Genomic DNA, 144179 nt, shown 5'->3' on the forward strand with positions numbered 1-144179 from the left:
ATTTGAACTTAGATTTAAAAAATATCATGACTTCTTAGCTTTGTCACCTTATATCATGTATTAAATATTATACACATGATCCTCAATTTGCATGGGTATTACATATGGATGTTCCCATTGTAATATGTAAGCACAATAGATAATATTGCATTAATTATATTTAACCTATGAAACACTCTAGCTTATCAACCCACTGCACTGTAAAAAATCTTGTTTTCACTCTCAACACTAGTTTTCTGGGAATTATGACTATTGCTACTTCCCAATATCACAAAAGAAAATCATAAAATATCTTGCTTTTCCAGGTAAATATCAAGATCCCAACTATGAAGCAGTTTCTGCTGAACGTGTTTCATTCATGTACCATTATATAGTCAAAAGGCAATGTCAAGTCATCTTAAGGCAGAAACAGCCTGTATCTTATCATGATTTATTTGAAAAAAAAGTGAATATTATATAAAGTTAAAATGATTAACATTTTATCACGGTTATTATCTAGAGCATGTAAAAACATATTTAAATGTTCTGATTTAGTGTATCTGGATTTTGTGAGATCCAATTTATGTATCATAGTGCATGTCATTGAATATATTCTCTAGACTATGTATTCAATATGTGTTATGTAATATGACAGACAGTACACATTCAATAAATATTTCAGTTGTTATATTAGTGAGTGTATGCAATTGTGTTATTCACACATAATGATCTTTATCACAGACTCACTGGGAATGTACATAAGAACAAGTAAAATCCATTTTTATTCAGTTATATGACTGTGAAACGTTGCTTTCATTTTAATTTTGCTTAAACCTTTTCTTCTTTATTTTGTCATCAAGATAAATATTGTATATGTTCATAAAATTAAAAATCTAACACTGAAAATCACAGGGTAAATTTAGTAACATTTAGGCCCTAGGTACATTAAGATCAGACCCATGCAATGTGACTTAAGTGGTTGATTCTCACTGTATTTAAGGCCAGCAAACTTTTATGAGCTATGGTATTCAGCATATCTAATCAAACTTGTAGTGAACCACATCCTTAAACAGTATAGGTAAATTACTTAGCCTTTTGAGAAAAAATCTTTTACTATAAAAGAAGAATACTAATTATGAGCATGCACTATTTGAAGAAGAATTAGTATTATTTGTCAGTCTTGCTAGTGCATCTAACATAGAAAAGTCACTTGATACATGTTGTTCACTATTAAGTTACCTCAAAAATTTATTGGAAAATAGAACTCACATGTGTTTATTTCAGTGCATTTTCTGTGAATTATATTCATACATTTTACATAATGCTGTTTCTCATAAATGCAAAGATGCATTTGCATCAAAACAAACTTTTAATTCTATTTTCCATGAACTATTAAAATTTTACCCTTTCACTCTCATGTATAACCTTAAGGTAAAGAATTAAATTTTTTGCGTCCTTAAGTATATACTATTTTTAAATATATGCTGGTTGGGCCCGGCGCGATAGTGTAGTGGTTAAAGTCCTCACCTTGCACGTGCTGGGATCCCATATGGGCGCCGGTTCTAGTCCCGGCTGCCCTGTTTTCCATGAAGCTCCCTGCTTGTGGCCTGGGAAAGCAGTCGAGGACGGCCCAAAGCCTTGGGAACCTGCACCCGCGTGGGAGACTCAGAAGAGCTCCTGGCTCCTGGCTCCAGATCAGCAAGTACCGGCCGTTGCAGTCACTTGGGGAGTGAATCATCGGACAGAAGATTTTTCGCTGTCTCTCCTCCTCTCTGTATATCTGACTTTCCAATAAAAATAAATCTTCAATACACACATACATACATACATACATTCATACATACATACATACCTGGTGGTAGTCAGGATTTAACAAAAGCACCAGACTGAGAAAATTACATTGTTGAAACTATATGAAGAAATGATGATATTTGTAGTCATTCATGGCTGCTTTTAAAATGTATACTACAAGTTGAAAACCAAAACTGAACATTTTCTTTTTGCAACATTGCACATGAGAATCAATGTCTCTGCTTCATAACTCAAGAGTCAAGTGGCTAAATATGCTCACTTGAATGCTTAGTACATTTATCTGTGTTACGATTTAATTATACTCATACAGGACATGGCTTATTTCACAAGCACTTGTTTAATTGAGCCTGATGGTTAACATTCCTATGTATGTAATACGTTGGCTTGGGCTATGTGATTAATAAAATGTACCTAGTGCTAACTTTATTTCCTATTCTTGCTTTTCAAGGCAGAAAAGGAAATTAAATACCTCAAAACTTGTATGCCTTTGTGATTTTGTAACCTATATTTTGGAAGAAGGTAATTTCTTTTTTTTTTTTTTTTGGTTTGAAATTTAACCTTAATTACTGAAATATTCCTGTCTATTGCAGCTCATATATCTATTGAAGAATGGAATTATGTGCTATAGACTAAACAAATACATTTGGAATTTACCTATTCTAGCAGGTATAAGTAACAAGTTTCAGTACTGTGACTTTTTTTTAAAAGATTTATTTATTTTTATTGCGAAGTCAGATATACAGAGAGGAGGAGAGACAGAGGGGAAGATCTTCCATCCGATGATTCACTCCCCAAGTGAGCGCAACGGCCGATGCTATGCCGATTCAAAGCTGGGAGCCAAGGACTTCTTCCAGGTCTCCCACGCGGGTGCAGAGTCCCAAGGCTTTGGGCTGTCCTCGACTGCTTTCCCAGGCCACAAGCAGGGAGCTGGATGGGAAGTGGAGCTGCCAGGACTAGAACCGGCACCCATATGAGATCCCAGCGCGTTCAAGGAGAGGACTGTAGCCGCTAGGCCACGCTGCCGGGCCCAGTACTCTGACTTTGAACTTCCAAGATTTCAGGAACAATTGAATCCTAGTTATAGAATTTAGACCATCAGGATAAATGAGAGATAATTATACCATAAAAGGAGACCTTTCTGGGAAGACTACCACAGTATTTTGAATATACAAAATGCATGTCATCTAGATCTATGTTTTTAAATTTTTGAATATTTAAATTAATGGAATACTAAACTTGTTACCTTCACACAGGTTGGTGTGTGTTTTTGCGAGTGTGTGTGTGTGTATAGAGAAAAAGAGTAAATCCGTGTAGGGAATAAATCAGTGGCTGAAGGATTATTCTCTCTGAGTTCCTCCCTAACTCTGTCTTTCAAATACAGCATCACGGTTTGTGCTTTTTTTTTTTTCATTCAGCAGATTGGTCTTAACTGCCAGTGTGCCAGGATCCAGGAATTTCTTACTGGTCTCCCACGTTGGTTTCAGGGATCTAAATACTTGGGCCATCAACTGCTCCATTTCCAATCCAGTCCAATAATAGGGAGCTGGATTGGAAATGGAACAGCTGTTGCTCAAACCAAGGTTCATGGAGTTCCAATCTTGCAAGCAATGGCTTAACTCACTGAAACAAGATGATAACCTATCAATTAAACTAACATTTGATGGATGATTTCTGGAACTTTAAATATAATTTATTTCATATGTGATGACTATGACACATCTGCATTCTGAAGTGGATATCAATAAATATGTTTTTCAATTAAAAAAGTGGTGTTTGCAGGACTTGATGTGATTTTGCTGCGTAATTATTGATAAATGTCATATGTAGTATTTGTGTGGTTCCCTGAGAAAGGACTCAACATATTTTTGTTGCTTTCCTTTTAACAATATATGACATAAGTCTAATAATGAGAAAATGTTTGATATTCTCAAATTGAACAACTTTCTAGGAAAAAAGTACTCTTTGACTATGAAAATCATAAAAGACAAAACTAAAAATTAGCAGAAAAATGAGCAACCTATCCAAATTAAAAAAATCATGACAACTAAACATATTGAATGCCTATGAGTATAAGATTTTAATGACTATAATATGATTTTCCAAGGATATATAATTGTATTTATAAACACACGTTGATGTGTTAACAGTAAAAGGTAATGATGTATGCAGCTTGCTCTAAAAATTCTGGAAAATAATGTTTCTGGACAGGGTGGAGAGAATAACTGAGAGAAAAGAAAGAGTACTAATTTCAAAGAATGTTACATTGTGAACTTTAGAAATCCAAAATAGACTAAATATTAAAAAGTAAATAGGTGTCGGGCCCGGCGGCGTGGTCTAGCGGCTAAAGTCCTCGCCTTGAAAGCCCCGGGATCCCATATGGGCGCCGGTTCTAATCCCGGCAGCTCCACTTCCCATCCAGCTCCCTGCTTGTGGCCTGGGAAAGCAGTCCAGGACGGCCCAATGCATTGGGACACTGCACCCACGTGGGAGACCCGGAAGAGGTTCCAGGTTCCCGGCATTGGATTGGCGCGCATCGGCCCGTTGAGGCTCACTTGGGGAGTGAATCATCGGATGGAAGATCTTCCTCTCTGTCTCTCCTCCTCTATGTATATCTGGCTGTAATAAAATGAATAAATCTTTAAAAAAAAAAGTAAATAGGTGTTAATAAAGGAAAGTTAAACTCCATGTTTCTCTTTCATTGCTATGTGCAGTAGGGTTTGCTTGTTTCTTTGTATAATCTTTTAACATAAAAGTCAGAGAGAGAGGCAAAAAAAAAAAAATAGTACGGCAGTTCTATTCCTCCAGGTCTGTGTCAGGAATCTAATACTTCCTTCACTCATAAAATCACAGCAAGGTGGGTTGGAAATCGAGTTACCAGCCCTTGAACAAAGTACTTGAACATGAGATGTGGACATGTCTAACAGTAACTTAACTAGTGTTCCAAATGCTTTCCCAATAAATTATTTTCTTAAGCCATCTTAATTACTTTGAAATCCAAGCCTCAGCTATAACTGCTCAATTCCACATTGGAAGAGAAAACACTGATATGGTTATATTTTGTCATTTACCATGGGCTTAGTTTTACATACGGAGCACATTCATTCTTCCATTCGGTCAGAGATAATCATTTGGTGTGTGTAGTTGTGCTTTTACTACCTCAAGTTGCTCAGTGGTAATTTTACAAAGCATGGCATTTATGGCTTAGAAATTCTTTTGAAACGGAACTCAGGTATCTTTCATATGCCTATACATTTATTTGCTAACGATTTAAATTCATAGGGCTCTGGAGTGGTAGTCAAGCGGCTAAAATCCTTGCATTACATGTACCATTGGGATCCCATATGGGCACCAGTTCATATCCCGGCTGCTCCACTTCCATCCCAGCTCTCTACTTGCAGCCTGGGAAAACAGTAGAGGACGGCCCAAAGGCTTGGGACCCAGCTCTCAGTGTGAGACCCAGGAGCTCATGGCTCCTGGTTTCAGATCAACTTCAGCACTGGCCCTTGTGGTTATTTGGAGAGTGAGCCAGCAGATGAAAGATCTTTCTCTGTTTCCTTCTCTCAGTAAGTCTGACTTTACAATAGAAAATAAATAAATCTTTAAAAAAATCAAATGGTAAATAAATGGCATCTACATTCTGTTCTTCATGCTAAGTACTTGGAAAGCTGATTAAAAACAAACAAACAAAAACCCTAGATTACTTTGTTTTACCCATCTAAGATTCCTTGTGGACTTATAAATTGCTGAAGCAAACACAACCAAAGGACAATATATGATTTATAATGCAAGAAGAAGGATTACACTTTTGACAGGGGGTCAGTATTCAGCTTTGTGGTTAAGACTGCAATTCAGATGCCCATGTCCCAGTTCAGTCCTCAGCCCTGACTCCAGTTTCCTGCTAACACAGGTCCTGGTAGACAGTAATGGTGGTTCGTGTAATGGATTCCTGTTAGCCACATGGAAAACCTGGATTGTGTTTGTATCTCCTGGTTTTGACCTGTCTGAGTTCTGGCTGCTGTAGGTATTTGGGATGTAAAGTAATGCATTGAAACATACTCTCTCTTTCCCTCTTCCCATCCATCTCTCTCTTTCGCTTTCAAATGAATGTATAAAGCATTTTTACAAATGCAAACAACACATTGTCACCTTTAACTTTAAATGTAGCTCATTAAATGCCCAACATATATTTGAAGATTGAAATAACAGAGGCAGACTGAAATCTAGTACCAGAAATTGATAAAATCTAACAGCATTTCAGAAATTTTGCATTAAATAATAAAAACAAAAGTTATCTGCATACATAATTTTGCTATTGTATATTTTGCCTAAATTCAGGCTTTTGTTGGTGTGGTTCAGTAAGCATAGATAAATATTGAATGACAGTAAAATAAAGTTTGGGAGTTAATAGTTATTTACAACATAGTATTAGTTTTTGTAACTCCTAAAATACATCTAAAAACTACATTTTTTAAAAGATTTATTTATTTACTTGAAAGGTGGAGTAAAACTGAGAGAAAAACAGAGATTTTCCATTCATTTAGTTCATTCCCCCAAAAGGTCATAACAGTGAGATCTTGGCCAAGCACAAGAAAGGAACCAAGAGCTTCATCTGGGTCTCCCAGATGGGCGGATGGGGCCCAAATATTTGGCCCATCTTCCACTGTCCTACCAGGCACAAAAGCGAGGAGCAGGATAAGAAGTAGAGTGTCCGGAGTGGAACAAGCACCGCTGTGGTAAACCAGTTTCATAAACTGTGGCTTAACCTGTTGCACCACAACATCATTCCAGAAACCCTCTTTAATCAAGTTCCATCAGGTCTTTGCAAAATATTTGCTTTTTATGGATTCTTGTGATTGGTTTTTGAAATCTGTCATGTTGAATAGTTTTTTATTATGAAAATCTTGTAAAAATTGTGTTTCATTTGTTACCATGGTTAAGGATAAATATATTTTGAAATTGTGGTCGATATTTTGAAGATATTTATTCCTTTCAGAGGCAAAGTGAGAGAGGGGAAGCGGGGGAGAGACAGAGGTTCACTGAGTGCTGGTTCACGCTCCAAATGCCTACAACAATCAGCGAGGGAGCCAAGAGCCAGAAACTCTGGACAGGTATCCTACATAAATTGCAGGAATTACAGTATTTGGGCCATCAGTCTTCTTCATTGCAGGTGCATTCGCAGAAAGCAGAGTTGGAAGTGCAAATGGTCAGTACTTGAGCCTATCACGCTGATATGGGATATGAGTATCTCAAGATGCAATTTACCGTGCGCATCACAACAGCACCCTTGCAGTGCACATTTTTACTTGCATGTTGTTTAGCTTTTACTTTAACTAAAGGGCCCAAAAGGAACGACTTAGACGAAGCTCAATTTCAGCTTATAGTTTACAGGCTCATGATCCAAGAGCAGCAGCACCCCATCCCCACTCCACTCCCATGCTGCCCTGTTGCTGGGATTTGGGTGCAGACGAGGTGGTGCATTTTTATAGTCACAACCTCACAGTGACTTGAGAAGCAGAAAGACACAGGGAGTGTGTACTATTTATGTAACAAATCTTTCCATCAATAACCTAAAGCCTTGAAAAATATCACCTATGTGTATTGAAAGAAGTTCAAGTTGTAAACTGAATTTAACATGGTTGTCATGGATGATCTTGAGAATCACTGTCATAGATAAGAGAGGTGTTGAATGAGAAAGTGAACATGGAGACAGAGGTTTCATAGAAAGAATGATTAATATATGGATATGTGTGCATACACACACATATATAGTTACCTCATTTGTCTATGAATGGAGACAAATGTTTTGGGTAAATAAACCAATAAGTGTGTGTGTGTGTGTGTGTGTGTGTGTGTGTATACATACTGTGTGGGTACTAAATACCCAAATTAACCATGTAGGAATACTAAATAAACGAGCAGGTCATAAAGTTTTACATTCAGAGATATAGCAACCTTAAAGGAAAAAGTAAAGTGGCACCTGCAATCCCAAAAGCATCATGAATAATGAGACCAAGCATATCTGCAGTGGCACAAACATATTAATAATTTTCATGAATAATCGAATATTTGTTTTCTGACAGCCATGAACCAGAAAATAGGGGAGAGTTGTTAGATTATGTGTTGTAAAGCAAGAAGACTTTTGAGTACATGAGAAGTGATGAGTTTCAGTGTGCATAGACTGGAACATATATAAAACATTCAGAATACTTGAAGACACTTTAAAAAACTTGTGAAAAGACAAATTCAACGTTGCTTATTTGGATACAAGAAGAGTACAATTGCTTTCAATGAGATGTGTTTTCTGTGAAAATTTTAAAGACTCATATGCATGGACTTCATTTGTTTTTGAGAAATATCCCGAGTAATTTTCCATGTGGTTACACTAATTTACATTTCCAGCAACCACTTATAAATAGTTCCCCTGTTTTCACATACTAACTAGAATTTATTAAAGTTTGTCTCCTTGATAACAGCCATGCTGAGTGAAATGTCTCATGGTGGTTTTATTTTACCATTTACATTCCTGTGTTCACTGCAAATTTGCTTGTAATTACCAAGGTGTGGATTCAGTCTAGGTATCCTGCATTGAAGCTAAAATGTTAGTATCAGGGCAGGTATTTAGCTTGGCTCTAACATTGTCACTCAAACTACTGACATTCCATGTTGGAATGTCGTAAGTGTGATTCTTGACAGTGGTTCCTCAATACAGTTTCCTGATGATGATGATCCTTGGAGGCAAAGGAGATGGCTCAAATAATTAAGTTCCTGTCACAGACATAGGAGACCAGAACAGCGTTCCAAGCTTCAGGATTCATTCAGCCCAGGCCTAATGCAAACCGTTGCAGACATCTGCAAAAATGAGCCAACAGAAATAAACACTGTTCATCATCCTTCTCCCTTCCCTGTCTCTCTTCTCCCAAATAAACAAAAGCAAAAATAAACTTTAAAGTAAATACTTTAAAAAATGGATTTATAGAAATAGAGTGCTGTTATTAGAGGTTGAGATGTATAGAAAGGATATTCATTAAATACTTGTTAAAGATGTTATAAAGGATATTGGGGGGAGCAGATAGGGCAGCTCTTTACAGAGAGCAAAACTGCCCTTCAAGGTTAGGATTAAGCTCTGGTGCTCTGCATAACGCAATGGGGTGAATGCAGTTAGCAGCATTTCACTGTGCATTTCAAAAGAAACTAGAAGAGACCATTTGAAAAGTCATCACAGCAAAGCAACGGAAAATATCTGAGGTAACGGGTATGTACATTCACCTGCTAGAAACATAATATTGTATACATGAATAAAAATATGTATCCAGTAATATGTACAATGATGCCAGATGAAAATATGAGTAAATAAATAATATGAGACACAAGTAAAAACTTAAAAATAAAGAGGACTTACTGGGTAATACTGTAACTGTACTTAAAGATAAAGATATACATTTGAGTTAGACCAATCAATACACTTTTGAATTTCTCTAGCAGTGTGTAGCTGCAAAGATGCAGATACACAATGAAAGGTGATATTTAACTGCTTTTTTCCTTAAAATTATCTTTCTGCTTATGAGTTTAAAAATTGAAGAAGATCTCAGCCCAAATTATTCTCAATGATTATACTATTATTATATAATGTGCCATACATACATGAACATGTAAGTCTACATATATGGAATGGCATTTTAATCACTATATCCAATTTTAAGACTGTATTTTTCTTCGAAGCTTATCATATAGAACAATAAAAATGTTGCAAGATATCATATTTGTCTTTATTCTTAATATTTTCAACTTTAAAAGATATATAGATTTTAGACTACTCACATTCACCGAAAAATAAATCAATTCATTTGCCTTCAATGAAACTACAGATGTTCTGAGAAATTATTCAAAATTTAATTCAAATTTACTCATGAACTTCAATTAATATTTTTAAAATGTTATTTCTTATTGGTAGAGAGAAATGGAAAAAGAAGCTGACAAAAATCTCCCATTGGCTATACTCTAAGCTGTGGCTATTTGACCAGATAGCCCTGGGAGATATCAGTGTTTGATGTTAGTGAATATCTATCAATTGCTATCATTAATGGACTCACTGTATTGACTTGCGACAGTATTTTTTGCTCACCTCTCAATTTCTTTCCTGACGATAAATGATTTTCAATAAAAATGGGTAAAATAGAAAACTAAGCCATAATCTGGAACATTTTGATCAAAAAAGTCTCCATTCCCCAAAATACTGTAGGCACTAGAAGCCAATCATGTCATATTTTCTTTTAATGTAGAAAGAGATTTCTTTTATTTACATTATAAAATGATGGTCTGACATTCTTAATTTACGTATTTGATTACTAACTCATTTCTGCTTTCTTTTCACTTGAGTTTTAGCTAACATATGCTGCTATTAATTTGTCTTTTCCCTGGTAGATCAACCATGCCAGCTTTTGTTGTAATCAGGTCTACTCTGCTTAATTATCACCACAATTTCTTCCTCACTATTATAATAATTTGTGCTTTCATTTTGCAACAGAATTGAAACTTCAACTTTTTCACTAAACACACTATTCATACTTTATTCATGAATTAAGTGGATTTTGTGGATGCTAAATACATACACGTTTATTGATAACATTTTCAGCATAATCTTTTCTAGCATTTTATTCTTATTTTAATAAAAGTTAAGAGTGTAAGGAAAGCTGTACTTCCGTCGATACATATCACAGGGTGAATCTTTGTAAAGTTTTCTCATGTGAGGAAAATATTAATGAGGCCTTCATATTATCTTTCTAAGTAATGATAATTTAGACCACATAAACCTTATGATAATGTGACAGACCTAGTTTTTCCCCTGATGATTCAGTCAACCACTTGAACCACCTTGTGCTGCAGTATTTCAAAGCTATATTCAACTCAGAAGCATGTGTTGGCTTTCAGTATTTTTCATTCTTCTTCCTCAAAAGTTTTGTGATTTTAAAGACTCACTGGTTTTAGGATCAATGGTTCATATAATTGGTAAAGCAGGTATTTTTCTTGCGGTTGGTATTTTTCATATTTAGCAGTGTCTTTTCATCTTCCCTTTTTTAGATAGCAAAAAGCCAGAATGCTTCATAAAGTTTAATGGAGTGACAAAATTTAAAATGAAATTCCTTATGAAAATTCAAATTCTATGCTCTGTAGTTAAAATAATTACATTTCACATGGCAATTATACTACATTATTCCTAATTATTGGAATACCAATCAAAACAAATTCACAAAATATGTAATAATATTACTCATAATAATTTACAATCATATAAGTTACTTAATTACTTGCTAATTTCTAATGTCAGGTGTTATATTTATAGTGTGATGTTGAAAATATATTTTACATATGCCAACATCATGTAAAAATACACATTTGTAATAAATGACATATTTCATATATCTTATTAAAAAGAGGGAAAACTGGTCAGGGCTGTGGCCTAGAATCTTAGCCTGTGTTTGCAGCATCCAATAACCCAGTGAGCGTGGACTCTAGTCTTTACTGCTTCACTTCAGATTCAGCTCCCTGCTTGTGTTCAAGAAAGCATCAGAAGCTGAATCTGCTCCACTGGCCACTGAAACCACAAAGGAGACCCAGAAGAAGCTCTAGGTTCCTGGCTTCAGATCGGCTCAGGTGCAGGCACTGTAGTCATTTGGGGAGTGAACCAGCATATGGAAGATTTCTCTCTCTGCCTCTCCTTCTCTGTGTGTCTGTCTTTCAAATAAATAAAAATGACTCTTTTTATAGAGAAGCAAGGACTACAATATGTTATTAAAAATAAAGGCAAGACATTAAAACTGACATAGTTCTTTCAAATTATTGCTCTTATTAATTATATATCTTCAAATAAATACAAAGATTTGTTATAAAACGATATAGCCTTTTAAACATTAAATAAAAGGAGAGTAAACTAGCATAGAAAACCCCAGATATGTCGTCCTCCAACAGAAATACAAATCCAACATCTGAGGAAACTCTTTTGTTTGAAGGACAATCTGATCAGTTAGCAGGCTTTTGATTTCCAGGCAATTCTAAAACCAGCTGTTTCAAAGATAGCAAAAGTGTGATATTCTCTGCCATAGTTCCTCCAACTAGAAGTGTGGCCTTAGCAGGAAGAATCTCTGAGCACCTAGCTTTTCCCTGGGGAGGAATCAGAAAGCTGAATCACATATCCAACAATCTAACTTCTGAGAGATCGGGGCCCTTTTCAGAGGAACTGATTTCTGTCCTGCTTAACAACACACAGATAGCACATGCTGTGAGTCTGAGACCTGCTCAGAGTAGAAGAACTAGGAAACATGTTCGAGGTCCAGAGGACATGATATAGCAGGCAGAGGCAAGTGTGGAGCATTGATCAAACATTTTGGATTTTCATAGATTATCAGTTTGTCTTACCCATTTCAGAATATCGATCCCTGTGTACTCCAGATGCCTGGAAATTATTGGATGAAAAAAAAGACGTTGCCAGAGTGCTGTAATTCCAAAGGAACCATGGCAAAGCATTCTAGCATCATAAAGAACAAGAAAGTATCAACCCACTGATAAAATAAAAGTGATAGCATCTACACACATAACAACAGATGAGAAACATTGATAGAATACCTTTGTAATACTCCCAAGATCACTAGGTCAGTAGATTGATGAAATGTGAACTCAATTTATAAAAAAAAGGTGAAAAGTAGATTTTTTTCAGATCTGTGAAGACCATCAAACCATCGCGAATTTTCCTGATTAGAGTAACAAAATAATCATCTCAAATGAACAGAAGATGTGTATTATCCAACAAATAATTCAAAATAAGAAACTACATGTTTAATAAACTGAGGTAAATAATGAATGAACAAGACAAGAATTTCAACCAATAAATGGAGAATATTTAAATAAGAGTCAAACACATAAGTATTTTTGGAAAATTCCATACTTATTAATGGAAGAAAATTTTATCTTGACCAGACAGAATCAGTGAATGCAAAAATAGGATATTTGAAATTATTCAGTAAGCAGAGTGCAGAGGTAAAAGAGTCAAAGAAACTTAAGTTACATGTGGGGTCGATGGCACCACTGTGTGTAAAATACATTAGGTATCTTGGCCAAGAAGGAGAGGGAGGAAGGGAGAAAAACAGCGAGGAAGGGAGAGAAGGGGAAAAGAAGGAAGGAACGAAGGAAAGAAGGAGTAAAATTAAACATAAAACTAGTGGCCTAAACTCTAATAACTGAGGAAAAAAAAACATTTAGAATCAGGAAATCCAGTTGATTTGAAAAGGATGAATTCTAAATTTTGATACTTTCTAGTAAAAATAACGAAGGGAAACAAAAAAAATTCGAAAGCGCAAAGAGAAATGCAACTTGTCATGCAAAGGAACCAACATACTGTTGCAGTGGTTTTCAGCAGAAACAAAGGAGTGACCTGGTTTTGGTGGGTTATGCTTCTATGCATCCTATTTAACCCAATTAACATGTGAAAATTGCTTTCCCAGTGAGCTGACTAGATGAGCAGGGATATCTGCCTTCTCAGTGTCCATGCTTCTCCTGTTTGGAAATTATATCTTTGGTCACCCACCTCCTTCTTTAACAAAAAGGAAAGCAGAGGCCCTGGGCCGCTTATCAACCCCTGTGAAGAATGGAATAGTGAATCTATGGCTTTCATAATCACATTGTCATTCCTATTACGCTATTTTTGACATTTAGCTAATAATTGAACTAATTTTGTGTTCTGTTATCTAAGCAGAGATCATTATGAAAATGATTTTGGAGCTGTGACATATTCTTTTGGATGAAATCACTTTCAGGACATATTGCAGCTTCACCTAGTGTTTTATATAACCACCTTTTGCATGGAGCTACAACTTAAACTCCAAGAATCTGCAACAGAAGCAGATTTTGCTGCCAGTATGTGTTCATTTACATGTATATGCACATCGTATGTGTGTATGAGAGACAAAAAACAAGCACTTATATACTGATAAACCATAACATTATGCTGCCAAATTCCTAAATGTCCATGTCTTATTTTGTGTTTATACTAGTCTTCTAAGAACTATTGATATTGATCAATATTAAAATGTTTATCATTTAGTTTATATAGTAAAGGTCTAAGTATAGCAAAGAATTGAAATTTTTGGCACAAACATATTGAATGATGCTTTTACCAAAAGTAGCATATGCTTGCCATATTAAGGCTGGCTAACTACCAGAACATTCCTTGTGTTACATCAATGGAGGTACAAATAAAATACAAGTACTATTATTTTCAGTTTCCTGAAAATATAAAACTACAGAAATTGGTGTTATATTTTTCATGGGGGTTATGGTACAGAGGGTTCAGCTGCTCTTAAAGACAGTCACAAATCATATAAGAATGCCTGATTTGAGTCTCACTTTAGCATTCCTTCCAGTTTCATTCTGCTGCATGGGAGAAGATAGAAAATGGCCCATGCGTCTGGATTCTTGCTACTTGCATGAAACATTCTAATGCAACAGCCTGGCTCTTGCATCTGTTTAACCAGACTCTTGTCATTGCAGGCACTTGAGGAGTGAAACAGACTTGGAAGATCTCTGTCCCTTTCTCTGTGTCACTTTGGCTTTCAAATAAATAATATAATATAATTGTTAAAAATGTGCAAGTAATTCAGAATAACTGTGACTGCCTCATTAAATAAGTCATGTCTAATGTGCTACAAAACCGGGCTAGGAAAAGGTCTTTTGACAATAGTGGCAAGGAAACGAGACTTTTCCATTTTTTCCTAATTTGATAACAATAGGGTGCCAAAGAAAACCAGAAAGGGATTTTGGTTTGCCTGAAAGACTGGTTAATAGGAAAGTACATCATAAAAGCAGTCACTTTCAATAAACCAAAATGGTACAGGAAAAAAAAAAACACTTCATTGAAACAAATAGAAAAGAAGATAGCTTGTTGAGTCTGATTTTAAATACAGTTTAACTGAAAAGAGGGTGGATACAAATATGAGTCAATTTCTTGGTTAAGTTGAGTCAGTACAGGAATCCTGTATTGGTCGTGTGCACTTAAAACTGAACATTTTGGAAGGCAGCAATGCTCACCGCTATACCACCAACATCCACAACACTGAACATTTTGAACCTTCATAGTTTGAGTCTTGAAAAAGCCTTGAGTATTTCAATAAAATAAATACCAGTTTAGACATAAACTCTACACTGATACCTAAGGTATTTCAAAAAAGAATTATTGTTAAAGATTAACTTTGGATTTTTAAAAAATGCCTTCTATCTGAAAAAATAACTTCACATTTGTCAATTGCCACCAATCAGCATCATATGTAAAGTGATTAGTTGCTAATAAATTATTGTGGCACACATACACTTTTTGCATTAGATTATATAACGTTCATTAACTACAAAACTTCACTTTCTACTGGTAAATCACACTATGAATAAATGTGGTAAGAACAAATACAAAATAATTGACAATCAATAACCTCTAAATATAAAGCTACCCAATCACTGCATTTGCATGGTGCAATATTTTCCATTTATATTTCTTCTACATATACGCTATTCTGGCCTCATTTTTGTCTCTCTCTTCTCTCCTAGTCATGAAACACATTGTATTCGCATACTACTTAAAATAATTTCCTTATTAACACACCCTAGTTACATTCTCTGTGCACCATATGCCAATAGGCTGCTCTTATTGTTTTCTACCATCTGGGCTGTTCCCCTCTCTCCACTCCTTTTAAGTAATTATGAACTGTCTTTTAAAAGCAATGAACTTAGAATATCACTGGATATGCTACCAGATGCTTATTTTTCCACTGGGGGATTTTTCCTAACTTGAAGCTTATACATTTTTAAAGCATGGTTTATGGCTAACACATATTAAACATGTTCCTCACGAACTGGGAATTTGGAATTTTTAAAGCATTATCAAAGATCAAAATAAAATAAAAATGGTTACATGATCCCTATACTTTGAGACAAAAATCTCAATAATTATACCAAAATCAATTATCAAATCTAGAGTATTTCCTCTTTAAGATGTTTTGTTTGAGTATGTCCAGCAAATGCTTGCTGGGATCCTGAGACAGACTCAAAAACATTCCCTAGAATGAAGCTGAAATGAACCACCCAGTGTTCCAGTCAAGATCTACATTTTATAATACAGTATCTATAGGTTGTATAGATTCCATGAGAATTTATGGTCACTATAATGTAAGAAATAAATGAATAGATAATAAATACAAATAAATGGGACAATACATAAAATCTGTGTATTTTTATGAATTCCTGCTAACCAATCTAAGACATTCCATGTGGACTGGGCCAACTGGTATTAAAAAGGAGCATCCATCCATTGCTCACAGTAGGCAATGGTCCAAGCAATTGTGGTTTAGGAAGACCATCCAACAGTCTCACCTCCCTTACGCCCTTGAAAACATATAGAGGACAACTATATCTGCACCACTCATTTTAAATCACACAAAGTGGTTTTTAAACTTTCATGTTTTTAAGCATTGTTCCTCTAATCCTACACTCTTCTTAAATCCCAAAGTAGAGTATGTCTTATTTCTATACCTCCGCATACTTAACTGATACTGTATATCTTTGTTTTGAAACTATGGCTTCCATTAAATTTAATTACTTACCCCTGTGGCTTTAAATTGAGGGTGGCTATAAAACAAAGACGGCTTCTATTAAATTTAATTACTTTCCCCTGCGGCTTGCATGGGACGGGTGGCTTCTATTAACAACAGCATGGTATAGGTGTGGCTACTAATCAAGGATGCTTCTCAATGAAGATATACAGTCCATGAGAATAATTAATCAGAAGAGAGTTGTTAGGTATAGAAGTAGGATTGCATGATAATGTCAACTCTGAAATTTATTAAAGTAATCATAGTTCTGAAAGAATTTTCATATTTTATGTTCCATTTTTCTAAATAAAAATTATAGCTTACATCTGCATGCGCTACATAGGAGATATTACTGTTCTGTTGTAAATATTTTAAAACATTGAAACCTATCGGATAAAGAATAAGCGTCTGTGATTCTTTCAACTTATTTTACCCCTTTTGATAGTAGCTGAATAAAGAAAATGGCTTACAGATTTGGCTATGTACATAGTTTGAAGGTAACAACTGAAAAATGATGTTCATAATCTGAATTGCAATGAAACCAATTATCTGTACTGTGGTTATTCACATGGGAATTTTCCTAAAGGTTTAGTATTTCTTAAAAGAAATTAAAAACAGCTGTAAAAATACCATAAAACAAAAATAGCAGCTGCAAAAGAGATTAACATTCCTAAATTTCATTTGAACCTGATATGTTATTTTTCCAACAGCAACATATATTCTGATTTTTAAATCTATCTTTATGAAATTTTGCCTTAAGAAAAGAGGACTACTGAATGTGTTCTTGGTGATGTTGTCCTTAATATTAACATGAATTTTACAAGATTTACTCCTTAGGATGTTTCGTTATCATTCATTTTTGATACTCTTCAAATTAATTTAGTATTGTAAATAATCTACAGTTATTTAAGATTAACTTAATAGTATTATTAAGCATATAGTATATTAGCACTTTATAGTAAAGTTTCTCTCTACCTCTCGCTCTCTTTCATACCCTTGATTATTTAAAAGTGTCAGCTCTTTTTCACACAAACCATGAAGACCAAAGACCTTTGACCATTTTTGCAGTGTCGGTTTTTCAATTAAGCAAAGAGCAATAGATGAAATGTACCTGACGTTATACATAAATGAATATATACTGAAACAAAACACAATTTATAAAACAGATCAAGAGGCGGTGACGGGATAAAACAGTTAGTTTTGCTGTGCTGTTTAAACATATGGCAGCAACTTTTTTAGACTTGCACCAGATGGAGGCTTTTAATCGATCCGAGCTGTTGTACCGTATGTTATTTCTCCATTAAAAAAGCAGCCGTCCGTCCCAATTTATAAACTAAATAAATTGCCATATTTATAAGTACACGTAGAAATATTTTGTCAACAAAGAAATAATACATTGAGAATTTTTATTTTTTAAAAACACAAGAAGTTACTAAAAAAAACTAAAATGATCTGAAACCTGTATTTATATTCGTGTACCAAAACTCTTGTCAGCTGTTAAGTTTACCACATATCCAATGTTTATTTTTCGTATATTTTTAGATTTCTGCTTTATGTTTAAATATTTTCAGATGAAATATTATAACTAAGACACATCTAGAGGAAATATTAGCAATATTCATAAAGACAGTTAAAATATTCAACATGATTAATACTATTACATGTAAACTTTCACCCCCAAAATTCATTAACTTTTATATTAAAATATGCACAAGTATTCTGTAACATTTTAATTTTTTGTTCTGAAATATTTGAGTCTCATCACCCTTTGAAAGCAGAAAGGAAATTTAATCATAATGTAAGTAAAACATAAACGTTATTACTTGAGGCACAATTCTAATAGGTAGTGCTGTCATAGTATGCAAAAACAATCATGCTGTGTTTATCTTAAATACGCCAGCAGAGCTAACTCTCTGAAACACATATGTATAATTTAAAAAATATGTGAGAGCTGAGAAATAAGAATGCAACCTTTTGGAGTCATTTATTTCTATTGTTCTTTTGTTATGAAGCTTGTCTGTGACAAAGGTTCAGGTTTTGAAGTAAACTAAGATATATGCAGAACAGAAATCAAATGAAAGCAACTAGTCTCTGGAGAGATAGACAATCCTTTTGTGGAACCCAGTTTTAATGTAGACCAGTATTTAACATATTCACAGCCTATAATAACGTACGAAATGGTTGAATGTTGAAACAAAGTATCAACTAGATCTATTCTCTATAGCATGTTTATTTATGACTACTTTCTTTGGAAAGAAACCAGGAGTATGATAATGGTCGCACACCGACTAAATAGGCTGTGTTTTCATGAGCGGTTATCTCATACAAATACTGGAGAGAAAAGCCATAGTTTTCCAATATAATACTACAAGTGCAAATGACAGCCTTACCTGATGGCTGATATCTTTTATAGTACAACTGTGACATATTTTATGCATCACAAAGAATGATCAAAGAGGTCTCAGGAGGCTCTCTGTCATGGAATGTGGCCCCGCAACCCCTGCCTGCCTTTAAATCAGGCAATAATGCACTTATAAAATAAGTTTCTACAAGCTTTTCAGAGTGATGATTGCTTTGGATGTATTTGGGCATGATTCTGATTTCTTTCTCAGCTATGTGACTTCTAAAATCATATCATTGTTTCATTTGCTTGAGATAGTATATTTTAAAAGTGTACTTTTAATGTATAATTCTGCCTGATTTTATTGCTTTTGTAAGATTTTGCAGTTAAGCAAGCAAAATGCACCTCAAAAACTAGCAAAATCTTCCCCATTTGTTTTCCATTAAAGCATATTAATAAGGTAACTTCAACATACTTTTTGTCCTTACATAGAAAAAGTTACATTGTAGCTATTCATAATATAAAATTTGAATGATGTTTATATTTTCTAGACAAATTAGAAAGCAATTAGAAATTTGAAATAATCATTCAGTTGATTTTAGACTACAGCTGCCAATCCTATGATGTTTGGATAATTTTTAAAACCACTATTTCATTAAATAGCATGAAAGAGCTCAGTGATAATGGCTACTTAAACTGATCTAGATGACTAATTTTTTTGTCTTTTGAGTTGCTTTGACTTTATTAGGTATTCATAGTGTATGCATGTTCAAAATTTTTTATTTTCAAATAATCATTTAGCCAAAACTTTTATTGTGACAGGGGCACTAATGGCATTAACAAGCCAACTTTGTTGTTCTAGCAAAAGAAATGTATTTGCAAACAAATACCACTGACTACTTACTGTACTTCAACGAGATTTTAGTTAGTCATTTTGGTTACTTTTTTAGAGGTTTTATTCATGGGCAGTCCTGGGATACTGAAGATTCCCAGTAAATTACTCTCTCTGTTTTCAAAAAACATAGGGGCAAGAAAGAAATCATGAACTCTGTTAAGGTCCTTTTGGCAAAACTGCGCAAAGTGTTTGCCATGAAAAGAATGAGTATCAAAAATTCCTTTTACTTCCAAAAATGTTCATGCCACATTCCTAGCAAATTTGCACATTTATATTTAGCTATAACATCACTAATTATATTGTCTTGTTGCCTTCAAGAGTTATTTATAGTTATTTTGAAATCATGATTCTATGCACAGTGATATTAAGTTAAAATTTTAGTTCATATTCAAAAGTTTAAGGACCTACAGATATATTCATATAAAAAGTAAAATTATATTCATTCTTAGTTAAATATATGAATTTATGTTTGAATTTGTTGAGATGATTGTTGGCATATTCATAGTTTTTAAATAAGATTAGTTTCCTTGAAATAATATTAATTAATACTTATTATACTTTGACACATACATAATGTTAAATATTCTCATCTGCAGCTGAAACCAATGTCACAAAGATAATAGCAAAAAATGTATTTTTGCTATAACTATTACTCTTTCATTTTCAATGTCATGAAATGTACAACAAATTAGTTTCACAGTATTATTGGCCTATGCATCTGATCTTTGTGAAAATTAGCTTAAAGTTAATATTTGCAATTTCAATACATTTTTTAAATTTTATTGTTTTTTTGATGCAAGTTTAATTAGCATTGGGGTCTTACTTCCCCCTCCCCCAAATTCTTTCCCGTCTTCTCTGCTCTCCCCTCCAGTCCCACAATGGGTGTCTTTCATGAATTTTCACAAGTCCATCATGCTGCTGCTGGAGTTTCTCCCAACGATGCAGGAGGTTGTCAATCATTCTTGTAGTGCATACATGGGGACTTACTTCTCTCTCCTTCCACCTATGGACATATTAATTTCCATTACTTCACCATGATATATCCCCTTGGGCACAGTAAACCATGGCAGGAAGAAGAATAAGAAAAAGGATATTGAGCCTTCATCTACATGAGGTTAATGAACATACAAGGTGTCAGTATGGTAGTGAAAAAGAGTGTCCAGAATCTTCCTTAGGGATAAATGTCAGCGTGTGTCCCAAGGCCGAAGGTACAATGAGGAATAGATCTTTGTTATTTATGGGTAGTAGCAATAACAGTGATAAAAAGGACATTAACAATCTCAGATGATTATAAACAATCAGTCTCTCATGGATGATTGGCTAATGAATTACATCACAAGAACTTATTACAGAAGGTACCAGGAAGCAGGAAGTGGCATGAGCCAATCCCAAAAGGTCAGATATTATATGATGTCAATTCTATGTAAAATATGTAAATTTTACCTTATGCCAACACTTCATTTTTAACAAATCACCAGTACCCGTTTTTGTAGTTTTTAGAACCTTATGAGACACTAAAGAAATAAATCTTATTTATTCTCAGTGATAATAAAATTGCTTTCTTACAGATAGGACAAGTATTAATTTTGTAGTACATGGCAATTACAACACACTTGACAAGTAGGTCAATACTGTCATCTTTCCAAATCTCACTAAAAAAGGAAGCTTATGGGCAGGCATCAGGGTACAGCGGGCTAATCTCTTCTTTGATATGCCCACAATCCACTTCAGGTTGGAATCCCAGGTACTCTGTTTCTCAACCAGCTTCCACCTAAGGTATCCAGCAGAGAAACAAAGGATGGCTCAAGTGCTTTGGCCCTGCCATCCAAGTAGGAGATCTGGATGGGGCTGCTGGCCCCTGGTCTCTGTGGCCCCACCCCACAAATTTGCAGAGATGAAGAATCTCTCTCAGCTCTCTTTCTGTCCTTTGAAATAGCTAAAAAGAAACATTTGTTTAAGAGGCCCAATTTAGCATGCATTATCAATAACACTAAAATTTCAAAATCATTGCTTTAACCATAGTATATTTGTTCTGTTTACATGCAGTCAAGAAGGGAGCGGGTGAGGGAAAGGTGGATGGTAAAAAGCAATTCAAGTAATCAAACTTTTATATTAGTTGGGAGAAGACAAGGAAAACAGAATATTTCTAGTATCTTACAGTGTTTTCTTGGTCATTAGCTAGTATGCCGGTAGTTTCATAAGTGTAGTTTCTGTAATTTTGTATAACTGTTGCTCCAATATTTACAATAGCATGACTGCATTTTTGTATGATCTTTTCCATCTCTTGAATTGTAAATCTTTACAGTGAGAGGGAAATCTTGACGTAAACTAGCCTTATTATGTGAAACAGGACATTAGTCCTCTTGCCAAAATACTGTTATCTCATATTTGTGCATACATTTGTAGATCACAAAAATACTTTAACATATAATGTGTCACATCATTTATACAATAATCTCCAAAAGCAGGTGTCCTTATCCTTTTATAGGATAATGACAAAACTTGGGCTCAAATGAGTCACTTTTCCCTTTCATTATCACCACAAAGTGGCCAAGTGGGAACTACAATACACTTTTATTTCAAATGCAATATTCTTTATTTCAATAACTTTTAAAAAGCAATAAATCAGCTTTTAAGTGGCAAGGAACTCAGTACAGGAAAAATAAGGGTAATTCTTTTTTTTGGTTGCCTCTTAATAAAATGATATATTAGTTACATACTTGACATTGGACCAAATATGGCTCCATATATAACGCTTTGTAATATCTGACTGGGCACTGCACCATGCTGTGATTTTCTTGGGATGAAGAACTTTGGTTGAGCCCTCTGTATCTTTAGTAACACATTTGTAATTGATACCTGTTCAATAAATATTTCTTAAATATATTTCTTTTGAGAATGTTATCGTATCTGAAATTGGTTATGTTTCCCATACTTTGTCTCTCCTTGCCAGTGAAATTCTGCATGCTACTCTAATACAGATTCAAATATCTTAGTTTCCCAGGGTATCACCGGCACCTGGGACAGTACTAGCTTACATTTAGCAGGTAGCTATATCACTGTGAATAAACCACAATCACTACATTGGTAAAAATGGCTTCTCACATTTGAATCCCTCACTCAGGGGACATTTGAATTTCTCACACTCCACTTCAAACATATAGTGTGATATAGCAAATATGAAGCACTCTGTATAAAATAAAACTTCTAAAAAATGTTAGAAGAGGTGCTTTAATGCTATACGCTATTTGGAGTATCATAGCCTATTCAGGATGCATTTTTATTTTTAAAATTCATCTACATACAGCCAATGCCAACTTATATTAGAATACTATAAAATGCATTTATAACAAAATTAAACTAATTTTGAAAAAGTAAATTAAATGAAAACTCAAAGAAATTTTTAAATTATGCACTGTTTTTTTGTTTTCTTTTTTTTTGCTTCAACTACTGTGAAAGTGTATAATTAGCAAGACGGCGAGTAACAGAAAATTTTATTTTAATATTTGTTAACTGTATGATCTAAAAGATTTAACTGAAAGTAATTAGATTACTCAAACTCACTAGGTGGCCCAGCGTGATAGTGTAGTGGTTAAAGTCCTTGCCTTGCACATGCTCCAGGATCCCATATGGACACCAGTTCTAATCCCGGCTGCTTGCTCCCTGCTTGTGGCCTGGGAAAACAGTCGAGGATGGCCCAAACCCTTGGGACCCTGCACTCGCATGGGAGACCTAGAAGAGCTCCTGGCTCCTGGCTTTGGATTGGCTCAGCTCCAGTCATTGCGGCTGCTTGGGGAGTGAACCATCGGACGGAATATCTTGCTCTCTGTGTCTACTCCTTTCTGTATATATGCCTTTCCAATAAAAGTAAATAAACCTTAAAAAAAAAAACTCACATGAAAATCTGTCTAATTTATATCTTTTAAAATTTCTTAAATTGCAGTTATGATTATTATACTTTAATGCTACAGTTGGAGTTCATTTTTTTACACTTTATTCTAATACTGGATTTATTTTTCACATTTCAGCTCAAAAGACATATCCAATATTTTGGTCTGTGTCCAAAAATTAGTTATCTCTCACTTTTATAAGCTTATGAACACTTTTGATATAATTTGTTTCTAAAAACTAAAAACACACATTTGAAATGAGTAAGCTTTCCATGTGTCTTATCAGCAATAAAATCAACAGGAAATTCTGAAAGTTTGAAATTAATATTTTAAGTCAAAATGAAATAGCTCAGGTTTTATATTTGCCTTTTTTTTGTTTTAGATTTGCTTATATCTGTAATGAAGATTTACAGAAAGAGAGAAAGATATTCGATCCACTGATTCACTCTCAAAATGGTTGTAATGGCCTCAGTTGAGCTGATTTGATGCCCTGAACCAGGAGTTAACTCAGAGTCTCCTACATGGGAGCAATTCGGACCATCCTCCCCTGCTTTCTCAGGCCATTAGCAGGGGGCTGAATTGGATGTGAACAACAGGAACTCAAACTGGCAGCCATATGGAACGCCAGTGCTTGAACTTGGAGGATTAACATCTAGTGATGGTGTCGTTGAGACTATCATATCCAGAGGTGAAGCTACAACGCAGTATGCATCGCTGCTGCCAAATTAACAATGGACTCCAAGTGAAACTATTGGACATATCTTGACAATGGGATGCTGGACTATCTGGCATTATCTGCACCAGCAATGTCAGGGCACATGTAAATAACAGGCCGATGGACACGTCACTGCTAATGAAGGACTGTATCTTTGTATTAATATGATTAAAATCAGATGGGGGTTGGGAATTTGTGGAAGGGATAGGGAAATCGTAGACCCTTTGCAATTGTGCCATAAAATTAAAAAATAGTAAAAATAAAAATTAATAGTTCTCCAGTTATGAATCGCTGCCAGTTTCGCTCGATGAGGTCGTCCACTGATTGATATGGTCCATCATAAAGTCTCCGTTTGCCCCATATTTCGCTGCCAACATATAGCTGAGATGAATGATTGTCCTATTCTGTCTTCTGTCTTTTCTTGGTTAGAGTTCTGAGTCCAGCAGTTCGATCGGGGAGATCTCCCAAGATACTTTGAGGTATTCCCAGATTAGTTTCTTGTATGTTCTAGCAAGCACAGGGCCCGGCACAGTCCATCACCCCGATCAGCTGGTGGTTGCAATTGCTGTGTTGGTTCTGTTTTCAGTCTCGAGTTGCACTGGAACCAATGGGTGTTGCAGTCCAGTCTGGTTCGACCCTTACATCAACCAGTGGGAGCTGCAGCCTAGTCGGGGCGACCCACAATAACCCCCACCAAGCCCGCCCCCTACCCTGGTTTGCCAGTATGTGTAGCAGACTAGTCCAGTCTGTCTCATATCCCATTTGGCTCTGGTACTTGTCAGTGGGTATTAAAGCTTAGTTCTATCTAACCAACTCAACCATCTAGCCCTCACATATGTGGTTGAGTGCCTCTCTAGCCATCCCAGCCCCCATCCTAGTTTTCATGCCCTCCCACGGGAGTAGTGACCCAAGAGGGGGGAACCCACTTTTCCCTCCCAGGTCCCACTTGAGCACATATCTCAGAGCATGCCCCACATCCGGGACTTGGGGTGGGCGGGAAACCAGGTGGGGCTTCTCCCTCAATATCCCCCTTTACCTCAGATACATGATGGAAACAATATTGACATAATAGCATTACCCACTTCCCTACCCCCCTGAACCTTTTTTTTCTTTTCTTTTGTTTTTCTTTCTTCTTTTTCCTTTAAGTGTAATTAACTATGTAAAGATTGTCAACAATACAATAAATTAGATTAAAAAAATAAAATTAAAATTAAAAAAAAGAAAATGAACCATCCAAAAACATTTAGAATTGTTGTTTCTCATTCTATAAAGAATATTATTGGTATTCTGGTAGAGTTTCAATTTGAAATTGTAGATTTTTTACATAATTAAAATATTTTAATTATATCGATTCTTACAATGATTAATTAAAGCCTTTCCATTTTTGTGTCCTTTATAATTTCTTACAACAATGTTTGATAATTTTCATTGTGAAGATCTTTCACTTGTTCCCTGAAATTTATTCCTAGATATTGGATTATTTTCATGGCTATTGTGAATGAGAGTTGTTTCTTGATATCTCTGAGTTCTTCATTAGCATAAGAAAAGCTTCTGTTTTGGGTATGTTTATTTTGTAACAACTAACTTACTTGGCTTTTCAATCACACTATCATTTGTGTTGGTATATACAGTGGCAAAACTTCTAATACGCTTTTGGAAACTCAGCCGTGTTTTTGTATTATGTAATACAAACTGGCTACTGAATAAAATGATAACAGTTAAACAAGTCTTACTTTATCTATTTAACAGAAATAACTGGCAAGTTTTCCATCAAGTTGAATAATTTGATCACTTCGTTGCTTCATTTTTGCCTGCCTATATGTTAAACATATCTGAAATTACCTATTTGTTTCCATTGTACTTAACTTTTGGTATCTTCACTGAAAATTATGTGAGTTTATATCAGCTCCTAGACCACAAAGAACTTAACTTCTTCCCATATACTTTTATAGCTGAGAACATTTAATGTATGTTGCATGATCTCCTTTATTTTTAAAATGCATGATTTTTGGATGATTGATTTTTTTTCTTAAGTAAAAAGTTTCTTTGAAAAATTTCATTGACTCCTGCTGCTTGTGTATGCATATAGAGAACCATTTTTTTTCTCACTTTTGTACATAAGTTCATATTCAAGTATCAGGAAAAGACATGCACCTCAGATTCATAGAACTTCTAACTTCCAGAATCATGTTGCACAAAGCAAAGAACCAATCTAGCTGGTGATATCAATACATTTACTTCACAAAACAAGTTACATAAATTCTACAACTACATTTTAATTTTTTTAAAATTCTTTTTTTTTAAAGATTTATTTATTTATTTATTTATTTATTACAAAGTCAGATATACTGAGAGGAGGAGAGATAGAGAGGAAGTGGAGCTGCCGGGATTAGAACCAGCAGCCATATGGGATCAAGGCGAGGACCTTAGCCACCAGGCCACGCTGCCAAGCCCGTACATTTTAATTTTAAATTGGTTTTCCAAATTGTATTTCAGATTGTATTCTGAGAGGAGATTTTAATTTGTAGACCTCTGGGAATGGTTTTGCAGAAGTCAACACAACTGGGGCTGATTTAGGAGAAACAACTGTGTGAATCCAGTTTTCAGATACCACATTTTAAATCATAATATAGAATGGCTTCATTCTATATTAAATTACATGTCACCATTCTAGGCGAACTGTGCTGACAAAATTCCTTAAGATTGTTTCCAAAAATTGTAAGGCTGCAGAATTTCTGTCCCAATTTCATGCTCAACATCACTGTACTAATTGGATAGATTGCCTCCAGTGTATGATATTAACCAAGCAGCATAAATACTGAGGATGCCAGAAAAACGAGAGGCATTAAAGTCATCAGTATTTTATTAGAGAAAATCATTGAGTTTTATAAAATCCAAGTTCCCTGCCTCATAAGATATAAGAGCCGTAATATGGTACGTTGTGTATGAGGCCTTATTACAGGCATGTCAGCTTTCGTTTGAAACATAAACATATTTTATTCATACATTTGTACTTCTAGTGATCAATGACACTGTATCTAGTATACTAGAATTTGCTTTTGATCAGTAGAAAAGCAATTATTCATAAAACTCAAAATAAAGGCAAAGTTGTGAAAGAAAGGAAAAGAATTATAGGTTTCTTTCAGGGAAGGTAATTTTAATATAGACGAGATTGGTCCAAGTTCTGCCATTTGGATTGATAGATTATCTAGCACAACTATCATTTCAATAATCTCAGTGACAGTGTAGCACTGGATACTTGATATAGTATTATAAATTAAATTTACTGCAAATGTTATTACAAAGAATATGTAAAGAAATCTATTACTTGTGTTTGTGAAAGTTTAGATAGGGAAAAATTTAAGATTCTTTGACAACACATAACAGGAATCATCAATATGATATATTTCTATTGCCAGCTGTCAAAATTTTCACTTTAGCCATTACTTCTTCATGAGTATTCTTGAATTATGGAAACATAATTCCACTTGTAACAGAAAATAATATATTAATCAAACTGTTATACATGTACTGTTTTGTAGCTTTTAGCACTGTTGCTTGCTGTTAACTTTTTGGACAAATTCATTGACTTTTATTTATTTTTCCTAGTACTGAGAACTTCTAGCAACTACAATATGAGATTAATGATAATCTCTTAATGTTGACTGTAAGAATTGTAATTATACCAGTTGGTATTTGTTAAATTTATGCTAATTGTCTTAACATTCCTTTTAATATTTTATTAACACATCAAATACTTTTATTCATATTTTGAAGTTTCATGTGATACATCTAAAATATCATTTTCTGCCTACTATCTATCATCTATTCTTCCATTTTTTAATTGCTTACATATCTTTGATTAAAATTAAAATCAAGAATATTTTACAACTGTATTATTTAACACAAAACCATTCATACTACACATGACTATTATTATTATTATATCAGTTGTATATGCCTCATAAGTGACAAGTAGCCAACACACGAGTCATATTATATGAAACTATTATTTTTACTTATTCTTCATCTCCCACTGGAAGCATTGATGTACACTACCCCATATAACAACCATTTTATATGCTAGAACATTGAAACAATAAAAACCATGATCAATAGATAATAAAGGTTAACATGTTGTGAGAGCTTATAGCAAGGCAGGAACTCTTTTGAGAGACTAAGATTTCCTAACAATCCTATCAATAGATAGGATTACCAAATCTGTGTTGAAAATGAAGAAACATAGAAATTAAGAAAGGTAACCCAGATAACACAGGCAAAAAGCTAAATCAGTTTAAACATTAAGTTTTTGGAGTTGTGGAAAATAAGTTGGAAATAGTAATGCTGCGTCCTAGTTTTCCAAGCACATGGAGATGTATGGAGGCCAGACCATTACACTTTTGTGACTCTTTCCACATTAATGTTTCTAAGAAGTTAGACAAAAACATTTGAAACTACAGAATATCTTAGTTGCCACCATAGCTGATAGTTTATGATGCATATTTACCATTTTTTCCAAGTGTGATAATTGAGAATAATGCATTTGTATAATAACAAATTTTACAAATATCTTTTTGGGCATGTACCTCAGAAAATCCTGTAAATGTGAAATATGATTCAAGAGAATAAAGCAGTGATTGGGAGATCTTACACTGTCTTTCTTTCTCTTCCTCTTTTTGTAACGATGCTTTCCATTAAATAATTAAACCATGTTTTTATATTACACCCAGTCACCATTTTCTAACTGCATTTACCACATGCATAATAATGATTATGGATTAAACTTTGAGGAAAAGAAGCCATTTGGGGAAGACACATTTTTTAGCACTCTGCTTGGAACACTAGCATGACGTATGGGCATCTGTTTGATTCCTGGTTGCTTCAGTTCTGATCTTATTCCCTGCTGACGGCTTGGGAAAGAGCGCAGGCTGGTCCAAGTACTTGCAGTCCACCTCCAAGTGGAAAAAATACACAAGAAACTCCTGGCTCCTGTTTTTTAATCAACCCAATTTTGACCATTTTGGTTGTTGACCATTTGGGGATTGAAAAAGAGAATGGAAGGTCTCTATTTCTGTCTCTCCATCTCTCTCTGTAACAGTGTAAAAAGAAAAAAAAAAGATGGCTAGAACCAAGGAGACAGAATAGGGTAAGGACATATTTAAACAGATTGAGACTCATTAGTCAGGGTGAAGCAGAGAAGGCACATTCCAGGAAATAAGAGAGGACAGACCAATGGCAAAGGGGCACATGGAGACTGACAGACATGGGAAAGCAACTGAGAAAATGACGTGGTGTTGCAGTGAACAGATACCCCAGAAGCAGTCAGTGAGCAGGGATGTGAGCACCGATGCCTGAATGGAGTGCCATCAAGAGCAGCCAGGTGGGAAGGGGATTTCACCAGGAGCTCAGGAGGTAAAGCCAGGCAAAGAACTGCCTATCATGCTGATTTATTTGATTTGATCAGGATTAGAGAGAGCGGAAGATCCCAAACATATGGTGTGAGCACAGGGTGGTTTTCCCAGCCCAGACTCCCAACAGAGCTTCATTTTGCAAACATTTTCTAGGGAAGACAAAGGCTATGGGACAGGACTGCACATTCACGAAGCTGGAAGCAAACTCATTTCTGGCTCAATGCAATGCACTAACATAGCATCCTACATGACCAAATTATCACCTACTCATGTTAACCCTGAATGTAAATTACTTAAACCCATTGATTAAACATCATAGAGTAATAGAGTTGATTAAGAAAACAAAACACATCTATCTGTTGCCTACAGGAGACATAGCTCACCAGCAAAGATCAGCGGAAACTGTATCTCACAGATTTTGATTCTCTTGTTTTAATTTTAAGTTCTCCAAAACAATTTTTTTCTCACATGAAAGTCTTCATTGTCTCATAGGTCATTCAGTAGTATCATTTTCTTCAAGAAGGTTCTTCATTTTCTTTTTCATTTCTTCAGTGACACATTAGTCATTCAGTATCATGTTATTTAACTTCATGGCATTGTAAATTTCTGTTTCTCTTCCTGTTTATTTGGTTTTGTGGCTTTTCATTTAAGGGGATGTACCATAACTGTGAATTGCGACTGTCATATCCATATGTGAGGATACACTGCAGTATGCACCTCTATTTCCAGATCAAAGATGGACTCCAAAGAAGCTGCTAAATCGGGCCCGGCGGCATGGCCTAGCGGCTAAAGTCCTCGCCTTGAAAGCCCCAGGATCCCATATGGGCGCCGGTTCTAAGCCCGGCAGCTCCACTTCCCATCCAGCTCCCTGCTTGTGGCCTGGGAAAGCAGTCGAGGACGGCCCAATGCATTGGGACCCTGCACCCGCGTGGGAGACCAGGAAGAGGTTCCAGGTTGCCGGCTTCGGATCGGCGCGCACCGGCCCGTTGCGGCTCACTTGGGGAGTGAATCATCGGGCGGAAGATCTTCCTCTCTGTCTCTCCTCCTCTGTGTATATCTGACTGTAATAAAATGAATAAATCTTTAAAAAAAAAAAAAAGAAGCTGCTAAATATATCTTGACAATAGAAGCTGGGATCTCTGCCGTTGTCCATGCCTGCAATGATGTACTTAAGACTGTTGGTGAGGAACTACTATCATAATGTTGTTAATTCAACTCGTATCATATCCAGGGAATATGAGGAGAAACTTTTTCATAAGTGCTTTTATCCTTCCTGACTAGGAAGTGGGAACTCCAAAAAGTTGAAACTCAAAACTAATGAATTTCAAGTGATCTTATACTTGTCTAAAGTTCCTCTGTACTTTTGTGTTGTGATAACAATATTAATAATGTTGAGCTGAAGTCCAAATGACAAAGTATACAACATTTGGTATTGTAAAATCAATTATTTTGAATATTTTAACCTAGTTTCATACATAATAAATATGTTCTTCCAATAAAAAATGTGACATCTCTATTGATAAAATATTGCATCTCTACAAAGTCAAATTAAAGAACAAGTGTTATATTTGTAAGAAGCTTTGTCAGCTATGATTCTTTGGAGCTGAAAAGCAGCCATCACTATTTAATAATGAGTCTAACACAAAGAGGAGAAAACCAAGACTCAAAGAATAACACCTTCTAAAAGTCATAACTGCTTCTGCTACACAGTAGTTGTTTCTATGTTTGTCAGATAGGATGACACCATTTGGCAATGAACAACTTAAAAGATTTGAAATCTAATTGCACATAGGACATAGTCACTGGGATAGTGATGTTAGTACATTTTAAATATCTTATTTTTTAAGAGAAATTGTTAGAAGCTGTATATTTTCATTTTTATTACCCATGCTTCTAAGTATTCTGCCAGCTACATAATACAAGACTTGCGCATTGTGTTTGAGCAATCCACAGTACCCCAGGTATTTCAAGGACACATTAAGAATGGTAATGTGAAAAGCAGAATGTACTGCACACTGTTTAGGAGATTGAGATGCCATTAAATTCTCCCCAGGAAAAGTGAACTAAGATTTTGGGTAAGACTAAGATTTTCAGAGCTCAAGTTTTAAAACAAGCCTAGGATTTCAGCCCACATCTATTTGAATCGATGCTAGACGATCTGTCTCCAGGGATTGTGGATGCCTGTGTTTGCTGTGCCATGAACTATTTCAGAGTAGGAACAGTGTATTCTCCAGTGAATGTTCATGTGAACATCTGGATGCATGCAGAAAACTAATGTAATTAATGGGCTATGTGAAATAAATTACTGTATTTGAAAGCTCACTCTTTGATTCTGGGTGAGTGAGTTTGCGGTTACAAAATTAGGGTCTCAATAAGACATACATACATTCACAAACACACACTCATTGCACAAACCACCGACTCCAGTAATAAGTGAGGAATTTAGACCCTTGGATCGGATAGATGCTGTTGATTAATTTCATCTGGTCTTTAATGTATATTTCTAAAAGGAGAAACATACAATGTAACATTTGAATATATTTTCAAAATATGGCAGTAATTAAAATGCATTACTACACTATCATTCATATGAATGAGTTAGGTTTCTGGATGGAAAAATCTGTCACCTAGCAATGATTCTTCAGATAAACTGGTTCAATCAGTTTCCTTCTATTTCTCTTTTAAATGGCGGCAATATTGTTATTAGATTTTAGAATGGGAATGAGCAAGGAATCATTTATAAATCTAGTAATCTCAATCTTGGGATTATCTTGATAGCTCATTCTTTGAGAGAATAAATTAAGGAATGTTTGCAGGAGGAAGTATTTTGATGTAGTGTGTTACACTGCTGCTTGTAAGAGCAACATTGCATATTAAAGTAGTGATTCAGATCTTGAGACTCACCTTCCAGTGATAGCAGGTGCTGACCCAATTGCATGGGTCTCTGCTAAACATTTGGGAGGTTAGGGTGTTCTTTCAGGCTCCTGGCTTCAATCAGGGCAAGCATAGAATTGTTACAGCATTTTGGAGAGTGAAACAATGGATGAATGGTCTATCTGCCTATCTATCTATCTATCTATCTATCTATCTATCTATTTATCTATCTATCTACTGATGTATATATTTCCTTATCCCTCTCTACCAATATGTGTTTCAAATAAATAAATAAATAAATAAGTATAAAAATATGTTTGGGGCATTATGTAATGACTCAATTAGCTAATCCTCCCCTTGCAGGCACCAGGATCCCAAGTGGATGCTGATTCATATCCCAGTTGCTCTGTTTCACATCGAACTCCATGTTTGTGGTCAACAAAGCAATAAAGAATTGTCCAAAGGCTTTGGAACCTGTACCCGCATGGGAGACGTGGAAGAAGCTCCTGATTCCTGTCTTTGGAGTGTCTCAGCTCCTGTCATTTTAGCCATTTGGGGAGTGAATCAGTGGATGGAAATTTTCCTCTCTGTCTCTCCTTCAATTTGTAAATCTGCCTATCCAATAAAAACAGGTAAGTCTTTTTAAAAAATATGTTTGGGATATTTAATGTCCAGAAAATTCAGCAATCATGTTTTGAAAATAAAAGATGAAATTCACAGAGGATTTAATTGAACATCATGATTTTTCTTTTCTGGGTCATTGATTCCATAATAGAAATATTGCAGCTTACCCCTTCATATGGATTGTTAATAAACTAGCCACCTGATTCCTGCATTTGCTGTGTGAGTGAAATACATCTCATTTCTTACGCAGGATTTTAGAAAAAGTACAACTGTAGCTAAAACATGTTTAGGTGTTGATGACTTTTGTCCAGATTTTCATTCTTAAGCATCAAGGTAGTGTAATAAGAACAACAATAAAGTAATCCTCAGACCACAAACAAATGTTTTAACATGTCGTTCTGTCATTTAACCATTGAAAACATTGGGATTATCCATCGTGCTTTGAAAAGTGCCCTCATTAAAAGAAACACAATGACTATACAATAGGTAAATTCCTGCTATCCAAACCAAACATTCTTTAACAAATCGTTCTTTATTTAAAGTTGAATGAATTGTATCAACAATAAGCATACTAGTAATCCTGTGCTAAAAACACATTTGTCATATGACTAATGCTTTCTTCCACAAATATGTATTTTCCATATCTCTTCAAATGTTGTCTCTGAGTCATAATGTCTTATTTACAGATGCTGGAATTTTCTGTAAAAGCTGACAGTCTCTTCTCATGCAAGATTCAGTATTCTAGTACTTGGCTGAAAATCTTACAGTTATGACAACCTGTGATTGGATTATCGCTGTGTAATTTCAATGTGCAGTAATAAATTGTTTGAACCCTACTCATTAAGTATTATTTTATTTCAAGTAATTGTTAGTCTAAAATGCATATGAAAAATTATTTAATGAACCACTTCCTCTTCTGGGCTCTGAATAATGTTCATGAATATTTCTGTTGTGGGAATTATAACCTTGAATTATAATTAGTTCTTTGCACATACTTTTCTAGTTAGATAATATGTGTTGCTATATTATTCATTTCTCTTCCTTTATTGCTTGGTATAGAGCCCAACACAAGTGAACAAACTCATTGAAACATGACCTGGATTTTATCAAAAACAGACATTAATACTTCCTTCAACACCTGTACTAAGGTCTTTGACTATGAGATTTCAGCAAGTAAGGCAGCCGTGGCCTATATGAAATGCCAGCACAGCCAGGCTAGGTATTAGTGTATTATGCCACCATGCCTGCACCATATTTAAATCTCTTACTGATATTTCATATACAAATGTTCTGGATACAAGTAATATCTGGAAAATATTACTGGATTTTTACTATCCATAAAAATGTCTTGTTGGTACTTGGTAATTACAGAAAATTATCAAAACAAAATCTGAACATTGGTTTCTTCAATAAGGGGTTTTGCCTCCTGAATTTTCATTTATTTCTATGTTTAAATTTATTTACTTTAAGTGATTTAGTAATATGTTAGATTTCCAGTCACTGCAAATACGTGATAATTACTGCAACACTCTTTTGCTCAATCATCCTCTTAGTACAATTTTCATACATAGAGAACAGATTTCATGTAGTTCATTGATATGTCCAAGAATATAATTCTGTTCTATCGCTACGTATAAACTCCCTTCTCTCATCCTTCTCCCTCCCATTTTCTTTGTTTCCTGTATCATTCCATCCTCTCTGTCTCTTTCTCTCTCCCTCTCTCCCTTCCTTCCTTCTTGCCTTCCTTCCTTCCTGTTTATACAGTTTATATAAAGATTCCCCCACCACCTCCTCTTCCTCCCTCTCCATTCTACCCCCACTAGTTTCTCCCATATGAATACAACAGTATAGTCCTTCAGCAACAGTCACAAATCCAACATTCTATGACTTAAGTGTATCGTGGCATTGTAGCTATGGGTAATGGTAGAAAATCTAGTATTGAATTGTCAAGGTATAGTTAACAGTTTCACCGGTAGTCCCCTTTTTATTCAGAGGTAGAGATGAATACTACAATGTATCTTCAGTTTACAGTAAACTAGTCTCAATTATAGAGTTCATCTATGAGAATATATGTATATATTTTGCACTCTTATATTCACTTTAGAGTGAAATATTGTAGAACAACTTCATAACTGTTGGTAGTTTCCATATAATGTTCAGACTAACAAGTTTTTATCCATTTTATATTGCAATAATACAAGGGATCTGCTAATTCTAACATATCCCATAGATAAAATGGCTTACTATGTTTCATAAACCAATTAAGCATACTAAATTTTATATCTTATATTATGTTTAGCTTGTCTCTTCTTGTACTTCAGTTATTTCCACATCTGTGGAGATACTAGTGGATATTTCCTAGAACAATATCTGGGAGTAGTATCTGTGATGATGGAATTATTCTATAAGGTTTTTATCCAATACTGAGTTAACCACATGTGGCTAATGAATTCTTGAAATGAATCAAGATAAAATGAAAAATGACATCTGCATTTTGTAAGATTGAATTGTCAAGCTTATTTTTATTTGAAAGAGAGAGCAGAGAAAAAAAGCGAGAGGGAGGGAAGGTGAGGGGGGAAGATAGAGATTTTCCTCCCACTGGTTCTCCTCCAGTGCCCATAGCCACTAGACTGGAAGGCAGAAACCAGGATCTTCACGCTCTGTTCGCTTCCATCCACATGGTAGTGGGATCCTAAGTCCTTCACCCATCATCCACCACTCCCAGGGTATGTAGCAGGAGGAAGCTAGAACTGAGCAACAGAGTCAGGACAGGAACACAGACACTCGTATACTGAAAAAAACATATCCCAAAGGGCTTCATAACATGTGTAAAATCTATTTGACCTGAGAATCGGCATTTATGCTATGATTTATTATAAATTGATTTGCATTTAAATCATCTTAGGCATATATATTTAGTCACAGTATCCTACAGGACAAAAAAAATAGATTCTGAACAACTTATTGTATTTTATGGCATGATATTTTGATTGCTGTCACTATATGATCTTTCTTTGTCTTTCCAGTCTACCTTCTTGGTAACTGCAAAGAGCATTTTCTGGCCCAAATAGTTTTAAGCATTAGAATCACTCCACTTTTCTAGCAGTCATGCTGTTGTTCAAGTTCATTGCCTTCAGTATCAAAGTCCAATTATGCTCTTAAAAATTATACCACTAATGCATGTCAGCTGAAGTAGTTGTCACATAGAAAGAATCATAATGGATAACTTTTAGCATCATCTGTATTTTTGTTTTTCAAGACTTTGATCACTGAAAAGAACACATCTTATATTTTCACAATATCTAAAAAGCTTACTCTTCAAAATGGCCAAAAAGTAATGATCTCTTTAATTTTTCTAAGCAACTTTAATGAACACCTGAGCTCAGATAAAAGAATCACCCAATATCGAAGATAATAATTTGTTTCTAAGAACCTTTATGACTGTTACTATGAATAAGATAATTGCAATGTTAGAGCAGAAGAACACTATAACAGGGAAATACGTTCAACAGAATACCATTTTCATTTAACAGATTTGTTACTAGCTACAATAAATAGAAGGCATTGTTCAACATTATGGGCTATCTTCTCCTACAGTTTTATTCACTGGGTGGCAAGAATTTCGTCTTAAAGAGATTAAAACACTTTTACTTATGTAAGGGCAAGGTACTGCAAAGAGCACTCAGGATCTTGTATTCTCATTAGCCTGTTCCTTTAACCATTACCTATAAATCCTGTGCCTTTCTAGAACCACAAAAAAACAGGAGAAAAGATTATTTTCAGGTTGCTCATACCTTTGTACAGGATTTCCTGTACCAGTCCCGCACTGTAACATCAGGAGAGGGGATGTTATAAAACGTCAATTTACTTTTCAGTTTGTAAATGCCAGTACTTTGATTACCTAGGGATGAAAATGATTACTTTGAAAGAAAATAAGAATTTTTTCCCATGATATGTCCTTCTATTTATTTTTGAGATAACTGTTTAATAACATTATAGCCTAAAGCTAAATACTTTCAACATCGATATATTTATTTTAAAACAATTTCATTTTGGAATGTCAAGCAGACATGAATGCCTACTGTCTTCAATTAGTTAAGCATTGCTCTTAGAGAAGATAATATAAAAACCAAAACACTGAAGTTTTCCTGGAATTGGAAAACGTTTATTATGTATAGAAACTGGGAATAAAAGAAAATACTGATAAAAATAAATGAACACGGCCTGGTGCAGTAGCCTAGTGGCTAAACTCCTTGTCTTGCATGTGCCAGCTTCCGATAGGGGCACTGGTTCATGTCCTGCTCCTTGCTTTTGCCCTGGGAAAGCAGTCGGAGACGACCCAAAGCCTTGGGATCCAGCACCCACTTGGAAGATACAAAAGTTGTTCCTCGCTCCTGCCTTCGGATCAGCTCAGCTCTGCCCACTGCAATTGCTTGGAGAGTGAATCACTGGATGGAAGATCTTCCTCACTATCTCTCCTCCTCTTTGGATATCTGACTTTCCAAGAAAAACAAATAAATCTTTTTTATAAAAAGGAAATGAACACATTTTAATAAATGAAGTTCAGAAGGAAAAGGTGAAAACAAGAAAGTAGCTAAGCAGGAATATAGAAAAAGGGCTTTTGAAAATAGTGACATGAAACAATGTCAATTTCACTCATATACAGTAATTTAAAAGTAATCTCAAGGCATTATTACTTTAGTATATCATTCTTAACAATTTATTTGATGCAGATATAAAAAAGTTGACACATCTACATTTACAGCAATATATATATTTATTTATTTATTTTAAAGATTTATTTGTTTTCATTGTAAAATCAATTATACAGAGAGGAGGAGAGACAGAGAAGAAGATCTTCTGTCTGCTGATTCACTCCCCGAGCAACTACAACGGCCGGAGCTGCGCCAATCCAAAGCCAGCAGCCCGCAGCCTCTTCCAGGTCTCCCACACAGGTGCAGGGTCCCAAGGTTTTGGGCCGTCCTTGACTTCTTTCCCTGACTATAAGCAGGGAGCTGGACGGGAAGCAGGACAGCCAGGATTAGAACCTGTGCCTTCATGGGATGCCGGTGTAGGCAAAGCGAACACTCTAACCACTAGGCTACAGAGCTAGGTCCAGCAATATAATTTTGTTTTGTTTTGTTTTCTCTTTAGCAGCAATTGTGGACAAAATTATTAATGAAAATAAGGAAATGATATGCCTGGGATTCACAGCATGTTCTTGGGAAAAATCATGTTATACAATAAAGTAAGAATTTCAAATATATTTTGCACCAACAAAAATGTATCTTCTGTTTTCTGCAAACCTTTTAGATGACCTCTTATATTTTCTGATGAAATCAGAATGAGTACAAGTAAGAAAAAAATCTACATAATGCCTTTCTATATTGCTTAAATGAAAGAATAATGCTTATCCTAATAGAGTTGAAATGCTACAGAGATACTAAGCAGCTGAACTGACAGCATTCATCACATGAATTTACTCCATGAAAAAAAAAAAAAGGGAAGCTAAGAGAAAGCATAGGTGCTGGCCTTTTAACGTGATGACAAGGAAGATACTCGGCGACCGGTGTCAGCTTCCGACCATCTATGTGCTTTTACATTGCCTCCTAACTGCTGATGAGAACCTGATTTCTACTGTAGTTACTTAATCTTTCTTGCATCTTCTTTCTTTCTTGTGAGTCTCTCCTGCACAACCTAAAACTCGCAAACTGAAACCAAGTAGAAACACTTGAACGCACACTCATTTATCCAGAATTCATGGGATGCTAAGGCATTTGACTAAGGAATCACCTTTTAAATAAACTTCAGTTACTCTACAATCCCTTCATTCTATACACCATGAGCTCTCAAACGGCACCCAATTGATAATGACAAATCTCAAACTTCAATTGCCTCTTATCAAATATCTTGATTTTCACCTTCTAGCATGAAATTTTCCTAAGTGAATCAGATAACGGAAATCAGATCCTTCTTCCAGAGATAAAACAGCAACAACAGCAACAAAAAATGCTCACGTTTTAATTTTTTAAAGACATATTTATTTTTACTGGAAAAGCAAATATACAGAGAGAAAGATGTTCCATCGGCTGGCTAACTCCCCATGTGGCTGCACTGGCCAGAGTTGAGCCGATCCAAAGCCAGGAGCCAGGAGCTTCTTCCTGGTCTCCCACGCTGATGCAGTTTCCTGCAGTTTTCCAAGCACTTGGTCCATCCTCTACTGCGATCCCAGGGCACAGGTAGTCAGTTGAATTGGAATTTGAGTAGCTGGGACTCAAATCAGTGCCCATATGAGATTTTGACACATGTAAGGTAAGGATTTAGCCACTAGGATATCTTGCCATGTCCCACATTTCAATTTTTTACTTATAATACAACTTAGATGACATATGTTAAAACAATCTGTCATGCAATATTAAATAATATAAATTACTTTATAATCTGTCTTACTGATCTCAAGACAAAATGGAATCATTGTAAAACTCACAAGATTTTAACCCCAGGTAACACATGTTACAACAAGAGATAATTTTTTTCTGTTTTTTTTTTCAGCTATTATTGTAAATTTTCCAATTTTAGGAGAATTTTAGAATAATTTTGTGACAGCAACCAAAATTCAGTTTGTTTTATTTTAAAATATTTGAAGAGAAATAATACCTTTATAGAAAATGAGCTTTTCATTCAGAATAAGAATGTATCTTTGCTTTTGGTCTTGTCTCTAAGCAATTTGGTTGTATTTGTGACCCAGAGGGCACGGAGCCAGAAATGAAGAGCGAGAGCGAGAAGGAGAGCTAAAAACAGAAGAAATGAAATCTGTTCTCTGAATCACTTCTCAAATGCCAGTAACTGCTGGGTTGGGTTCAAACCAAAGGCAAGAGCTAGAACTGCTATCCAGAGCTGCAAAGTGGGAGTTATGTAACCAGTACATTGACCTATCGCTATGCCTCGCTAGTACTGCAGAACTCAAGCAGCAAGCAAGAATGAAAGACAAGAATTGTCATGTGACATTCAGTCATTTCACTTACTGGGTCAAGGTCCACTTTCAGAGAAAGTTTTTGAAAACCATTACTATGTTGAAAAGTTCCTGCTATGTCCAGTGCAGTAGCCTAGCAGCTAATTTCCTTGCCTTGCATGTGCTTGGATCCCATATGGGCACCAATTTGTGTCCCAGCAGGCTCCACTTCCCATCCAGCTCCCTGTTTGTAGCCTGGGAATGCAGTCGAGGACTGCTCAAAGCCTTGGTACCCAGTACCCACGTGGGAGACTCCAGGCTCCTGGGTTTGGATTGGCTCAGCTCCTGCCATTGCGGCCACCTGGAGAGTGAATCAGCGGATGGAATATCTTGCTCTCTGTCTATCCCCCTCTCTGTATCTGACTTCGCAATAAAAAAAATAAAATAAGCTTTAAAAAAACTTTAAACATGTCCTGCTGAAATATTTTCTGTAAGTAATATGTCTGTATTATGCATGGAACCTTATTTCATATTAATTACTAAATAGCAAAAATTTATTAACATGAATATGCTTTACAACGAATCATTTTATAATATTCACTATTAATTCTAATAATTTTCATTTTGAAGTCAGGATTTCCAGAGACTGACATCACTTAAACAGAATGATAATTTTGACTTACACTATATATTGCAATTATATTTAACTATAATTTTTTTAAATAATAATGATGGCCCAAAGGTATTATCTTCCTCATAAAATTTAATGAGAAAAAGTCTAATGTTATATTCTCAAGTCTGATGGTGAATTTTTGCTAAAATATTATATTGTAATGCTCACAATACATTTTATATTCATTTTTCCAACTGTAATCAGAGAAAGATTATTATTATCAAAAACCTTTGAGGAAGACAACAATAAAACCAACTGTGAGATTATAAAGCCTTGAATTACTTACTTGATGCTACTGCTGCAAATCTGTAAGCAGAATGGAATTAGACAAAAAAAAAAAAACAACAACAAATGAAAGCAATGTGCAATGTAATAGTGCTCAATTAAGATGCTCAATAAAAACAGCATCCTTGTGTGTACTTTGACCACCATCTTCCTGGTTCCTCCACCCTTCATACTCCAGTAACCATTACTATACCCTCAGATTTCATGAGTGTGATAATATTATGTTCCACATACAAATAAAGAAATTTGTTTTTATGCATCTAACTTTTGTCACTTAACATCATGGCCCTCAGGTCCACCCTATTGTCACAAATAACTAATAGCCACCTACTTTTTAAGTCTGAGATCTATTTCATAAAAAGTAGCAGCTAAACAAATAATGAGGATCTATTAAGTATATTAATTCAATCACTATACACTGGATACACGGATCATAACATCATTATATGCCCCTTGTTTATATGAAGTAAGATTTGTCAAAGAGTTTTGAAAATAATTCAGATACTATAATGTGAAATTTTTAGCCTGCAACTCTTGACTCTAGGTCTACATATGAAATCATTTTTGTTTACTTATGAGGAATACTTTAATGCTAACCTAGCAAAAAATTAAGCATTGCGTATAACCAAGTGTATCTACTTTGCAGATACAACTATAAAAGTAAAAAAATATATTCCAAACATTGAAAGTAAATGCTGAATGCATGAATCAGTCCTTCTATTACTTTTTTTTTTTAAGATTATGTCCTATTTCTTTTTTTAAAGATTTATTTATTTTTTATTTGAAAGACAAATTTGCAGGGAGAGAAGGAGAGACACAGAGATCTTCCGCCTCTCTGATTCGCGCCCTAAGTGGCTGGAATGTTTGCAGTTAGGCAACTCAGAAGCCAGGAGACTGGAACTTGGATGGGGTCTGCCACATGGGTGGCAGGGGCTGAAGCACTTGGGCTGTCCTCTGCTGCTTCACAAAGCACTGGCAAGAAGCTGGGTCAGAAGTAGAGAAGATTCTGGTATTACAGCAGGTGACTAAGCCTGTTATGCCACACTGCAGACCAGAGTCAATTGTCTTTTACTTACCTTCGTGGCAATTCAAGAGGAATAGCAAGGGTATTTGGAAGTGTTGTAGCTGAAAAAGTGTGAGACTAGGAAGAACAACTCAGTTTGGTTTTCAGTGGTAAGAAACACTGAAGCACTGAACAAAGACAAAGCACGTGGATTCTGAGCTCCCAGGACTGAATCTAGGCAAACCATTAGGCCCCATCATTCTTTGGCCAAGACTGTCCGTGGGGAGGACGCATTGTCTAGAACAGTCACTGCAGGATTATTGGGAAACTGAGGTGACAAATAGCTTCAGGAGCCCCAGCACCCAGGAAATGTATTCAAGGAAATTAATGAGACCCATGTGTTGAGCTGCCCATCAGGCAATCAGGATTGGACTTATGACTGCAGGCTTCTATTTAGTCACCTCTTCATCGGGTTCAGCTTCTAGAGTCAGGGCCTCACAGATGCTTACTGCTTCTAAAAGGTCAGAAAGGGCACAAAGGTGAGTGAGTCCATTGGAATTCCAGGCCTCCTAGCATTGGTCTCAACATCTCTACCCAGAAACCAAGAGTGTGGGACCTGGGCTATGTGGAGAGTTCCACCTGGTGCAGCAGCTTCTATGCAGGTTCAGAATCAAATCTGTGTCTTCGTGGGCAATCCTGGTGGTGGACACCACTCAGTTCATTGTACATGTGTCTGCATGGCTCCAAATCATCATTTAAAATACTCATGATATTGTGTTTCACAAGATCTGATACACAAGGACCAGCTCAAGTATCTCCATAGGCACAGAAGCGATGGCTGCTTTGTTTCAGATCCTCTGTCTGACATTCCTTGATGCCTCCTAATTTAGTTTTCACATGACTTACATTTCAATTTAGGTCTTTTCAAACATGCATGCTGAACTTAGCAAACATATGCACATACAACAGAAAAGAGAAATGCTCTTATTTTAGCTTAAAAACATTAAGTATTAAAACACACTTGCAGTGTAATATAAATTCCAAATGATTGTTTTATATAATTCAGTTTATTATAATGTTTCTAAAATTTTCTAGTGTCCCATTTATAACTCTGGTCTTTGCATTCATTACTAACAGAAGTCTACCAGGCAGTTTAACAAAGGCTAGTTTTTGTGTACTTATTTTTTTATGTTATTATTTCACAAAGGATAGAGAATGATAAATGCAGTAAAAGACATGCAAACTGTGCTTTTAACTTTGATTCTTATTTATAGAATGTCAATTAACATGTTTTCAGTTCAGATCATGATGGCAAATATTTTCGCTTAATGAATTAATCCTGGGAAATCAAATTCTCTGACTTACGCCTGGAATAAAATATTTATCATGAGGTAAACTCTGATTTGTGTGTAAAGTTGTAAGTAACATAAACATTATAAACTAGGAAAAGCATCATAGTACTTTATTATACAATAAGATTCCTATTTAATACATGAATTGTATTGTAAAATAATGTATTTTATATGTTTTCCACAAGTAGATTTACTGCTAAAAAAAAACCCCTACAGTTTCTTCTGTAAAAATGTCATAGGACTAACAAACCCTGACCTTCCTCTTAGAAACATCAAGCTATCCTGTCACTGTTTGGATTTATGTATCTAAAAAGTAGGAGCAAAAATAATTATTCCAGAGAAACAGCTCACCTCTAGCTGGCCTGCATATTCAAGTTGGCTGAGACTTTTGAAGCTATTTCAGACGGAGCCACACTGGGACATTCTTTGAGATTTCTTAGTCTTCTGGAGGCCACTTTACTTTCATTTCCATTTTGGTTCTTCATCTGTGCATTTTAATCCATCTGTGAATATTCCCATATTCTCTGTGCTATCTGTGCTAGCTGTTATTTTTTTTTCTTTTTAAGCAAAAAAAAAAAGTTCTCATTTTTCACTTTTTTAGCACCCATATTTTTGCCAGCACCCTATGAAGATAAAAATATATATTCAGGAATGCTCAGATAATGAATAATTATTTAACAACTCTATTATTACAGATATTTTGGTTTAGCATGATCAAGACTATTAATATTTTTATTGCATGACCAGTTTGTAAAGTTGTCATTTGGGGAGTAAATATACAAGGGCTAAAAACTCGGTGGCTCCAAGTATTGTTCTTGTGATCTATGAGAAGTTGCTGAGAATTTGCAAACTTTACACTCCAAACGTGGAAAAAGAACATTGTAAATGCATATTTCTCCTGCATTTGCTTCAGAATGAAGAGAGGAAATATTGGTAAAATACTGCATATATGCTGGTTCTGAAAGGCACAGCTCCTAGTATATTACAGCTACTATTGTTACTAATTTTTTTGTTTTTTAGAAGGAGGCATAGATGTTTAATTATTGGTAAATGATTTCACATAGTAACTTCAAAGTTGCCTTGAAGAATAATCTCTCACAAGAACCTCCTTCACAAGAGCTTTCCTACCAGGAACTTCTACAGCAGCAACGCAAGGATTGTGAAATACCCAGACATTGAGGTATTTACATCCTATTCCGAAATCTGGAAACAAGAATTTCCGTATGGAAATGGTAATCTTGGAGTGTGTATGTTTGTAGCCAAGAGTTAAACAACTCATGTGTGAAGATTTATAGGAGCATCATATCAGGTGATAAGATGTAACATGAGAAGACCTGGAAACTATTCAAAGAATTGATGTATTGCAAGCTCACTGGTCACCTTAGTAAGAACAACTTTAATTACAGGCCTAGAGCCTCACTGAGTTGCGTTTAGCTGCCATTGATGGAGAAACAGTGGAAGCTGAGAGGAAACAGTTCCTTCTAAAAGCTGCATGTTAATTAGAAGAGATTAGCTACTGAATGTTAAGTTTATTGTTCATAAAAATTTCAGGAAAGTATGTGTGAAATTTTGTTATTCAAAAGATAACAGAGCCAGATGGCTGCTGTTGTGGACAAGTGATTATTGCTTGACAATTTAAAGATTAAAAAGGGGGCCCGGCGCCGTGGCCTAGCGGCCAAAGTCCTCACCTTGAACGCCCGCATCCTATATGGACGCTGGTTCTAGTCCCAGCAGCTCCACTTTCCATCCAGCTCCCTGCTTGTGGCCTGGGAAAGCAGTTGAGGACGGCCCAGGCCCTTGGGACACTGCACCTGTGTGGGAGACCTGGAAGATATTCCTGGTTCCAGGCTTCGGATCGGCACAGCACCGGCCATTGCGCTCACTTGGTGAGTGAATCATCGGACGGAAGATCTTTCTCTCTGTCTCTCCTCCTCTCTGTATATCTGCCTTTCCAATAAAAATAAATAAATCTTTAAAAATAAATAAAGATTAAAAAGGACAAGTTATGATGCAGTTATATGCAGTTTTTTTTCAAAGACAGTAACTCTTTTATTTTGAATTTTATGGTACAGTTATGTAGGTCTGGGATCCCCCCACTCCCACCAAATTCCCACCCTCTGATTAATTTTCCTCATATTATTACAATAGTATAGTCCTTCAGAACAAGTTGCAATTTCATTAATCTGTCAGTTAAGTGCGCCCCAACATTGCTGGAACAACGTCAGACAGTCCAGCATCCCATTGTCTAGATATGTCCAGGGATTTCATTGGGAATCCATCTTTGAATTGGCAGTAGGGATGCATGTTACATTGTGTGTTCACATCTGGTGATGGTAGGCTCTATTACTTTATTAAGTGAGAATATACTGTAATTTCACAAGAATTAAAAGAATGCTTATTCAATACAAACCTTTCACAAGTGTGTCATCTTGTCTGTTTAATGCGGCTGTACCTGAGTAGCACAGACGGGTAATTGCTAAGAAAGAGATGTTTGTAGAGCCAGAAACACATGCTCTTGGGATCACAGGTGTACTGAGGGACTTCTCTCTGTGTCACATGATGGCAGAAGGCATCACGTGTTGACACACAGCAAGAAAAAAACAAACTTGTTTTTATTACAGACTCACTCTAGTGATTATAACACTAATCCATATTTATCTCTTAGGATTCCCCCTTCTCTACCATGTTACATTGGAATTTAAGTTTCTATAACATAAATTTTGGATGAGATATTATTTTGTCACTTTTATAAATTGATTCTTTCCTATCTATGAAGATTTGCCATACTTTTTGCATAAATTTTGTCAATTGAATACAATATAAAATGTATGTAAATAAATTGCGTCATTTTCAACCCTTTAAAATATTATGATACTGAAGCAATTTAGCTGGAAATGGTAAAATATATTGCAGTAATGCTAAAAAAAAGAGCAGTTTTTTGTTAAACAGGGTTTTGTGTTAATTTTGTTTTCTTTTACCAATTGTTCATTCATAGAACTCGGCCATTTGCTAGTAGTGACTAATTGAGTGTTTGATGAAGGAATTGCAGTGTCATGCAATGTCAAGAAAAAAAAGATGATATTACTTAATACAGAAATTATATATATATGTCATTTCAAGTATTTATTTGAGAACCATATCTTGGTGCTATGGAGTAAGGGTGAGGAAGAATAAGTTTATGAATGTGCTACTGCTTATTATGTTTTTAAGTTTATTTTTTAATTGGCAAGGCTGATTTATAGAGAAGCAAATACACAGAGAAAGATCTAAACCGGTCCCAAGCCAGGAGCCAGAAGCTTGTTCTCAGTCTCCAACATGTGAGGCCCCACGGCTCTGGGCCGTCCTCTGCTGTTTCCCAGGCCACACGCAGGGGGCTGGACGGGAAGTGGAGCCCATTTGGGATCCCCGTGTGTTCAAGGTAAAGATTTATCCAACAGGCTACCATGCCCAGCCACTACTGTTTATTTCTTTTCTTTTTTTTAAATTTTCTCTTGGAAATTTGGAGAATTTCTTTTTATATATATTTATTTATTTAAGTACTTATTTTTTAATAACCTTAAATAGTTGATTAGGGTACAATAAGGTACAAAGGGTTAAGAGCTACAGGAACGTGAGTAAGACCATTGTTTCCACACTAATCATTTTTTCCCCTGTTATCTGGGATCAGGAAAGAAACAAAGGAAAAAGCCCCACCCAGCCTCCCACTCATCCCAGGTCCCCGACAATTATTTGATTTTGTTTTTCAATTTTCTTATTTTTTGTGAATAACTAGTTCAAAACATCTTATACAGAATTGATTTATATTTAAGATGAATGTTTTAAGTTTTTTGAAAATTAAACTTTAGTATATGGTTAATTCTTTTTATTTTCAATAGCTGTATCTATGGAGTTACCATGAATGCTTGATTAGTGAATCATTGCTCCCAGAGAAAACATAGAAGTGGGTTCTTATTAAACGTTGATTACAACTAATCAATAGATTTAGGTAAATATCTGCATGAAGACAGCTAATTAAATATATACTCTTAACTCATTAGCTTTAAAGCTATAGTCAGCAGCATTATAACTCAGGACAACAAAACTTAACTAGCAAATATGATTTTTGTTTCTCTGTAAGGCTAAACATATATATTATAGACAATATAATAGAGAAAAGAGTCGAGGTACAACATAATCACAAAATGCAAGCAATGTGGCACTACATAAACCTGAGAATATTACGGTACAACATGAGCACTGAGACATAAATATAGACATGGAGTAATCCAAATGTATTATCTTGAATGACCAGGTTAGTTCTACAGACATTCATATGAGTTACAACTAAGCTTTAGTAACCTGGCAAGCTGATAAATACAAAGTCCACAAGTAATAAGTATTGATTCTATATACACACAAACACTTACATACTAAAAGTTATCACAGTCAATACAATTATCACCATTATTCTTAAAGAAGGAAAGCAAAATAGTGAAAAGTACTGCAGGGTTTGTGAATATATTCTCTTCAAAAGAAGCAGCAATGTTTACATGAATTATATGTCTTAGGATTTTGAACTCGTAATGATAAAATTCAGATGTTTTCCCCTTACGTTTTAACGCAGTGATATACCATATCTGCCTGTGAGTCACCTTATCAAGATGTTGTAAGGAAGTTTGCTGTGTGGGTCCACAACGAGATAGCATGTTTGACCTTGGTTGGTTGTGAGTTTGCACCACAGAAGCATGATGACGTTTCCTTTGTGTAAAACCCATGGATATTTCTGCAAAAAAGCAAAGTAAAAAAATATTCGAAGCTTGTAAGACTCACCTGCAGTTAGCATGAGACAGAAATAAAGCATCACTGAGCCTGTTCACATTTCTTTTCAATAGCAATGTCCTTACCTTGTAACATTTTGGCAATGATTAAGTATCAATTGGAACATAAGCACACCATTCAATTTCAAAATTTCAAAATTTCATTTTTGAATGTTGAGCTGGAAATACTAATGAAGAGCAATATAGATTCCATACAGGTGTTTTTAATACCCGTTACAAAAGCAAGTTTTCTTAACCATACTATTCTTGACCACCCAAGATGACCACATAACTCATTAGTTGCATGGGATCTCTGGTCCTACTACACAGCAAATTTCCCATAACCATTTTTTTGAATGTGCAGCCAGAGAACTGTAGAGAGACTAAATAAAACAAAATAATACAAGCAATAAGTAATCTAGGGTGAAGGAAACACACGCATCTATATGTATAATTTATACATTATATATAAATGCAAATATGTTTGCTCATTGTTTAGCCCCATGCTGAAAATATGCTAAGCATTAGGAGATCACGGAACTACCGATGAGAGGCAGTTGCGTTAACAACAAGTACAGTTTTAAAGACACTTTGGGTTGTATATTTTCTCAGAAAAACAATAAGGTTCTGAAAGTCCAAGCATTGCTTTGGAAAACAGACAAATGTCTCATTTCTTCCTCAAAATGTCTGTGGGAACAGCAAATTACTGCATATGTAGATCTCTGGTAATCTCTGAAGAATGAAGACTGGTATCTTGACCACTCTCAGATGTTGCCGTACCTTCAAAATAAGAAGCATAAAACAAGATGACACAGAGCGTCTTACTTTCTCAGCGCCGAGCTTCTCGGGATTTAACTCTCTCACTTCCTTAAACGAAGTCTGACTCAGTCTGACATGAAAGCAGGGCAATACCCTGTGGCTGTTTGACCCAGTGACCTAGGCACAAATTGAAATGACCATACTCTATGTTGGAGAATGTGTGTTCAACTCCTACACATTGCTGTCAATACAGATCCTGAAAAGAAGCAGCTGATGATTCTAGTAGTTGGCTGCACAGCACTACAGTGGAGTCCTGGATGAACGCCCGGTTCCTCCTCTCTCTGTCCTGGGGCAGAGTCCTGGGTGCCACGCGCATCACAGTAGTTAACCAGTAAATGGGAAGTTCTTGTCAGTCTCGCCGCATCTCTAAACAAAAAGCAACAAAGCGCTGCCACCTTCATAAGTGAAATGAAGTTTATTTGAATAATGTGATCCAATGTCATCACCTTGAAACACAAAAATTACATATTTGTCAATTCCAACTATATATTAATAATCTGTATATTTAAAAAGTGTTTATTGTTATTTACAAGGCAGATTTTACAGAGTGAGAGAGTCAGAGAGAGGAAGGTCTTTCAGTTACTGCTTCACTTCCTAAACGGCTGCAAAGACAGCAACTGAGCCGATCCAAAGCCAGGAGCCAAAAAATTCTTTCTGCATCTCCCATGTGGTCACTGACCTTCCAGATCACAAGAAGAAAGCAGAATTGGAGGTGGAGGATCCAGTAAACAAGCCGACAGCCCCATGGGGTGCTGGAGTTCTTCATGCAAGTGGCATACCAACCTGTTTTGCCATCATGTCACCCTCAATATACATGATTTATCTGCTGGAACTTCACAGAGGGTTTTGTAAACATCTGAATGGTTATATTTCTATCTTGAGGATTTCTCATTTAACCTGGGCCAGGGGAGAGAGAACACACACACACACACACACACACACACACACACACACAGGAAGGGAAAGGAAAAGAGAATGCGATCATACACCCACAGTAAAGATAGATAAATAAAAGATTAAATCTAAAACAAATTTGCCCAGTAGACATCAGTGAAGCTTCCAAATGCAACTGTAGGAACATTGGTATTTTCCCGTTCCAGTTCTCTTTTTTTACCCCCATGTCTTGTTCATATGCGTTTCACATAGATATACAATAGCAAACCAAAGCATTTTCCCAAATTTTGCATTGACAAAAAAGTTGTAAACTTATGGTATAGCATGTAAACTTGATTACATTACTACAAAGATGCTTACTTTACAAGAGTTTAAAGAAGCTTAGCCGCTCTTTACCAGAGTTAGCAAAGATAAAGCACAGTCTGGCATAGACATTGGTTTGGATGCTTTCCATTGAATCTTTAATCCTCAAAATACTGTGTTAATGGTACTAACATAGTGGCTGTTTCATTCAACAGTACTGTTTGAGGTCGGGCCTTGCGAAGTAATTGAAGAAGCAGCAAGAAAGACCTTCAAGTGGCTACAATGATTAGGACTAGGTCAGACCAACGCCAAAGACTAGGAGCTATACCTGGATCTCCCACAGTGGTGGTAGGAACCCAAGGAGCTGGGCCGTCTTCTGCTGCTATTAGCTGTATTGAATTAGTGCCCATGTGTGACGTCAGTATTGAAGGCAAAGTGTCACAGCATTACCTCCTAGTGTTTGCTTTGTAGGACTTCACATTAGTTCTGTTGTTAGATGTATAAGAATTTCTTTTTTGTTTGGTTTTGTTTTTAAGGGTTATTTATTTCAAAGCAGATTTATAGATGGCGAGGGACACACACACGCACACACACACACACACACACACACACACATATAAATTCACTCTGCAGACTTCCACAATGGCCTGAGCCAAGCCAAATTTGGGAGTCAGGGACCCAAGGACTAGAGGCATCTTTTGCTGCTCTACGGTATCAACCAGGAGCTGGAACTGAAATGGGACAGCTGGAACCTGAATCCATGTCCATATGGGATACTGGTATTACCAGCAATAATAGTTTTGTCTTTTTTAGAGATTTATTTTCTTATTGAAAAGCAGATTTCCAGGAAAAAAAATGCGATCCAGAGAGTAAGATGTTCCATATGCTGGTTCATTCCCCAAGATGCCACAAAAGCTAGAGTTGAGTTGATCCAAACACAGGAGCGTTTTCTGGGTCTCCCACATGTGTGCAGGGTGCCAAGGCTTTGAGTGATCCTCCACTGCTTTCCCAGGTCACAAGCAGGGAAGTGGAGTAGTTGGAACATAAGCCAGTACCCACAGGGTATCCTGACACATGCAATGCTAGGACATAGCCACTGGGCCACAGTGCTAGACTGAGCAGTGGTAGTTTTACCCTGTATGGCACAATACTGGCTCAAGATGTTTAGTTTTGAGGCAGTGTGTGATGAAAAACATGTGTGGACTTAAGTACAAAGCCCATCCTTTTTTCAGGTGAAAACATGAATCCTCCTCAGAAGGACAAACTGTAGGAAGAAATGGAGCCATCTCCCAGTCACCACTCTCTCCACTCTCAACATCCTGCTTCACTAGGATTAACACTCACTGTGAAACACCGGGAGCATATCAAATTGTCTGAACTAATCTCATAGCATCATTGATATGATTTTTAAAGTGATCTAAGATTGAGAGGAATATTGGCTGCAAATTATAAAAAGATAAACTATATTAACAAAATGTCTAATTTTCATTTTTCTGTTTCAGTTAATCATAATTTGATGTAATGAGGAAAGTTATTTTACTTTGATCTACGCTACTAACATAAATTTAGGTATGTCGTTTGAATCATCATCCTTTTTGAATTTCTCAATCTTTAAGCTTATTGTGTAGATGAAATAACAAATATTATAAAAATAACAAACACTTCCATTTTACCAGTTTGAGGATTTCAGAAGTTAGGATGAGATCTAAAAATCAGTAGGGACTGCTCAAAGTTTGTCCTGGAAAACAAAACTCTTTTTTTATTCAAAGCAACCTTAAGTATGTTTAACATATATGAACATTAGGTGTCCATGCATATTGTTTTAATACAGACCCAGAATACAAGTAAAGTCATTCACTTCATTTTCACCTGCTATTAACTAGGGAAGAAATAAGCCATAAAGCTGACGGTTATGGAAAATCCATCAGTGTTAAGGCCAATAAACAGATGATTCATGTTTTTAGCATGAGGGGAAAAAGTACACAGTGTCTCTAACACATAGGAAATTTTCAACATTGATGACCAATGTAGGCTCTTAAAACATACATGTGTAAGAAAATATAACATCAGTACAAAGTTCTTTTCCCTTTAAATTGTGTAAGAATCAAGTGAGTTAACAATTTATGATTTCACCTACAAAGGGTTCTTTGTCTGTTGGGATTGCAATGAGTTTCAAGATTCATAGTGAGTATCATCAAGATGGTATCATTTTTTCCTTCCTTACTTTTAAATACCATATTCCTAAGGGACAGGATCAGAAGAACATCTTGCATTTCTAATCTTAATATTTTATATAAAAGAAACCACTTTAATTCCCCTCAGAGCACTTAACAGAATAATAAAAGATATCTTGTATCTTCTTTTACTGTTTCAGTTCTATGCAACTTATATACAAATGTGTAGGACAAATCTTTCTTTAAAAATGAGGAAATATGCCAGAATTTAAAAATATCTAGACAAAGCACAGTTTTTATTGTACAGAACCACAGCATTCTTTTGTCTAAAAACAGATAATGGGAACAAACCTTGATGGTGACTGATCATAAAAAGAAACCCCAGGAGCATTGAAACCGTATAAAAAGATCTAGAAGAAAGTCATTATGCTGTTGAGGGAATAAAAACTTAAGTCAGAAAGTTGTGAAATGTTCTCATTATAGGTCATCTCAGTAATTATCTGACATCTACAGACGAAGTTACTACTTAATCAAAAGAATGAATCATTACTGATATTGACTCAGATCAAGATGTTTGAAATAATGAGTTGTAACTCAAATATGAACTTAAGGCAATTCCAGCTTCTAAAGTTTTGCACCAAGTATTAAAGAAATGTATTTTTAATGTTTTGGAATGATTATTTTTCAATATAGTGATAACTGAGAAACATACAGTATTATACTTTGCATATTAAAATTTAACATTCAAGTCATTAATATTAACAATTCTATTAATGTTAATTGTTAAAATTAGGTGAATTATTTTATGCTAGGAATCATATGGAAAGTGAATATAAAAACGGAATTCTATTTGACAAAGTATGATATGATCTTTTAAAACAACTGCCTTCAGACCTAAGTAGCTTGATGATAGCAAATGACTAGGAAATTTGACAAAGAGAAATAAAACCCAATGCAGAGTACGTTAAGTTCTATTTAACAGCAGTTGAACCCTGCCAAGATTCAAGGCTTCCACAGACATCATCTATACGGAGGTAGGGATAAGACTGTAGGGCTGCAGGCACTAGAGTTTTGCCAGAGTGGGTAAAGCCGCTATGTAGCATGCTGGTATACCATATGGGGGCCAGTTCATGTCCCAGTTTTTCCCTCTGATCCAACTCTTTGCTAATGACCTGAGAAAAGTTGATAGAAGATAATTCAAGTATGAGGGTTGTTATCTGAAAAGTGAATCAGAGGATGTAAGATCTCTCTCTTTTCCTCTCCTTCAGTCTCTCCCTCCCTCCCATCTCTGTAACTCCGACTTTCAAAATAAATAAATGATTCTTTAAAATACAACAGAAAAAACATTTGTAGAATTCCATATAATCAAGAGAAAGGAAAGTTTCTCTAGGATATGCTTCTTGCTTTCGTGTTTTGTTGTTGTTACAATCTGTTTTTGATTGAGAGGAAACGTGAAAGACAAAGACTACTAAATAAACACAAATCAAGAAGCATCACCCCAATCTTTTAGAATTATGAGCTGCATTAAAACAAAATGGCTTTCTAGGGAATAGTTAATTATGCAAGCAGCTAGGGCCTGGTGCACTAGCATAGTGGTTTAAGTCCTCGCCTTGCACGTGCCAGGATCCCGTACGGGCACCGGTTCTAATCCCAACTCCTTGTTTCCCATCCAGCTCCCTGCTTGTGACCTGGGAAAGCAGTCCAGGACAGCCCAAAGCCTTGCGACCTTGCACCCGCGTGGGAGACCCAGAAGAGCTCCTGGCTCCTGGCTTCAGATTGGCTCAGCTCCGGCCTCTGTGGTCACTTGCAGAATGAATCATCGGATGGAAGATCTTCCTCTCCATCTCTCCTCCTCTCAGTATATCTGCCTTTCCAATAAAAATAAATAAATCTTTAAAAAAATAATGCAAGCAACTACAGGCTGGCAAAATAAAAGAAGCAGGAAACTGCATGATTGCTGAACCCTTCTGAGGTTCTGTAATATCCGGAATTCAAATCATTCCAAAACTGTTTGATGGTTTTATTTCCCATTTAAGAGAAATCGCCCGACTTTCCTCATCTCAGTTACCGAGGAATTCGAGTTTTTTAGGGTCTGAATGTTCATGTTGGAATCCTTACCCCAACATTATCAAACATGTTGTTTACAGGGGGTCATGAGGGTCTTGGTCCCTTGTTTGTAGTTCACAAAAATTAGAAGACGACACTTAGGTAAAAGACAACAGAAATAAGATTTATTGGCAAAGTGGACGTAAACACTCAAGAGGCAATGATGGACATAAGAGCGAGGTGCAACCCTTAAAGTTCAGGGCCATCCCTTTATGTTATCTGTAGACACAAGAAATGATGCTTTATATAAGATGTTTAATGACTGCCTATTTTCTTGCCTGTTCAGGAAATCTCAGAAGTGTCTGGCATCAGGATCAGGATGGGACTGGGAGTGTCAGCCGTGGTATTTTAATAACAATGATATTGCAATACATTGTGGGTCTTTACAAGGTCACTGTCAGTTTCTGGGGTGCTAGAGTAGCAGAAACATTGAAGAGCACCATGGTTGGCAATGTAACGTCATATTTTTTCTGACTCTTTCTCTGATCCCTGACTGTCACCTTCCCTGTAACAATATGATTTAGGAAAATTAGTTTTTGCTTCCATTTTCCTCTGTAAAATGAAGATACTAACCAAACTTATGGCTTAGTGTTTGCCAGATGACTAAATTAATGAAGGGTCCAAAGTGTGAAACATTGTTATAAACAATCTTCCACTGATTAATGTTGTAGTAAAGTGGGTTAAATCACCACCTGCAAAGCCAACATTCCAAATTCGAGTTCTGGCTATAATCTCAACTGCTCCAATTCCGATCTAGTGTCCACTACCGTGCCTGGGAAGTCAGTGAATGATCGTTTACTTAACTGCATCCCTGTCATGCAGGAGGCTCGGATGGAGTACTTAGCCTAACATAATCCCAAGGATTGAGTGGCATCTAAACAATGAACCAGTATATTGAAAATCTCTGCATTCTACCTTTCAAAACAGTAACTTTTAAAAAGAGAGCATTCGCCACTTGTTTATTTTGGAGCGCCCATTATACTGTTCCATTTGAACAATCTCAAATTGCAAGTCATATAGAAAATCCCATTTGATTTTTGGCTAATACTTATCTGGAGATAGTTCTGAATAATGAATAGAAAATACATTCTCTAATTAAAGAACAGATGTCTGTTTTTGTTTAATCAATTTAATAATTATAGTCATTCGAGTTGCATAGGTTATAGGCTGCTTCAATGTTACACATGTGATTTCTAACTAACTGAGAGAAGACAGCAAGGCACTTTATTGAAATTTTAAAATCATGATACAGGAGTACAATGACAGGCCGGAAGCACTTGTAGAATAAATAGAATGTGATGCTTGTTTCCCACTCATTGAAGCCAACACAGTATCCAAATGATACAAAATGAAGCTTCTTGAAATGTTTTTGAAACAAAAATGTTTTTAACAGGACTTGCTTAGACTCAGATTTTCCAAAGTGAGCTATTATGGTCTGTTAAGTTTTGAAACATCTTGTAAACCAGTCTGTCTCCTTAAGGGTCTTATTTATTGCATTTCTAACTATATCATGTTCCCTGTCTTCACAATCTTTTTCATATTGCTTTTCCCAGGATGCTTTGAGTCTGCATTTTAACAAAACCATGCCTAACATCAGATAACATTGAAAAATCAAGCTTAATTAATGAATTAATAAAATAAAAAAACAATGTAAAAAAATTAAAAAATAAAAAAATAAAAAAGAAATAAAAAAGAAAAAAAAAGAAAAATCAAGCTTAATTAACTCTAGAGATATAATTTCAGAATTTTTCTCCAAGTGGAGATGTGTATTGTCCATTTGATAAAACACTACACATGTAGAGATTTTCTATAGCTATTACAATACATTACACTTATGGAAGAATACATAAGTTGGGAAAATTAATAAGGAAATGAGACTTTAAAAATGTTAGTATTTATCATTTAGGGACCAATCTTGTGTTCCTTTCCCAGATTTATAGGAAAAACAGTAGGTTTCTGAGCATGTATAATGTGGTTTATTAAGATGCTCATGAAACTATGAAAAGCTAAGCACTTCCAAGTACCTTTGAAATAACATACAACACAGATAGAATAAAAGAATGTTGCAGCCAGTGTTATAGCATAACAGATAAAGCCATCATCTACAATGCTGGCATTCCATATAACAAAGTTTGAGTTTCGGTAGTACTAATTCTGAGCTGGATTCCTTCTAACATGACTGGGTTAGCAGAAAATGGCCAAAGTGCTTGGCCCCTGCCTCCTAAATCTACATGGCAGACTCTTTTTCTCGGTAACCATGTCTCTCCAATAAAAATAAATGAATTTGCAAAGGAAGATGATAAGAATAGGAGATGCACTGAAGCTTTTAAATTGCTTAGTTGTATCTCTAGAGAAAAGGAGAAGGTGGTATAGGGCTTTATACTCTTGAGTCTTTTAGACCTATTAAGTTTATAAGAATACGAGAAAGAATGATGGCAAATTCATATTATGAAAAACTTCTCCACGGATTGGAAATTATTTTGGCACAATGTAAGTTTAATTGCACTATCGACAAACTTTTGAAGTTTCTTCTCATGCTGTTTACATAGAACTGTGTCTAAAATGTTGCCTGAGGTTGTACGAATCTGCCGTGGTCACTAAGCTTTATCTGTTCTGATGCAATCAGAAAGATAACATCCAATCTTTGACCTGGATTCTATGAAAAAGCAACACAAAGGTTCCTCCAAAAAACATCATGGAATTTGGGGAATAAAATGATAAATTTGTTTTGGTGAAATTGGAATCCCATGTGTGCTCACATATGATCCATAATGAAGTCTGCATGTTCATTTTAAAAATGAACTTTAATTTACAATTATTCTGTTTCCAGCAAAGAAAGGTAAGAGAAGATGCTAGAATACTTCTTGTAATATTGTTTGTGATGTCATTCATAATTAATGATAGATATCAAATCCAGTAAACACAAATAGGATGAAGAACAAACAATTCACACCATATTCAGACTATAGAAAATTGAAAATAGAAGATCTGGAAAGAAACTGGAAGAAAAACCAAAATCTTTCTTACGGATGAGTTGGATAAGCAGCACTAGGTCTTGTGTGTAGAATCCAAAAGTAAGGAAAGAGGAATGTCTTAGGAAATGTGCTGAAACGAAAACAAACACATCTAACTAGAATGCTGTGTCTGGTGAAGAATCATTCAAAAGTGGAAAAAAAAAACAAGGACTTTTTCAAACAAGCAAATGAGCTTAGGGCAGAAAATGTAGAATTCAATTTTGTGTTGCTGTTCAATAAATACTGTTCATGTAAAAATCAATAGAAAAAATATGTATTTGATTAATCATATGAAAATGACAAAAATAGTGTACTTCCAGTTATGTTAAAGCTGGCTGCATAATCAGTGTCTTTACATTATCTAGCAATCTTTTAGAGATTGTGAATCTTCAAGTGAATCTATTAGTAAGAAAACGACTTCAGTGACAAGATCCCATTGAAAATGGAAGGTAGCTCATTGTAAACAAGAAATGTCTTTGGGCACTATTGTTTAATTTTCTCAGTGCACCTCATTCGAAAATTCCCTCCTCTCTCTTTAACTCTGTTTTTCAAATAAATAAAATATAAAGATTAAATAAACAAATAAAAATATATTTAAAAATCACTTGTAAGATACTTAAAGTATTTATGATGTTTCCGAATTACGGCTACTTTGTTCAGTGTCATTGTTTCTAATCATGTTTATTAGCTGTTTACATGAAAATTAAGGAACAGCATTGTGCAGTAGTTGATAAACCTGCCATTGTAACAGCTGGCATTTTATACAGGCACCACGTAATGTCTCAGCTACCCAAATTCTGATTCATACCTCTGCTAGTGACAATGAACAAGCAAATAAAGATGGCCATTTGTTCTGTCCTCTGCCACCCATGTGGGAACCTCCTGGATCCCGCTTCTTCCCAGGCACAGATTTGGTTGTTTCAGTCTCCTTAGAAGTGAGTCAGCATATGAAAGATCTCTATTCTCTCTCTCTCTCTCTCTCTCTCTCTCTCTCTCTCTCTCTCTCTATCTCTCCTCTATAGTCTCCTCTATTACTCTATTGGTAATTCTTTCAAATTTTCAAATATTTTAAAAATGTGAAACTTTTACCAGATAAATTCCCAGATCTAGTTCTATTAAACCAAATAACACTGAAGAGCTCGTATATGTGCCATTTCTTTCCTAAAAACTTTCAAATAAACTTCTAAGCATTATCTCTGGTGTTTTGTTTCAAGAGGATTTTTCAAAATTTTATTTGTTACATAGGTAAGTACACATATCATGGTATAGGAGCCCTTTATTTGCCTGACATGAAACTAGAGCTGTAGAAAAAGAGGCACAAGCTACTCATCTGAATCCAAATAGACACTGAACACACAAATGGACATGTATTAATTTGATGCTTTGTGTGTTAATAATTACAACAAATTACTTCAAAATGAATATTTTTAAAAAAACAATCTCTAACATTTTTCTGTTTCATACACTACTGATTTTGTACATAAATATTCAGAAAATGTATTTGCTTATGAATATTTCCTTTTAGAAATAGCATAGAGTAGAATGTAAGGGCAATAACAATGATATTTCTTTTAAGAAATGTTTCCAATAAATTCCAGTATATTATACCAATCTGCAGAAATCGCCTAGTGATTATAAGAAAGTTATTAAAATAGATGCATAAATAAATAAGAATAAATCTGGAGGAGGATGAAGACATAATTTTCAGAGTTTCCTGTTGTCTTTCTATTTTGTTTCTGAAATATCCAGTTTTCCAGACAAAGGAATTATCAGACTGGCAGAGATACAATGTGCAAGCCACATACTGGGAAACAAATAAACAAAAAACCCATCAATTGATATTGACCCCAAGGGCACAGCTGCTGCACTTATCCAACAAAGAATTTAAATTAGCCACTAACATTATATTCTAAGGCCTGACTCTACTGGATTTTGTATTGGTTTTTCTTTCAGTTTTACCAAAAAATTGTGATACTGGTAGATTTTTAAATTTCCTTTGAGCTCATTATAGATGATATCATACTGTATGTCATCTTTTGAGATGTTCTTTACTGATTAGGATTTTGATAAAATTTTCCAGATTTTTTCAGTGTTAAAAAGGTAAATATTTAATATTGTCTCATTTAAAAAATTTTTTAATATATATATTTTTTTATTAATTATTTTGCATTATGTGACAGTTTCATAGGCTCTGGGAATCCCCCCCTCCCCCCTTCCCCTCCCCTCCCCCCTGGTGGATTCCTCCACCTTGATGCAGTATTACAGTTCAAATTCAATCAAGATTCTTACCTTGCAAACATGTACCAAGCATAGAGTCCAGCTACTTATTGTCCAGATGGGTTGAACAGTTTCTTGGGGAGACCATTTCTGGTCTGAAGTTAGAGCTGGTAGAGTATCATCCCAGTCAATTAAGAGTCCCAATATAACATCAACAGCAATTTGCAATATTATGGAATTGACATGGTTTTGAGTAACCAGTATGTTAAAAAAAAAAAATAGCCAAGTCCTAACCACAACCTATGATTAGCTCATTGACATTTCAATTTTAGTTTATATACAGGACCGGCTGCTATATACCTTAAAATGGCTATAAGGTACCATTCAGCTGTCTCGTGTCTATTTCGTTTTAGTATTTAGCCATTTGTTGTGTTGAAGTATAATTTTGCTGATCTTGGCAGATTTTAGGATAATCTAGACTGGCTTGTTAATACTGTCTCATTAAACTGATAGTATCAGTATAAGAAGAGACACTTTACAGAATACATAGTAATTTTGAATTAGCAAATCTGTTTATTGAGATTAAAGATTCAGTGAAGCATCTTACCAGGAGATCTCAATGAAGAGAAGAAGGAATTAGCAAGCTTGAGGCTAGGCAAATTGATATTGTCTCCTATGAAAACAGGAAACAAAAATTATAATGAAAAAAGAGAAGCGCTTCAGATTCCTCATGACACACCATTAACTATGCAACACATTTGGTGGGCACTTACTCTGTGTCTTACCCAAGTCCTCCCACAATATAAGCTTGTAATATGAGTATATGTGCCACAATAAACAGGAAATAACAGTGTATCTAAATGAATGTAGTAGATAAGATAAAATCAGAATCCTTTAAAAGTGTCTAGTTATATCTGGGACATCAAAGAAGTGCTCAAAAATGAAGTAAATTTTGAATAATTGATAGGATATGTTTCTTTTTACATAACATATATATATACACAATACATATATATCTGACATGTATAGAGATACATATATACACAGCTTTGGAAACTTTAATGTTTTGTCATCTGTGCACTGATTACCAACAACATAGAAAACTAAAGGTATTGAACATTCAGTATATGTCACTTTCCTTCCAAAACGATTTTGCAAACAAAAAGTGAACAGCTAAACAGATAAATAGCATTATGTTGTACATAATATAAAGATCATTGCATCCATATATAGATTTCTGTTCTATTAAATTGTATTGATTCCTACTAAACTCTGGAAATGTGTGTCAACCAAGACTGAGAAATTAATCTGTACCTCCCTGAATCAGTGGGGGTACACTTGTGCACAGGATAGAGAAGCAGAAGCGATATAATCAGATTTCCTAAATATAAATTCTGACTTAGGTTTGTCATTTTCTATACTACATACCAGATTACTGACAAATGACTTACAGCAGAAAAGAACAGGTATTTATTCACACAAATTCTGAGTCAAGAATCTAGGCCCAGGAGGACCAGGTCCTCCAGCTTCCATTAACACTGAAATCAAGGTGTCAGTAGGACTCAGCTTTTGTCTAGCAGCTCCTAGGAAGAATGCACTTGCAACTTAATTCAAATCAGTGTCAAATTTGGCTTGTTGTGCTTGCAAGACAGTGATTATCATTTGCCTGTGGCTACTTCTGTTAAGACTGGAGACTCTCTGATCCTTATCACACAATCCCCTTCATCTTAAAAACCAACAGAGGAAAAACTCTCTAATCAAATTCTCTTCATCCTTCTAATCTCTCCAGCTTTGGATTTTGTGCTTCAGGAAGAATTTATTTCTTTTTCACAGGTTCCACTGACCAGGTCATCTCTTTCCCAGTAAAAATAACGTCTCTTTGTTAAAATTAATTATTTTAACATAAATCATTAATATAACAGTCTCAAGTTTGAGATTTATAATATCAGCAGATACAGAGCTTAAAAGGAGTCTTGGCTATCATGTTAAAATTATGTCTGTTTTATCCTATGATTTGGTGCAAGTTATTTAGAAAAGTTGATTTCCTTGTAAATTTTATGAGGATACATATATCATAATGATTGTCAGAGTTCTTAATGATTAATGCATGAAAGCACTTAGCACATTATCTAGAGAATAAGAAGCAAGCAATAAATGCTAACAATTATTATGTTTGAGTTTTTTAAGACTTACTTATTCATTTGAGTGTCAAAGTTATATAGAGGTAGAGTTGTAGTGAGATCTCATCCTCTACTTCAACTCCTAGTAGCTGTCAGAGCCAGGAGTGGGTCAGACCAAAGCCAGAAACCAGGGGCTTCTTCCAGGTTTCCCAGGTGGGTCTAGGGGTCAAAAGACTTGGCCTTCACTGTTTCTCCTAAGGCACTGGAAGGCAGAGTTGGAAGCGGAGCAGCCACGACACAAATTGGCATCGACAGAGGATGCTGGCATTACCAGTGATGTCCTTACCAGCTCTACCACAACACAGACCCTGAACGTTTTCTTTATTAGTGAATTGAACACTGAGCAATGCAGTGTTTTAACAGTGAGAGTTATTCCAAGAACTTAGATTGGTTCTTTCGTGAGTCAATGAGAAAAAGTTCAAACAACATCAGTTAACTAGTGATCTTTCTGATTTAATACTTCCTAAAATTTTCTAAGAATGAAGCAAGCTCCTCTATTGGATTTGGAAATAAATATTTCTAAAAAAGATGTCCCACTCCCACTTTAATCACTCTATTAATGCTCATGAGATTTTATTCATTTTAATTCTATTCATTTTAATTTCTCATTAAACCAAATGGTGCTCTATCTGTGGCATAATTGAACATATTCTTAATGAGAAAATAGGAATCATTGAATTCACATTTACACATTGGGAATGGACTGGGTATTATTCTTTATCTTGCTTATACAATCAGACCACCGTTGTGTTGGTTACAACTGAGAAGTCATGTGGTTGATTTCAAACATGTCAGTTAAAAAGCATAACAAATTAAAATGTCTAGGTGCATGGTAGAACTATGAGAGGAAAGCACACAATAAATTGTTTATTCATTGAGAAAGAAGCGATTGTTTTACATGAATATGATGTATTGGTCCAGTGCTAGAAGACTTGGACATAGTAATGAATGCTTCACATTAAAGCATGCTCCTAACACAAAAGATTGACAATTTAAGTATGTGGGGCAAATAGAAAAGGCTATGCAACATGTTGTGACAAAAGAGAGAGTTGTTCTCTCCAGCTTGAGTACCATTTGCATAAAAAACTAAGATGACACTTTGGGCCATCATTTTACCAGCTGTGAAAAATGTAAGCTTTTCTAATTTGCTTTTTTTTTTTAAGGTTTATTTATCTACTTGACTTACACACAGAGAGAAAGATCTTATATCCCCTATTTCATTTTCCAGATGGCTTAATAGCCAGCAATAAGAAGTAAAGCAGCTGAGACATGAACAGATATCCGTACAAGATGCTGTCACAGGAAGTGGTTTTACCCACTACAGCACATTGCTGGCTTCTCTGGTTTATAATTTATGAAGAAATACTTGGTCTGCCTTGGCAAGAAAAATGCCTGTAGGAAACTAAACAGGGTTAATCTGTTTATAGCCAAAATCATATTAAATGAACATGTTATCATAAATATATTTTGTGATGGACTGAAGATCGTGTTTTATGATAATTAGCAATTTTATGAATGAGTTGTAAAAGTTGAATGCCTGGTGCAGCACAAACCTGGGCGACATTCTCTTCCAGAAGCTCTTCTACACTTTCATTGCAGCACTCCAAGTGCTTTATAGCTTTGCATTTCAATTCCTGCATTTGCTAGTTAATAACAGATAAATGTTTATGCTTTATTCTCCACATAAGCGAAGCTTAAAATCAGAAGCATGTGAAAGAGCTATATGCACCAGCATGCTAATAGTAGTTATGTTCACAATAGCTAAAATATGGAATCAGTCCAAATGTCCATCAACTGATGACCTGATATATAAATTAATATAAATGCACTGTGGAATACTACTCAGCCATAAAAAAGCAAGTTCTGTATTTTACAACTATTTAGTGAAATAAGCTAGACTCAAAAAGACAAATAGATATTTTCTCTGATTTGTTGTTGATGATACATAGTGCACAAAAAGGAAACTGAATGCATAGGAGTAAACCTAACATATTGTCAATTGAATGTTCTTCAGAGTTTGTGTCTGTATTTTTTGTGGAAGAGTGATTTTTGTATTTTCTATGTGTTGGACATTGTCTATAGTAAAACATTAAATGTTAGAATAAAGTAAAAATGATCACAAAACTTAAAAGAAAAAAGGAAGAAAGGGTCAGGGAGAGTATTGTCAAGTACTTAGAAACGTGGCTTGTGAAATGCACAAAATCTATTCTTTCTATAGCAACCAAAATATAAAGAGAAAAGAAAACAATGCTGTGAAAATTTTGAAAAGCTCTCATTTTAGGATTACAAAGCATTAAAAATGAAATTATGACTTGTAAAAATATTATCCAAAGTGGATGTTTTTATTAGACTAGATCTGAATTAGATAATGTAGAATAAGAGATAAACTGCACTTGTCAAGCATCTTTTAGTATAATTATGAAATAAAATTCACAATGATATTTCATTCTTCATTCTTCCTGTGTGCATCCCAATATTTTCCAAGTAAAATTGTTACACCTTGTAAGGCTTCGATTTTTCTCAATTGTTTTTACAAATTGTAGTTTGAGAGGAAATAACCCAAATAATTGCATACAACATGAATGGAAACTATTTGGAAAATACGTATCAAGCGTTTCTCAAAAGGCCCAAAGAAAAAAATCCAATGCCAACAAATTAACACCTTACAGTCTTGTTTTCCTCCTATTCTTACAAATGCCTGTGTGCCATATGTTCTTATTGAACATTTTAAGTATATAATTACCTTTTACTAGAATACCAGGGCTGATTTAAATAATGTAAACAGAAATAATAGATATTAAATCATACTAGCATTTGCTTGTAAATCGCTATATATATATATATATATGGTTTCTATAACTGAAAATAAACCTTTTAAATAAAAACATGCAACAATATTTTAAATTGAAATATTTATATAATTTTATAATGAGAAACTGGGGATATCCTAATTAGAATTTAATTCAAAAATGATTTATGAATATTTTCCAGCATGACGAGTGATATCTTTGAACTGAGAACCCACCATGTAAACATCTTGATTTAAACAAGAATCTTTTTACTTGGTGACCAAAATAATTTCCTGAGTGTTAGTTCTTAATTAAAAAGCCTGAAGTACAGATAAGCACTGTCACCAAGCTGTCAGACTTTTGGTTAAAAAGGCGATGGTATTTCATTAAATACTCAAGATTAATCTCACCATCATGCTGCATCTAATGTTGAAGCTCTTACACTAATTATTCCATTTAAGCTGACATGCCTACAGGACTACTTTGAAAATATGCATGAGGAAAAAATGTATTAGTTTTTCCTGATAGACTTCTTTACTTCTCACAGATTTCTTCTGCTCTTTCCTCATTTTTAATAGGATATATTTCTTAAGGTTTTGCTGCATAATAACCTTGAGCAAAACTGTCCAGAAAACAATGTTTGCTTTGGATTGCTTGTTTGTTCTTCCCTGTACCTGTTGGAACACACAGCAGCCACCAAATGCTGTGTAGTCAGATGTAATTCATCCCCAGGATCCTTTCCAAGATTGACTTCCTAGGTGCTTCTGATTTTGGCAAAGAGCCTCAGTTTCCTCCTCTATTAATTTACACAAGTATGTTCTACAGAAATCTTTTCCACTCTGATATAAACATGTAAATAGCTATGGTTGCACCCCATATCTGTGGGATTTATCCTGAGCAATTCATTGTTACACGCTTTCATCAATGTGCAAAATATGGAGTGATATTCCACAAACTTATGCAGTAGTAACATCACTTGGTGATGCAACTTTGTGGAACCACTGTCATTATTTGTCAAAGGACTGTTGTGGTTTGTTTACAATGTGCAGTCACCACCTCCTGTCAGGCAGCTGGCTCAAGTTCTGGCTGTTCTGTTTCTAATCTAACTTTCTGCGGAGGCAACTAGAAAAGCAGTCAATGATGGCCCGAGTACCTGGGTCACTTCCACAACTCAAGGAGTCCCTGGCTCCTTCAGGCTTGCTTCAGGCTGGCTTGACCCTGTATGTTGCAGGCATTTGGGTAGCAAACCAATAGAAGGATTATGCTTTCTTGTGAGTGTCTATGCCTCTCTCTCTCTCTCCCTCTCTCTCTCTCTCTCTCTAGCTCTGTCTCTCTTTCCCTTCCAATACATAGTTCAGTAAATAAAACTGTTAAGATTATTGTCATTCTTTTCTAATTGTGTAGCAAAGTTACAATATTAAAGATCACATGAAGTGGTAGTGTCCATTCCCTTTAATCCACACAATGTTGTTCTTGTTTCCCTCCCATAATGATGCTGTTCTTCTTTTTAAGTATAGTATGATCTGAATTTGTAAACCCTCAGCCATAGCATCCTGTATATGATGTACAGAGAAAGGATTATTTCATTGATCCAGCTTTTGAAAACATCTAAGCAACTAATAACCTTTCTCTTTTCTCACTGGTCTCAGGAAGCCATAATTTTATCACTTACTGCATTGTGCTAAACTTACATGTGTCCATGTATTTACTCAATCTAGTGCACATCATTGGAAACCTACCAAAATATGAATTATGATGCTTTAATCTTTGGGTCTACTATGTTTCAGGACATAAAGAAAATTTCTTGCCAGAAGAAAGGAACTCAGAAACAGAAAAGTTCAGCTCAGTTTTAGGATGCCTAATGCTTAATTCTTATCTCCTACAAGAATTGGAAATAGACTTTCATGTATTATTCATGAGCAAGTGGAGACAGATGAAAGAAAGAAACTGTAGTGATTCTACAACAAGACCAGGTAAATTTGTTTGTCTGAGGAATTTGGCAGATAGGAAAGTAAAAGCTTTGGGAAGAAAAATAGGAACAGCAGAGCCAGGAAATGTTTCCAGAGAATGGTAGCAAAAGTATGTAAGCTGGGAACATGTCCACAAATGTTTGCAGTTGGGAATTTGCCTCTTCTCATAGCATCAGAGAAAGAACTATTAAGTGCTCCAACAACTTTACATCATAGATGTTTCCTGAAATGGATTTGCCTGGCATCCTAAATATAACATATGCACAGAAGACGAGGCAATATTGCATAATGTTTTATGAGTTGGACAGACAGGATGTGAGAGCCAATATGTGCTTTTGATTATATTCTGAAGATGATGTCATGTACTCCATTGATAAGATGTGAGAAGGCAGCAAGTATACATATCATTCTAATTACTCCCAGACAGACCTCCTGCTGGGTCTACTCCTGATTAGAGGATGAATAAGGATTTAGCCAGGTGGAATGACAGAGAAGGCTGTCTAAGCCAGGAATTGAGAGTTACAATTGTGATGGTTAGTACAGTTTGGTAAATCCCTGGTTGATGTGTCCATTGCTTTGCCTGAACAGAGCAAACAGGATTTTGCCAACATTCAAAAGCTAGCAATTTCACTTCTTGCAATTCCTTAGCTCTTTGCAGCCAGAATAAAAGTGACAGCAAACACAACAGTGGCACAGCAAAGCAACAACTTCCCAGTTTGTGTTTTTAGTGTGGTGAGAATATATGTTTCTGAAAATTTTGGCACATTGGCTGTAATGGTCAAGGCTTTGCTGTAGAGAATGTACGCTCTGAATTGAATGCAAGAGGAACTTGTTCCTTCCCCACTAAAATATTCATGTTATCATAGATACCTGTAGTTTTCTCATCAATGTGACTTAATACAATTGACAAGGAAACTACCCAGGAAGGCAGCAGGGAAGTTGACTGTAGGCTCAGACTCAAAGCCAAATTCAAACTATTTCGTTTTATTTACATGATACACTTAAATGGAAGAATGTTGGACTTGTGACTGTTGTTGAAGGAATGTACTATTGTAATACAGGGGGAATAAGTGAGGGGAGCATGGAAGGGGAAATCCATGAGCTTAAGGAACTGTATCATGAAAAATAAACATTAAGGAAAAAAAATTACTTAGCTCATCTTGTAGAGAACAGGCTTGATTTCTTTGTTCATTTTTCTAATTTTACTGCCATAATTTAATATCATATAGTTTAGGCAGAAATGCTTTATCAAAATTCTTCATACCATTGGGAAAAGGCTTTGGATATTTTCAAATTTTTTTGACCTAGACTTCAATTACTGGGCCTGTTAATAACCTTTAGACAGTGGCCATCAGCACTTATTCTGTATCCACGATAGATATTTTGCAAAGCCCCTAATCCTTCTAGCATTTCCACATCTTCTAGCTGCAAAAAAAGAAAAAAAGCTGTCAAATTAATTGTTTCATACTTTCTTTATTCTTTGTTTTAAGCAGAAAATTATTTTAATCCCAATTTTATTGATTAGTTTCCATGAAGTCAGTTAACTGGATATTATCAAAGCCAAGTAAAGAATCAAAACTATTTCATTTTATTTGCTATTGCTCAGAGTCTGTGCCTTCCATGAAATATTGCTGTGATCTTTTGGAAAAATACAGTAAACGTTAATAAAGCCAATTCATATTAATTTGGATTCCTTTATTGGCTGTTACTTGTGGAAGACTTCCTTGTATTTGATAAGGTGTTATGAATTTCTTTGACCTGTTGAAGATGTGATGGTATAATCTAGATTTGGTGTTCTATTCTAATAGGTAATGTAAATAAAGTTAATGTGTTGAACTTGTTCAACATTTTCTCATTGTCATCCCTTTTGGAGATTAAAACCATGTTTTCTGTTCCCATTTTGTTTCTGCTTCTTGGTGTAGTGATATTTATCTGTTAAGTATCTCAACAACTAGTAAACCTAGAAACATAGACTGTGAGATAATTTGGAAAGAAAATGTAGCATAAGTGATATCTAAGATTTAATCTATTAGGTTCAAGAAGGGGACTAAATCCAATGACTGTTATCCACGAAGAAAGAAGAAAGAATACAGAAAGATTCACATGGTGGTGGGGACGATGTAAATAGAAACGCATGCATGGTTATAAATCAAAGGCCAATAACCTTTGAAAGGCACTAGATGTTGAAAAGAAAGAAAAACATAGTTTTTCCTAGAGACTTCTCAGTGAGCATGGTGCCGCTAATGCCTTGATATTGGAGTTCTAACCTTTAAAACTGTGAGAGAGGGCCTATGGTGTGGTTTTGGTGTGATAAGTCTCTACATACAATGCCCAAGTCCCAATATGGGCATGATATTTAATGCTGGGTATAGAACTTCCTATCCAGCTCCCTGAAAATTTTCCTGGAAAACCAGGGGGAAATGGGCCAAGTAATAGAGTCACTAATTCTGTGGGCGACATGGAAAAAGTTTTTGAATCCTGGCTACTGCCTAGCACAGTCCAAACTGCCCTGGCCACTTGGGGAGCAAACTAGTAGATGGAAGATCTCTCTATTTCTCTGTGTCCTCTCTCCTCTTTCTCTATTTGTAACTATGATTTTAAATTAAAAACAAAGCAAACAAAAAACTATGTGATTAACTTTTAATTGTTTTTAAATCTTTAATTTTGTGATAATTCTTACATAAATAGAATAAAAATATATGCTTCGGACAAGATTGTTTGCTACTGATAATTGTTGTTATATAGGGAGTTCAATTCCAGCCTCCTAAAGTTGAAAAAAAAAAAAGCTAAACCGAAGAAACAAACAGAAAACAACAAAGAATTCTATTCCCAAGCTTTCCTGGGCACTCAATATCCAAACACGGATATATCTATAATTGCTCATACGCCTTAATTGTATCAGTTTCACCTTCTTTTTGACTTATTTATTATTATTATTATTATTTTCTATGACACAGCTCTGTTGGTATACTGACTCTCCTTTCCACATTCACTTTCTTCTCCATTTCTCCCCCAACACCGTTTTCCACCATATTATTACAGTAGTATAGTCTTTCAGCAACAGTTTCAAGTCCAATATTGTGCTATTGAAGTGTATGGTGACATTGTAGGTCTGGCAATGGTAGAAAAATCTATTATAAAATTGTCAAAATATATGTAATGATTTCTTTGGAAGTCTTCCTTTTGTTTGGGAGCTGCTTAGCATGACACATCTTCACTTCCTAGTATGTTATTCTCCATTAAAGTTCATGTATGATGACATATGTATATCGTTGTTTACTTGTATATCTACTTGTTTTGCATTTTGTGTGAAGGTTGCATGATATCAGAAAGAACACATAAAGTTTGTCCTTTAAGGACAGGTTTGAATAACAGAAGTAGTGATGTTTTTGGTCTTTACAATTTTTTAAAATTTTTTTAACATATATTTTTATTGCATTTCCTTTTTTTAAAAACTAATTACATTGCATTATGTGATACATTTTTTTATGCACTGGGATTCCCCCCACCCCTCCCAAAACCCTCCCCCCACGGTGGATTGCTCCACCTTGTTGCATTTCCATAATTCAAATTCAGTTGACATTCTTTCATTGGAGGTATTTACCAAGCATAAAGTCCAGCATCTTATTGTCCTGGTAAGTTCAATGGTTTCTTGGTGAGACCATCTCTGGTCTGAAGGTAGAGCCGGCAGAGTATCATTCCAATCAATTAAAAGTCCCAACATAATATTTCCAACCATTTACAACATTATGGCATTAATTGACATGGTATTGATTAACCAATATGTTAATAGGAAAATGCAGGTTCTCAACCACAACCTGTGACTTCTTCATAGACATTTCAATTTTGGTTTACATTCAACCGTATTCTATATACCTTAAAATGGCTTAGATTGCTATTCAGCTGTCTCATGCCTTGCCTTTACAATTTATGCTCTTTATGCTTGTATTTTCAGTATCTACACCTCTGTGTTCTTAAAATACAAGTGCTAGCACACCTATTTTTGTCTTTTGACTAATAGGAGATGTATTTGTGTATTTTAACATTTGGTTCTTTTCTTTTTAATAAGTCTCTTGTCTATGGGAACTAAGTACAGAATTATTTGAACTAAATATTACAGAACAGCTGTGTTAATGAAAACAGTTGTTTTCATTTATTTTATGTGAACATACCTAAAGAGTTATGCAATAGTTATTCATTTATAATTCCAGTGAATGGATATCATAAATAAACACAGGAACAGAATTCAGTTAAAAACTGAATTTTTAGTTACAGAGATTATATAAACCATACAAAGAGACAGGAAATTCCAGTTCTGTGAGATTTCCTTAGGAACTATACATCATTACTTGCATTTAGTTTGACATCACTGTCCATTTAATACCTAAAACCTGAACTTGTTTGGCATTTGGAATATCCTAATATTAAGTAAGTGAAACTTATGGAGTTACAGTATAATGAATTGGGGTGTGATTTAGAGTTGAAGATGCCAATTTAAGGATAACAGGATATGATCACATTTATTTAATTTGTTCAAAGGGTTAAACATAATATGAATCATCTTTCACAAAATTTATTTGTAAATATAAAATTAGAGTTAGTAGAAGTTGAAAATACCAATTTAAAAATTATGTCATATAGGCACATTTATTTAATTTGAGCTAAGGAATTAGAACAATATAAATCATCTTTCAAAAATTCAATTTCAAGTAATAAACTGAATCTGAAAATTTTTGAATGTAACTGAATTCAAAAAGCAATTTTTACTTTGAAATCTTTGAATCTTTAATGTTAAATGGGGGACTTCCTGTTTCAACTCTGCCTCAGGAGACCAGTATTATCATCTCCACCTTTCTAACAAGAAGAAACTGAAAAACCAGGAAGCAATGGTGTTGCAGCGGAAACACCTCCCCAACCACCCTCCTACCTCTAATCGCCACATGTCTGGAACAGAAGCCACTGAAAGCATAATCTAAGAACCCTGAAATGGTAATTCCAATAAATTAGTGGGGGAAATATAGACCAATATGATAGTGGGAAACTCACAGAGGTCGAATGGGAATTTTACCAGTTTTTGAGGAGTAGGATTAAGTATTTCCACTAGATCCTAACAATGAAGATCCAAGAAAGCTCTTTTCACAGCTTCAGCCAGGAAAAAAAGGATCATCATCATGAAATACAATCAGAACTTTCCCCAAAAGAAAAACCCATTCTCTAAGAAAATTATATTAGAGCCATATATGTAGAGACATAGAGACATAGAAGGATATTGCTATCATTACCTCCTTGCTTGTCTTCCTGTCTGTCCCAAGGGCAGCAGAAATTCTCTATCATTGGAGAAACATTTGTGAATGTTGATGTTCAGAAAGTGTGGTGTAAAGAAAGACTGAGACTTCATCACTGCCCCAACCAGACTTTAGTATCTAAGAACTAAGCTTATCGCCACCTCGTTTCTAGGCATTAAGATACAGACACAGCCAGTGATGTAGTTTCCATGAGTTGTGCTAACATTCATTCCCCTAAATTTGAGTTTCCTCTAATCTGGAGAACCTGCCAGTTACATATAGTTGTTTGAAGACTATAAATATATTTACTTATTTTTTATGAGATTTCTATCAAAGTTTACCCTAAACTGACATAAACGACAATAGCAATAGAGAAACTCAAAGCCCTTGGAATGGATAGTTTTGGGGGTTCTGCAGAGCAATTTAACTCCTAGTGAGATTAGCTTGAATCTTTACAATAAAGTCTGATCTACCTCAGTCCCTAAAATCCAGATTAGGAAGTTTTGATTTCAACAAAATTTACCTAGCATGTGAACAGGAAAGAAAGCTTGTGGAATGTTATAAATGCTGGACACAGTAGAGGACAGAATAAAGGAAACTGAAGACTGATGAATAAAAATTTTACAAAGTGAAATGCAAAGGGAAAATATAACTGCTAAAACAAAAGGAACTAAACAGTATATCCATCAACTTTAGGGCAATTCTAAAACCTGTACAGTATATATAAATGGAATGGCAAGGGAGAAGAAAAAGACAGTAGAGAGTAAAACATTTTTAAGATAACAATGTAGATATAAATTACAGTGGTTAAGCAATTCATTAAGATTCTAGGTTATATACAAAAAATCATAACTCAATGATCAATTGGGAACATCAACGGGTTCAACTCTTTAACAGAAACTAATGTTCGTAAATTGTGTTCATCTCTTAAATGGACATTCATTTTTAATTACTTTCTCTATTTTTAAAAATCTCTTATTTAACTCCGTTTTTGTCCATTGCCTATATTTCCCCTTCCACTACCTTTAGGTTTCACTGGTATTGTTTTTGTTGCTCACGAAGTGATCAAGTAAGGCAACTGTATTTAGTTATCAAGTTAGTGTTTGTACTTCTAAATCTCCTCTAAACTCAACTTCCCCTGGATCCTGTGAGTTCTGGTATGTTGTACATTCACTATAATTAGCCTGTATTTCTTAATTTTCCTTATAATATCTTCTTTGATTCATTGTTTTAAAGATTATGATATTAGGAACTTGTATTGTGGCATTGCACATAGAGCTTCCACCTGCAGTTACAGCATTGGTTCTTGTCCTTGCTCCACCGCTTCTAATCTAACTCCGTGATAATGGCCTGGGTAAAGCAAGGGAAGACAGACTGAGTGTTAAGCTCTTTGCTACTCTTAATGAGAGATCCTAATGATGCCTTGGTTCATGCTTTTTTCTGCTTCAGGCTGCCCTCTGTCCCTCCCCAGCCCCTCTCCAGCTTTAGTGGCCATCCGGGAGTAAACCAACAGGCGTATGACATTTCTCTCTTGCCCCTTTCTCTGAAATTCTAATTCTCAAACAAATAAATGGATCTTTTAAATGTGTTATACAGTATCAGAACCTTCTTTTTTTTTTAAGATTTATTTTTATTGGACAGTCAGATTTACAGAGAGGAGGAGAGACAGAGAGGAAAATCTTCTATCTGATGATTCACTTCCCAAGTGACCACAACGGCTGGTGCTGCGTCAATCCGAAGCCAGGAGTCAGGAACCTCCTCCAGGTCTGCCGCACTGGTGCAGGGTCCCAAGACTTTGTGCCATCGTCGACTGCTTTCCCAGACCACAAGCAGAGAGCTGGATGGGAAATGGAGCTGCCGGGATTAGAACCAGCACCCATATGGGATCCCGATGCATTTCAAGGCAAGGACTTTTGCTGCTAGGCCACCTTGCCAGTTTTCATTAGTGATTTTTTAACTTCATCTTGCTATGGTGAAAGAACACAATTGTATAGCAGCTATCTTTTTTTAATCTTTTAAGAATTTTTGGGTATCATATTTTCTATCCTGCAGACTGTTTCATATGAACTTTAAAGAAACATGTGTGCTTTAAATTCTGGATATAGTCTGGATATAGTATTGTCCTCTATTTCTTTGCATATATTTGATTTGGTTGCCAACTTATCAATTGCAATGGAGTATTAGTATTAAGATCTCCAATGATTACTGTATCACCATCCTTCACGTTTTCCTTCACATATTTTGATGGGCTGGCATTAGTGTCAATCTTTTAAGCTTTCAAAAATAAAACATTACTTTCATTACCTCTTGTAACATGTTTAAAATTATGACATTTTATTTTTATTTTTATTTTTATATTTTTATGTTAGTGGTATGGAACATAACACATGCTTGTATTTTTTTCAGTTTAAATTAATTTTTATGTTAGAAACTAAAACGAGTCAATTCAAGATAACATATAGTTAGAGGCTTTTTTTTTTTGCTCCATTTCGCTATTATACTAATCTATGTCTTGTGATTGAAGACTGAGTCATTTACATTTCATGTGTTTACTAATAAAGATAATTGTTCTTCTGTATTATTTACTATTTGTTTTGTATACATATGTGGTATTGCTTTGTTCTTTATTTTGTTGTGAGTTGACCAAATCTATCCCCAAAAATGAGTCCAGGGCAGACTCTTAGAAACTCAGGAGTCTTCATTCACTGGTCAGCGCTGACCAGTGGACTGTCCCATTCCACCAAGCACAGAGGAGAGAAGCAGCCATGAACAGCTGTGTTCTGTGGTTTCTAAGTAACAATCATCCAATCACCTAATAAAACATTGATATATGGTATGAATTATTCAATCAACTATGGCGGTGCAGAACACGGATACCCAATCACCTTAAAGATTGTATACCCTAAACTATCCAGTCAGTAAGAGCTGCATCCCATTTGAAGGAACATCAGGACCAAGCAAACTGTTCCTTCCAATTCTGTTCACAGAAAATAATTTGGGTCAATCAGCTTATTGCTTACTGACTGAGCTGTAAAATAAAATATCTCATCCTGGAATAAGAACCCAAGGTTTCAGGCCTAAGAACCCAAGGTTACGGCAAAGGTCAGGTTATGGACACATCCCAGAAACATTTCAGAAGACCTAGCTTTATTGTTGCCATTTTCTATTGCCTGGGTTGTCACACAGTATGCACCTCATTTTCTGTCTTTCTTTTCCTTTAGTGTTTTAAGGTATGTGGATACCATGCCAACAACATTCAGTACCTTTCAGTTATAATACCTTGCTATGGTTTTCTGTTGCTTAGCCTCACCTACTACAATAGATTCATCCCATCACCACATATTTTGAAAGCTGAATTCATCAAATTATATACTTAGTAGTCTACATGAAAGATATTCCAATGACATCAACACCTTGGATTATCATGGGATTGAGGTCTGGGTTGATAGATGATCTTTACTAGGAAATGAAATTGACTGAAATGAATTATAATGTATCCCCATTTTTCAATACTGCAAAGTAATCAAACAGTTGTGTTGAGTATATTCTATGGACAAATTTGTTCTCTTGTGAGAATTCAGAGTTTTCATGCTTCATATCCTGTAATTTTCTCAGAATCCTTCCTCTCTTAACATATTTTAAAAATAACTTTTATCCCTTAACCTTTAGAAAACATGTTACTATTCACTTATTACAAAATATTTTACCAATATTATTACTGTAATCAAATTAATGACTATTAAATAATTTATAATTATTTACAATGCAGTTATTACTGAATAATATTTATGGTCCTACATAATATATATTAGTAGCCTTACATAGGTTTAACAGTATTATTACATACAATCTCTGTAAATTGACTAAAAAGTAGCAGAAACTCACAAGAAACTGATGTTTATACAAGAAGCTAAGTGTGAAGTATTTAATTAAAAACTCATTTGGGGATTATTCACTTTTTTCTGTGTACAAATGCAAAATGCTAATGATGAGGTAAGACTCATAAAAATAATGAAATATGTATGAAAAAGAAATATGCTATGGACCATAATTTTATACCTGTAGGGGACATTTTTCTCCATGGGCTCATTCTATAACATGCTGCTTACATTAGGGAATTGGCATAATTTTCAGATAAATAACCATTAACCACTTTAGTAAAGAAGTGAAATTACATGTATATTAGTGTTTGCTTTTTAATATTTGTATCTCTGAATAAAATTATGATCTTAAGCTTTCTAGTATTTCTTAATATTCCTCTCAATATCTTGAAATTTGTTTAAACAAAAACTTAGTCTAATGATTGATAAAATGCTCATAATTAACAGATTTATATATTCACATACTGTTAACTTGGTTCTTCTCTATGGATATTTGGATTTGCATTTGTAAAATCAAAATTTTAATAATGGCACCAAGTTTTTCATGTGTAAGATGTTATTCACAGTATGTTTCCTGTTATTCTGCAAATCATTAACCTTCTTGAAAATAGTGTTTTGTCCTCAGGAGAAATATTACAATTGAATACACAGTGATTATTTTTTGCTATGGAGCCATGATACTATGCTTTAAATTCTGCAAAATCATCTTAACAATCAACTCAATATTATGAAGTGAAAAGGGGGGCCTGGCGCGATAGCATAGCGGTTAAGGTTCTTGCCTTGAACGTGCCGAGATCCCATATGGGCGCCAGTTCTAATCCCGGTGGCCCCACTTCCCATCCAGCTCCCTGCCTGTAGCCTGGGAATGCAGTTGAGGACGGCCCAAAGGTTTGGGACCCTGCACCCACGTGAGAGACCCAGAGGAGGCTCCTGGCTTAGGATTGACGCAGCACCAGCCGTTGTGGTCACTTGGGGAGTGAACCATCAATGGAAGATCTTCCTCTCTGTCTCTCCTCCTCTGTATATCTGCCTTTCCAATAAATAATAATAATAATAATAATAATAATAATAATAATAATAAAGTGAAAAGGGGAGAAGGGGAGGGGGTTTGGAAGAGGAAGACAAGCAGAGAGAAATCATATGGAATGTGAATAATACAATTTTATTTTGAAAATCCTAATTTCAACTTGTTATTAGACATAAGAAATATATGTATCTACAATCAAGTAAAGAGGAAACATACTTCCTATTTTGCTTTATTTCAGGAAATAGATATATGGAGTAGTGTGGACTCACACACTATTTACAAGTTTTGTGAAATTTGCAAAAGTAGTTAATTTTTTTTTTAAAAATGTACCTTTCTAAAATTATTTTCTACACATGTGTAAATATCCATTGAATACTCAGCCTACCATATATTCTGAAATTTCTGCTTTTGTTTAGGTTAAGTTTTCAACCCAGTTCTGTTGCTTCCACTTGAAATATTTCATTTGAAGTCATTGGAAGTTCACCACTTGAGAGATATTCATGGTCAAAGGAGAGAGTTGAGAACTAGAAATATAGTTTGGAACCTCATAAACAGTCACTTACGCATTATCAGTGTTGTGGCACAACACATAAAGTAGCCACCTGCTGATCCAGAATCTCATATGCTCATAAGTTCATGCCTTGGCTGCTCTACTTCTGATCCAGCTTCCTCCCATTGTACCTGGGAGAAGCAGTAGCAGATGCCCAAGTGCTTGGGCCTTGGCAGCCTGTATGGGAAACCCAAATGAAGCTACTGGTCTCTGGCTTCTGCCCATCCAAGACTGGCTATTTTAGCCATTGGGGAATAAATCTGCAAGTGAAGATTGCTGTCTATAATTGTGACTTTTAAACATATGTATACCTTAAACACATACTTACTCAAAAATCTGAATAATTAAACTTACAGTTGAAAGATCTATGCATGTGCCTTTATTCCAAACTTTAAACATGGCATGATTGCTTGTTTTGCTTAAGGTATTTCTAATATCTCAATATATGAAGTCTCAAATTAATATCAGCAAAAAATTCCAATGTGTTCTCCTAGTTTTATTTGTGAGATTGCACAAGCAGTAATGTTTCAGCTCCATCACAAATACTTCAAACCTGCTATGTACTCAGCATACGCAGGCCTTTCCTCTCAGACCCTTCTTCTCAGACCCACCCACATTATCTTTCTGCTGTTCTTATAGGGCTTAGCTCTTTCAATAGTTTCCATTTCTCCTTCACTTCTCTTATTTTACAGAACATCTCCTGAAAGTTGGAATGTCTATGACTAAAGCCCCTCCTTCCATTTTCTTGAACCTATTCCACTCAAAGTACTATCCCCAATAATCCAGTGGTTATTAACAATGTCACCAGGGAACTCCCCATTTCCAACTGTTGTTTTTTTCACAGGCCATGCTTAATTAACATTGTTTGACCTAAGTGATCTCCCCCTCTTTCTTGACACACTGTATCACTGGGTTTTACTTTTTCAAAAAGGTGCCCAATCTTTGGCCATTTTTGAATCTCTTTTCCTTTGTTTAATTTTCTTTTGCTCAGTCTTTAGATGTATTCTTTTTGTCATAGCTTTTTTTTTCTTTTGCTTTACTTCAAAAGCAGATACACACACACACACACACAGCAAGTAGACAGGGAGAGAGAGAGAGATTGAGAAAATAAATATGGGCACTTAATTCAAATCTTCCAAGCTGATAGCAGGGCAGGGATCCAGCTCTTGGGCTGTCAATCTGATCCCCAGTGTCTGCATTAGCACGAAGCTGGACACATTTGCCATAGCCTGGAATTAAGCTCAGGTACTCTGACATTGGATGTAGCTCCTTAACCAAAAGGCTAAATTCTTCCACTTCCTTTTGTGTGCTTTCCACATTTATCCTTTTATGGATCTTACACCGGCTTACATCTTTAAACATACTTGAACATACAATTTCCATTGTTTATTTCCAGTTCTATTCTCTACTGTGGATTCCAGATTTGTTTAACTTACTGTCTAACTGACATTTCAAATTAAACATCTAAAAATGAACTCTTGGTTATGCTCTTAACCCATTGTGAACCTTGCTTTTCTCACTGTCTCATTTTGATCCATACACATCTTTTTTTGCCCCCCAAATGTGCCAGTCACAAATGTTACAAATAGTAATAAGCTCAACTGTTTTATAGTTTACATTTATTTATCTATATTTTTAAAGATGCATTCATTTTATTTGGAATGTAGAATTACAGAGAGAGAAAGAGAGAGACAGACAGAGAGAGAGAGACAGAGATTTCATATTGTCATGTCAACCCCCTATTGTGGCCAATGTGTTCAGGGCAGAGCTAGCACACAACCAGGCGCCAGAGGCTTTACCTACATGCCCTACTTGGTTGCAAGGGCCAAACACTTTGATCATCTTATACTGCTTTCTTAGGGCGTTAGCAGGGAGTTTGAAGGGAGTGGACTACCCAGGACTCCAATTGGCTCCCATATAGGATGCCAGGGCTGCACCTGCGAGTTATTCTTGTTCCACCGCAATGCTGCTCCCTCTTTGGTACTCTTCAGAAAGCCCACAAGGTTTGTTGTGTGTGTATCTCATTGCTTTACTTGACCATTACAGTCTGGATAATTTACAATGATAATATAATTATTTACCTCACACTTCTGGAGGTCCAAACCCATGACAACAGATCAGCATCTATTTGTCCATCTTATCTGTATTCTTAAACATAGTTCCTGATGCATCAATAAATATGGTTGAATGGATAGATGGATTTCCAAACAAATTCTATTACCTAATAGATAAGTATATTTTGTAAACTACTTGATTGAAAACTACTAATTCATATGCATATTGATTTTAGAAACTTTCAATAATCCATATTGTGAACATTTTCTTTTTAATGGTATACATTTTGTAGCCTGTTTACAACACATATACTTTTACTAAGGCCACAAACTTTTGGGATCCTGCATTCTGTAAGGTTTAGTTTTTACTTTGCCACTATATTTTAGTTTTTTGCCACTATATTTTAGTTTTTACATTCAAATAGCAAACGTATCTGGAATTATCGTTTTATCTGTTTTCTAAAGTACATACCATTTTTTCAAGCAAACATTCAACAAACTTGTGAATGTCTTTCAGATTTTACCTTGTTTACCTATTAATTCCATGTCTGCGGATGTTTTTTGTAGTCTTCTGCTCCATTCATCTGTTAGTCTGTTTTTTAACTTAATTATATTCTTTTCTAGTAAGTGTATCATTAAGATACCTAATAATATCATATCCTTCATTTTTTAATAGAAAATATATCCTTCAATTTAGTGCTTTCTTCAGAAAAAAATGTAGTACTTCTTGATTTATTTAAGAAGTAGAAAGGCAGAATTAAATTAACTCAAATAAAAAGTAATCTGAAGCCACAGATGGCAAGTTAAAAAAAAAATAAAATAAAGAGAAAGAGAGAGAGCAAATTGTTAAGCAATATTTCCCAACTATGACCATTATTTGCACAATTTTAAAGGCTGAATGGCAGGGCTAATTTTCAGCAAATTCCTGAAATAATCATTAAGTTAGTAATAATACTCATGCTTTTTTCTCTTACCCTAACTTCATTCTTCAATGCTGGATTTATATATTTCAATCATTTTTTCCCCACATAACTTTACTTGATCTTTAATATGGGTAAAAGGCTAATGGGATCAAAAATAGCACTTCTGAGTTTTTCTCTGTCTCAACCTACCATCATCTTACAGGAACTCCTCCTGATTCATCTCTTCCAGTGTTTTCCTTACATCCAGTACTCCACAAGTCTTGGTAATTCTATCTACAGAATGATCGTGAGCTCATATCCTTCCCTTCCCTTCCATTATTACCACACAGGTTTAAACCATCATCCTTCAAAGCCTCAATTAATGCAATTGGCTTCTAGTCAATCTTCTAATCCTTTACGAACTATTCTCCTGAGTAATCATTTTTAAAATGTAAATGAGATCATATTATTCCCCTAAGTCCTCTAATGGATTCCCATAACAATAAAATCCAACCTTACTGGACTTAAAGACCCTAGGTACTCTGTTCTTGACCCTATTTCTAATCTCCTCTTCCTTCTTCTATTGGTCATTATGTTTCAATCATTTTGGCCTTATAGTATGCAAATGTTTTGTTTATTGTATAAACATGGCATTCATTTTGTCCTAGTTGAGAAACTAAGTCACTTTCTAAACTGAATCATCAGATTTATATTTATTAAATAATAAAAATTATAACTACATGGATAAGATATTAATATTATTATTGAATTTAAACTATTCTCTTAGTCTGGGTACCAACAGGACTATAATTTCATAAATGCTTATATTAGAAGATCAAATTGCATAGGGTTGTTTCTTCTACATAGAGATCTACTAGGAGAAATAAAACTGGAAGTGACTTTAAAGATGAACATCTATAGAGACAGCATACTAATGAATATCTACTGGAAGACACTTGAGCTTGAAAGGAACTACCATTAGTAATTCTGCCAGTGAAAACCATGCCTTTTAAATGCAAACCTGACTTAGACTATGAGGTTTAAGAGAAGAGTATTCTACTTTGAAAGAGTCAGCATTGTTTGTAACAGAAACAAACCAAGTTATAGCCTAAGATAAATTTGTAGTATTGATTTATTTTATATTTCACCATTTGTAAAATTTATGCCAGACTATCTTCTTGGCAGAAGGATGTGTGTTTTCATTGAACTTAGTCTCTGATTGCCACAATAACTTCAGGATGAAAAACTTTAAAGCTGAGTTTTCAAGGGAACGAAACAAAAGCTGAGGAGTTCACTGACTTTTACTTGTCTTTCCAACATCAGATATTTTAAAATGGATTTATTTTCTGTAAATAAGATGATAGTTCCTTTGTTACTCCAGTGAAAATACCTTCCAAAAAGAGCATGCTACCAATACCTAACTATTTGGATATTAAACACAAGGATTTCACATTTCAAATGATTTCTGTTACAATAGATTGCATCAGTGGAGTTTTAATCACTGCATTGTTAAAGCTGAATGTTTTGTCATTTATAAATAAGCACACACATTAGTATAGACATAAACACAAGAATCCACTAAACACATTTTGTAGGGATTTTCCTGAAGCTCATGGAAAACCTACACTGCTCAAAAAACTATTGGTGAATTTCAAGATTAAATTTGTACCAAAACAAGCACTTTTTAATATCATTTTCTTCCCCACAAATTTGAGTTTTCAGCAAAATACTGGTTTGTTTTTTGAGATGATTTAATTCAATTGTGCAATTTATGTAGAGTCTAGGCAAAACCAAGGAATGAGAATATGTTTTTTGGCAATTGAAGGCAAAGAACACATCCCTCCTTGAAAATGTAACCTTCACGGTACATCCTTTTGTTCATTTCACTGCTTTTCACACTGTAACAGTTAAACTCACTGAAACTGGTGGAAAATGGGTTCCTTTTGGGTCTATTGAATCAGATTGTCTAACAAATAGAGTTGGAAGCATTTTTAACAAGGCAGTCAGATGATCTGTATGCAAAGTTTAAAAACATCTAACTTCAAGAATTTGACATACTTTTATCATTTTGGGAAATGTGTAGAAAGAGATGACCACTCTTGCAATAAGATTAAAAAATATATTTGACTATTATTTTATTTATTTATTTCATTCTGTGAAAAGCTACAAAAAGTCTTCCTCCAGGGTGAGAGACTTAACAGGGGCTTGTATGGAAAGTAGGAGGGGAAACAGAATTGGTTAAAAATAATATTTTATATACTTAAAATATTGGGACACCCTTAAGCCTAAGCAGCTAATTGTGTTCCATATCAGTGTAGGTGGGAACATTTCCTGGTTCTAGATTCTGCTTCCAATTTCCTGCCAATACGCATGCTGGAAGGCAGTGGTGATGGCCAAGTACTCGGTTCCTCCCATCCATGTGGGACACTTGGATTCACACCTCTGTCTGCTGCCTCTCTGTCTCTCATTGTCTCTATCCTCTGCAAATAAAATCACTGATACATTTTAAAACTGAAAAATAATCATGTCAAAAGCAATAATTGATGAAAATAATTCACTCAGCAAAATTTATGCAGCTGATGAGGATAATACTTAGTGTAATAAGCCAGTCCCAAAGGACAAATATCATGTTTTCTGTAATTGATTGCAGCTAAAATATGGGGTGAAAAAAACAAATTAAATGCTTATTGAGCTAACATCTCATGATTTGACTATTGTCTAGAGCTCTGGACTACCTCTATGGAACAATGCTCTACATATTTTTAATTTGAGAACTCATTGTTTCAATGAGCATTAAATCTGTGGTTATAAAATAAACTGAAAAGTATGCTAGTACAATGACTTTTAAAAGAAAAAGGAATGGAATAAAGTAGGAAGTAGGGTGGGAGGAAGGAAAGTATTTTTTTAATAAAATCAATTTCATGAAAATTTTTTTGTACATTTATAACTAAAAATATACAATTAAAAATTTTAAAAACATGAGTGAATTTTACAAATGATAATCATTACAGCACACTTTATTATCACAACAAATACATAATATTTCTAATGATAAACATTAACAAAAATGAAGATTAAATATCAAAAATAAAATTAGTTTACAAGGCTTAATAAGTTCAGACAGCACTTTGATTCTCTGGCATTTCATGACTCCCTCATCTAATAACACAAATGGAAGTTTTGTGTGATGATAGAACACAGTTAATTTGAAATTCTTTGTCCACATGCAAAGATCTATGTATGATGTCTAATTTTTAACAGAAATGACATGATTTGTATGCATGATCAGCATGAAAGTGCTAGCACTTTTGCTTATGAGAACATACAATCCTTGTCTGTGGGTGACAGCTAATTTCCTCTAGCTAGCTTCTGCTCTGCAGCTATTAATGCATGATGATCTTCAAGAATTATTGGTAAAAAATTAGGCATTAAGCATAAACATAAAAAGAACAAAAGGAAAGCACAAAGCGATTGATTTTAGGCTAATTAAAACCAAAGGCCTGGAAACGTCCTCCTGCTAGTTAGTGAAGGAAAAGAGTGCAAGGGTGGCCTAGCCATTTGGTATGAAAAACAGTCTATCACACCCAAAAAATTGTTATAAAATACAGATGTTCCCTTAGATTAGAAAAATAAAGTTTGCTTTTAATGTATGTAATCATACCATGTGGAATTAATTTTCAGCATTTTGATGCTATTAAAAAATATTTCTTGAACACTTTGGGAGTTTGATATGGAGATGTGAAAATTCTAATGTATGTTTTTACTCTTCAGAATTAGAAAAGTTCAAGGAAATAATTTAGTAACTCCATGCTGGACAACATACTTAGAATATAAAACAGTGTAATTTATAAGATTTTTCCCATTTTTCGTGTATATATGCATTTTACATATTTTTCATGTATATAGATAAATTAATTCTAGTATTTCCCTTGAAACATACTTTTCCTGGACTATTTTTAGTCTATCCTTACCGCTGAAATCTGCTTACCGTTCACTAAAATATTTCTCTCTGATATTCATAATGTTACCTTTTTTTTTCATAAGCAAAAGGCTACTATTCCCCTATTCCCTCAAGTACATGTAAGCAAAAATGTGTGAGCCATAAATTGGGATGTAAATAGGGAAATATTAATACACAATATTAATATGATAACATTTACATTTCTTTCACTCTTTTTATTTAAATATTTTGAAACAATTTACTAGAGGCAGTCTGTGTCATATTGCTCCTTTAAATTATCTTGATAATCTTAGTATATTATTTGGAAATATTTCTATTTACTGTTAATTTTCTTATTTTAAAAATGTGTCTATTTGAGAATCAAAGTCAGGGACAAAAGAGGGAGTGAGTGAGAGAATGAAAGTGCAAATGACTGCAGTGGTGCGGGATGTTGAGGCAGAAAACCAAAGGCGGCTCAATCAACGTCTCCCAACTGGATGTTATGAGCACAATTACTGCTCCACCATCTGTTGCATGTGAAAGTGGACATGAGCGGAAAACTGCAGTTATGAACCACAGCTGGGATTTGAACAAGCATACCTCAAAATGGGAACCCCGAGATGTCTAAAGCGGTAGGCAAAATTGCCCACCCTCAGTTTTTTTTTTTTTTTTTTTAAGAAAAAGGCTATTGTAAAGTGGTTATTGAAAAAAAAAACCAGTCTTTATCGCAATTTTTAATTTAAAAAAAATCTTAAAATTGCAATACAGCAATGCTCACAAATTTGAATGTAAGTGTATTAAAAAAATACAGTCTATGATCCAAATAACAGAATGAAGTAATGGACATGAATGATACAAAATGGCTTCAAACTTATCCTATGTTCCATTCTTGCTGTTTCTTTGCTGTGAGTCATCATTCCTGAATATTTTGCTGAAAAGCAGCTGATACTGTATAGATAGCTGGACTTTTTTTTTTCCCTTAATGTATTGCCTAAACTTGTATTTGGCTTTCCAGGTGTGTGCTTAGAAAAGTTATTGTGGGGCCCTGCAGCCTGGCCTACCAGCTGAAGTCCTTGCCTTGAAATGCATCAGGTTCCCATATGGGTGCCGGTTCTAATCCCAGCAGCTCCACTTCCCATCCAGCTTCCTGCTTGTGGCCTGCGAAAGCAGTTGAGAATGCTTTGGGATCCTGCACCCGCATGGGAGACCTGCAGGAGGTTCCTGACTCCTGGTTTCAGATTGGTGCAGCACCGGCCGTTGCGGCTCACTTGGGGAGTGAATTATTGGACGGAAGATCTTCCTCTCTCTGTCTCTCCTCCTCTCTGTAAATCTGACTTTGTAATAAAAATAAATAAATCTTTAAAAGAAAAAGAAAAGTTATTGTGTTCCTAGCTTTTTATCCGTTGATCCAAAGTTGTAAAAAAAAAAAAAGGAGTAGAAAAAAAAATATCTGTGTGATGTTAAGTTCACTGATACAGATATTTTATTTGCTCTCTCTCATACACATTTGTACATATGCATGTATAAATACACATACATTTAAATCTTGCACATTAACTTACAGGATGGTAGCTAATACAGACAGGCATCATAAGTTATTAAACCTTTCCACTTTGTATAGCAAGCTTCAATCAGGTTATTACATTATACCTTGAGGTGGTGGCACTTACTTTAGGTGTGATGAAAATATGTGTTTATATTTAAGTAATTTCTGTGGGCAGAAAGGAATGAACCATTTACATTAAAAAAAGAACTATTTCCATGATACATTCATTCTTAGGCTATGAGTCATGGCACTGCATTAATTGTTTTATTGACATTGAGGCCAGAATACTGCAACATTTTCTTTTTCTGCTTATCACTTTGGAAGATTGGTAGATTACTTTCCACTGATTAAAAATGGCTATTTCTTACCCAACTTGCTTCTTATACTGTCAGTTGATATTTGAAAGCAATGGGCAATTCATCTCCCTTGCATACTTTACATAATGCTTAAAAATGTTGCATGAATTATGAGAAAAAAAATTTTCTTCATCATGTCTTTTATTCACAGCCTTCAATATGGTACTCATCAGCTTTAAAATTATAATGTGAATTTTCAGTAGAACTTATTTTATCAGTTCAACAATAACAAATTACTGCCTGGCATCTCTACTCTTCACTTTTGCTTTTTTAACTTTCAAGGTGACTCATTTGTACCTATGTTATGACAGAAAAAAACTATCATATTTTCCGCAACAATGGTCTTCACAAAATTGGAATGAAATATATCACCATCCAGGTTCTTTTATATAAGTGTTAAAAACTAAGTCTTTCATTAGAGTTGTGATGCCAAACATACAATTTTATTTATAAAATGTTTGGAAAGTTACGATTTTCACATATTCAAACTTATTATTGTTTTCTAAATAAAATATGAACATCTTAGAGAATTTTATTCGGAGGAAGCATTTCTCAAACCAATATTTGATAGCATGAACACCATTTTATCTAAAATCACAAGTGAAGACTTCCATAGCAATAGTGACAGTTGTTTATGAAATGAACACCTAGACGAAAACAAAGAACTATGACTCAAAAGCAGTACATACTAAGAGAAAATAATCTGTTCATTCTGAATGTCTTAAATTATATTTTCAGTAAAATGGAATCAAATTGTATGACAAAAATAATTTAGTTGAGAAAGCACTGACATTGACAAAAGTCTGATAACATAGATATATAAGGAACGTTTTATATTGTGAATGGCCTATAATGAACAGAAAAGTGAAAACACTGTACATGAGAGTGCAGGAGATGATATTTAGCCCTTGATAATGTGATATGCTAAAAGCTATTAATAAAAATGAAGGCTCACAGGAGAAATTTGAATCTAGAGCTATTGATTAAGGAAATTCCTGGGAAAAGAAAATAATTAGGAATATATTGAAACTGAGAACTTTCCTACAGTGACTCAATCATGTTGAAAATAGTGTTGATGGGAGCAGTTGCAAGAAACATAGAAGATATTTTAATTCAGTTTTATATAGATTTTGGTGTTACAGGAGAGAGAAAGGGTGAGTGAAATACATCCCCTGGATGTAAAATAATTTATGATGGTCAAGATCTGCTCAACACACCCCCACTGTGATGCCATGTGTTAAGGTGCCACTTGTAACTTAGGCTTCTCCTATTGAAATGCCAATACAAGCGGCTCAAACTTATAATCCATCTTCTTGCTAATGACTTTTTTCAAAGACTGCAAATTTCCCAAATACTTGCTCTCCTGTGACCTGCCCCGGCCCTCCTCAGCCACTGCCAATCTTGTTGGAGACTAGAAATTTCTGTCTTCTGGCACAAGCTTAGCCATTTCTGTCATTTGGGATTATGAATGAACATGTGGAGACTCTCTCTCTCTCTCTCTCTCTCTCTCTCTCTCTTCCTCCCCCATCTCTCTCTCTTCTCTCTCCCCCTTTCTCCTTTAGTCTGCCTTTCAAATAATTGGAAAAAAAATCCTGCTTAAAATTTGAATATATTTGAGCTAAATCTAAAATGTTTAGAGAGAATTTTCGTTTTTCTGCAACATTCCCTCAAATAAAACAAAAATATGCTGCAGATGCAAGTAAAATATTGAATAATCTAAAAGTTATTAACTTCTTTTTCCCATGTATTTCCACAGCAGTAACAGTAGTCCTTGGCATTAATAGGTTAAAGAATGTCATTTGGAAATTGTGCTACAGGTAAAAAAAAAAAAACATACTGAGCTTATAGTATAAAAGAAAATTATCACATATTGATTTTGTTTCTATAGCCACTGCTTTAGATTAGTAACCCCCAATGGAGAGTGTAGATTAGAAAAGGGAATTGAAATGATTCTCTTCTTTCTACCTGCTTTCACACAACTGTATGTAAAAGCAGCTAGAATTATAGAACTGAGTAAGGTTTGGGGAAGAATATGCACTAAAATTATATCTTTTCAGAAGAACGGATTTGGACAAAGTGCTTCATTACAAGAGTTGTGTTTGCACACTTGGAACATTTATCACGGTTGAGCGGAAAGCAGACATAGTACGTGCCTTTTCCATGTGGACAACAGGGCTATTTGGTGTGTCTGCTTGCATACATGTATTTTGGATCAGAAAGAATGAAATAATGGAGAACTACATGGCTGGCATTGATGTGTTGAGGTTATGTCGCCACCTACAAGGGGAAAAACTTATGGGAATAGCCTGGAATCCCTGCTGCTACACTTTCAGTCCAGTTCCCCACTAATGAACCTGAAAAGGTATCTGAAGATGCCCTCGTGGTTGGGTTCCTGCACCCACATGGGAAGCCCTCATGAAACTCCTGGCACACAGCTTCACTCTAGTGATGCCCAGTGATGGCAACTCTGGTTGTTTTGGAGGAGTGAGCAGCAGATAGATTTTTCCCTGGCTCCTTCACTTTCTTCTTCTCCTAGCTACAATGTTAAAAATAAAGAAACAAAACATTTGAAGCACTAGAATAGCATTTTAAAAATTTAAAATCTCTTTATTTCAATTTTGCTTAAAAGGCTTAGGGAGATCTTTCGTCCACAGTTCAGTGCTGAATGGCTGAACTGAATCACAGATCAGGGACCAGGATTCCAATCTGGCGGCAGACACCCAACTGTTTAAGCCATCTTGCTTAGTCCTAAGGTGCATGTAAGCAGGAAGGAGACATTAGAAGCAGGGTTGATACTCAAGCCTAGGCTCTCTGATGCCTGACAGAGGCATCCCAAGAGACATTTTATCTGCTGTATTCGAACATCCATTTTTATCATGTATATGCTATGCATTTTGAAACCATAATAGGTACTTCAGAAACTAATTACTTGAATTAAGTGATATTTCAAGGAGCACAATTATCCCGTAGTGTGTAAGTTATTGAATTGGGACAAAATAATTAAATTTGGAAACATACACTTCCAAACATAAAATAGTTACTAACAGGGTAGTCTGTAGAGAGACAATATAATTACATAAATTAGAGAAACAGAGGCTGAACTTTGAATAGTGAGAAATTTAATCATCTGTGAGAGTATTTGCTTGGTGTAAAGACAGTCCACGTTGGGAAATCTCTGTCTGCAAAGGCGATGATCCCTCGTCCTCTCATCTGCTTTAGCAAATATAATGAATTTTTCATATGCTTATGAAATATTAAATGGTAAGAGGAATCTTCATTTGCCAAGATGTGTAGAATAGGGTTAGATTCAGTAAGGATTATCTTTTTTTTTTTTTTTTTTAATATTCACTACCTAGTTTCATTGAGCAGGCAGATCCACAAAGAGAAGGAAAAACAGAGTGAATGATTTTCCATTCACTGGTTCCTTTCCCAAATGGCCCCAATGGCTGCAGCTGAGGTGACTTTAAATCAGGAACCAGGAGCCTGCTCTGTGTCCCCAGTGTGGGTGTCATGTCCCAAGGACTTGGACCATCTTAGCTGCCCTCCCAGCCACAATGTTGGAGCTGGATGGGAAATGGAGGAGGCAGGATGTAAACAAGTGCTCATATCAAACCCTGGATTGGTCAATTGAATCATTGCCCAAAGCCCAGGGATCATCGGGATTTTTAATATTTAATTTTCCATGACCAAAGTTAGAAAAATAAAAAGATTTGCTAAAGTTATGTTGCAAATAAAGAGTTCATTTATAAGTGCATAATTCCTTGTTTAAATTCGGTAGTTCTTAAAATGACACCATGATAATTTGCTTCATGTCACACATATTCTATTAGCCATAACAAGCTACTTGAATGAGATCAGCAGCTACAGAGTATATTCTTAGTGAGTCTGCAATAACAGGCTTAAAGCCAGGAGGGATGAACTATTGACATTAATTATGTAACTGATTATTCCAATTATATAAAAATGTTTCAAATATTAGTAATGTTTTGTATGAAAGTGTCTGTATTAATATTGATAAGAAAAAACTAAAGATGCTTTTGTAGGCTTAGTGGTTATGAGATATAATTATATATTTAAACTTTTAGAAAAAATTCCTTTCTACTTCCTTTTTCTTTCATTTTTTTCTACCCTCAACGTTTTCAGAAAATTGTGAGCACTGAAGTCATATTTTCTTTTTTTGTTTTAAAGATTTATTCAGTTTATTACAAAGTCAGATATACAGAGAGGAGGAGAGACAGAGGAAGATCTTCCGTCCGATGATTCACTCCCCAAGTGAGCCACAACGGCTGGTGCTGCGCCGATCCGAAGCCGGGAACCTGGAAACTCTTCCAGGTCCCCCACACGGGAGAATGCATTGGGCTGTCCTCTCCTGCTTTCCCAGGCCACAAGCAGGGAGCTGGATGGGAAGTGGAGCTGCTGGGATTAGAACCGGCGCCCATATGGGATCCCGGGGCGTTCAAGGCGAGGACTTTAGCTGCTAGGCCACGCCGCCGGGCCCGAATTCATATTTTCTAACGCAGAGTACAGGTTTAGGTACTTCTATTTTTGATTATATTTACTGCTATTATTATTTTCCATGGCACAATTTTTAGATATAGGGATTCCCCCAGTCCATCCCATTCCTCCCTCCACATTTTCCTCTCCCACAATCTCCTCACCCCATATTATTACAGTAGTATAGGCCTCTGATGACAGCACAGCATTTTAGGCATACACCAGGGTAGAAAATTTTGTTTCACAGTGTCCAGGTATATCTAGCTGCTTTGTTGGTTTGTATCTCCTAAGTCGGACTACAGGATCTAGGTACTTCACTTGCAGGTATAAAACATGCCACTAAGTTACTGGTTTAAGACACATTATTTACTTTCTGTAGGCTACCTTTTCCTTTAAAACAAAGATAAATGTAGCTTCATGCAGTTATTGTAAGAGAAGTGAGTTATCACAGTAACATCACTTAGCACAGTAACTGGCACATAAGTGATAAATAATTGTTCATGATTGCTTGCTGTAAAAAAAAAAAGGAAAACATCAAAATCCTCAAACATAAATGTAAAAAGAGGACTTTTGAATTAGTTTCCTAGGTACTATTTACTTTCAGCAATAAATAAACAATTGAATAATATGCAAATAAACAGTTAAATAAATAAATAAATAAAACAGTGCATTCTTAAGATGGTTAAAATGCTCATTCCTAATAATTTAATTGAGGCTGATGTAAGAATGCTTTTAGGTAAAAGAAATTTCTATTTATCTGAACATCCAGTGAAAAGTGTTTTGTTTGTCATGATAAGGAATGCTTCTGGAACAATTCACACACAAAGAATGATTTTCCATAATACTGCTCTCCATTCAAATGCTTCAGTTGAAATGATCCTGAGTGTATATGAAGCTGAAAATGACTCCCATAGTGGTTAGGGTACTCAGGTACGAGTACCTGAGTATGTATCAGATATTTGTACATTATTTTTGGTTAAAAGAATAAAAGTTTTTAACCAAATGAAATGTATTAAAAATTATTTTTACATGTAACTCTTATAAGGATGTGGCTATCAGGTTTCCATCATCTATGTCCTGTATTTTATGAGGCAATGTGCAAAAACTATGAGGATCATTGCCTAGAACAAGCTTTACAAATTTTCTTAATTTGTATAAGAAATAAGCGGCAATTAACTTTATTTTCAAATTCTTTCCTAAGTAACATATAATCCTGTATTTCCAGTTAACTAAAAGAAATAATTTGCTGAAATCATAAGAAGCAACCACAAAGAGGAAAGCAAAGATCTTTAATGTATTTGACTATTTCCTTTAGTATTAGAAAAATAAAAAGAGAAAAAAATTGCATTGAAAATGTGATCAATTCACAACTGTTACATTTTGATAACTAAAATCACTCAGATAAAGGCAAAAATAGTTTCTCAAAGCTAAAAGAAAATAAATACCAGGCAAAATAAGTAGCTACAAAAAATATAAACTCTTCCATAGTATTAAATTCCATTTTATTCCATGACTATTGAAGGAAGAAAATTTTCATTTTTACAAAAGATAAAATTGAACAAGTCTAAATTTATTATGTGTTAATTTTTATACAAATGTATAATCAACAAGTCTTCATGTATTTGCTACTCTCAAAATATGTGTGTTCCAACGCAATGCATGCTTGGTTTCAGGGAGGAAGTTAACTGTAACCAGAGAAATGTCACATATTGGAAATAACTAAACACAGCTTATCCTCCTTCCTCCAGCAGTCACTACACAGCCACAAACACATTTTCTGCTTTTCCTCCTCCTAGTCTTTCTCCTTCCCTTCCTCCTTCCTATTCTTTTTGCCAAGCCTAAAGTATCTCTGAATTGACTCACAAGTGAAGAAAGATAAATTACACAAACACAACATCTTGTGCTTTTCACAGCATTCAGAACTCAGTTTCCAAGACAGAGGGATAAATGCAATCAGAACAGAGAGGAGACCACTAGGGGTAAGAAAATAGATACAAGAGGACTGGTGTATCATTGGCCTCTTAAAGAGTAAGCATTCAAACACTCGACAAAGTATAGAATGGCATCCCAGGAAGGGGGCACATTACATGCAACACACTGGTTTTGAAGACATGAGAGATCAGAGAACAAAGTACTGTGATTTTCCAGACACAGAGGAAATCAGGGCAGACACAGTCAAGCAGCCTCCTTCAGGCCTGCTTACCTTTTGGACCTTGGTTCAATCTTATCTTTGGACCGAATGTTCAATATTGGAATTAACTAGATCATCATTGGGTTCAAATTTGGACCAAGGCTTTCGGCCATCCTCGACTGATTTCCCAGGCCACAAGCAGGAAACTGGATGGCACGTGGAGCATCCGGGACACAAACCAGTGCCCATATGGAATCCGGAAGCATGCAAGGCAAGAATTTAGCACTAGGCTACCGTGTCAGGCCCATCAGTTTTCTCTTGCATGGGGAAGATTCAGGCAGATTCTAGAAAGAACAAAAATAAGCCTCTACTATCTTTATGTAATGTCTATGTCATATGCACTGTGTAAATATTAGTCTGATTTGGTGGCATTAAGTTTTTTTCTTAGGATACATTTGCCTCAAATAAAAGTATTTTATAAAGATTTATCATTATGATGTTTTTGGAGTGAAAGATTTAAAGATTGAAGGGGACAGAGCAGGCAAAATCTTCTAACTGCTGGTTTATTCTCCAAATGAACACAATGTCTGAATCTGAGCTGATCTGAAGTCAAGAGCCAGCAGTCTTTTCCAGACCTCCCGGATGGGTGCAGGGTCTTGAAATCTTGGGCCATTCTCCACTGCTCTCCAAGGACACAAACTGGCACCCACTTGGGAGTTTGGAACTAGAAGGTGAAGAATTAGCCTGTTGCGCTTTAAACACATGCTAGACCCTAGTCTGTTGGCGAGCTATGCAAATTTTATTACCTTCAGCAATATCATTACTTTATTTTAAAAATTCAAAATAATTGAATTATTATAATCTTACATTTTCATTTGTCTTGCATCCCATATTAATCTTATGTTTATAACTTCAATGATGTGTATATTTGTTTCAGAATGAATGTAATCGAATAAAAAGAAAAAATGGGGCCAGTGCAATGGTTCAACTGGTCAATTCTCAGCCTGCACGTACCAACATACAATATGGGCACAGATTCATGTCCCGGTTGCTGCATTTCTGATTCAGCTCTATGCTGGTGGCCTGGGAAAGCAGTGGGATATGGCCCAAAGCCTTGGAAGCTTACAATTGTGTGGGAGACTATAAGAAAATATGGGTTCCTGGCTTTTGATTGGTTCAGCTAAGGCCATTGCAGTCATTTAGGGAGTGAACTAGCAGGTGCAATAACTTTCCTTCTCTTTCTTTTTCTATGTAAATCTGCATTTACCAATAAAAATAAATATCTTCTACAAAGCAAAGAAAAATAGCCCTAGAAAATTTTACTCTCTGTTGCTAGAATAGTTCATAAATCATAGTTTCAGATATAAGGGTGAAAAAATATTTTATTGTAAATGTTTATGAAACATAGTCACTTTGGGGTTTCCAGATTCTTCAATCCTGAAATTCATGATGACCCAGCAAAGTATCTGTCCATGAAAGTCGGACAATAGAACTCTCCAGGGGTGACAGTATGAGATTACCCCTTTTTGGGAGAGTTGATGTTGTAAGCAAAGCAAACTGAGATATTCGTATGTATGAGAAAACAAGATGAAAGAATGCACACACCTTCATGAGGCTAATAGTGTCCTGAAGTTCAAACACATGCAGTTTGAACAGTGACTACTAGTAAATGCTGTGGAGTCAAAAAGCATATGTGTAAGTCCTGGACAATATGATTAGTCAAGTCAGAACAGGACGTGTGGTGTTAGGGAAGGACAGCATTCTGTTTAGCTCCCATATTTTTGCTTGTATGTGCATTGAAGCTCTGATTTTAAAGAAACACCTGTCTTAATGTGATCTTATTTCCTCTAACTTCCCATCTTAGTTCATATATCAGAATATTGGTGGATTTTTATTTCTTTATTTAATTTTCCTTAGGTAATCTCAATGTTTTAAAATAATTTGATCTCCATTAAAAAAAAAGAAATAAACAAATGCCTGTCACAGCTGTAATATCTGCTATTCATCTTTTGGAATTGGTGTGACATAAATGAAGCTACATATTTTACTGACTTTTAATTAAATAATAGTGTTTTCCTCATTGTATCCCATGGCTTTACATAAAAATACACTAATCTGATTATTTCCAAAGGAATGTTTTAAATATTTCTCTGCTAGCAAATCAATTTTTGTCCAGTGGATTAAAGTAAAAAGACTTTTGTTGTGTATTATTTCTAACAGTTTATGACAAAGCTGATTTCAATCTAGCAAATGTTTGCTGGAGTGGGGACATGGGAAGGAAAACAATGAGAAAAAATGACTAATCAAGATGGAGTTTTCCATGTAATCAAAAAGAAAAAAAAAGAAGAGAGAGGTTTTTACTTTTTTTTTCCTATAACATTACTGCAACATCATTTTATGGCTGCTTTTAAATAACATTTGTAGAATGTAGTCAGTAAGTAACCCAGGTTAATCAAATTCACTAACTACTTAGACATTTGAGTTTTCTGTATCTTTGGAGTTGTGGCAATTAAACGTAAAAATTTCACTTTCAGCACTCAACAAAAAGCCTTTGCACAATGAAATTTCTCTCTGCTACTTTATTTACCACCAACGAAAGAATGGTTTCTTATTATAACACGTGGGCTGCATAGCACAGGATAGCTTTTATACACTGTACAGTCAGCTTTTGCAGAACTATGCTTTCCAATTTACAACAGGAAATCCAATTCCATAAAAATCTAATTATTTCATATGGTGGACGCGGCATGACTCTCCCCGCCAATCCTTCCCCCTTTGGCTGGGTGATGAGTGTATTTCCTCCAGAGGTTTATATTTTTTCAAATCAGCTACATTTTAGGAACACACACACAAAAAAGGGATTTGGCACACATCTTTTCCCATCTCCTTTCAGTAATTACAGTTAATGAAACTACGTGTGTTTTTTCACTTGTGTGGTCCTCTGGAAAATAAGAGTTTATTTTATTCCAAAAAAATGTCATTTCAGTATTTTAGTTGGTTCAATATTATTATCTTTTTCAAGGGTAACAAGCAGATCCATTCCAAAAATATGTTAATAATTATGGCATTAACCAAGAAAGGAACGGCTGTACTTCAAAATTAAAATTCATCGTCTGCTGCTCTGCTCCGTGGTAACTAGGTCATGAGTTTGAGTGCTCCTGCTTTACATGCATTTACCATCCATATGTATTCCCTCACCTAGAGGCCTGATATTTTTAATGAGATTATATCAAAAGATGTGAAGGCTGGAGAGCCATAACATCATTTTACTGGGTAATTCCCAGAACTCTGATCCATTTCAGTGAGGCAATTAAGACTGCTGACTACAATAAATGATACTAAGAGATTATAGGGGTTTTTCTGCGTGAGTGCATAGTTTAAAAAATAATTTGGGTTTACTTAAAAAAAAAAAACACTTCCACAGGGGAAAAATATGGCCTTTTCTTCTCCCCTCGCTTTCCATTTTTCAATTTAGCTGAATGCATAGCAACGATTTTCTCCTACTGGGTCTCTGTGGCACTTCTGCGCATCCTAACGGTAAATGATTTCTTTGAGTTGCACTAAAAGAAGTAGACTTTAATTGTATTTTTTCCTAGATGCCACTAATATCTATACAGCCCATTAGCATTCTGTCTATGGTGTTGTGTAACTGGGGAAGACTAACAATCTTACATATCTCTTTCATCTGAAGCTCTGTGCATGTCAGCCTCTTCTCCCAACATTAGCTCTTAATTGCTATCGCATCCGCAGACAACAGAAAAGTTTCTAAAAACAAACACTGGGAAAATCAAAGTTTGTTGTCTTGAAGAGTTCACTCTGACTGCGAGGTGACCTTTATCCTTATATACTCACTCTTTTTTTATTATTATTTTATTTTATTTATTTTTTTTTATCAAGCCTCTCCAAAGGGACTCATCATATGCAGGGTTCTACGAAGAGAAAAAGCCCAGTATTGTGCTTATCACCTCTTTCCAGAAAGTGGCAGAGTAATAGGACTTTGTAAGGCGAAATGAAGCCCGGTCTGATGGCTGCTGATTAAAAATTGACTCTGCCACATCAAAGAGGAGTTGAAGGTGAAAATGATGATCACTTCCCTCTCCCAGGGACCCTGCACCATTTCTTTTATTCAACCTTGAAAGGTTCTTTCTGAATAAGATAATATCCCTCGAGTCCATTCTGCCTTGGCAGCATAGAAAAATGTAGATCAGTATGCCTATTCTTTATGGAAAAAAAAAATGGGGTTTTGTTAATGACATAGCACTTTAAAGTGATGCCTTGTATATGCTAAATGCTGAGAAATTAATTATAAAATGTTTCTTTGGCTACAGCATTAATTGTTGGCTTGCAGCTCCTGAAAAGGCCAATGTGAACCTAAAACTGCCTTTAGATTTTTCCTGAGTGTTTCGCCCTTAGGTATAGGACAGCTGTCTCTGTTTGTTTTTATTTCCCCACATTTAGAAGCTCTGAATTTTCACAAAAGTTGTCATCTGCGGTATAATAACCTATGTATAAAAGGAAACGTATCTTTTTTTTATGTCAACATGTATTGTAGGTCTTTAATTTGCTGTATGTCCTGGGCTACTCATATGGAGAACCAGTCCCCAGACAAATTATATAAATAAATATATATATATATTGCTGTGCACACAGTTCTGCTTAATTGGACAAACATATGCGTAAGATAGAGCTGAGACACTAGTGAAGACATGTTTTACCCTAACTTTTTATATTTATAGGTATGCACAGAGCATGGACCCACACAAAAGCATAAAAGAAAGATATAAGGTAAACAACATTTTGTCCAGCTAAAAAAAATTAATAATAAACAGTGCAGTTTCCATAAGAACTGGGACCTTAAAAAGGCTTTGTGCTTTGATTTGGGACTTTCTATTAACTCTCTGTTGTCATTAAAATATGCACACCAGTCCCAACCAGGTCATTCCAAGCTGCCGTCTCTAATGGTGTAACTAAGATACTTCTCATGAATTAGCATAGAAATCTAAAGGACACTTCAAGAAAAGGTGAGTACGTGTAGTTCCTCAGTGCTATGAAATTCTTAACATTAATGTAGGAAATGAATAAAATAGACGTCATAAATTTGGGTAAAGGAAATATTTTTAGGTACTGATTTTCAAAAAAAAAATATCTTGTTAAAAAATGAATTATTCCTCAGCTTAGGAATGTGCAAATTATCACTTTTAGGTTTCTGCATCCACACTAAGGAGAATGTTTAGGCATAGAAGATTGTTTTGAATTTCAGAATTCATACATGAAAGATGAAATCACTTGAAATTCAAAGTGTAAGCTAAAAAATGTATTACATGTTCCTGATTCTTTTTCTTATATCACACAGCTAAGATTTTTCACTCTCACTAATGACTCAGGAGAGCATCCTCTTCTTGACATAAAAGAACTTGTGAGACACAACTTTATTGAAAAGCAGAAAAAGTAAACTACAAATGACACTGAAGATTGAAGAACCTTCCTACGGGAAGTCATGCACAAAAAGAGGTAAAAGCAAATACATTGCTTTTCCATTAATATGTCTGCTTTTAACTTTAAAAATTAGTTTAAAATGTAATCATATTTTCATTGCTTTAATGCCAAATGTAACACATTTATGAATGAAAGTAAATTATTTGATTAATACCTAGCATATTTGTTGTTGGATTTTTTAATACCTTGTTTCCAACATTATCCAAGGTGCCTTTTCATGCAGAATTCTGAAGAGAATTCCTCCAAATTATGGTGTACAATATGAGAAGATGGCTCTCAGGAAATACAGCTTAATATCAGTTTATTCCTTGTTTTCATTGTGTGAAATATATTAATATTACAAGCTAAAATACATTAATATTTCATATTTATGAGAATAATGCCTTACAGATATTTAAAAGTAAGCAATTTTATTCTAAATTTTACTGTATTAATTGTGTTATATTTCTTTTTTTTTAAATTATTTTCATTGGAAAGTCATATAGTCAGAGAGGAGGAGAGACAGAGAGGAAGATCTTCTGTCTGATGATTCACTCCTTAAGTGGCTGCAACTGTCAGAGCTGAGCCAAACCAAAGCCAGGAACTTCTTCCAGGTTTCCCACATGGGTGCAGGAGTCCAAGGATTTGGGCTATCCTTGACTGTTTTCCCTGGTCACAAGCAGTGAGCTGGATTGGAAGTGAGGCCACTGGGATTAGAACCAGCACACATATGGGGTACTGGCACTTGCAAAGTGAAGACTTTGGCAGCTAGGCTACTGCACTGGGCCCCAATGTGATATATTTATGAATTTGGAAAGGTATTAATGTAAATATATATAAATATATTTATAAATATATATACATATGCATGTATATATACATATATGTATGTAGATAAATATGTATTTACTTATAAATATGTATATAGATTCTAGAATTCCTATGCCATTGTTTAACATTCTCTAGCAAATAAATACGAAATTTTTCCTCTTCTTAAGTGCAAAAAGATGGTTTTCCCAAGATACGCATTTTTTATCAAATAAAGAAATCAATTAAAATGTGAGATGGTTTTGACTTTTGTGGTTTATTTTTTCATATATCAAATATCCCTATAGTTCAGTTTCAGTGATGTCAAACTAATTGAAAAAGCAAGACTTTTTGGTTTATTTCAATATACTTAAGTCTTGCTTAGTGTTTAATACATAAGTTATTTCCAAAAACATTTTCAATAAATACTTCTGTAAAGTACAACCTTAAAATAGGTATACAAAGAACTACGTGAAATCTTATTTAATCGTCGAGTGAGGTTTTTGTGTATGGTCAGTTATTATCCAGGACAACCTTAAGTTGATCAGATAAGTTATTAAGGAAGTTTGTGAGTGTCTTCAGTAAATATGCAACAGGCTAACAGCAGGACCCCTCACCCCATCAGCCACTACTGGATGGTTGGAGTGCGGGGCGTGGCCTAGCCTGGCTGTTTCTGAAAGGTTTGAGCAGGCCACATTGTCTCAGGCATCCAGAGCATCAATTGGTGCCTGCTGGCCACCCACCGATGAGCTCTAGAGACTTGGCAGTGACAAGTTATGGCCTAGGAACATCCACGGATAAGGCTGTATGTGTAGCAAAATGAATGAATCCTGAGGGACACCCAACAACAGGGCCACTGTACTTGCAGGTAAGCCAGAAGACTGAGAGCTGGTGCTATGGAGGGAAGAGACTGGAAAACGTGTATGGGTCAGACTGATTCACCAGCCCACATGGGAGTCCTGATATGGTCTCGTTAGTGCAGAGCATTGCTGATGCCACATGCCACTCCACACGAAAGCTATGGCTGGGAACCTGTCTGGAAGAGCTAGATCCCAGTACTGATTGAATTTTGGAACAGGGGATAGGTCACATTAGGCAGGACACTAACAAGCATGTGCGAGAACCAGGTCCAGGGGTATATTACATGGGGTATAAGTGGGCCCAACCCCATGGAAGTACATGTCCCGCTGGTTAGCTCAAATATAGGGGTGGAGACTAGCTGAACTAGGTGTGAACATGGAATCTGGCAATACTCACAGGTATTATGGCCGAGAATAGGTTGTGCAGGTCCAAGCTGCAGCACCTGCATGTGCAACCTGAAACAGGGTGTCAAGTGAGCCGGCCTGCAGCATCTACCAGCTCATACAAAGGCCAAGTCCTGCCAGCGAGAGTTGGGACTAGAGGCTGGCTAGGTCAGGTTAAGCTGTAGCATACAAAGGCAAAGGCTAAGACAAATGAGGGTAATGCCAGGCCAGGTCAGAGCAACTACTGGCACACGTGACATCTGTTGATGGGAACAGGCCTGGTAGGAGAGCAAAGGGGATGCTCTGTCTGGGCTGTGATTCCATTAGTCAACATGAGGGTCAGGGTGGGGGCTGTGGTCTGGTCTGGATATGGCTGTAGGATCCCTCGGCATAGGTGTGGGGTGGGTATGGGATGTGCTGTACTGGGTTAGACACCAGCAGTCACTGGTGCTCGTGAGACCTAGACTAGGCTAGGTCTCTTTCCAGGCTGAGCCATACATGCTTGATAAGTGTCTGGGTGTGGACCAGGCTTGGCTGGACTGTAGGACCAAACAACAAGAACCAAAATGGGTGAGGGCAGATCAGGAAAGGCCACTTTTCCTGTGGGGCAGAAGGAGGACTAAGTAGGGCTGGCCCATGGACCCACCTGTATGTGTAAAATCTGGTATTGGGAGAGATCCTGATGGAGGAGATTGGGTACCTCTGTCAGGACACAGTCCCTGCAGGTGAGTGTAAGAATCAAGATGAGGAGCAGTGCAGATCAGGACAAAATATGATATCCACCAGCATACACTTGGCACAAGTCAAGGGCAGGCCAGGCTGGGTCAGTTCACATCACCCGCTAGCAAATCAGAGTGCCAAAACGGAGTGTGGGCCGGGTTGGGACATAATACCAGCCAGTCTACATTAGGGCAGGGAATAGGGGGCTAGCAGGTCTGGGCTATGCTGTAGCCCCCACCAGCATGAGCTGGAATTGGGGGTAGGCCAGGCCCGGCTAGGCTACAACACCCACTGGCAAATGCTGAGGTGAGGCAGACTGTGCCAGACTGGACCATAGCACCAAACCAGCACATGTGAAATGCAGGTGGTGGGGCGGACAGACCCAGTGGGGTGCTATGGAGAAACCCCCCTACTGGACCACTACTTTCACTGGTGAGCATGAGAGCTGGGATGGGGGAAGACCAGGTCAGGCAGGGACAAAACATCTGATGGCCTACATGTGAGCTGGACCAGGGAAAACAAGGCTGTGCTGACTGTACCTTCCGGTATATGTATGAGCCAGAGTAGATGTGGGTGGGTTGGGCTTTGCTGCAGCATTAGCTCGCAGATGCTGGCATGGGGGGCAAATTCTATTAGGCTCAGGAATGGCTAGAAAGATGGTGGTACCCGCTGGCACATGTGTGAGCTGGATAGTGGGACTGGTTGGGATGAACTGGGCTTCAATGTCCATTGATATGTATGAGAGCCGAATGGGATATGGGACAAGACGGGAACAGTCTGTTGTACATACTGTGAGCACTGGAAGCAGGATAGGGAGCAGGCCTTGTGGGGTTAGTGTGGGTCACTCCAACTAGGCTGCAGCTCTCATTGGTTTATGTGAAGGTCGAGTATGTGGTGGGTAGGATTGGTCTGGACTCCAATATCCATTGGTTTGTGTAAAACATGGGACTGGAAACAGAATTGATCCAGCAATTGCAACTACCAGGGTGTGCATAGGCTGATTTGGGTGATGGACTGTGCTGGACAGTGTATGGACAAACACAAGAATCAGGTCTGGGATGGCCTCCAATGAGATTTATTTGGCGATTCCCTAACAGCTGAACTGCTGGACTCAGAACCCCAACCATGGTCAGATTCCACGGTGGAATGAATGTGTCAGAGCTGGGCCTTTTTAGTGGTTCAGACGGAGTAGTAGACAACATATCCAAATGCATATGGAGGATATGACAGTACATTGAACCCTTCAGAGGAAGCCAGGTACCATGACAGGAGATGGAGGACAGAATAAATTGATCAACTACTACAACCAAGCATTGGCAGTGAATATCTTGGCACATGGAGAGTCTAAGTTGGAACATAGCAGCCAATGGATTCTGAAGAGATTTCATCGTGATAGGAGTAGCGTAATTGACAATGATTTAGGGCAATTGAACTACCAAAACCTTTTGAGAAATCCATGGTGTTGTAAATTTCTATTTTTCTTCCTGTTGTTGGTTTTGTATTGTGGCTTTCATTTAAAAGGATGTATAGTAACTTTGTAATGGAGACTATCATATCCAGATGTGAAGATACATTGCAGTATGCATCTCTACTTCCGGATCAAAGATGGACTTCCAATGAAACTGTTTATTATACCTTGACAATAGGATGCTGGACTGTCTGCCATTGCCCATGCCCTCAATGATGGACACATGACTATTTATGAAGAACTATACTATAGTAATGATATAGGGAAATTCAGTGGTGGGGGATGGGGACTTGAGGTGGGGGTAAGAGAAATCCCAACACCTATGGAACTGTATCATAAAATGATAATAACAATAAAAATTTTAACAAAAATATACAATAATATATAGCCATGATTATGTTTCAGAATATATCAAAAACTTTCTTCTAATTAGGATGTCTATTTTATGACGAAAACTGAATCATCTCCCTAAACCCACATGTTACAACTAGCGTACCCATTCACTGGTACATGATTCATGTGGGTCTGAGCACTTTCAGCTTCTTGCTGTAAACTTGTATTTCAGTACATTGACACTATTGACAATGAGTCAAGCTGTTCTTGGTCCTGGGCTTTTTCTTTGCAATGAAGGACTTTAATCAAGCATTCTAAGCCTCAAGCTATTGGGTGTCAGAAGCACTCCTCCCCCATCTTGGGCCAATTATGTGATTCATGAATTCTTCCAGATAATCCTAAACTTCTCCTGGAACACAATTATCTAAACTATACCATTGGTTATTTCAAAACACTACTCTTAGCATTCAGAGCATGTTAAGGATCTGATGCTGCTATTGAAAAGGCCAAGAGAAAACACTGACATCAATTTGTTCAGGTTTCTAGAATATTTAAATGAAGAATTGTATATCAGAAAACATGAGAAACTTAGAATATGTCCTCTTAATACTAACTGTTAAGCTATATTTAGTTATTTTGGATAATGCCTATTCTCTCAATTTAATTGTAACCATTCAGACATGGCAAACAGTCTCACTTTTCTTCATCATTTTCGTCAGCATTTGATGCTGATTTCCACCTTCAAATCTCTCAGATCACATTTTTTTGGGGGGTTTGACTATCATTACAACATTTCTTAAGCAATGTTAAATGATAGATGCAATTTAAAATCACGTTAATTGGCATTAATTTTATTTTAAATTTTAGACTCAGTTCTATTTTGTTCAGACATGAATGATGACTTGGAGTGTTTAAGAAGGTAGCTTTGACTTGATTTGAGATCTGCCACACACCCATTGCTTTTTGCTACAAGCATTGTCTCTAAGAGGTTAAGGACATGGAAGAATAACATAGGGAACAGTGTCCTTATCTGATTGTCAATTTGGTAAAGAAGAAATTATTTGTCAACTTTTTCCTGATACAAATTTGGTGATCTCTCTGAAAGAGTATATATGGTTCCACAAGGCTACATTCAGTTGTAAAATATGTTATGCACAAATGAAATTCTCCCAAAGACTCATCATGCTTTCTTCTGAAACTCGTAGGAGGATACAGCCCCAATATTTTTTAGTCTTCACTCCTCACTTGAAAGAAGCCAAGCATCTTTTCCAGCCTCCATTATAATTCTTATCAAATCATCAGATTTTGCCACAGGACTACAAAACTGTGGCAGAGATAATACAGATTATGTATCAGGGATACCTCAACATAATCCCTTCAGGTCCTGCCACAATCCACAACTGTGTAAATCTTTTATTCTCAACTAACAACAACAACAAAGTCAAGTTCCATTCTGTGATTTGTATACTCAGAAATTCCCTCACATTTTTGCAGGGGGAATGCTACATATTCCTTACTTTGTCCCACTTATTTGAAGAGTATGAGTAAAAAAAGCATGCAATGATTTCTAAGTGTCCCAGGGATATCTTCATGCTCTCTAATGCTAACTATATGTATAGTATAGGACTGGATAGGCTCAGATGGGACTATCTCAGCTTATCATGATTAACTCTTGAGATTAAATCTAGAACTAAAGGTTTAGGATTAAGTCTTAAAATTGAATTCACAAATATTAGGAGAAAATATCCATGATTCCCAAATTAATTCCTACACAAAGAACTGAAAGCTGCCCCAACTATCTTGTGCCAATCTTATTCAAACATCTACTTCAGTGCTCAAAGCTCTCTACAAGGCTTCTGGAGCAATTGTTGGCCCCATCTCATGCCTGCTTTTTCTGATACCTGTTTTCTTCAACTAAGGACCTTTGTTGAATTTGAAGGATGAATAGAAAAAAAAATATCTATTTAATATCATGTTATCTATGTATAATTGCTAAATATTTATTATTCTCCCATAGGATTTACCTGAAACAGGAGTAGTTTGTTCCTCTAATTGATGATGACCAGAGAGACAATCTTAAGCCTAGTGCAAGAGCTCAATGGCCAAATCCTCACTTTGCAAGTGCCGGGGTCCCATATGGGTGCCAGTTTGTGTCCCAGCTACTCCACATTCCATCCAGTTCCCTGCATATCGCCTGGGAAAGCAGTAGAGTATAGCCCAAAGTCTTGGCACCCTGCACGCATGTGGGAGACCCTGAAGAAACTCCAGATTCCTGGCTTTAGATTTGCTCAGTTCTAGACAATGTGGGCATTTGGGGAGTGAACAAGTAGATGAATGATCTTGCTCTGTCTCTTCTTCTCCGTAAATCTCATCTGCCACTCCAATAAAAACAGGTAAATCTTAAAAGACAATCTTAAATATTGAGTTTTTTATTTATGGAATTATGATTTTTAAATTTTCTGTCAACTGAGAGAATATTTTCAGATGAGATTAAAATGTGAATGGTAAACTGAGTTGAGCAGGCAGCTAATAACATGAGCTGGCCTCATCTGTCTAAGGGCTTGGGAAGAATCAAAACCACAGTCCCTAACAGCTAGAGGAAATTGGCCAGCAAAGAGGACTTGTTTACTCAGGTCACATAGGTCTTCCACCTTCTAATATGACCCACAGTTTGTGCTTCCTGGATTTTTTAATCATGTGAGCTAATTCCTTATACTCACTCTCTGTCTTACTCTAACTTTCATTCTCTAGAGCAATCTGATATAATACTTAAGAAAAAAAGCTGTTGAACTACATTTCAGCTTGTATTCATTAAAGATATAAAGCATCTAGATTAATTTTTCAAGTTAAAATTACTTTCCATTTTCTAATTTTTCTACAACAGAAATTTGGATTTCTAATTAGTGTTTCTCTTTAATTGACAAGGGTACCAGGGTATAAGTTAGATTTATATGTATGCCTTTGAGACGTGTTAACCCTAGGTATTATATCAAGTATTTTGAAATGGTTGTATTTGGGTCCTCCTGTGTAGTATATAAAAACATAGATTTTCACATATATTTATGTAACTTTTGCACACATATAAAATGCATGTACATGTACAATATAATGGACGGAGATATGTCCATAATATGTATTGAGAGATATGTATATAGATTGCAAGTACATATACTTTTTATGTAATCTCACATGTCATAGATTTAACATTATATGAAGTCCTTTCTGTGGGAAATACCCCACAAACCAGGCTTGCTTTTGGTTCTGTCTCTAGAAGAGTATGTATTTCTTTTCTAAGAAATAGTTTACAAAATTTTGACACTGAAGTTTCATTGATGACTGTGTATACAATTTTAGGAACTCTCATCACTATGGAATTAAAGCTTTTGTCTACAAAGCACTGTTTTAATATTCTGGAATTCTGGAATTTTAAGAGCAATTTGAATTATGAGATTGATATTTTAAAAGATTAGATTACATAATTATGAAAGGATCCAAGAACAAAAAATGCAGATAAATATCAAACCCAAAGTTGTCATTTCCTTTTCTAAAGTATGTCTCTAACACAGTTGATAGCACACAAGCTAAAAGAAACAAATTGCTATGTAGCTGGGTTAATTTTCAAACTTCAAGTTAGGTATTATTTTTGATGAACTTTATTGTGCACACATCTTCATCTTTCCCATGAGTATAATTTATCGAAGAAGTGCAATGGTCACAATAGATGGAGCAGCAATGACACGTAGTTCTCAACCAAAGTCCACGGTCCATATTATTAGCTGATTCTCATTTCTGTCCATTCTGTAATTATGACAGATTTGTAACAGGATGTGGCCGTCTTTACAATATCATACAGGATAATTTTCTTACCCTGAAAATCCCATGTACTCTCCCTGCTCATCTCTCCTTCCCTAAATCATGGAGAAACACTGATTTTTTTTTTTTTTGCTTTACATATAGAATTGCACAGAATTTTTAAATAGTTGCCTTTGAGGATTAATTTATCTCATTGAGTAATATGTATTTAAATTTCCTCTTACCTTTCCATGATCTGATAACTCATTCTCACCAATGCAAGAGATTTTTATGCATGAATTTTCCAAGTTTCATTTATCCATGCATCCATCAAAGGATAAATTTTCTTCCAATTTGTCACTTTTGAATCAAGCTTTTATAAAAATCTATATAGGTCCTGCATGATGGCTGAATGTCTAAATCTTTACCTTCCAGTGCCAGCACCCCATATGGGTGTTGATTCATCTCCCAGCTGTTCCACTTCCCTTCCAGCTCCCTGTTTATAACTTCAGAAAGCAGTAGGGGAATACCCAAAGCCTTGGGACCCTGCACCACACTGGAGAACTGTAAAAAACTTCTGACCCCTGGCTTCAGATTGGCTCAGCTTTGGCCATCGCGGTCATTTGGGGAGCGAAGCTGCTGATGGAGAATCTTTCTGTCTCTCCTTCTCTGTAAATCTGTCTTTCCAACAAAAATAAATGTTTTATTTTTTTAAAGAATCTGTATATCTGTTTTTATGTGGATGGTTTTCAATTCATTTGAGTAAATATCAAAGATTATAACTGATAAAACATATATTAAGTATACATTTAATTTTGTAAGCAGCTGCCCAATTGTCTCCCACGATGTACCATTTTGTTATCCTATCAGCAAATAATCCAAGTTCCTGTTACTCAACATTCTTGTCAGCAATTGGTGTTATCAGTGTTACAAAATGTTTTTTAAGTTTTATTTTTAATTTTTCAGAGAGACAGAGGGAAAGAGAGAGTAAAGGAGTGTGACAGACAGAGAGAGAGTGGGAGTGAAAACAAGACATCAAGACAGAAAGGGGCCTTTCATCTCTTGGGTCACTGCCCTATTGGCTTAGTAAGTCCCCACCTCTATCTCACTGCTGTTTTGATTTCCATTTCCTTAAAAACATATGGTGTTGACCTTTTGCATGTTGTTTGCTGACTATATGAAATATTTCTTTGGTTCTTTACCCACTTAATAATCATTCCAATTTTAGTATATGTGCTGCTGAAGCAAGCACTACCCACTTAATAATCAAGCTTTCCATTTTTTGTACTGTTGATTTTTAAGACACTTTTTATTTGGTATATTTTAGATAACTATAATGACATTTGTCATATGCATGCTTTTCAAATATTTTCTTTGAGCTTCTGGCTTGCATTTTTCTTCTCTTGATAACGTCTTTAACTTAACAGATTAACTTTTTAAAAATTTTTATTTACTTATTTACAAAATTATTTGCTAAATTTTACTTACTTGAGTATCTCTAAATGTGATCTTTGTAGATAAAATCAAGTAAAAATGAGGTCACATTGAATGAGTTTAACCTTAACAAGACAATTGATGGTCTTGGGAATGAGAGAACAATATGCATACACAGAAAAACATCTCTGTGGATCTCATGTGAAAGCAAATAATAGTACAGGTGCTGTGGCGCCTGAAGTTGGAGGAGTGAATCTCCAAAAAAAGAGTAGTTTGCCAACAATTACGTGAAATCAAAGAAGAGTAAGAATTCTCCCATAGAAACATCAAGGGGAGTACACATGCGGATGCTTTGATTTGGGGTTTTTACCTCTTGAAGCTGTGAAGGATTAAATTTATATTCTTTTGAAGCTTTCAGTGAATAGTTACATGCCACAGCACTTCCAGAAAATGAACACACTTATTTCAAAATAAAGAGAAAAGACCAGCATCAGAGAAATTGTACATATTCTAGGAACTCTATTTTGTGCAGTAGTTATCAGCCAATTCTTGCTATACGATGACCAATTATAGTTGAATCCTTCTAAGTAGGCAGGATTTTAAAATCAGAATTTCCTCTTGTTAGTGAAATGAACTGAATTCATACTAAATCAAAATTCACACTAGGCTCATTGCAGGCTACTTTGCATTCGACATCCCTGGTATAATTGGAATACTGACACAGAAAAAATAGATAATAATGCATTATATGTGATTTGTAAATAATTCAATCAGTAACTTATTTATACTTGAAAGCTTAATCATCCATTTAACAAATGCATCATAAATCCCTGCATACACTGTGATTTGCAGAAAAATGTGTGGGAAAAAATAGATTTTTGGAGCGTAATCACATGAGAGTTAGGGGTGAGATGAAAGAAAGCAATTTATAACAACAATTACCATGTATCATAGATTTTATGCTAGAATAATGTTAAACTTATTATGAGAACTATTAGTAAATAGTCCTATCATTGTTTGTTGAAGGAATTATCAAAGTATTGCTTAAGTTGTACAATTTCTACAGGAGTATAGACCTGTGTTGTGGTAAGTAAAAGGAGAAATGTCAAGATAAGTTAGTAAGATGAATGAATAGATTGAGAAAAACATGATTTGTTAAAAACTATAACAATATTTAGGAACAACAGTGAGATGAGAAATAATGGAGACAGAAAGATTGTGATTAATTTGATTAGTGTTCTAAAATGTGTCTCAATTATAACAGTGAGGCAACATCTGAGCTGACCCACTGCCTTCAAAGGTTTCAGCTCAGGATCACGCAGAGTATTTAGAGAAGCTCCACTGCATACTGGTCTGGCCAAGAAAATGAGACTCACTTTCTCAGTATTTCTGTGCTATGTCATCTCCTTGTAGGTGGGGGAGGCAGGCCATCAACACTTCAGTCTGCATTTTGCAGAGGTTAAATGCCAAGCCAGGGTGGTTAGGAAGCTAGAAGCTCCACCTCCTCTGCCAAACATAGTACTGTTCTTTGGAAAGTAATTAAAACTATTAGCTTATTGATTTCTCTGATTCCAACTACCTGAGGGTAGAGGTTGCATGTGAGAAGATGTAAACCAAGGAGACTAAGGATTACAACCTCCACGTATTACTGTCCTCAGAAGACACGAATAACACACTAGGATCAACAATTAGTCCTAAACCAGTTTGAGAGCAAAAGCCCAGGTATTCTTCCACTGCTAGTGTAGAAATATGTAGACTATAGGATCACCCAGAGAAGTTCAAATAAAGTGCAATATAAAACCAATGAAAATTACGATGCTAAGCAATTGAGACAATGGTAACTGCATAACAACAACAGCCTAAACTGCAGCCAAACAAGTTATCTCAGAGAACTTGGAAAGAAACAACTAATAAGATTTGTCAGGGTCAAAGAAAACTATGAAGAAATTATCTTCAAGTTTTAAAACTGTCTTAATTTAGACACATATTTAATTGGATCACACTGAGGAGCAATTTATGCTCAAGACATTGAACAGCAACACCACAATCAACCACTGGTTAGCGGAGCAAAACAGCTAAGTGTATTATCAATAGTGGAACACAACTCAGAGAGATCTGCAAAAATATAGACCAAACCAACTTTCATAACACTGTTGGTATCCAAGAGTTACAATGAGCATGTCCAAGACCAAGACCAAGGAATGAAATAAATTATCACACTACAAGGAAAATAGATTTCATTTAGATAACCTACTAAACCTCTGAAACAATGAAGATACAGATGACAACAAAATATGTTTCTATAAACGAATGTGCTACAAAAATCATTTGAAATTTTAACTTAAAAACAATAGAAAACATGAAAAAATGCCCCACACAAAACAGAAAAATATGGTCTAATACATGGTTGGAGTGGGAGGTGGGAAGCAGGCAATAGGCAACATTTTTAACAATATTTAGATATCACATTTAACTAAAAAATCTTCAAATCCATCATTAAAAATATGTTCAAAGAGGTAAGGCAAATCACACTTTTAAACAGAAGAGGGCCTGGTATGGTAGCACCTAGTGGCACATTACATGCACTGGATCCCATATGGTGCCAGTTTGCGTCCCAGCTGATCCACTTTTCATCCAGCTCCCCACTTGTGGCCTGAAAAAGCAGTAAAGGATGGCCCAAAGCCTTGGAACACTGTATCAAACAAATGGAAGCTCTTCTGTTTCTCTTCTGGTCTATTTTTCAAATAAAATAAAATCCTTTTTGAACAAACTTAAAATTTCTTCCAACTCTCAGTGATCATACCAGAACTACTAAATCATAATTTGCATTGTTTAAAGAGTCCATAAGTGATTTTTGTTCAAGTCAATATTTGGGATATATTTTTCTAAGAGACTGTTAAATGTGTAGGTCAAAAACTCAAGAGAGATTTGACTCTGTGTTAAGAACATGGAAATCAGTGCCATGTGATTCTACAAAACTGGAAATAATGATGAAATTCTATTTTATTTTCTTCAAAAATGAAAGATTGACCATTTACCCATTATGGTAATAACTTATCTTATATTCTTAATGTTTTTTTGTTTCCAAAATTATCAAGTAACAATTCTTTCAAAAAGTTGATTTCAACAGTGGCTACTTCAATTTTTTTTAATCATTGTGATTTTCCCTGCAATATATATTCAACTGCACATAAGCGTGATTCACTACTATAAATACAAACTAACAACTCCATGGTATTAATCAGTGGAGATGAAGAGACAATGTTTAAAATCTTCATTATCAAAGCATTTGAACAAATGTTGATTTCAAATAGGTATATATGAGCAGGTAATTCATAAAGGAAGTCAAAGTTCAGAAAATTTGTTAGCTGTGTATTGGTAACTTTTTTTACATTGGTATAAGCTATTCTTTTCTATAAATAATTTACTAGAGTGTGGTTTCAGTCTCGTATAGCCAATTTGTCAGCTAAAACCCCATACCAGGCAGCACAGTGAAGAAGCTATGTCTAAACTTGTCTGCATTGTGCTTTTCAGTTTGGTTCCAACATTTCAACCCAGGATGCTCACTCTGCCATGAACAGTGTGAGTGCATTTAATTACAATCTGACACGTGTATTCCTGAGGAACAAAAGGCTATGAACTGAGGGTGATGATTAACTGTTCTGCTGGATAATTGCCTAAACTATTACTTATATTATGCTGCATTATCTCTTTTGAACAAAGTGATTATTGGCCCTTTGTGTAGCAATTATACAATGCATATGCAGTCTTTCTGTTTTATCTCTTGTCAGGGTTTATGTTTAATGTACCTCTATTACAATGAGGGGTGCAAATTTAGGCATTCCTTCCTCCATTGAAAATTCTCCTGGAAATCTCTTACAGTTACGTTTTGTCTGCTTGGATTATGTAGTACTTTTTGGTCCTCTCAGAAAACAACCAAAGACATAATGAGACAGCATCCAGGAGCTAGATCGGATGTATTCCAAACTTTTGTATACAGAACCATGAAACGAAAACATCTTCATTACTACAATTTTGATCAAAAGCTTCTAACATAAAACTCTGAAGACAAAATCAATTTTAAAAAGAATTTTTATCAATTTAAAAAATTTTTTATTGATAAGTCATGAATTTCACAGACTTTATTAACCTCTGTAATGCAGTATAAAAGGTGCAGAGGTAGTTATAATGGTGAACCTATACTTTCAAGATTTTAATTTATGCTTATATAATAATGCACTACAGAGCTTAATTCATCTCAAAAGTGTTCATTCAAACTCATGGTTTTTCAGAATGAAAGTTACACAAACCAATTGTAGTATGTTTGTGCATTTAGAATTAAATAAAGATCTAGCATAAGTTTCCATGAAAATAATTACCTCTCAAAACATTAGACTATGCATTCTTTTAATGTTTTTTGTGCAATAAATATAAAAAAACAACTGTAGTATACATAGACAAAATTTTAAAAAATGATTCAGCTTTGAGGCATTTATTAATTCTTATAATATTGTCATGATTTATGGTAGTGAATAAGCTATATTCACTAAAATTTCTGTGTGTCTCCTGATATTTTCATTTAATTTGAAAGGCAGAAAGAAAGAGATCTTCCATCTGCTCTGTCATTTACCTAATGCACACAAGTGTTGGGTTGTGCCAAATTAAAGCCCAGAGTGAAAAATTCCACTTGAGTTTTCCACACTGGTGACAAGGACTTAATCTACTTTGTCCCAGGCTGTACATTAGCAGGAATCAGGATTGCAAGAAGGGGAGTTAGGACTGAAGGAGGCAGGCATGCTGATGAATGATATGGACATCCCAAGCAGTGTCTGATTGTCTGTACCTTTGCAGGAGCCGGTTTTCTATGTATATCCAACAATCTGGCCAATCTGGTGGGCTCTACCTTCACCGTCGCTTTGGCAGAGCTGACCTTCCTCCTGGGCATCTTGGAGGGAGGAAGTGTGTTGCTGGAGCTGGATTGGTCTGGGCGCTCAAGACTGTTTTCTAATTTGATGCCATTGTACTCAAGAATCACTTTTGTGGGATCTGGTGGGATGGTGTAGTGGTTCAGTCCTCTTCTTGTGTGCATTGGATCCCACAAGGGCATCTCCGATGGCTTGCTCCCTCAGGCAGCTGCAATGTTAGATTGTTGCTAATAGTTTTTGATAACTGTCAGCTTGTTTTCAGTAAGAAATGTGTCAGCTATAAAGACATGGGGCATTCTGTAAAGTTTCCAAGAGATAATGATGACCTTTATTTAGCAAGATTTTGGGGGGTACTTAAAAACTATTTTGCTCTTCCTCTGTAGTTGTAGGGTGAGGGCTCACACTGCCCTACTGTCAGGAAACAAGCATACAGATTTTCAAGTCTGCTTAAATGGCTTGGGAAAGATGTGTCAGAACAGGAGAAGTTAAAACACCATACAAACTACTATTCTTACCAAGATTTCTCCCTCCTTCTTAAATAAATATTCCCATCTTTTCAAACCTGGGAATCTGCCAGACACTATTTGGGAACATGTGATTTTATGATTAAATCTAAACTTTTGTGAAGTCGGTATATTTAGTTAATTGTGGAGCTTGCCTCCGTGCTTGCCTCTTAGCTATTACTATTCTTGCTTCAAATTGTATTATGTGTTTGTTTACTTTTAGAGTTGTTTTAGATGGGGAAGCAAATTTGGTAGCTGTTGTTCAATCTTCAGTTAAAGAACAGACCCACTAGTTTTCATTTTAATGTTGTTTTTAGACGATCCAGTTTACCTAATGAAGTGCAAAGTAAACTTAAGAAGAAAATTTAGAGTCAAATTTTTAAAGATTTATTTAATAAAAATTGAACACAAAAAACTGTTTTAAAACCAAAACAACATTTCAGTGGCATATCAAATTCAGATTGTAACAACTGCACTGGTCTTAAGGAAAATTAAAAAGGAGTCATAATTCACTGTTTTTCTTCTTAATTACAATGTCAGCTAAAAAATAGCTCGTATCTAATTTTATTGGTTTGTATCCATAATTATTTGCTAACTGGACTTCAATAGTGATATGACGAAAAAAAATGAAGGATAAGGAGCAAAAAGATAAGGTTTCCAGTCTCATCTTTCATTGTGAATATAAGTCTCATGGCCTTATTTAGTCTTCTTAAACTTCAATAATTTTATCATTAAAATGATAATGTTAGTAAAGATTTTACCTTAGGGTCCATTTTAGCTCCAGAATTTCTATATCATGAAAAGGATTTTAAGAAAAAAAAACATCAGTAGTGTAACAAGAATGAGTCTGTTGTAATACAATTACATTTGTGTCCTCCATCCAATATTTGTTTACTTTCAGTAAAAGCTCCATTGTGGATATAATACTTTGATTCAATCTATTTATAAGGGACTGAATTAGCTCTTATATTCAAACAACTTATGGCCCTTTGAGTCAATCTGTCTGAGGGATAAGTGAACCTAGTGGGATTTTGAAGTATCAAGGAGCAATAGGTCAACATTTGTCACTAAGGAAATAAATATAATGGGCAGAGCATCTGCAGATAAAAAGAATTACATTTCCAACCTGCTTTTTAAATTAACCTTTTAATATCTTCTGTTTCTTTTTAAAATGTTTCATAATTTTTATCATAGAGGTCTTCCACATCTTTGACTAGGCTAAAAGCAAGTTATTTAACACCTCCTGCACTGTTTAGAAGAGGACTGTACTTATAATTTCTTTATCCATCCTGGAGTTCATCTCAGCCATAGCATATATTAGTGTTACTGCTTTAAGCTCATTGGTTTTGTATTCTGCTTCCCTGTCAAACTCTCTTATGTGTTCCAGTAGTCTTTTGATTGAGTCATTTGCTTCTCCTGTGTAGAGAACCATGTCATCTGCAAAGAAGGATGCTTTTAATTCCTCATTTCCTGTTTGAATTCCTTTCTTTCTTTCTTTCTTTCTTTCTTTCTTTCTTTCTTTCTTTCTTTCTTTCTTTCTTCTTGGAAAATAACTCTATCAAGGATTTCCAATACTATGCTGAATAGCAGTGGTGGAAGTGAACATCCTTGTCTAGTTCAAGCTCTTTGTGGAAAAGCTTCCAGTCTTACCCCATTTAGTATGATGCTGGCATTGGGTTTTTCATATATTGCTTTGATTATTTTGCAGAATGTCCCTTTTATACCTATATTATTTAAGCTTTTAACATGAAGTGGTGTTGAATTTTATCAAATGCTTTCTCTGCATCTATTGGGCAGAGAAACCTACAAAGGTCCTTGATCAGCATGATCAACATCATCAAAATGTCCATACTACTGAAGGCAATATACAGAATTAACGTGATCCTAATCAAATTTCCAACAACATTCACAGAAATAGAAAAGATGATACAAAAACTCATCTAGAAACACAAGCAACCATGGATAACAAAAGCAACCCTGAAGAACAAAAATTAATATGAAGTAGTCACAATTCCAGATCTCAAAACATACTACAGAAAAGTGCTCATCAGAACAGTCTGGTATCGGTACAGAACCAGAGAATATAAATGGAACAGAAGAGAAACCACAGAAGGGAATCAACACAGGTCTAGCCAACTAATCTTCTAAAAGAGAACTGAAAATAATTAAGATAAATCTGATCTCTTCAACAAATTCTGGTGAAACAATGCATAGCATCCTACAGAACTAATAAACAATGCCTCAACTTCTTGCTTGATACAAAAATCAGCCTAAATGGCTCAAGAACTTAAATCTGCATCCAGAAATCATTAAACTATTAAATGAAAACATAGGAAGCACTCTCAAAGATAAGGAATTGCAGAAGACTCCTTTTTTTAAGGATTTTGTAGAAGCACATTCAGAATCTTTGCTATTGTGGGAGACAACAGCCAGTTGAGTCACCACTGAAGGCACCAGGAGCAATTGAAAAGGTTTAGATAAAGAACCAGTTAGAGGAATCAGCTGTGTTTTGGGGAGCTTTACCCTGCTGTTGAGATGTAAATGGCTCAAGCTCTTCCTCCCTGGATGTCTTTTTTTTTTTTTAAAAGTCTGGTGCTGTTAATAAACTTTGGGTATTGACCATCATTTAGTAGTCCATGTGTGTTATTATTGGCTCTGTGCACCAAGTCCATTACTGCGGGACAGCGACAGGATTTATTTATTTTTATTGCAAGGTCAGATATACAAAGAGGAGAAGAGACAATGAAGAAGATTTTCTGTCCATTGATTCACTCCCCAAGTAGCTGTAATGGACAGAACTGTGCCAAGCCAAAGCCAGGAGCCAGGAGACTCTCCTGGGTCTCCCACATGAATGCAAGGTCCCAAGGCATTGGGCTGTCTTTGGCAGCTTTCCCGGACCACAAGCAGAGAGCTGGATGGGAAGGAGGGCAGCCGGGATTAGAAGTGGTGCCCATACAACACTCTGGGGCATGCGAGTGGAGGACTTTACCCACTAGGCCACTGTGCTTAACCCTACTGAAGACTTCTTTAAAAAGTAACCAAAACATAATCAAAGCCAAAATGAAGGAATGGGACTACACCAAAGTAAGAAGATCCTGTAAAGCAAATGAAATGATCAGCAAGATGAAGAAACAACCCACAGAATGGGAACACATTTTTTACATACTACATAACCAATAGGGGACTAAAAAAAATGGAGATTTAAAAAATTTTTTTTTTCAAAAACACAGTGACAGCCAAACAAACAACCATGTGGGCAAGCAAAATTAACAGACATTTTCAAAAGAACAAATTTAAATGGATAACATACATATAGAAAGATTCTTGGGCTCCCTAGCTGTCAGCAAAATGCAAATAAAAGTATATTGAGGTTCCACCTAACTCCTGTGAGACTGGCCTACATTTATTTTTTTTTTAATTTTTTTAAAGATTCATTTATTTTTATTACGAAGTCAGATATATATAGAGGAGGAGAGACAGAGAGAAAGATCTTCTGTCCAATGATTCACTCCCCAAGTGAGCATAATGGCCGGTGCTGTGGCAATCTGGAGCCAGGAGTCAGGAACTTCCTCCAGGTCTCCCACACGGGTACAGGGTCACAAAGCATTGGGCCATCCTCAACTGCTTTCCCAGGCCACAAGCAGGGAGCTGGATGGGAAGTGGAGCTGCCGAGATTAGAACCAGCACCCATATGGAATTCTGGTGCGTTCAAGGTGAGCACTTTAGCTGCTAGGCCACGCTGCTGGGCCCAAGAGATTGGCCTACATTTAGAACTCTACTAATGATATCTACTGGCATGAATGTTGGGAGAAAGATACTCTACTTTACTGTTGGTGTGAATGTACATTATTATGGAAACCCATATAGAGAATGTTAAGAGAACTGAACATTTATCTGCCATATGACTCAGCTATCCCACTTCTGGGAATATATCCAATGGAAATGAATTGGTATGAGAAAGTGACCTTTAGTCCTATATTCACAGCAGCAAAATCTGCAGTAGCAAAGACATGGAAGCAATGTAGATGCCTGTCCAAAGAGGAGTGTATAAAGAAACTGGTATATTTACTCCATGGAATGCTACTCAGTCATTAAAAGAATGAAATTCTACAAGTCACAAATGGTCCCAACTAGAGACCATTATGCTCAAATTGGCTAATCTAGAAAGGACAAATATCATATGTTCTCTCTGATATAATACATTTATGGAAAATATAAATCAAAAGATATGAAGGCAAATGTGTATGTACATATATATACTACAGATTATCATATCAAGATGTGAAGATATAATGCAGTATTCATCTCTAATTCCAAATATAATATGGATTCTAATGAAACTGTCAACTATATCTTAATAACAGGATGCTGGTTGGGTCACCACCCTCTCTCGCAATGACCATCAGGATTGCTCCAGAAACCCCTCAACACAAACAAACGAACAAAAAATCTAGAATAGACAGAGAACAAGAAAAGCTTAGAATCAGGAAACAGTCAGCGGGGATGCACTTATACCTCACTGGGTGGGACACAAAGATTAGTTACTCTTCACTAGGGTACTGAAGATTTATCTGCACACCCCTCCTAAAACTGTTCACCTAAACTGTTGACATAGGTCTTGTTGTAGAGTTAGACTACACGAAACACAACCAGGTTCAGCAAAATCATGCTTCAACGCTATGAACTGCTAAATACTAAAATTAAAAGACATGAGACAGCTGAATAGTAATTTATAGCCATTTTAAGGTGTATAGAACCTGGTTGTATATAAACTAATAATTGAAATGTCAATGTAGAAGTCACAGGATGTGGTTCAGAACTTGCATTCTTTTTTTTTCTTTTGACATATTGGTTACTCAATACCATGTCAACTAATTCCATAACGTTATAAATTGTTACTGATATTATGTTGGGGCTTTTGATTGATTGGGGTGATACTCTGCCGGCTCTACCTTCAGACCAGAGATGGTCTCCCCAAGAAACCGTTGAACTTATCTGGACAATAAGATGCTGGACTTTATGCTAGGTAGATGCTTGCAATGAAAGAATCTCAACTGAATTTGAACTGTGGTAATGCAACAAGGTGGAGGAATCCACCATGGTGGGGGGGGGAGGGCTTAGGGAGGTGTGAGGGGAATCCCAGTGAGTATAAAACTGTGTCACATAATGCAATGTAATCAATAAAAAAAAGAAAAAAAGAAATTGTTAGAACTGAAATACAATGAAAATATAATAGAGCATACCAATGCGATATTGCTAAACTGCTACTTAGAGAAATTTAAAATTTTAATTGTTATGCTATAAAACAAAGATATTAAATGAGATAGAGATAGTAAAAGCTTTATTACATATTAAAAAAACAATAGGATGCTGGACTTTTTAATCATTTCTGGCCAAGATCTTTTATATCCCTCACCTTATCTTACTCATCCATGTAATGTAATAAAATTTTATTCATTAGACTATTGGAAAGAATAAATTGAATAGTGAATGTGAAGTGAATCAATATGTTTGGATGTAATATGAATTCAAATAAAGTTGTAGCTGACTTGCCATGTCAAAGTAGAAAAAATAATGAGTATTAAGAAAACAGGTGGCATAGATGAGAGAGAGAAAATATAGTCAATATTGGGCAAATGATGGCTTAAATTTTCTTCTGTGAAATTGTCATTAGAGTGGGCAAAATAACGTGCACAATGCGTAGGTCATAAGGACCTGATGAGTCGGCAAAATTACAATTCAAGATGACTAGGCAAACTTCCTATGTGCTCCCTAAGGAGTCTCCAGTGCTCTTCTCCATTGTCATTCATGTTTCTCTCATTTATTTCTCTTCAGAAAGCACTGATCATTCAGACGAATAATTTATAGAAATCCTTTGCAACGCATTTGTAATTAATCAGCCAAACCTTTTTTTTTTTCATTTCATAGTTTAATTTGATCTTCATGCAGTTCTTAGTGATACTAATAAGTGCAAATTTTGATACTTGAATGTCAGCCTAAACTAGCAGTAACTTAGATAAGAATCTGTCTCATGAATAGTAATCATGAGAGCTCAATCTAATGAAACATCTGGGTGTTAGATTAATTACAATTTGGGAAGAAAAGCTATACATCTAAGGCATTACCATTATAATCATGGTGATTTTTTTCTCTATGACATTTTTGTCTAATTTTTATAGGCCTTGACATCTTGGTCTGAAAAGTTACAACAGAAAAGAATTAATATTCTTGTTATATATTTATATATTATTGAATCTGTTTACATTATTATTAGTGGTCAATATAAAAGTGCATACAGAGATATTATCCAAAATCAAAACTATTTTGTAAGGCTATATATTGCTACTTACATCAAGGTCTTTAAAAATACATATTACACAGCTACTAAAGTAGAACTACTTTTTAACGATAACAACAACAACAAATCTTTAGTAAGGAAAGTTTAGGTGGTTTTGCTTTATATATATTGAGTTTGTGAATGTATGTGGATAAACTTTGGTGCATTACAAGGTAAGATTAGGATAATTTATCATAATTTTAATTTTTTGATTTTGAAATAAATCATTGGAATCGCAAGCACAAAAATACAGTATGTTAGAATCTCCGGAAAGCACTTAGTTATAAAGGCTCAATCCTGATAGTCTACGTTGAATTCTTCAATTTATTTTAGTAACCCTAATTTTATATCACACTGAACATAGCTAGAAAAGTAACATTTACTAATTTTATGTAGTAAAAGTTAACCTTGACCTAGCATATCCTTACAGACTTCATAATCAGAAACTATGTGTTTAGAATTTGACCATTAGTCAAATTAATATAATCTAATAGACTAAAAATTTATTTCTACGAATCCATTCATAAGAATGTTTAAATGTCACTTTGAATGGGATTAAATTAAAATTTTAACTTCTCAGGCATACAGCCATATTTCACATGTTCATTGGTCATATGATGCTAGTAGCTTTCATACTTCACAACATGGATATGGAAATGTCCATCACTGTCAAAATTTTCAATAAAAAACACTAACACAAACAGGTTGTTAAAATGATACTGGACCAATATTTAGAATATTGCTTCATTTGCATCTCCCTGTCAAACTCACAGGATCTGTAAAGCAAAGAGTAACTTTCTGACGTAATTTTTAGCTTCAGTGGAATTTGAGGTTTGATTTTCTGCAATAAGGGTGTGATGATATCTCATTCAACTTTTGTTCTTAAGTACCAAAAGCAATATACAAACATATATCTGTAAAATGCATTTCTAATAACAAATGGTATGTTTGAATGTGTTTTAACATTTAATTGTATTTTGCAAAGATAAATTTAAAGTATATCATGTACTTCAAATTAAACACTAGACATTCTTCTTATATGGTTATAATGTTAAATAAAGAGAATGTTTACTGAGTCACTTCTACAAATGAGATACAGAACTTTCAGAGGGTAACAAGGTAAGTACTGAATTTTTATGGTCAATATTTCTTGAAACAAAAGTCAAATGTCAATGAAATGCTCCACTGAGCATTTTCACCTATTTTATACACTTAGAAACATTTGATTGAGTTGTTCACCTGACATTTTTACAGATTGCTCTCATTGTAAAAATGATGTTTTATACTCTGAGTCTTAAAAACATCAAGCAAGAGGTTAGTCTTCCTTTGAGGTTATTAAACATGGCTATAATAATAAAAATGTCAGTTTAAGATAATTCTTCATTTGACCTTTTTTTACACTTAGCTGTTCTTTTATTTTCTTCCTTACAAATTTGAGAATAGAAATGACAGTTAATAGAATTTTAAAGTTGGACTTACAAATGCAAATCAGAATTTAACTGTTAATATTACCATGGTCCTCAAGGAATGATTTTATGATCTATCCCTCACTCATTGCTGTATGGTGATTGCTGGAGAGAAGAGAGAAGTAGCAGTGATATCCAGCCATGCTCATCTGTGGCTTCTCAGAAATGATTTACTATTTTCTGTAAGTTGCACTTGTTATTACACTTTTTTAGCTTATTCTCTATACACAAATAGTGTCATATCAATGTTTTATTATATGTATATAATAATGAACCTATGCCAATCATGACAATGACCAGGATGTAACATATCTTTCTCCTAATTCTGTGCATTCCTCCATCTTATAGAAATTTTGGCCAGCCTCCACTGCTTTTCCAGACCACAAACATGGAGCTGGAAAGGAAGAACTATAGCAACCAGATCATGATTGACATCCTTTTTGGATGCTGAAGCCTGCAGGTGGAGGATTAGCCTGTTGAAGCATCATGTTCAGCCCGCGAAATATTTCAATATGTGTTTACTTAGTGGCCTTTTAATACATATGCTCATTTTTGTCAATCTGAATACTAATGGTTGTAACCATAACATGTTGAGTGCTGATTTTATGTCAGATATGAATGTTTAATTCTCTCAACAATTCTTTGAAGGATTTACTGTTGAGGTATGCTTAAGGACAAGAGAAACCAAAGGGAATGAAACTAGAACTTGCAAGTAAGTTGACAAAACAACTAGAAAGAGTTTCATATTCAGGGTCTTTTTCAAATACTACCTACTAATTGGTAACATGAACGTTCTCTCATGCTTATTTTAAAAGTGAAGTTATTTGAATTCAGCAGTATGTTGCTAGAGTTAAAAAAAGGAGAAGTCAATAAGTCATGCTTGCATATAACAACAACCTCCGTCATTAAAATCACAAACTAATTGCTAAAGTAGAGCAAAAATAAATGCCTAAACATTATCTTCAAAAGAGAAATGTATGTGTATATATATAACGTGTATATAGATATACATTATATAATTGCTGTTGCAGAATGCAAATGGTTCAGCAAAAATGTATTGACATACAACATCAGTTATTCCATGTGAAATTTTATATTGAATGTTTACAGATGAATGTTACTCATGAACATACCATCCTTAATTGAGGGAAAACTCTGTCCCATGGAAATTGTCTCCCCAAAAAAGACAATCAGAAAAATTAGAAACAAATCAGAAATTGGAAATATTTGAATGCCATACTGGGTAAGTTCCAGATTTTAGAGTTATAGTAGCACAAGATCAACTCTGCAAAAGATTTTCGCTAATCATATGGCAATTTTTGTCTACTTCCCCTATTTAATTTCCTCTAGTAAGCTAAGCAGCCACCATGTGGAACAGACAGATAATGCATAAAGGATATTAATGAGAGCGACTGAAGATTCTTTATTCTGAGGTATCTGCAGTTTAGGATTGTAGTGCAATGCATTCCCAGAGCAGGGATATGTCTGAGGTTAAGTTATATTGAAACTACAGTCTATGAGCACAACATATCTCTTTACCATAATCACACTATTCTTGTGTCAAATTTTTTTCCTAAAGGAACTAAGGAAAATCAGAAGAAAATATTTGCATATTTTTAGTATTGTGTTTGAAAGAAGATCGGAAGTCCCTTACGAGATCTGTAGTGGATTGGTGTTTACCAGTCCTCTTTCTAACACCAATCCTCTTTTGATATACTCCAGCGTGGCTTCTCCATTCTTGAGCAAAATAATAAATGAAAATGTAAGATTTGTAAGGCAGATAGAAGAAAAAAACAGTAACAACAGCAGTTCTCTAAATGTAGATGGGTAGAGGAGGCAAGTATAAATTTTAATAAAAATATTGCTAGTATTTAAGGAAACTCAATGATAGAACACTAAAGTAAAAAAAAAAAAAGACAGAAAAAAATGAAACTGACAATGCATTTTTAGTCAATATTTTTTTTTGCCAGAAACTGAAACACGATCATTGTTGTTAGTTTATATTAGTGTCTGGGAGAATTAGTATAAAGTTAAAAAATGCAAATTGAAGAAAATCTTCCAAGTTTCTAAACCTGAAATTTAAAGTATATCAGCATAGATGGCCAACTGCAAATCTATGGTTTTCTTACATGTTGGAATAATATCTGCAAACATCCAGAGAGAAGATAACAATGCCAAAATATATCATTCAGTTATAGAGGTAATTATAAGCAGATGTAAACTAAATAGAATTATTAACTGGGAAAATTTCTTCAAAGTGTCTTGTCAGGACAACAAATAAATCATAGAACATAAAATATAGAGAAAAAGAAAACAGAAAGGTACAAAATCCTACTTGAAATATCTTGTTTTTTAAGAAGTCTCCTTTTCTAACTAGTTAACTATGTAGTTAAACAAATATTTGAAACCTAAGCAGAATATGTAAAGTACCTGCTGGTATAAATCAAAGGAGTAAGTCAAACAAAATAAAAAAAAATAAAGTTCATATTAGATTAAATCTGTTAATACAAGAAAAATTGTAAGAAATATAGGTTGTAATAGATGGGTAAACATTGCAGGAACAAAAATTGGTGGGTAATAGGGTATTTCATTTTCATAGAAATTTCAAGACAACTGATTTTGAGCATCAATATAGCAAGAGTGAGCTTAATACAATAGTAAGCAGAATTTTTAAATTAGAAGCTGAAAGTTAAATTTCAAAATCACTACAGTTATGTCAAAATACTGTAAAATAGAAATAAACCAACATTACAAATGAAAATCTTGGAAGAGAACAAAAAAGTAATTTGCTAATTTAATTAAAGTAAAATTATGCTTCTTGTATATTACAAAAAATTAATCTTTTTCTTCCTGAATCTACACATTCTATTTTGTAACTACAGCTCTTTTCAAGAGAGGGACAGGGTCATTTCCTCATTTGGTCAATTTGCAAGTTGATTTAAAGATATCAGTGCACTAAGGTTCAAAGTTATATCTCAATAGGTGTGTGTTGTTTTTTAATCTGTTTCTCTGCTACCACCAATGCAATATCTTTGGAATCATTTCTTACTGAAGGAGACATTCAACAAACTCAGTGGCTCCACATTTTCCCAGCAGAGAATTTCTGGTAATTAACATATAACAGACCCTCAGATAAAAGAAAACCAGACAAGATCTAAAGGACTAACCAATCAAATGCAACAAAGAAAATTTTTTGAAAAAATAAAATCACTTTAGTCAAAAGTTGTAAACTCTGCACAACATTAATGAAGAGTAAAGGAATAACAAATGTAATGAAACACTGGGATTTTTGTAAGGTTCCTATAACACATCATAACAAGGGTAAGCACACTGAACAATATAGTTGATAAAGTTAGTGTCTGAAGAAAAAGATTTGGCAAGTAGAAACCAAGCAAATGTAGGCAAAGAGAAAACATGGAGACCATTTAAACATCCAAATAACTTCAAAGAAGTTATTTGTGCATGAAGACAGAGGAAAAAATTGAATAAAATTAAAGGACATCAAATAGATAGGTAGATAGAAAAGTATATACATACATTCTCAATTGAACTGTATCAAGGAGAATAGCACACTGAGAAGTGAAGATACACTGTAGTACATATCTTTACTCTGAAATAAGAGGATAACTCCCAATGAAACAATTAAATATACCTTGACACTACACTAGATTTCCTACATTTGCCTATACCTACAATTCTTTGATACACTTAAATAGCAGAATGCTAAATTCGTAAACACTACTAAGGGGCAATACTATTGTGATAAGATGGAGGAAATTGATGAGGGGAAATACCAGAGAAAAAGAGGGAGGGGAGGGGTGAATAACTGTCTACAAAGCTGTATCATATTGGGTTGGGAATGGGATCTTCCAACCACCAGCTACATGCATTTAGTTCTAGCTGCTGGGACAAAGCACATTGTAGCCTCCCATACTGGAAATTTTAGCCCATCAGCTGCTTAAATGTGAATCAAAGAACAATACATAAAATCAATGAATCAAAAAGTTGGTTCTTTGAGAAAATAAACAGAATAGAAACCCCACTGGCCCAAACAACAACAACAACAAAAAAGCCCACTGGAGAAGACAAGAATTAATAGTATCAAAAATGAAGCAGGGAATATAGCCACAGATATTTTAGCCATACAGAGAATAATCAAAAATTATTATAAGCAACCACATGCCAAATCAGATGACTTCTAAGAAATACATAGATTTCTGGACTCATACCATCTACCAAAACTAACTTGTGAGGCATCAAAAATTCTAAATAAACCTGGAACTGAGGCAGTGATTGAATCTGTAATGAAAACCCTCCCAACAAAGAGAACCCCAGACACAGATGGCTTCACTGCTGAATTCTACAAAACATTCCAAGTAGAACTGACTCCAATTCTTAATAGATTGTTCTAAACAATTTAAGGGAGGTAATTCTTCAAACACTTTCTATGAGACCAACATCACCTTAAAACCAAAAGCAGAAACAGATACAACAGAGAAAGAAAACTATAGACCAATATTCTTGATGAATATTGAAACCAAAATCTTCGACAAAATACTAACAGAATACAAAAATCAGACTGATCATTCACCCAGACCAGGTGGGATTTATTCCTGACATGCAGGGATGGTTTAACATGAGCAAATCTATGTGATACACTATATCAAGAAACTGAAGAACAAAAATCATACAATAGTCTCAATAGATGCAGAGAAATCCAACATTTCTTAACGCGAAAAACTAAGCAAAGTAGGCATAGAAGGAGTATGGTACAACATAATCAAAGCAATATATAAAACCCCAACTTTAGCATCATGATGAATGGGGAAAGATTGGAAGGTTTCCCACTAAAATCTGGAACTAGACAAGGATGTCCATAAAACCACTGCTATTTAACATGGGACTGGAAGAACTCACAAGTGTTATTACACAAGAAAAAGAAATTAAGGGAATTCCAATTGGAAAAGAAGAAGTCAAGCTATGCATTTGCAGACAAAATGATTCTATATTTAGAAGAACCAGAAGACTCAAAAACACTGCTTATACTGTTTGATTAAGTGGAAAGGTACACAATAAATGAACAGAAATCAATGGCCCTGGTATATGTAAATGACTCCAAAGCTGAAAAAGCACTAACCAGTACGATACCCTTCAACATAACAGAAAAGAGACTAAAACAGCTTGGAATAAACCTAACTAAAGACATGAAATATCTCTATGAGGAACATTACAAAACACTTTAAAAATAGAAGAATTTAAAGAGTGAAGAAACATGGCATGTTCTTGGATCAGCACAGTCAATATCACCAAAAGGTTCATATTACCAAAAGCACACGAATTCAATGCAATTCCAGCCAAAATACCAAGAACATTCTTTACAGAACTGGAAAAAAATGATACTAAAGTTCATCTGGAAACATAATAAGCCAAAAAAAGCCAACACTATAGTGAAGAATAAGAACTTAGCTGGAGGAATGACAAACCCAGACCTTTGGACATACTATAGGGCAGTAGTATTCAAGAGAGTGGTACTTGTACAGAAACAGGGAAAAAGACCAATGGAGCACAATAAGAACATTAGAATGAGCCCACACATGCACAGCCATCAAATTTTTGACAAGAGAACAGAAAACAACCAGGGAAAAAAGATCTTTTTAGTAAATGCTGTTGGGACAACTGAATGGCATCCTACAGAACTAAGAAACTAGATTCCCATTTTTCACCATACACAAAGATCAAACCTAATTGGATAAAGGAACTAAACCTACACCCAGAAACCATCAAACTTTTAGAAGAAAATGTAGCAAATACTCTACAAGATATAGGTGCAGGCAAAAACTTCCTAGAAAAATCATCAGAAGCAAATGTAGTCAAGACCAAAATAAACAAATGAGACTATATCAAACTAAGAAGCTTTTGCACAGCAAAGGAAACAATCAACAAAGTAAAAAAGTAACCAACAGAGTGGAAGAAAATCCTTGAACACTACACAGAAGACAAGGGCCTCATAACCAGAATATACAAAGAATTGCAGAATAACTAACAGTAAAATGAACAAACCAGTCAAGAAATGGGGGAAGAAAATGAGCACTTTTCAAAGGAACAAATCCAAATGGCTAAGACATACCTCAAGCTCCTTATCAATAAGGGAAATTCAAGTAAAAACAACACTGAGGTTCCACTTAACTCCACTGAGAACAGTCCACATACAGAAGACTACCAACAATACCTGCTGATGAGGATGTGGGGACAAAGCAACCTTACTCCACTGCTGGTGGGAGTGCAGGCTGGTGCAGCCACTATTAAAGTTGGTAAGGAGAATATTTAGGCAACTGAAAACTCACCTACCACATGACCTAGCAATTCCACATCTGGGAATATTTACAAAGGACCTGACAAGTGAGAAAGCAATGTGCACCCTTATATTCATTGCAGCACTAGCAATAATTACAAAAACATGGAAATAACCTAGATGCTCTTTGACAGAGGACTGACAAAATTGTGGTCCACCTACTCTGTGGAATACTATTCAGCTACTAAAAAGAATGCAATTTTATCATTTGCATCCAAATGGGTCCAACTGGAGAACATTAGGCTAAGCAAAATGAACCAATCCCAAAAGGACAGATATCACATGTTCACTCTAATATGAGATAACATCCATCAAAAATACACAATATCAACAGAAACAAGGAGAACAAATACACACATGTAAACCCCCACCCCACCCCACACACAAAGGATGTGATGGAGACCAGAATACCAAGAACCAAGGAAAATAAATGCAAGGCATCTCTGTTGGGGTCTCCCATCCTGCAGAAGAAACCACCCGACACTCCAGGCTCTGCTTCAGGAGGCACTTTATTCTTTCAACCAGTTGATCTCCAAGCCAGTCGACTCAACTTCTACTTTTAGCCAGAGCCCCCACCGTTAACCACACACACCACATGAACATAGACACAATCAGCCAAACCAAGAAAGCAAAGGCCAACAAAAAAGGGTAGCTGCCCAAAAAGGAAAAAGCAAGCTCCCCCTCTTCACCTAAAGCGGGCTGCTTATATATCCTTTTTTCCCGTGGGTCCACCGGGTGCTACCTGATTGGCCAGGCCCTGGAGAGGAGGCAAATTTGCCTCACCTGCAACCTCCAGACCAGGCCCTGGAGAGGAGGCAAATTTGCCTCACCTGTGACCTCCTGTCTTCCTGCTGCTCCCTGGCCTGAGCCAGCCACCATCTTAGGGCAGGGCACTTGTGCAGTGCTCCCAACAGCTCCCCTTTTTTGTTTTAATAAGCAAGGGACCATGCCTGTCTTAGGTGCTCCCAGTTAGGTCTCTCCTTACCCGTCATGAGCTAACCGCATAGCTGTGAATACAGCACCTGTCTTAGGTTGGAAAGCCTTATCGGATACTTACCCATCTTTGACTACCGGTCTACTACGTTTTACTATACCTGGGGGGACGCCCCTGCTCCCAGGGTCATCAGGACCTGTTGCATAATGGCGTTATCTGGCTGATGTCTCAGGCACATAAACCAGACAAGCAGAAAGATCATGAGGCACAATAACCTAAGCCAATGTCTGCCCCAGTGGACCACAGATTATATTCAAGACAAACCCATTGTGTGCAAATTATCAAACAGAACATCCCAAGTCCATACCAAAAAACCAAAAAGCTTCTCTAGCATGTAAATTATCAAACTAAACATCAAGTCTCATTCAAATAAACTGAAAAGCTTCTCCATAGATTATCTGCAAGTTGGAAACTGAGAGGACCTCAGATAATATGTCCACCTGTTCTTAAATCAAGTTCACACATCAGTTCATAATTAGCAAGCCAGTCCAAACATGTTGGCTAAACTGTTCCTGTGTCTGAAGAACCAGAAGTCTGCCGCACCAGGGTGCTGGTACAGCAGTCACTAGGGCCACAATGGCCATGGCATCAGCAGCAGCAGCTGTAGCTATTGCTGTCAGCAGCAGCAGCTGTAACCCTGAATTCGTGCTCTGGTCGCAGGAGGACTGACAGGTCTTCCTTAATCACCGTTGGTCTGGGAAAATAGGTGGGCATGCACATCACCAGAGCCAGTGGGTACTCAGTTGTAGTACAACGTTCTGAAAAAGAACAATCTGTTCCACAAGTTAAGTGAATCCCTACCCCAACTAGCATTGCTAACAAGAAGCATCAGAAAACAAACGGGACATTCTGAAGGCTTGTAAGCTGGAAATAAATCATGGCAGCTGGGTAAAACCAGCAATTGAGCTATTCTGTTCCTGGGGGAAGAGGCTGTTGGTCATTGGCTCTGCTTAAGTCTTCTCCCAGGTGTTCCTACTGTGGTACATTAAATAGGCCCTTTCTAAGAACCACGGACTCACCTGTTCTATACTCCTTAAAGATGCATAAGCAGTAGTCGATTTAACAGGAGTGCCATGCTTCTTTAACAATCTCTGCAGCAGGTGATGCATGTGCACCATGGAGGACAAATTCCCCATTGCTCCAACCTTTCTCTAGTCACCCAACCGTGAACCTTCTTGTCATCTAACCGCAAACCTTTCTCTAGTCACTCAACTGTGAAACTTTCTTGTTGCCTGACCACGAACCTTACTTGTCGCTAACCATGAACCTTTCTTGTCGCCTAACCGTGAGCCTAACGTGCACGTTCCCGCTTTTGCAGCTTCCTGTGCAGTTCGCTCAGTTGCTTACCTTTTTGAAACTTACCGGCTGAATTGTATCCGAGTCACGGCACCAGTTGTCGGGGTCTCCCGTCCTGCAGAAGAAACCACCCGACACTCCAGGCTCTGCTTCAGGAGGCACTTTATTCTTTCAACCAGTCGATCTCCAAGCCAGTCGACTCAACTTCTACTTTTAGCCAGAGCCCCCACCGTTAACCACACACACCACATGAACATAGACACAATCAGCCAAACCAAGAAAGCAAAGGCCAACAAAAAAGAGTAGCTGCCCAAAAAGGAAAAAGCAAGCTCCCCCTCTTCACCTAAAGCGGGCTGCTTATATATCCTTTTTTCCCGTGGGTCCACTGGGTGCTACCTGATTGGCCAGGCCCTGGAGAGGAGGCAAATTTGCTTCACTTGCGACCTCCAGGCCAGACCCTGGAGAGGAGGCAAATTTGCCTCACCTGTGACCTCCTGTCTTCCTGCTGCTCCCTGGCCTGAGCCAGCCACCATCTTAGGGCAGGGCACTTGTGCAGTGCTCCCAACAATCTCTACTAAGTAATGAAGGTAGACTCCCAGTGAAACTTCTAGACAACAAAAAAATCACAATCCCTACTACTGACCACGCTAATACTGGCATGACCCATGTAAAAAGCAAAAAGTTGGGATCATTTCTTTTTATCTCTGATTTTAAGTGATTGGTGATGCTCAATGCTAATTTGTCTATGGGTTGTTTTGCTCATCTTCTTAAGGAATGGCCTTTTCTTGTTTCAGTTTGTAGTTTTGTGGTGTCAAATCTAATTGTTTTTGCTGTTAATTTTATCTGTTTGTATTTCCTAGTTATTTGTATTTTTCAGTAAATTCTTGTCATCCACAAGAAACAGTTTGATTGCTTATAAATTCCTGTGATTATAAATGTCTCAACACAGTTTTTGTTACATTTCATGGGTATTGATGCTCTAATTTTCACTGTAATTTTTTCAGTGCCACATGAGTCATGCAGTAATATCAATCTCTACATGAAGGTGTTTATTTTCTTTTTCATCATTTTAGCAACACATTGATATTTTTATTGCACGTTGATTAACTTCATGTTGATGAAAATTTACTCTTTTTCTCCCTGTTGTGAACTGTGTTCCCTGGATCTGTATTTAAGGGGATGTATACTAGAAGTGTAGCAGAGACTGATATATGCAGACATGGAGACGAAGTGCAGTATGTGTCTGTGCATGCAGATCAAAAATGGACTCCCAGTGAAACAGTTGAAAATATCGTAACAGTAGGATGCTGGACTATCTGATATTGTCCATACCCACAATGCCAGGAACCACTTCAATAACAGCATGATGGACTTATGAGTATTCATGAAGGACCACCCCTTGTAATACCAGAGGGGAAATCAATCGGGGGGCTGAACTTGGAGAGTGGCATGGAAACTCCTAAAGCCTAAGGAGCTGCACCATAAAACAATAATAAAAATATTTCAAAAAAAGAAAAAGAAACAAAGGAAAGACAGTTGTAGAAAGGAGAGTGTGTGTGTAAGATAGGAAAGTGGTGTGTGTTGGGGGGTGCATGCAAGAATATGTTTGTGATCTGCATTCCACATACATGGCATATATATGAATGATGCAATGGCTGACCAAGTTGTCCAAAGCTTAAGCAGTCATCAAGTGGAGAAACTAGGTCCATGATCATCTTTCGCATCTCTGCAGCAGCATTTGAACTCAATATACTTCCAAAGAGAACATTTTGTTTTTAATGTGGTTATGATTGCCTTTCTTACTACTAAATACTTTAAGAATAATTTACTTGCTTTATTGCAGTCACTTAACGACAATGACTGCTTTCCTTAAGAGACTTTTTCCATGTGGAATGAGGACAAATACTTTTCTGATATCTTTAAAACACAAAAGACCTCTGAAGATTGCTCACATGAGGAATCTACTACTGAAATGAACTTTCTGAAATTGGAGTAATTTCGCTGTTGTTAGGTTTAAATTATTTCAAAAACTTTTATGTACAACAAATTTGAATTGATTTACAGGCCACCTGCCACATTTGGCAACCACTTCTTGTACATAAAAACATAATCAACAAAACAGAAAGTAGCACAATATAGAATGTTATATTCACAGCTTTCTTTGCTTCATTACTGTGTGAAACTTCTCTCATCTGCACAGTAATATTAATTGTTTTGGAGCATTACACTAGGAATCCTGTAGAACTATATTTTATATCCACCTGAATTATAAAATAATTCAATATTATTCATATCCAATAATGTAAGTAATATTAAGTGTATCACTTATTACAGCATATTGGAAAAAATGATTATTATGTGTAGTTGAGCATTTGGATAAATGCCATCATATTCTACACTCAACTAAAACAATAGCACTAATAATTCACATCACCATTATTCATTCAAGTTGCGATTGTGGGTATTGCATGTTGTAGGAAATGACTGTAGGAATAGATATTCATTTGAATTTCATTTGTAATTCACTTGTAATACTCATGAGTATTAAAATTTAGTTTGGGTGAAATATAAGCATCAATCCAAATGTAGCTTTCAAAAAGAAAGCAGCATTCTCATGTGATAGATGATTGAGAAACTGAATGAATGATTAAAAGAAAAACAATGCAAGCATAGATGAAGACAAATGTCTCATTTTGTGGCTTGTTTTGTGAAGAACACAGTTAATACTTGCTTCTGGAGACAAAAATACAATTTATAGTAAGAACATATGCTTAAACTATTCATAGAAAAATAGACCATGGGGTAAAAAAAAACTATTTATTGTACAAAAATATTGAATTAAGCTATTCAAGAGCTTACAAATTATTATCTGGGAGATGTATAAACATTAACTTGCTTTATTAATTAACATTTTAATAAGCTAGTCAATTGCATTCAAGTTGTGGTACACATAAGCTACAGAATTGGATATATTCTGGGCATTTATCAAGCTTTCATTTCTAGACAACTGAGATAAAGTTAATTGCACTTTTGATTTCAGGGTCTGTGAATTTTCTTTTCTTCTCTTTCTTTCCTTCTCTTTTTATTGGTTTTACTTATTTGAAAAGAAGAGTTACAGAAATAACAGGACAGAGAGAGAGAGCGAGAGAGAGAGAGATTTCAGCAACTGATTCACTCCATAGATGACCATGACAATTGATCCTGTGTCAGGCAGAAGCCAGGAACTTAGAACTATATATTGTTCTTCCGTATAGATGAGAGGGAAGCAAGCATCTGTGTCATCTGCTGCTGCCTTACCAGATGCATTAGGAGGGAGGGGAGTCATAAATGGAGCATCCTGGGCTTGAACCAGTGCCCGTATTAGATACTGACACTGCAGAAGGTGACTTAAGCTGCTGTACCACCATTCCAATCACAACCAGAGCTTGTTTTATAAAGCGAATTAATTAAATTTAAATTTAAATGCAGATTGTAAAATGCTTGGAAATTTTCATGTTATATGTATGAGTATGTACATATGCTACACATAGAAAAAAGTCAAGTCATATCTGTTCAAGTAGTATGAACAGATTCCACTATTTAAACTGATTATTTTTGAGTAAGAAAAAATAAGAATACAAAGACTTTTTGTTGTTTCTTCTAATTATCATTTCTATATTTGTATCCTGGAGTCTTCAACATTAGACAGATTACTCATACACTCCCCACCTCTACACACACATACAAACCCACACAACCTTCTAATAAATTAAACAGACAAACATTTAGGAATGAGAACTCACATTTATTTAATTACTCTCCAAAGGTTCTTAAATGTACAGGATGGGATCAGGTTGGGACAGACAACAGAAACTCAGTGCTAGTAACACGTTGATGGTAGGAAGCCAGTTATTTGAGCCATTATCATTACTTTTCAGCATCTGAACCCAACAGGAAGTTGTAGAAGGAGTGAAACCAAGATTGAAACCATGTTATCAAACCCAGGTACTCCAACATGGAAACCGATGTAAATGGCTGTAACTTAATTACCTGGCCAAATGCACTTCTACTTTTAACTTCAAATTTTTTTAAAGTTCATTTCTTTGTCCTGTTTAAACCTGAGTTCTAATTGTTTACTTTTTAGCACAAAATTAATAATTCTACACTGAAATGTCCATTTTTCCTCCCTTTGTGGTTCTCTTCACTGATAGAATTATCAGATAAATAATAACTGGAGTTCTATTTTCCACTCTCCAACTGAGTTTTCTCGTAGATGGTTTATCACGTTCTTTCAGGAGGATTTAAAATATAAAAGCAATTCTAGTGAATATTCTGCATTCAAAGAAGAGACTATATTTAACAAAAAATGTTCTGGTGTTGTCATAATCTTATGACATGTCATAATCGTATTAAGTGCACATGCATCTATACCAACACAAATACTCTAGATATAATGATTTCTATCCAAATCATCTAAAATGATTTCTCTAAATTTTGTAGTATTTGTTATATGACCAGAAAAAGCTAGAATTCTATTTCATGGCCCTAAAACATAGTAAGTGAAGCTAAAATCCATAACCCAAGGCTCATTATCACTTTACTTCTATCAGTTCAGCTGATTAGATCTTAAAAGGAGAATGGAAGCTGTGAGAACGTAAAGGAATGAAGAAAAGTACAATTCCATTTGCAACCATGTTTTATTTCCTGGACAGAGATCCTAAATTTAGTACAATTATTAATAAGATTAAAAATGTGTCTTGCACCAGTTCTACAATGAAACATGACTCTTAAAATCAAGAATATGTACTTCAATCCTCAATTTATTCTTTAACAATGTATTTGGTATACCATTATCTTTGGGGGAATCTTTAGTTATTCAGGATGAAAGCTCATTTTCTCAGCCAAAGGTTAGAGTAATAGTATTTATTTGAAATGTAAATGAAGACTTTCACCAAGGAATGTATGTTTCATTTTGCATTTGTCACTAGTCAGAATACCCTATGAATAATGTAATTTGGCACCAAGGTCCTCATTAAGCAAGCTTCCCATTATTGCATTTTCTGATTATAATCTCCTTGTTAAACTTCTCTAACAGTTCCTACTCTTTAACTGTTATGATCATTCATAAGCCTGGATCTTCAATATTAATCTGAATACACACACACACACACACACACACAGAGACTTCTGAAAATGAGAATCAAATTATATTGATGACCAGATGTCCTTGAAATAAAGAGCTGCTATCTATTGTATGTCCAATAAATAGCATAGAGTTAAATTATCAGACTGGGCAAAAACAGAAAATGAGTTCAAAATGAGTATCAGTGTATGTCTATCAGTGAGGTGACGTCACAGTTATATTTGATTGACAATTGTGATCAAGAAATAAGGAAGATAACAAAAGAAGGGGCACTAACAAGAATAGTTTTGCATTGTTAACTGTGGTATTGTTTATTTCTAAAAGGTAGAGCTACATAGAAAGAAGGAGAGATTGAAAGAGATCCTCCATCTGCTGGTTTACTAGCCAAATGGCTGGAACAGCCAGAACTAGGCCAGTCAGAAGTCAGCAACCTCCTCGGGATCTCCCCAAGTTTACAAGAGCCCAAGGTCTTGAGTCATCCTCTGCTACTGGATCAGAAGTGGAGTAGCCAAGACACAAGCAGGCACCCTTACGGAGTGTTGGCAAGGCAGGAAGAGGATTAGCTCACTATGTGCCATTGCAACAGTCACCACTGTTTTCCCGTGTTTTTCTTTTGCTTCTGGAATCCTAGTATCATATAGATGAAATTTCAAAATAATTATTTTTCATAATCAGGATACAGATTAAATGCCACAATCAACCTTCAAGAACAATTCTCATTTCTTTTTAGAAACCATATTTTAAATATATTTGAGAACCTGGGAAATAATTATTAACTGGGAAATGCTCTACTAGTTGTTTCCCTTATTTATTTCAAGTAGTCCTCAATGGGAATGAAGATGCTCATTATCCCCTTTTATAAATGAATCATATCTATCTTACAGGGATAAGGTGACCATAGTGGTGAAGTCGACTGGGACATCAATGCTCTACCTCTGACACATGAGTTCAATTCCATGTCCAACTTCCACCTTCGGCTCTGTGATAAGACAGATCTTGGGAAACAATGGTGAGTGATGAAATAGTTGGTTTTCTGCCACCCACACAGGTGACCTCAATTGCATTTCTATTTCCAGACTTTGATATGGCACTGTCCCAGGTACATAGGCATTTGTTCTCTCTCTTTCTTAGGTGCTCTTTGGGGCTCCCAAGTAAAATAAATAAATGAATAATTATATGATATGCCACCAGAAAATATATTAAATATGTATACAAACTTAAGAGGTTGTTATGTGTGCATAGGAAATTGAAAAATGAAAAGGAACTTCATAATCATTATATAATTTGACTGGTAATAATAGCATAATATTTGTGACTAGAAAGCTAATACATGATTTCTTCAAAATTTCCTATACATAAAGGTTCTTATTAGCATATATTTTTATCTAAATTTTCTGATATCCAATATTCTACATAATCACATTAAATAATTTGTATGGTCCTCTTGAAGCCTTTCCAAGTTATTTATGTTGCATTTTATTAACATTCAGAATTAGACACAGTCTTTTGTAAACACTACACTAATATTGACTTAATACGAAGCTTATGTGTCTACATATGGAATTTTCTGTCTTTTTTTTTTTTCCTTTTCTCAAGGGAAACGACATGTCTCTGGGGGCAGTTTTAAGAAATTAGAGAGTTTTTGCACTAAAGTATTTTTGGCTTAATAGAATTTTTAAATCACCTGTCAACATTAAGCAATGTTAAGTTTAGATAATTCAAGGCCTATTCCATGATTACAGTGTGGTAACAGCCCTGTTTTCCAGACCTTACATTTAAGGCAATTGTTACTGAACAACCCCAGGGGTATGTTCAGTATTTCCCTCACTGCTGTTTTTTAGAGTTTTAATATTTACTCTCATTGCAGAAATTTTCTATTAATCTCGCTTTTGTACAAAAAAATTGGTCATATTTATTAGATGACATTTCAAAAATGTGCAATGAGCACCTACTTTCCCAAACATCAACTAGAAGTGGAAGGAGTTTTAAAATGCCTTTATTAATAAGAATGCTCGTCAATTACTGAGCACATGTTCAAGATGCTGTGCTAAGTGATTTCAGGAATACATTTACTTAATTTTTTATAATGCTGCTTTAAATTAGATATCATATTTGCGGATGAAAGAGGAAATGTGCCTTTGGACAATGGAAATAGTATTTACAGAGTTAAAAATAAAATACTCTAACTCTAAAGTTAAATTATCATGCAGGGGCCAATGCTGCGGCACAGTGATTTAAGCTGCCATCTGCAACACTGGCATCTGCTATGGAGAGTGCCAGCCTAAGTCCTGGCTGTTCTGCTTGCAGTCCCAATTTTCTGTCTTTTCTGGCAATGTACTTTGTCAAAGCAATGAATGAATGATGTCCCAAACACTTGAATCTTCCAGCCATGTGGGAAATGAGTATGGAGTTCCTGGATTTTGGTTTAGGCTTGGCCTAGTCTTGGCTGGAATTGGCATTTGCAGTGTGAATGAATGGATGGAAAAAAAAAAACTCTCTCTCTGTCTCTCTTCTCTCTGTCTTTTTCTGTGTGCAAATAGGTGTGTATGTGTCTGTCTTCCTTCTCTGGTTCTCTATTACTCGTCTTTCAAACAAATATCTATATATATCTATATGTATATATATATATATATTTTCCAAAATAACATTGGAACAAGCATTGAAAAGAAAAAAAAAAGTGTGCAGGAAGAGAAAAAATAGTGAATAATCATGTGAAGCCAGGAAAGAAGAAAAGCTTAACTATATAAAGTTTTCATGAGCGATTATAGATGATATCTTCAAATTGTTTATACATAAATTCCTGATCCTTACTGGGGAATTTTCTAAGGGCATAAAGTCAATAAAGTAGGAACCATGCAGGGTACCTGGCCCACCATTGCCAGCAACCTGTCAGGCTCCCCATCAGCATCTTGGTGAAATATTTACCCTTGCATACCAGACTGGTGATGGATCAGAAGAAGGGCCACTAAGGGCTGCTTTGAGGTGTTAATATTCTTGAATGCTGGGAGCTTTCATGGGCCAGACCAATGCATTGTTGGGAGGGAGCAGGTCTAATGAAAATTCTGGCTGGTCTCCCCAGCTACATCACGGCACCATTTGATTAGCGTTGAGAGGAAGGCCTGGATAGGCTAGACAGATATGTTGTAGAGCTGAGCTTTATGGTGAGTCAGTTGAGGGGACTAAAGGGAGCTTTCTAGGTTCAGGCTGTTATACCCAGGGGTGCACCTTCACAGATGCTCTATAGCCAGAAAGGTTGAGTAGCATTTCACAAACTGCTCTGAGATCAAATTTGCTTAGGCAAATGGAGTTTTACAACACCAAACTTCTGGAGGCCCAGGGTGTGTGTTGTGGATTCCCTTTCAGAGCATTTCCAAGTATGTATCTATTTGAAAAAATGATCTGTGAGAGATGTAAGAGGGAATCATCACCTACATTCACACAGTAGTTTTACATTATTTTCCTGATTCAGTTTTCTTTTGAAGAATGAATTCTGTATTGAGAATTGACTGGTATAGTATACTGGTAGTATAATGTTGAGAGCGCCTAACGATCTATGGGGCTGTCTAGCACAGCACCGCAGACCAATGCCCTGACGAGGGCAGTGGTAAACAAGTTCAGGAAGTGTCTTCCCCTTGGGGCGTGGTTGCGTGTCCTGCCTGCGGGAGTGACCTTTTAGCTGATTGGTTGCTTCCCACGTGCGGGGTGACCTTTTAGCTGATTGGTCGCTTCCCACGTGCAGGGGTGACCTTTTAGCTGATTGGCTAGGTGTTATATATAAGCAGGTTGGGTCCTGGAGAGGGAGACAGTGTGAGAGCAGACAGAGAAGAGAGCAGACAGAGTGGAGAGCAGACAGAGAAGAGAGCAGACAGAGTGGAGAGCAGACAGAGAAGAGAGCAGACAGAGTGGAGAGCAGACAGAAAAGAGAGCAGACAGGGTAGGAGAGCAGACAGGGTAGGAGAGCAGACAGGGTAGAGGAGCAGACAGGGTAGAGAAGCAGACAGGGTAGAGGAGCAGACAGCTTTCCTGTTTGCATGCTGCCTGACGGAATAAAGAACATCTACACAGCCACTCAGCGTCGGGTTTTCTTCCGCGGGTCCGGAGATTCCCCGACATCTGGTGCCGTGACTCGGATCGACTTCAGCCGGTAAGCCACACACCACGGGACAAGGTAAGCAACTGAGCGCACAGCTCAGGAAGTTTCACACGCGGGAAAAAGGTCAGTAGCTGAGCACAGACTCAGGAAGCCGCTTTTGCGGGGACGCGCGCGTCAGGTTCGCAGGGCAGCGACAAGAGGTTCGCAGGGCAGCGACAAGAGGTTCACGGGTTAGTGACGAGAGAGGTTCACGGGTTAGTGACGAGAGGTTCACAGGGTAATGACGAGAGGTTCATAGGGTAGCAACGAGAGGTTCGCAGGGTAGCGACGAGAGGTTCACGGGTTAGTGACAAGAGAGAGGTTCGCGAGTTAGCGACAAGAACGGATCGTGGGTTAACAACGAGACAGCCTTTGGTCAGGGAATAATACTGTTCAACATTATGGGGAATCTGTCTTCTAGTATGCGTATGCAGGAGCTGTTATGGAAACTGTTGAAGAAACATGGTACTCCTGTGAAGGCTAAGACGGTGCTTGCATTTTTGCAGACAGCGGGTAGGGTTTCCCCTTGGTTCTTAGATGCAGGTTTTCTGACTCTCCCCCAATGGGAGCGCCTTGGGAGAGACCTTCTGCGGGCTGAGCGGAAGGGTCCGTTACCTCCGGGAACCATTGGTTTCTGGACCTTGGTTAAGTCTTGTCTTATGGAACGGTCAGACAAGTTTAAGGAAATCTTGCAGGACGGGGAAGAGCTGTTGCGAGAAATGCAAGAGGAAGCTTCTTCGAAAGGAGCGACTAGTGAATCAGGAGGATCAGATTCAGAGGAGACAGAGGAAGCCTCAGGGAGTGAATTGGATGAGCTGGTAGAAAGACTAGAAGCTGCGTCGATGAGTCATTCAAAGAAATCCTGGGTGCCTAGACCCCCACCAGGAGACCCGCCCTTGGTACCTACGGCTCCTCCCTGGACTGGTGATGTGTTAGGGGTCCGGCCACGCGACCTCAATGTGGAGGAGAGGCAAGGTTGGAGAGAATTGCGTGGTCTTGGGCAGGTCTTCCCCGTACAGGAGGACCGAACCAAAAATCCCCCTGTACGCTCCTGGGTCCCACTAGATTTCAAGCTAGTGAAAGAGTTGAAAAGTGCGGTAGAGGCTTATGGGGCTCAGGCACCCTTCACATTAGCCACTCTTGAGCAAATAGCTAATATGGCCCTAACGCCTGATGATTGGAGGAATGTTGCTAGGGCCTGCCTCTCCCCAGGGCAGTATTTGGTTTGGAGATCAGCTTGCAGGGAGTTCGCTATTGATACAGCTCGGCGTAACACACAGGCCGGAAACCCTGCTTGGGATGTCGACATGCTCCTGGGTGAGGGAGCAAGAACAGGGCAGGAAAATCAAGTAGGTTTTCCTGAACCGGTGTATTCCCAAATAAGCACTATGGCTAGAAACGCCTGGAAGGCAATACAGACCAAAGGGGACCTGAAGTTCTCGATCTCAAAGGTGGTTCAGGGGCCTAATGAGCCCTATCCTGATTTTGTCAGTCGGTTGATGGAGGTGGCAGGGAAAGTGTTCCCGGATGTTGAACAAGCTATGCCCCTAGTACAACAATTGGCCTATGAGAATGCCAACAGGTGGTGCAGAGAGGCAATTCGGCCGTGGAGGCATAAGACCTTAGATAGCTGGATAAAGATCTGCCGTGATGTACATGATAATGTGGTCGCAGGTGTGGTCCAAGCTAAGGAACAAGCTAGAGTTATCATGAATGCTATGCGCCAGGAGCACAGACTCCCTAGGAAGAGTCAAGCATGTTTTAGATGTGGAAAACCTGGGCACTTTAAAAGGGACTGTCGCCAGAAAGAACTGTCTCGGCCCTCACACCCACAACCTAAATTATGTCCCCGCTGTGGGAAAGGAAACCATTGGGCAAGTGAGTGTCGCTCGGTACGAGACATCTCTGGTCGACCACTGATGGACGTTAACAGGCCAAAAAACGGGCAGAGGGGCCCAGCACTTCGGGGCCCCCACGGAGTGTACGAGGTGCATCAGACTCAGATGGGGCAGCATTCCAATCAGTACGCAGAGCCACCCCAGGAAGCGCAGGTCTGGACCTCTGTGCCACCTCCCACCTGGTATTAACTCCAGAAATGGGTCCACAGGCCTTAGAGACCGATTTTCAAGGTCCCCTCCCAAAGGATACTCTGGGATTGGTATTAGGCCGCAGTTCCAAAACCATGCAAGGTCTAATCGTGCACCCGGGAGTCATTGATTCGGATTTTCTTGGTAAAGTGAAAGTTATGATCTCCTCTCCAAAAGGGATAGCTGTCATTGTTCCTGGAGAACGTGTTGCCCAATTGTTAATTTTACCTAGCTGTCATAATCGATGGCGCAGCCATGGAAAACCTCGAGAGGACAGAGGATTTGGTTCCTCTGGAGATGCCCTAGTGAATCTGTCAGTGTCTCTTCATAATCGTCCATTGGCCACACTCGTGTTGCGTGGTGTCCCATTTGAGGGCCTATTGGACACTGGAGCAGATGTCAGCATCATCAGGCAATCTGATTGGCCAAAAGATTGGCCTTTGAAGCAGTCGAGCCAAACCTTGCGTGGATTGGGCGTGGCCAGCCAACCACAACAAAGTGAAAGTGTCATTCCTTGGAGTGATAGTGAGGGTCACAAGGGTTCCTTTCAGCCTTATGTCTGTAATATTCCAGTCACCCTGTGGGGACGGGAGGTTTTGAGTGCCATGGGACTTCGTTTAAGCAACGAGGCCTATCGGAAAGGCAGCCTTCAGGCTTGGAATATTATGGAACGTATGGGCTATGCAGGAACAGGTCTGGGTAAATCCGAGCAAGGACAGCTGGACCCTATTCCCATTGAACCCTGTCGTGGAAGAGCAGGTCTGGGTTTTCACCCGGGGCCACTGTGAAGAATCAGCCATTAAAGATTAAGTGGAAAAATGATACTCCCGTATGGGTGTCACAGTGGCCCCTGACCTCTGAAAAATTAATGGCTGCAACCGAATTAGTCTCGGAGCAATTGTCTCTAGGACATATTGTGCCCTCTGTTTCTCCGTGGAACACCCCTATCTTTGTCATCAAAAAGAAATCAGGAAAGTGGCGCCTTCTCCATGATCTTCGTGCCATCAATGCCACTATGCAGCCTATGGGTGCAGTCCAGCCTGGTATCCCATTGGCCACAGTTGTGCCCCGAGATTGGTATCTCATAGTGATTGATATTAAAGATTGTTTTTTCTCTATACCTTTGCACCCCCAGGATTCAGAACGCTTTGCGTTTACCCTACCCACTATTAATCATTCAGGCCCTGATTCAAGATATCAGTGGGCAGTGCTTCCTCAGGGCATGATGAATAGCCCTACTATATGCCAGTTATATGTGGCCCAAGCCTTGTTGCCTGTCAGAGGTAAATTTCAAAGTCTTCGCATTTATCACTATATGGATGACATTCTTGTGGCAGGAAGACAGAAAGCGGAAGTGCAAGCTGCTCTTGTGTGCTTGAAGCAGGAGTTGTCACAATGGGGGTTGGGTGTTGCCCCCGAAAAGATTCAGGAAGGCCCCACCGTGAAATATTTGGGATTACAGATGACAGCCCGACAGGTAGCTCCTCTACAGGTTAAGATTAGAATGGATGGCTTAAAGACCCTTAATGATTTTCAACAGGTGTTAGGACATATCAATTGGATACGCCCATATCTTCGGTTAACTCCCAAAGATTTAGAACCATTGTTTCAGATCCTCCATGGCGACCCTGCATTAGATTCACCCCGGGCGCTTACTTCAGAAGGACGCAAAGCCCTTGACCTGGTTCAGCAGAGACTTCAGGAGGCTCAGGTTGAGCGCTGTGATCCCTCACAGCCTTTATCGGTCTTGATCATTCCTGAAAGCATCCCAGCCGCATTACTGTGGCAAGGTGGGCCGTTGGTCTGGGTGTATTTCTCCATGCAGCCAGCCAAAGTGCTTGCCACGTTCCCTGAACTTATGGGTCAGGTGATTCTCAAAGCAGTGGAGCGAGCCCGGGAGGCCTTTGGCATATATCCTAGCTTGTGTGTCACCCCTTACTCTAAGGAAATTATTGCGAGTTTGTGCCAGACCTTGGACATCTGGGCTATTTTGTTGTCTTGTTTTTCCTTGCAATTTGATACTCATTATCCCTCTCACCCCTGGGTACAGTTCTGCAAGGAAGTTCCATTGTGTTTTCCTAAGGTGATTCGAGCACTGCCTATTCCTGGAGCACAGCTAGCCTTTACGGATGGAGCCAAAGGCGGGACAGGAGCAGTAGTACTAGGCGCTAAGATCTTCCCCATCGCTGTTGCTTCCTCTTCCCCACAAGCTGCAGAGTTAGCAGCTGTTGCCTTAGCCTTGCGGTTGGTACCCGAGCCCCTGAATATTCTCTCTGATAGTTTGTATGTGGTAAATGCGATAAAGCGCCTTGAGATGGTGGAATATATCTTGCCTCGCTCTACGGTGCATGAAGCCCTGTCTCAAGTTAGACAATTATTGTTATCCCGGACCAATCCCCTTTATGTGGGCTTTATACGGGCACATTCCAACTTGCCGGGACCTTTAGCCGAGGGCAATGCCAAGGCTGATTCTGTTTCCAGATTTCTCTTGGCATTTTCTGTGGAGGAAGAGGCAAGGCGGTTTCATCAGCGGTGGCACGTTAGCGCACAGACCTTGGTGAAACGCTTTCCCATCTCTCGAGATATGGCCCGCACCATTATCAGACAATGCCAAAATTGTGTCCCTTTCATATCCCAGCCTTCTTCTGGGGTCAATCCCCGTGGTCTTATGCCTAATCATATTTGGCAGATGGATGTTACCCATATTCCCAGTTTTGGTCGTCTCTCTTATGTTCATGTTTCAGTTGATACTTGCTCTGGGATTCTTTTTGCCTCAGCTCATACAGGGGAGAAAGTTCAAGATGTTATATCTCACTGCCTTCAGGCCTTCG

The 144179-nt window shown here is 36.1% G+C and overlaps 1 protein-coding gene across 1 annotated transcript; it reads left to right on the top strand.

Moving 5' to 3' along the window:
* Positions 1–139662: 139662 nt before the first annotated feature.
* LOC131481114 (endogenous retrovirus group K member 5 Gag polyprotein-like) lies at positions 139663–141348 on the top strand. Its single transcript, XM_058668410.1, has one exon. It carries the CDS (start codon positions 139663–139665, stop codon positions 141346–141348), a length of 1686 nt encoding a protein of 561 aa, XP_058524393.1.
* Positions 141349–144179: the final 2831 nt, after the last annotated feature.

Source organism: Ochotona princeps, chromosome 9 (assembly GCF_030435755.1).
Source record: "Ochotona princeps isolate mOchPri1 chromosome 9, mOchPri1.hap1, whole genome shotgun sequence".
In the NCBI taxonomy this organism is placed as follows: Eukaryota; Metazoa; Chordata; class Mammalia; order Lagomorpha; family Ochotonidae; genus Ochotona; species Ochotona princeps.

Excerpts from the sequence above, each read along its gene's own strand:
- LOC131481114 (XM_058668410.1), top strand. The coding sequence starts at position 139,663 with ATGGGGAATCTGTCTTCTAGTATGCGTATGCAGGAGCTGTTATGGAAA.